Source organism: Arvicola amphibius, chromosome 12 (genome assembly GCF_903992535.2).
Source record: "Arvicola amphibius chromosome 12, mArvAmp1.2, whole genome shotgun sequence".
NCBI lineage: Eukaryota > Metazoa > Chordata > Mammalia > Rodentia > Cricetidae > Arvicola > Arvicola amphibius.
In genome coordinates this window covers 3,414,880-3,536,775 of record NC_052058.2, presented here as the reverse complement: position 1 = coordinate 3,536,775, position 121,896 = coordinate 3,414,880, and the positions used below count along the sequence as shown (strand labels likewise).

Below are 121,896 nucleotides of genomic sequence, written 5' to 3'. Positions count from 1 at the left end.
GGGCCCGGGCGGCTGGGGGGCGGGGAACGGTGCCGCTGGTCGCGTGGCCTGCGAAGGAGGAGGAAGAGGAGGAGGAGGAGGAGGAGGCGGCGGCGTCCCGAGGGCCGAGGGCGCGGTAGGCCCCGGGGAGGAGGCGGGGGCGCGCGCGGGGCATCGCCCGCCTCCCCGGGACCCGCCCCGGTGACAGGTCCGGCCTCTGAGTTCCCACCGCGCCTCTGTCCGCAGGCAGCCGCGAGGGGACTAGGGCGCCCGCGCGCCCGCTCGCGCCTCGGGCCGCCTGGGCCGCCGCCGCCGCGTGCATGACCGCGACCCCCGGGCCGGGGACTCCTGCCGCCACCGCCGCCGCTGCCGCCGGCCCTCAGCCCTGTCGCCGCTCGCCGCCTGCGCCCGTTGAGGTGAGCTCGCTGGGAGAGACAGGGCTGAGGGGAGCCGGTGAGGGGAGCCCGCCGGGGAGAGCGGGCTGGGAGACCCGGCTGAGGGGAGTCCCCTGGAAGGCAGCCCGTTGAAGGGAGCCGGCGGACCGAGGAGAGCCCGCTGCGGCGACCCCGAGGCCGCCCCCTTCCTCACCTGGGCAAACCGCTGCCCGAACCTCACCTCGGCCGGGTGAGCGGACGGCGGGCGGGCTCGGCATCCCTCGCCCCTCGGCGGCTTCACCGCCTGGGTCCCGCTCCCCTCCCCCTCCCGCCGGCTGCCTCTCACCTCCATCCTCCTTCCTGGGCCCCTCTCCTTTCCTTCCCCCTTAGAGACGAGGAAAAAGCGAACGGCCCGCCGCTGCGGCGGGCGAGCCCTGGGGGAGCCCCAGTCCGGGCACGGCTGGCGGTGGCGGGACCGTGTGCGGCGTCCGGCAGGTCCGGGTCACCGGCTAGCGGGACGGCTTCAGCGCTGTCTAAATATAATGTATTCCGCCGCGGCCCGTGCCCCGCGGAACCGCTCTTGACCTTGTGCGGCTCCTCCCTTCTCCCCTCTGTCCCTCTCTCCCTGTCCCCCCTCTGGAATTTGACCTCGAGATCGACGCGCCGCCGCCAAGTGCTGCACCGGGAGAGCTCAGACCCTCGCGGTTTCTCCTGGTTTTGTGCCGGAGGAGATTTCTGTGCTGCTGGCTGCTTTAGAGGTGTTGCATCCATTTTCCTTTCGAAATGATTTTTTCCTTTCATCCCCAGAAAGACGGGAGCGACGCCAATGTGAGCATGGCTGTGACTGTGGAAGAAGCCCCGTGGATGGGCTGGGTCGTCGCGAAAGCCCTGATGAGATTTGCCTTCATGGTCGCCAACAACCTGGTTGCTATTCCATCCTACATCTGCTATGTAATTATACTGCAGCCCCTCCGGGTGCTGGACAGTAAGCGCTTCTGGTATATCGAGGGACTCATGTACAAATGGCTTTTAGGAATGGTGGCGTCCTGGGGATGGTACGCTGGATACACAGGTAAGAGCGAGAGCACGCTACAGCATATGAGCCAATTTGCAATGCTACGCATAAGTCAGGAGCCATGATTGAATATATATTATGCTTTGGGTTGAGAATGCTTTGGCTATGGGGGGGGGGTCTTGCTGCATTTCTCATCAGAACCGCAGCCAGGAAGCCTAATGTTTTCAGAAGTACAATTTTATAATTAAGTATTGTCGATAGATTCCTTAAATAGTGTATTTCTGGTGTGACTGACATTGACTTATTAAAAGTCTGCAAAAGCTATCATAGAGGAACAGGAATGCATCGTGGAGGACTGTAGGGGCTCGCAAAGTGAACACATGAGAGACTTGGTCCAAACACATTGACATCTAGAAAATCCATAGGAGTCAGACTTCTGCTTAGACAGTTTTCATGCATTGTGATCCTGCAATGTGTTAATGTTTTAAACCCAGCCCCCCATTTCTGTTAAGTATGTTTCTTTTGTTTTCTAGAATTTTTCTATTTATTGATTTTTATCTCATAAATCTGACATTATTAAAAATTTAAAAATTGTTATGAGACTTAATTTGCCCAAAGTGTCTTTAAATGGATTTCTATTTTTGCCTTGACACTGCATTTTGTAGAGGAGTGTTAACCACAGTGCTGAGGGGCCTTCTGGGCACTGGGTGAGAAGTGGCGTTTACCTGTAAACTTTACATATTTTCAGAGCTTCCATTTCTGTCCAAATGCCATACCCCCCGATTGTTTCTTTCATTGATTATTTCTTCCTTAAGGTTGAAATAATGCGAGGAGAGGTGAGGTTTCCAGTGCCTGTGACGTGCAGAAGCTTGGCCAGGTTCCTCAGCACTCTGCTGCAGATCTGGCTGACAAGAGTGGAGGGTACTGGAAGGGTCGGGAAGCAAAACAGTTCCCCGTTTTCAATCCTCTCTCCCTCTTGACGACACAGCCTGCACCTGCAGATTTTATTCATACACACCAGAAAGAGACCAACAGCACTCTGGTCTGGCTGACTCCTGCTGTGGGAGGAAATGTGCTCTGTGCCCCATGAAGGCTCTCCCCTTCCCTCCTTGATACCTGTTTTCCCGGGAGCCCCCGGGATAGTGTACCGTTGCTTCTCTGTGGAGAGCTGTGGAGCACCCACTGCTTTCTGGATACGGAGATGAGCACCTCCTCCTCTCTAGAGCCGGGTAGCAGCAGCAGTGGTAGAGAGACTCATGGAGCACCTGCCTGCAAAGCTGAATCCCGTCTAAGCTGCACTGTTGCCTTAAGAATGGCTTTGTTCAGTGTAGTTGGCTTCCCAGGTATGCTCTGTAATAGCTGGTGGATTTATTCTTTGCACAGTAGATTTAGGTTTGCTTGTTTGAAATGAGCTTATAGGCTTTCCGAAACAGCTTCTATTTTTTTGCTTAGAAGCAATGAAATAATTGAAATATTTGTACTTGTATGTAATACATATTTATGTGTGTCAGCCTGATGAAAGAAATCAGTCACTGACCTTGAGATTATGAGAAACACAGGACTGCTGCCTGGAGTCACCTGTGTCACCCCCAGATTCACCCTGTAACCCAGACTGGCACTGAACTCAGATAAGATCTCCTGCCTCAGCTTCCCAAGTGCTGGGATTTCTGTGCTTGCCTCCAGTGTGTTTTTAAACAAAGTTTCTTGGGGGTGTCGTCTTTACTGACTACAGATTTCTAAGTTTTTTTTTTTAAATCTCCATCATAATGGTTATGGTGTGATCCCTGTATCTTAGTTTCTTTGAAACATTTGCTCCTCTTCAGGCTACCAAGTGTTGGCAGTTTGATCAGTTTTCATCAGATTTTAGTTTGTGTATTTACATTGAGTTTTTTCATGAGCAGAATACTTGGTTATGGAGTCTGGCCACAGTCTGATCATAACAGCAGTTAGGAAGTCAGACAAAGTAGGAATGATTTTGTTGATGTTTAATGAGGCTAGCCTACATAGGTGTTAATGAACTCTTCTTTGTATTTTGTAGCTTGTTTCTTTCCTTTCTACCAAGAGAGCAGTAGGCATTTTGCTTTCCTTTCTCACTGTTGGAAAATTAAACAATGTCAAAGGAACTCTCAGAAGATCTGCTCAGTGGCTTGGTGTTAGAATATTTGCCTGACATGCACAAATTTCTGGTACCTCAGACAAGCAAATAAGGTTCCTTGTTTGTGTAAAGGAAAATTTATTGAGATCCATGAAGAGGCAAATGTCAGAAAAATGAATCCTTCAAACAATGTGATTCTTGTGATTCTTGCCCCATAAGCCCATGAACCTTTCTTTGTTTTTGGTTTTTTTTTTTTTTTTTTTTTTTTTTTTTTTTTTTTTTTTTTTTTTTTTTTTTTTTTTTTTTTTTTTTTTGTGGAGATTCTGCTCATCACCTCCCGTGCAGGTTAGTGCCTTTACGCCAGACTCGGATTTTTTTTTTTTTTTTTTTTTTTTCGAGACAGGGTTTCTCTGCAGCTTTTTTAGAGCCTGTCCTGGAACTAGCTCTTGTAGATCAGGCTGGCCTCGAACTCACAGAGATCCGCCTGCCTCTGCCTCTTGAGTGCTGGGATTAAAGGCGTGCACCACCACCGCCCGGCTTACGCCAGACTCGGTGTCACGGAAGTCATCCTACACAGTTCACTCCACCACCACATTTCCTACCTGACTGTCCTGTTAGGATCAGGTTTATGTTTCAGGATTAAATTGCCAAAATTTTGTTGAAAATCCACTGAGAAGGAAGTTTTAATGCCAGTTAGAAAGCTGGGAAGTCAACACTGGTTTAGAGTGGCAGATTTTCCAGTTGTGACCTTGGTGTAGGGAAGGCAGCTGCTCAGCTGGGGCCTGTGGTGATGGTGTAGCTACCCTGCCTGAGGTGGTAGCCCCTAGCTGTATGTGAATGAATTAAAACAACATAGAGCTGAAGTCCAGTTTGGTTACAGCTACATTCCCACGCCGCTCCATGCTGGTGGCTCGGGGCTGCTGAACTGACAAGAACGGATCCAGCACACTCTGTCACAGAGAACCCACTGGACAGCGCCAGCAAATTGTCCTTGTGGCTTCCCCTTTTCCTAGGAGAATTGCATTTTATTTTTTTATCAGGAATTTCTTGACCTAACGAATTTCTGGGCTGGGGCTATGGCTCAGGGAAAGACTCTTGCATACATGTAAGTAGGCAGCTCCTTTGGGATACACTGGAAGGAGTACGGCAGCTTGTGTAGGGGAAACGATCGAGTCCTTCACACACACCCAGGGTCCTTGTACAGGAGTGCTGAGACTCGTAAGCCCGAGAACCTTTCTGTTATGACAGGGTCTCGTGCTGATATGTGACCCTGGACCTCACTATAGGTAGTCCAGGCTGGCCTTGAACTCATGGTGATCCTCCAGCTTCAACTCTCACTGCAAGCTTTTAGAAGCGTGAGCCAACATGTCTGTCTTCCCAGAATTGTGTATTTGGTTTGTCTTCTCAGAGATGAAGAACAGAAAGATAGGAAAGATACCTGTTTCTGACTTTGTCCTGTTAGGTGAACACATTTCTTGAAGGCGCACTTGGTATTCTGAGTGATGAAAATCGCTACCACTAGCTCTTCGGTGGCAAAGGGTGTGTAGACATTTCTTACTGGGACCAGTGTTGTACTGGTTTCCCTTGATACTTTGAAGGCCGTCTGGAAACGATACTGTCTTAACCGGTGGTCTACTTTGTGCAATGCATTACTTGGACTTGTAAGTCAGCTCATCTCTCTTCCAATTTAAGTGGAAACTGGCAAATTTCAGAGAGAGCATATATATACAACAAAATAGGCTCTTTTAAAGTAGTTTTTTTGTCTTTCACTCACTTATTTGGTAAAGTCATTGTTATCCAAACACATTTAACTAAAGTCTTAGGACATCAACAGTTTAAAGACATTAAGGATAAAGTGGAAGCTGCAGAATTTCTCAGGACTGAGGATCTTTGGGCCAGAGTCTGACTGGCAGGAGCGTGGGGGCTTGCTGCGAACTGGCTCTGTTTAGCAAAGGCTGTTTTGCTTAGTTGGGTAATTACCTGTGTTGGCTTCAGGGAATGCTGGTGCAGTTCAGGCTGATGCTCCTGAGTCCAGGCTTCGCTGGCTCTGTGTGTTCACCTTTGTGTATGTGTGCTGAGCTGTGCCGAAGAATGTGTGGATATTTTGTTGTTGTTAATTTAATTTTATTTTTTACTGTGAGTGCAGGTAGCATCCGAAAAGCATTATTCTGATGGGAATGCTGCTTAGAACTCTTGAGTCAGTAGTAATGTTCCATCTTACCTCACAAGTGGGTGTGCTTGCCTGTGTCCTACCCACAGGGCCTTCTCTAGAATCCTAGATCCTGACTCATTGCCTGATGTTTGTAGGGTGCTTGGTAGGTGTGTTTGTGTATGTATCTGAGATAGGGTCTCCTGTTCGAACCTAGCCTAATTCTGGGTTGGTGAGGCTGGTCATAAACTTCTGATAGTATTATCTCTACTTCCCAACTGCCGGGATTATAGGTTTATGCCACTCCATGGGGCCTGGATTTTGTTTTTTCCAGGAGATGGAAGCTAGGGCCACATACATGGGGTTTGAAGCACCCCCAGTCCACTTTCTCTTTCTTGAGTAATCTCTTTCTTTTTTTAAAAAAATTTCTTCATTGATTGCCTTTCTCATATCAAGATGACAATAATATGAAATATAAACCCAAACCATGTCATATGGAGTTATTATTTTTCATTTAATATGTTTGTTAACAGTGCCTTGCTGTATAGCTTTGTCTGGCCTGGAACTCACCTTGTAGATCAGCCTGCCTCTGCTTCCCAAGTGTTTGGGATTAAAGGTGTACACCACCATGCTCAGCCCTCATTTAGTGTTTTTATTGAGCTGGTGCCTATGTGTAGAAACAGGTGCCCTGGAAGTGTTTAGATACATAAGGCATGGTTGGTGTCTTTAAGGAACTCTCAGCAACACTAGAAGGGAGGTAGTGTACTGAGAGGACAGAGACAGAATGATGCTCTCAAATGGAGATGCGGGGAGAGGGAGTGCTTACAGTCCTTAGGGAAGGAGATGAGGTTTCAGTTTCCTGGTTTGGGGACTTATCACTGCCTCGTTAGGGAAACCTTTCTCTGTAGGGTTTTTCTTCTAATTCTGTCATCAGCACTTACAATAAATTTAAAATATTTGAATAATTTGTCAGTTTGAAATCTGTTGTTTTTGTGGCAATGATAATAGTTAACAGTCATTGAAACATAGGCCAAGAAGTTCTTCATACTTCCGCGTAATGCGCTTGCCGTTGGTTTTCGTCACTTCCCTACTTAGTCGTGCCGTGCTTACAGCAGTTGTATTAGCTCAGTGCTGCTATTCCCCCCTTTTGTTATTGGTGTTGAAGTAGAAATAAAGATTTTACAGTTATTTCCCTTAAGCATTAATTGAATTGATGTTTGCCACAGTTTATTTTTGTATTCAAAGAGCCAATATTGATCTTTAGATCATGTTCCTAGTGTTTCTGAGTTTACTATCCTCTGTGCCCTTGGTTTCAGAGGTGTGAGCTCTGAAATGAGTCTGACATCTGAAAAGTTACAACTGGATTTCTGTGAAAAGCCAAAATACTGCTACTTTACAATGGATTGGAAATTTATAAAGTCCCTCTGCCTCTGTGTTTTATGTTTTCATATGTAATGTAGGTCTTTAACCTCACTGCCTGTTTTTAGATTTTTGTTGTTGTTCAGATATTTAAGAAGCTTTGTATTTTTCTTATTTTTTTATATCATATTCTTAGTTCTCTTTTAATAACCCTAATGAAGAAAGGTAAAATTCTTTTTAATCCTACTTTCTTCCCCTTGCCTGTCTCCATCCCTCAATTTTAGCCATTTTTATGCACAATAGTACACACATTTGTATGTGTGCTTGTATTTACCACTTGGATTCGTGAGTGTTAAGGCTATCCACTGCTTTTCTGCTGTTACATTCGGGTAACCCAGTTTGTTACTGGCTTCTTTTTACTTTTCTTCTTCTTCTCCTTTTCCTCCTCCTCCTCCTCCTCTTCTTCTTCTTTTTTTTTTTTTTTTTTTTTTGAGACAGAGTTTCTCTGTAGCTTTTGGAGCCTGTCCTGGAACTACTAGCTCTTGTAGACCAGGCTGGCCTCGAACTCACAGAGATCTGCCTGCCTCTGCCTCCCGAGTGCTGGTATTAAAGGCGTGTGCCACCACCGCCCAGCTCTGTTATTGGCTTTTATATAATGTTACAGCCTGTAGTTTGTTGTTTATTGGTCTTATCTTTGTCTGATTTTGCCTTTTTTAAAAAGATTTGTTTATTATGTGTACAGTGTTCTGCCTGCACCAGATCTCATTATAGATGGTTGTGAGCCACCATGTGGTTGCTAGGAATTGAACTCAAGACATCTGGAAGAGCAACCTGTGCTCTTAACCTCTGAGCCCTCTCTCCAGCCTCTCTGTTTTTGTCTTAACGTTTTGCTTAATTTATGTAATGCAGATATTTGGTTTTTTTCCCCCTCATCCTCTAGTACAGATTGAGCTTTCCAAATCTAAAAATCCAAAATATGAAACGTTCCAAGATCCAAAACTTTACACATGATGTCATAGAGGAACATTTCTTACCTGGCCTCTTATGGCCAGGCTTATATAAAAAGTTTGGCTACTAAAAACTGCTTTCTTCCTGGACCGTGGTGGTGCATACCTTTAATCCCAGCACTCAGGAGGCAGAGGCAGGTGGATCTCTGTGAGTTCGAGGTTAGCCTGGTCTACAAAGTGAGTTCCAGGACAACCAGGCTACATACAGAGAAATCCTGTCTACACAAAACAAAACAAAACAAAACAAAAACCACACTACTTTCTTATCTTCAGGCTATATGTATAAGAAATATATGAAAAATGAATGACTTTCCTGTCTAGATGTAGGCCCCTTTCCTCTTAAATCACATTATATTTATGTAAATATTGAAACAAACAAACAAAAGCCAGTAAACTGAACTCTAACTACGTCTGGCTCCAGGCATTTCCAGTAGGTTATGGCCAATCTGTCGTTTCTCAATGAGGGATTATGAGAACAAGATAAAGATATTTTCTTATATTTCAGGACTTCCTTTATGTTGCTTTACCCTTAGAGGACAGCTTTGACCAGGTTATAAAACCTCTGGCTTAATCTTCAGTGTCATATCTTGTACAAATATTGCATCTTCTGCCACTAAATGGCAGAGATGTTGGACCCTAACTTGAATTTTCTCTCATTATTAGTGATTTTTTTGTTGTTGTTTTATATGCCCAATAGAGTCTCCATTTATCTCTGTTGTAGTAACTTTACTAGGATATGTAGCTATGGTTTGAACTCTGTTTTTCCTGATACATGTGTGATTATAGATTTTTTTTTTTCCACTGAGACAGGGTCTCACTATGTAGCTATGGCTGGCTTGAAACTCACTGTGTAGACCAGGCAGGACTCAAGCTCACAGAGATCCACCTGCTTCTGCCTCCCAAGTTCTTGGATTAGAGGCATGTGCCACTATGCACAGCTAGATTCAAATATTTTATTTCAAATTAATATCTTTAAATGTTTATTGCTTTTTATAGTTTTGGTTTTCTGAAAGCTCTCTTTGTATGCATTTTATTAATCATTTTCTACTTAATTATCTTTAATTTTTTTACTATATTTGTATGTGCATACGTGTGTATACCATAGTGTATGTGTGGAGATCAGGAAACAGTTTGAAGGACTAGGTTCTCTCCTTTTTACTGCATGGGTCCTGGGGATCTGTGTTGGTAGTTAGTGCCTCATTGTGCCATCTCCCAAGTCCTTTTCCTCTAATTCTTTCTTGTTATTATTTGAGACAGAATCTCGGATAGCCCAGGCTGGCTAGACTCTGTCTGTGGGTCTGAGAGTGACACTGGGCTCCAGACTGAGGTTACAGATGTGCCCCACATCATCCTCAGCTTCCCCTGATTCCCACACTTCTTCATTTGTTTATTTGTCTCTAAAGTCTGTTTTCTGCCAACTCTTTTCTTTGTTCTCCTTTATATTTCTTCTTCGTTTCTGTGATTTAAAATGTTTCCCATGCTTTCGCTGAATTCTGCCAGCCTGTATCCCCTTCTTCCTGTAACCCGGACACTCTCCCTCGAGTTCTTGTCTGCTGCTGCTGTGTTGTTGTGTTTATAGTTGTACTTTCTTTCATAGATTCTTGCAAATTTATGTAAGAATATTTAGTTACAAGTTTTACTTTCTCCATTATAACTGTCCTAATGAATATTCTTTGATAGTTCTATTTTGTTGTGTATTTCTATAGTATATCTCAGTTAGTGCTTTGATGGGTACTTTTTTATTCTGTATAACATAATTGCTTAGATTTTCTGGAGTTGCCATTGTAGAAGGTTTGGATGAGGCCAGATAGATTCTTTTCATGTTGCGTGTACAGCACCTGGATGTGCTTGTCTGTACTGCCGTAAGACTTATTTCTTTCTAAGTTGATTGAGTCTGGGAAGCCTTATATGGCCAGTTCTGTACTTTACACTCAGTCTCTTGCAGCTGCCGCTGGATTGACATAACCTTCACAACAGAGTCAGTCCCTTCCTCAGGTAGTGCATCACCGCTGTTGATCTCTTTCTTTCATATATATATTTTATTTATTTTTATTTTATATTCATTGGTGTCTTGTCCACATACATGTCTGTGAGGATGTCAGAAGCCCTGAACTGGAATTATAGATAGGTGTGAGCTGCCATGTGGGTGCTGGGACTTGAACCCAGGTCCTCTGAAGAGGAGCCAGTTTCTTTAACCGCGAGGAGCCTCCCTTCAGCTTGCGACTGTAGCAGGAGTTGTGATCAGTTTTTCAAGCCATGTGTCATATCACCAATCTGTTGACTCTGTCCTGCTATTTGTGCATTCGTTAGTATAACACATTACTTCTTTTTCTTTTCTTTTATATGCATTCATGCCTGCATGTGTGTGTGTCAGATTCCCAGAAACTGGCGTTATAGATGGTTGTGAGCCATCGTTTGGGTACTGTGAATCGGATCTGGGTGGTCTAGAGCAGGCGCCAGTGCTCTTAAATACTGAGCCATCCCTCCATGCCCTTATTTCTTTTATAAGTCAAGTTGACTGATATCCAGAGCATTAAAACTTAGTGATTTCTCATAGGACGTGCTGGCACACACCTTTGATCCCAGCACTCAGGAGGCAGAGGCAGGGAGATCTCTAAATTTGGAGCAATCTGATCTACAGTGTGAGTTCCAGGACAACCAGGACTGTTAAATAGAGAAGCCTTGTCTCCAAAAACCCAAAAACAAACAAGCAAACAAACAACAACAACAAAAAAAACTCTTCACTATTTGTTTTTATTTTAATTTTAAATAAATAATTTATTCTTTGTTCAACTTAAAGCATATATAATGTATTTTAATCCCATTAAGTGACTTACTTGTGTTAATGAGGGTTGTTTGCCTGGGCATAGGTGTGGGTTTATTAACTGAAGCATTGGCAGCTTACTTGTGGCTATTCCATTGAAGTCATTAGCTGTCAGCCTAGCTAAGAGTGGGGCTCAGAACCACTCTGCTACACAGCGCCTAGTGCTGACAGGCTTGAGTTCCTGAGTGCAGTGGCCATACCTCACGGAGAGCAGCATCCACGGCACATACCGCTCGCAGAGCAGCATCCACAGCACATACCGCTCGCAGAGCAGCGTCCACGGCACATATCGCGCGCAGAGCAGCGTCCACGGCACATACCGCTCGCAGAGCAGCGTCCACGGCACATACCGCTTGCAGAGCAGCGTCCACGGCACATATCGCGCGCAGAGCAGCGTCCACGGCACATACCGTATGCAGAGCAGCATCCACAGCACATACCGCTCGCAGAGCAGCGTCCATGGCACATACCTCACGCAGAGCAGCATCCACGGCACATATCGTGCGCAGAGCAGCATCCACGGCACATACCGCACACAGAGCAGCGTCCACGGCACATACCACACACAGAGCAGCGTCCATGGCACATACCTCACGCAGAGCAGCGTCCACAGCACATACCGCACGCAGAGCAGCGTCCACGGCACATACCTCACGGAGAGCAGCGTCCACGGCACATACCACACATAGAGCCTCATCTCCGGCTCTTCTGTGATGTCCCCGAGAGTGAGGCTGGTGTATTGTCCCATTAGGGCTGAGCACTCTGATGAGTTCTGAGTCTGACCAAGGTCAGAACAGCATGAACCTGTGTGTATAAACGTAAATATTTAGGAGGCAGTTTGGCAACTTTCAGCAAAATCATAATAATTTCCACCCTAAGACTTACGGTCTCCCATGCCATTGGATTTGATCAGGTTTACAATATCAGGCCTGATTTTTTTCCTCTGGAACAGGCCTCAGATCTAAGCCGACCGTGGTTGTTGATCATCCTGATGTCTCGACAGTGTCACATCTGTGCACACAACAGGCTCCAGCCATGGGCAAGACTGCTGCTGTGTTCATGCCCCTCCCCCCAGGCTGCGCAGCACTTCTGATATGAAAACTCGGCACCGAGAAAGCTTTCAGTTTAGTACAACTTGATTTCTCTGTTCTGCTGTGTGGTCTTACCATTTCTAGTTATGGTGGACACCCAAAAAGCCATAGCAACAGCCTGTATTCTTTGGGGGAGCCTCTGGAGCCTCTCTGACATACTGGGGGGCGTTTCATGCCTGATTCTGGGATTTTTGTTTAATAATGAGTGATTTCTAGAAGCAGCATTATCTACCCATGCAGAATACCTCCAAACTCCTTTTTTTTTTAAGATTTATTTATTATGTATCCAGTGTTCTGCCTCCATGTATGCGTGCATGCCAGAAGAGGACACCAGATCTCATTACAGATGGTTGTGAGCCACCATGTGGTTGCTGAAAATTGAACTCAGGACCTTTGGAAGAGCAGCCAGTGCTCTTAACCACTGAGTCATCTCTCCAGCCCCAAACTCCCTTTAAAAAAATTCTATTTTTAAAATTAGTTTCTAAAGTAGTGGCTTTCCATACAGCTTTTAAAATTACCTTGTTAGTGTTTTTTCCCCACTTTCTCTCTGTTTGCTTTTTTTGTTCTGTTGTGGTTTTTTTGTTTTGTTTTGGTTTTGGTTTTTGAAGTAGGGTCTACTATATCTCTGGGTAGCCTGGAACTTGCTCTGTAGACCAGCCTCACCTCAAACACAGAGACCATCCTACCTCTGTCTCCCAATTTAAGTTCTGGGATTCAAGGTGTGTGCCATCACAATGGGCCTCCTTAGGGGTTTTTTTTTTTGTTTGTTTGTTTGTTTAGTTTAGTTTTATTTTTGAGGTAGAGTCTTGCTTTATATATCCCTTGGTTGGCTTGTTACTTGCTGTGTAGCCCAGATAGCCTCAAACCTGAACCCTCTGAAACTGTGAGCAAGCCCCCAAATAAATGCTTTGTTTTATAAGTTGCCCTAGTCATGGTGTCTCTCCACAGCAATAGAACAGTGATGGAGGCCTCAGCGTGATCACATGGTTCCTTATTCATAACACTGTCTAAACCGAACATTTCATCACTCACGCAGAGAAACTCCAGCCATCAGCTCTCACTGATCTGTGCTGTATCTCTGTGGGCTTTTCTATATGGAACACTTCATAATGGAATCGGTGATAAGTGATCCTTTTCATCTAGCTTCTTAGACTTAACACAGTGTTCCCATATCCACCTGTATGATAATATGTGTCAGTCCTTATGCCTTTGTATAGCTGAATAATGTTTCATTATACAGGGGCCACTTTATCAGGTGATGAATGTGTGGCTTGCTCTCGTGGTTTGGTTACCCCGAATAATGCTCCTGTGAACATTCATGTGCAGGTTTTGTATTGGCATATGCTTTCAATTCTCTTGGACCTAGGAGTCAAATTTCTGGATCATGTGATAATTCTGTGTTTAACTTTTAAGGGACTGACAGACTGTCTTTCATCAGCTCCACCATTGTGTGTGTGTGTGTGTGTGTGTATATATATATATATATATTTGGTTTTTTGAGACAGAGTTTCTCTGTGGCTTTTGGAGCCTGTCCTGGAACTAGCTCTTGTAGACCAGGCTGGCCTCGAACTCACAGAGAGTGCTGGGATTAAAGGCCTGAGCCACCACCGCCTGGCTTACCATTGTATATTTTCATCAGCAATGCAGAGCATAAATTTCTTTTCTCCTTGCTTATACTTATTTTCTGGAGTTTTGTTGTATGCTTTGGTTTTAATTCTCACGCTTCAGGTGGATATGAAATGGAGTCTCCCTGTGGTTTAGAGTTGCATTTCTTACTGGCTAATGATATTTCCATGTACTGGTGGCCATTGCGTTTCTTCTCTGGAGAAATCTCCCTTCCTATCTCCTGTCCATTTTTTAAGTTAGACTGCTTATCTTTTGAAGGTAAAGTCATGCTATAATGTGGGTTTTGCTGAGGTGGTGTGGTCCAGAGTGGGAGCCAGGGGGCCCACGGGTAAGTCTGGGCACACCCTTGAAAGAAGTTGATATTTATTGTGAGACTGACCATTCTCTTGAAAGGATTAATTTGATCCTGAGGCTGGATCCACCCACACGTTCCTGTTTGCTGAGGTGATCACTGTTGCTGTCTGCCCTGAGGCAGCACAGGAAGGGTGGAGAAGCTGTCTGCACAGTGCTCTTTGGATCATCAGCCTCCAAAATGTTAGGCATTTTCTTTATAAAGTTAGCCTGCATCTGGCGTTTTGTTCTATTAACGGAAAACTGACTAATACAAGTTATAAGAATTCTTGGGCCAGGTGTAGTGACCACATGCCTTTAATCCTAGCCTGTGGGAGGCAGAAACAGAAAGATCTGTGAGCCAGCCTGATTACATAGCAAGTTCCAGGCCAGAGCTACACAATGAGATCCCATCTCGATAATAATAATAATTTGGATACTTTATTTTTTACATTGCTTTATTGTGTTTTTAGTATTGTGACCCAATCCAGGGTCATGAAAACTTACACTTTTTTGTGTGTAAAGAATTTAGCTTTTATATTTAGTTTTGTGATCCATTTTGAGTTGATTTTTCTTATATTTTTGGTTGTGAGCCTAGCCTTTAATGGCTGAGCCATCTCTCCAGCCCTTGAGTTAATTTTTCTATATGTACTGAGGTAAGGGAACTTTATCACTGTCTATCTTGACTGTATATGTGTGGAATGCACGCGTGTGTCTCTACTGTCTATCTTGACTGTATATGTGTGGAATGCACGCATGTGTCTATGGGTGTCTGCATGCGGGGCGCCTACACAGGTCAGAGGTGACTTCAGGTGTCTCCGAGGTTGTTTTTTACTTTAGAGTCCATTGTTGAACTGGAACTCAATGATTCAACGAGTCTTGATGGTGGAGCGATCTGACGCTTGAAAAAGGAATCCCACACTAGCTCAGAACTAAGAAATAGGGGCTGGAGAAATGGCTCAGAGGTTAAGAGCATTGCCTGCTCTTCCAAAGGTCCTGAGTTCGATTCCCAGTAACCACATGGTGGCTCACAACCATCTGTAATGGGGTCTGGTTCCCTCTTCTGGCCTGCAGACATACACACAAGATAGAGTATTGTATACATAATAAATAAATAAACATTAAAAAAAAAGAACTAAGAAATAGGCATTTATTAAAGGGTAAAAACTTACAAATCAGGATTCTCTGCTTCAGCGATGGGGGAAGATGCGATCCAAAACAAAACCGAACCCAAGCAATGGGATCCAGGAGGCGCAGAGCGGGGTGGGGGGTGGGTGGGTGGGGGGGTGGGGGGGTGGGGGGGTGGGGGGGTGGGGGGGCAGACACATCCACGTAAATAGTCTGTGAGGCCACACCTCAGTAGACAGGTAGTTATTAGTTGTAAATCTTCCTGCAGCACCTCCCCTCTTTATTTAAATAAGAAAGTTCTAAACCTACTACAAAATTATATGCAGTAAGAACAATATCCTATTCTAATTAGCTTAAGTCTTGTATAATAAATAACTTGGCCAAGTCATGAGAGGAAAGTAACTACATTTATATAGTCTTCAGCCCCATCGAAAGGAAATAATGTTACCTGAGTATCAAGAAGTGCAGTCAAACAACTTCCAAAACATGCAACAAATCACAGAGACAACTGGCTACTTGGGCAATCACCCAAAGTCATGTTTGCAGCGTTGAAGCAACCAACTTTGGCTAAGGCCTAGAATAACGGACAGATTATTTTTAAAGGCAAGAAATTTTTCAAAACCATTTTACCCTGCTTGGCAAGATTTGACAGTCCTACTTATCCATTTCTGGATACTATATATTTTGTCAGTGGTTGAGGTATGGGCAGTTCCTTGCCCAAAGGCCAGTTTGGCCAAGAAGAAAACAAGCTCCCAGTAGAGTATCTTTGATACTCAACATTCTCTCAGGAATAGATCTGTGTTGCCAGGAGTGACTGTGTCTAAGTTAAATTAAATGCCACTTTCTGCAGCTCTTTGAAGAGGTTGAAGATTATCTATCTATATAGAATATAATTTCTATGTATCTAAAGAACCTAATTAGTCTAACTATAAATATGACAAACATAGATGACTATTGATCTATAATTCTTAATACCTATCTAACTTAAAGACTAAGACAATAAACAACTGTGCAATGAATGAGGACAATAACCTTCAAATGTAAACCATGTATGAGTGAGTATCTTGATCAGAGGTAGAAATGTACATTGCAATATGGTTATATATGTATATATAGATACATAAAAATGTTTTAAACAGAGGTAGAAGCATGCATGCATACAATATTCAGTATAATTTAACTTTGTATCCATATGCAAGAATCTATACCAATGTAATTGTCTATAAACAATAATTAACAAACACCAATCTATTATCCCATCATCCAATTTTCCCTCTTTTTTTTTTTTTTTCAAAATGATCCCTGAGCTTATAAAATTCCTCCCCCAACCCTCAACCGTATACCAATTATAATCAACCCCTAATGATGTCCCTGAGCCTGAGGACAAACTTTGCTGGGAGAGGGGACATCGTCCTCTAGAATTACTTCCAGCTATCATTGGGGCGACGTTCTTTCTAGGGGATCCTGTGAAAGTAAAATGGTGGTTAAATTTCAAGATTAATGTCTGGTAAAATTGCAAATAGTCTCTGAGTATTTTGTGCATGTCTGACCAGAATGTTGTACAAGATGTGCACCATTTCAGCTAACCAGGTTGGAACCGTCTTGTGTAGCTGGTACCCAAGACAGGTCTTGTAATAGCGCTATCAGTATCATGACGTCATATCAACCAGCTGGAGTTGTTGTTATGGGGCCCCAACTTCTTCCTGGAAACTTCAAAGATTACTACAGGAAAATTTATTGTTCATTGTGGAAACCTTAAACATTATTTATATAGACATATACGGACATATTTTTTTTTCAATGAAAGGTATGATAAAGACAAAAATAGATATGAAGAAAAGTAAAGATGTTTTCTAAATTCTTTTCTCTTTCTGTCCCATATCATGGCTCCTGACATGAGACAGAAACTCTTGATTTTTCTCTTAACAACAGGCTTGAAATTAGAGAGGGACTGAGCCAGAGTCCAACTCCAAAACTAGCTCTATATATTTATTAATATAAATACACACACATATAAACATATATTTAGAATATTTTTACTTACGGAACCTGTTCGATTTTCTTGCTGATCCTTTAGTAATTTTTTCCATCTGTCAGTATTCAAACATCCAGGATCCCTTGAATTTTTTGAAGGTGAGTGTTTTCCTGCAGAAATAAGAACAGAACCCTGTCCCCATCCTGTATGGTTTTCTTACCACCTGTATGAATATCATCATTGTGGATGAGCTGTCATTTCTCCTTTCCCAGAGGTTTCTCCTCTTGAAACCAAATCTTTATTAATTTTGACGGTATCCACAATTTTTCCTCTCCTGTGGAGACAAGAGCAAAACCCCTTCCCCAATGCAGCACATCTCCTGGTTTCCATTGTGAGGTCAGCACGTCCTTGAAATAAACCGGTTGATTTAGTTCAGCAGACTTTTCCATTATCCAATGTCTTTCTGCTTCTGTTGTCCCTTTCTCATTGGCGTTAAGAAAATTCAGCGTTAATAAAGCATTGTGTAATCTATTTCTGGGGGCATTTTTCACCCCTTTCTGTTTGTTTAACATATCCTTTATAGTTCGATTTGATCTTTCTATAACTGCTTGACCTGTAGGATTGTGTGGTATACCTGTAACATGCTTAATATTATAATAAGCAAAAAACTGTTTCATTTTCCTAGAGACATAAGCTGGACCTTATCTGTTTTTATTTGTGCAGGTATACCCATGATGGCCATAACTTCTAATAAATGTGTGATTACTGAATCAGCTTTTTCTGAGCTTAAAGCAGTAACCCACTGAAAGCCGGAATAAGTGTCAATGGTGTGGTATACATATTTTAATTTAACAAATTCTGCAAAGTGGAACACATCCATCTGCCAGATTTCATTCCTTTGGGTTAGTCCCTGCAGGAAGCGGGCTTTGGTTATATAAAGAGCAAGTAGGGCATCTCTTTATAATCTCCTTAGCTTGTTGCCATGTAATAGAAAACTCTTTCTTTAACCCTTTGCTATTGACGTGATTTTTTTAAATGAAATTCTGAGGTCTGCAACACACTTTCAATCAATAATTGATCAATTTCTGCATTACCTTGTGCTAGAGGACCTGGCAGTCCTGTATGGGATCAGATGTGTGTTATGTACATAGGACAAAGCCTATTCCTGATTATGTCTTTTACCTGGATAAACAATGAAGTCAATTCTGTATCATCTGGTATAAATTCAGCGGTTTCAATATGCAAGATATCTCTTTCTGAATATTGTGAGTTAAGAGGTTCTTTAAAATCCCTTAGCACCATGAGAATGGCATATAATTCTGCCTTCTGGACAGAATTATAAGGGCTTTGTTCCACCTTACTCGATTCTTCTGATTTGTAACCTGCCTTCCCTGATTTATTAGCATCAGTATAAAATGTACGGGCTCCAGTTTTGGAGCATCACGTACAATTCAAGGAAGAATCCAAGAAGTTCTCTTTATAAGGTTAAGTCTATCGCTTTTGGGATAGTTGCTATTACTTTCTCCCCCCAAATTAGCACATGCTCTTTGCCATGGTTCATTGTCTTCCCATAACTTTTTTATTGATCAGTAGTGAAAGGCACTGTAATTTCTGTTGGGTCTATACCTGCTAGTTGACGAAGTCTCGATTTACCTTTATAATTAATTCAGAGACTTTTTCCATATGAGTTTTTAATTTTTTTACTTGGTTTATGTGGTAAAAAGATCCATTCTAAAATAATATCTTCCATCTGCATTAAAATTCCCGTAGGAGAAATTCTGGAAGGCAATATGACGAGAATACAACTAAGATTTGGATTCACCCTGTCCACATGTGCCTTGAGTTTACTCACACATTAGTGTGGAGCTATCAACAGTTAAAATGACTAGTTAGGCACAGCGGTGAAAAGTGCTCTGAAGAAAAGTAGAGGATCTGTGAGTGTCTCATAGAGGGCGTAATCTGAGACTTCGTGGTGTCAGAAGGAATGACTTCCTTGAGACTGGACTGTTGTCACAAACTATAGTGCTGAGATAGAATGTAGTGATATTTTGCTTGTGTTTTTAACAAAGATTGTCTGAAGATCAGAGTGCAGAGTTAAGCCACTAGAGGCCAGCCAATGGTGGCTCACACCTTTAATCCCAGGATTTGGGAGACAGAGGCAGAGGGATCTCTGTTAGTTCAAGGTCACCTTGGACTACACAAGATTGAGTCTGTCTAAAAGAGAAGCAGAATTCACACAAAGGGGATCTCAGCACTTGGATCTAATCCCAGCCCTAGGGAGGTGGAGACAGGAGCGATATGACTGGACAGAGAGGAATAAAATGCGGGAGGAGACCGAAGCTCGGAGCAGTCTGAGGACAGGATCGCCCCTCCGGTCTGAACATAGCTAGAAGTAAAAGGTCTCTCTAGCGCCTGGCCCTGCTTCTCTGATCCTTCAGGTTTTATCTATTAAGACCAATTAGAATTTTTGCTACAATAGAATTTGTGTGGAATAAGAAAAAGTAGACGCTGGCCCATGGCAGCCAGGAGGCAGGGTGTGCACAGGTGGAAAGGTTTGTGTTGGCCTTCAAGGGCGACCAGACTGGCTGCACTGTGGAGGAGCTGTGGGTGAGTGCAGCAGAGGGAAGCTGAGGACGTTTGGAGATTTTTAGGGGATGGTGAATTCCCTTGTGAGACTGTACTCTGCTCTGTGGGAAGGATTAGAGAAACGAGGAGTGGAGGATTCAGGACTACAAAAATCCTGCTGTATCCAGATGGAAGTGGTAGGTGGTGGAGGTGGCGGTGGAGCTGGAAACTAGTGAACTCACTGGGGAGGGAGTTGTCAGCGCACAAAGGTTTGCACATGCAGGATGAGGGGAGCGATGGGTGGCAGGGATGCCTGTGAGGTTTCTAGTGGGAGCAGCTGTGTGGATGGGAAGCCCAGAGAAGGCGAAGTTGGTCAGAGCAGAGATAAACACCTGCAGTGGGGCAGCGCACAGACGAGGCGTGCACTTGGAGCTCCACAGGAGATGGGGACTTGTCAGTGGAGCTGGGCCCGAGCATCCAGGGCAGTGGTTCTCAGCCCTCCTAATGCTGTGACCCCTAGCACAGGTCCTCATGTTATGGTGACCCCCAATCATAAACTTCTTTTCCTAGCTACTTCATAACTGTAATTTTGCTACTGTTATGTATGGTAAGGTAAATATTTGATAAGCAGGATATCGGATCTGTGACCCTGTAAAAGGGGTCGTGACCCACAGGTTGAGAACCACTGACCTAGGGACCTCTAAGTACTAAGGGAAGACCATGGCTCAGGATGTCTGTGCCTAGAGCAGCAGTAGAAGGAATGAGAGTACAGGGCCACAGTCAGCAGTGTCTGTAAGATGAGCCCTGGCGCAAGAACAGTTTCTTTGAGGTGACAGAGCTGGATCGTGGATCGGAGTGGATTGGAGATGGGCAAGGAGTGGGAAGGGATGGAGTGGTCGTGAAGGAACCTGATAGACCTAGGGTCGTTTACTTACACTAGGACGCAGGTAAGTGTTAGGCCTTGGTGGTGGAGACAGAGCTGTCTGGAGCTTTGTCATGTGGTCCTGCTCCAAACTGCAAGGTGATAAAGCTCCTCTCCCAGCACCCTCCCCTCCTCAGACCCCACTACCTGTGTGTTCTGTTTCTTTGAAAGCCTCTGACCACACCTCACTCTGTCCCCTTTCCAGTCCCCACCATCCACATGGCAATTCATAACTGTAACTCCATCCTAGGGCGTCTAACCTCCTCCTCTAGGGCCTCAGACACACATCTGGTACATAGACATACAGTGGAAACATCCACACACATAAAAAAAAGAAATAAAAATTTAAATTTTTTTCTTTTCCTTTTTTGGTTTTTCAAGACAGGGTTTCTTTGTGTGGTCCTCACTGTCCTCGAACTCACTCTGTAGACCAGGCTGTCCTTGAACTCATCATCCGCCTGTGCCTCTTAAGTGCTGTGCAGAATTAAAGGAATGCGACACTATCACCCGGTGTAAAAGATTGTTTAAAAGCATTGTAGACTGAAGCTGGAGTATGTGTATGTGTGTGTCTATGTTTCTTTTCTGCACTGGGAATCTATAACCCAGGGCATTCAGGGTACCACTCTCCCACCAAACTGTGTCCCTAGCCCTTGTTATGTGTATTTTCATTTACTGAGAGAAGAACAACTATATACAGGTTTGTGTGTATGTTTCTGTGCATGTGGCCATATGTTTTCATATGTGTGCAGGTATAAGTGTGTGCATATGGAGGTCAGAGGCCAGCACTGGGTATTTTCCTTGATTTTTCTTCACCTTATTTTCTTTTTTAAAAAAAAATATTTATTTATTTATTATGTATACAATATTCTGTCTGTGTGTATGACTGCAAGCCAGAAGAGGGCAGCAGACCTCATTACAGATGGTTGTGAGCCACCATGTGGTTGCTGGGAATTGAACTCAGGACCTTTGGAAGAGCAGGCAATGCTCTTAACCTCTGAGCCATCTCTCCAGCCCCCTTCACCTTATTTTTCGACACAGGGACTCCTACTGAATTTGGAGTTTATCAGTTCAGCTAGACTGTCCAGCCAGTAAGCCCACAGATTTGCCTGCCTCTGCTCCCCTAAAACTGAAGTTATGTATGTAGGCTTTGTTTTTAATGGGTACTGGGAATCTATCTCAGGTCCTAATGCTTCTGTGGGAAGGCGTTTACCAACTGCCATCTCCCCGGACCTACGTTATTTTTGGCATTAGAAAGAATGTTCGTGCTTGTTAAGGGTGGGAGTAACTCCTCTGTACTATCTCTGTGCTCTGACTTACTGCTCACCTGCCACTGATGGTGTTCCTGTCTCTTTAAAACTTGTCAGTTGCTCAGGGCAGAGATCTGTGGTTCTTTCTTCTACCAGAGAGCCAGGGTTGGAAGACTGTGGCCCTCACTCTAAATTCAGCTCACTGTTTTGTAAGTCCCCTCTGGCTAAGAAATATTACAGCTGAATATCTGTAATCAATCTAATAATTGAAAAACACTTTAAAGTATAATTAATTAAATACGGTGTCCTTGCCCGAGAAGGAATTGCATTCTTCTCATTAGTGGAAGTAAATTACAGAGTCTGGTTGGGTCTAGTTATGTTTATATTTTGAGTTTTGCCAATAAAAATTCTGCAGAAATATTTGAGGTAAGCACCTGTGCAGTGTCCTCAGGCTTGCCAGCTCGGCTTTGTTGGTCTTAGTTCCTCTTTTACTGCTGTGACCAAGGCACCTTAAGAGAGAAATCAGCTATGGGCTTGTGGTTCAGAGGGTCAGAGTTGATGATGCGGAGGAAAGGCATGGCAGCAGAACAGCTGAGTGCTCATGCCTTGTTCCGCTCATCTGCCAGCTTCCTGAGACTGCTCTGATACATGGCAGCAGAACTGTGAAACAGCAGACGTTTATCTCATCGTTGTGGAGACCAGAAGTTCAGATAAAGGTTCAGCATGGCCAAACACTGCAGATGCTCCTCCCCTGCGGCCCCAGATCTTGTCTCTTTCAGCTTCCAGCTGCATTCCTGGGCTCTAGCTCTGTGCCCACCCTCTTCCTCTTACCTTGCCATCTCCTCTTGTATTTCTTTCTTTTTTTAAAATGCATATGTGTGTAAGTTCCATGTGCTGTGGGGCATGTGTGTGTGTAAGTGTGTGATTCCCTAGACACTGCTCCCCACCCTGCTTCAGGGTCTCTTATTGGCCAAGAACTCATCATTTAGGATAGACAGGCTGGCCAGCAAGGCCCAGGAATCTTTTTTCCACCTGCCCAGCATGGGGTTTACAGGCATGCATCAGACTACCTGGTATTTTTGTGTGGCTTCCAGGGGTCAAATTCAGGTTCATGCCCATGAGGCAAGCACTTTATTTACTAAGGCCCTTCCTCCTCACTTACCTTCCTCCTTACCTTCTTTCCTTCCTTCCTTCCTTCCCTCCCTCCCTCCCTCCCTCCCTCCCTCCCTCCCTCCCTCCCTTCCTTCCTTCCTTCCTCCCTTTTTAAAGGATTATTATTATTTTTTTGTTTTGTTTTGTTTTTTGAGGCAGAGTCTCTACATAGACCTGGCTGGCCTGGAACTCATTAGAGAACTACCTGCCTCTGGCTCCCAAGATTTAAAGGTGTGTGCCACCACACCCTGCTTCCTTATTTCTTTTTCTTTTTTCTTTTTTTGGTTTTTCGAGACAGGGTTTCTCTGCAGCTTTTTTAGAGCCTGTCCTGGAACTAGCTCTTGTAGACCAGGCTGGCCTCGAGCTCACAGAGATTTGCCTGCCTCTGCCTCCCGAGTGCTGGGATTAAAGGCGTGCACCACCACCGCCCGGCCTGCTTCCTTATTTTTTAAAAGAACAAGTGTAACTGGATTTAAGGTCTACCTGGATAATCAGGATAAACCCATTTTTTTTTAAAAAAAAATTTAACATTTTAAAATTTAGTTTACATATTGACCACAGTTTCTCTACCCTCCTCTGCTTCTCCCCTCCCCATCCACGCCTTCTCTGTCTCCATTCAGAAAGGGGCAGGCCTCCCATGGGCTTGAGCTGAGCACATCAAATTGAGGTAGTACAGAACTCCTCTCCCTGAGGAAAGCTGGGCAGAGTAATCCAGCACGGTCAACAGGTTCCCAAAAGCAAGCTAAGCACCAGGGACAAGTCCCAATTGCTCTGCTAGGAGCCTCACAGACCAAGCTACACAACTGTCACACACATGCAGAGGGCCTAGATCAGTCCCATGCATGCTCCCTAACTGTTGGTCCAGAGTCCATGTGCTCCCACGAGCTCAGGCCTGCTGTCTCTGTGGGTTCCTCAATCATAACCTTGACACCCCACCCCCTTATAATTCCTCCTCTCTTCAGGAGAACTCCTGGAGCTTGGCCCAGTGCTTGACTGGTTTTCTGTATCTTCTTCCATCTCTCTGATGACAATTATGGCAGTCACCAACCTGATTACAGTAGAAGGCCAGTTCAGGCACCCTCTCCACTACAGCTAGGAGTCTTAGCTGGGGTCATTCTTATGGATTCCTGAGAGTTTCCCTGGCACAGGCCTTCTCCCTAACCCCAAATGACTCCCATCAAGAGTCTCTTTTGTTATTCTCACCCTCTGTCCTGCCCCCAACCCGCCTCCCACACCGACTCACTCCCTCAAGTTCCTATCCCCCAACTTTCCCGCCCTCAGTTTACCTAGAAGATCTCTTCTATTTCTATTTCCCCTTCTCAGGGAAATCCATGCATTCCTCTTTGGGCCCTCTTTGTTTTCTAGCCTCTTTGGGGCTGTGCACTGTGGTCTGTTTCAGGATAAACCCATCTCTAAGACCCCTGACTTAGTCACATGTTAAGGCATATAAGGTAGCATCCACAGACTCCAGGGATTAACCTAGAGAGGAGCAAGAAGGGTAACTTCCTGCAGAACCTGTTCATATACTCCCTGTTTACAGTTTCCAGGGCCACACATCTTTGAGGTCCCTGTGCATGTCCTATGAACTCTGGATTTGTTCAGTGGTGTGCCTGTGGTGTGCTCTCTCATGCACATACATTCTTCATCCTCTTAGAATTGGTCTTGAAATTACATATTTTTTTCTTGACCATAGAGTCTTCAGTTCATAGTTTGTTCTTTGCATTAGTTTCTCTGGCACTGTTAGGACCTGTTAGTCTGTGTTAAGACATTTCTTTCATTGTTCAGTTAGGTGGGTAAGTTAAGGGCAAATGACTGTTTCCAGCGAGAGAAGAAACTCACTGTGATGAGTGCTTAGTGTGCCCAGCCATTAGCAAGTGTTTACACTGGCTTCTTACTCACTGTTGAGAACAGTGCTGAGAACAGGTCGCTTCAACTTGGTTATATACTGAGCAGTGGGGAAGTGAAATGAATACTCAGTGGGTGGTAGAGTTCAAAGGTTGGAGCTGGTCTTTGGATGAAGCCATTATCCTATAAGTACACAGCACACTTCAGCTTTAGTAAAAGGGTTAGTAGTCTATTTACATGAGCAATCTTTGCCTTGGTTTGAGGGGGTCAATAGATCTGCGTTTTGGTCAGATTTGTGATGCTTATTTATGCTATTAACTGTAGGAGTATTTTTTTCTAACCCTTAGGTGTAAATAAGATTAACATGTGACTTGCATATCTTTTCGGACTGTTTCAGATGTTGAGAGACTATGGGTGGAAGCTGCTCCATGTAGGAAACTTTTGCTAATATGATTAGAACACAGTTTTCCATGTAGTCCTGGCCTGGAGCTTGATGAGCAGCTTAGGGTGGTCTTGAATTCTGGAGTTGGAGTCTCCTCAGCCCCCGGTGCTGGGTTTAAAGGCCTGCACCACTCTTTGCTCTATATTTGGTCATGTTCTTTTTTTTTTTTTTTTTTTTTTTGAGACAGGGTTTCCCTGTAGTTTCTAGAGTCTGTCCTGGATCTAGCTCTTGTAGACCAGGCTGGCCTCGAGCTCAGAGATCTGCCTTTGGAGGATCGTGAGCAGGCAGTGGTGTGGATTTGTTATAGTTATCTTCTATGAGATTTTCTCTGCAACTGTTTGATCAAACAAGAAAAAGCAGAGTTTATGTTCTGTGTTTGGCTGAAATTTCCTGTAAAGTGAGGGATTTTATTCTTGGTTTTTATTTTACTCTTTGACTCTTTTGGAGGCCCACCACTCAGCTCCCAAATAAATACATGGAGTCTCATTCTTTCCTATGAATGTCCGCTTTAGCTTGGCTTAGTTCTAGCCATCTTAACTTAAATTTTCTTCTTCCTCTTTCTCTATTCTATATACCTTTCTTTCCTTCTTACCCTTGGCTTGCTGTGTAGCTGAGTGGCTGCCCCTGATGTCCTCTCCCTTGTTTCTTTTGGCTCCCATCTCTTCTCTCTCTCTCTCTCTCTCTCTCTCTCTCTCTCTCTCTCTCTCTCTCTTTTCTCTCCTCTCTCTCTCTCTCCTCTCTCTCTCTCTCCCCCCCCTCTCTCTCTAATTGGGACAAGGTTTCTCTGCAGCTTTAGAGCCTGTCCTGGAACTTGCTCTGTAGACCAGGCTGGTCTCGAACTCACAGAGATCCGCCTGCCTCTGCCTCCCGAGTGCTGGGATTAATGGCGTGGGCCACCTTTCTTCTTTCCTCTTTCTCCTGGCAGCCCCACCTATCCCTCTCCTGCCTTGCTATTGGCCGATCAGCTCTTTTTAGACCATCAGGTGTTTTAGACAGGCAAAGTAACACAGCTTCACAGAGTTAAACAAATGTAACACAAAAGAATGCAACACATCTTTGTACCACAAATATTCCATAGCATAAAAGAATGTAACATATCTTTAACTAATACTCCACAACAGGGCTTGGATGCAAACATTTGTAATTTTTTTTCTAGCTTTAAGTTTTATTTTTTTTTATTTTTTTTTTTTTTAAGGTCAGAGCCTCAGAGCATATCATCATCTGGAGACAAAGCAGAGAAATACTACATGGTGTACCTATTTTATGGCAATTTGGTAATTACCATTCAGGAAGCCTAGGCTCAGTAAACACTCTATATACATGTGTGGCACATGCTTGTAATCCTAGCACTGGAGAGATGGGAGTAGGAGGATAAAAATTTCAAGGTCATCTTTGAGTACATAGAAAATTAAGGGCAAACCCGGGATATGGGGTAGATGTTTACTTGGGGGAGATTATGGGACTGGTCTTTGTCCCAGTGTGGTTACAGAAGGCTACAGGATGTACACTAGTGAGAATTCATTTCTTGTTATAAGTGGTACTGTGTTAAACTGACTAACACGTATAGGAAAACCTACAAGACAAAATTAAAAAAAAAAAAAACCTATTTTTGGTCCAGTTGAAAGGTTTTAGATGTAAATAAATTACAGAGTGATAGACTATCAGTGAATGTGTGGGAGTGGAAGTGCAGAAATGAACAGCATCAGTGACATGAAAAGCAGAAAAATCCATAAAAAGAGTGACTTTTAGCAAAGGTAAACACAGTTTATAAAACTAACTTCAAATAAAGCTAATAAAGAAGAAATATGAGTCACCAGTGTCAGGAACAAAGGGAAACTCACAACTGACACCAAGGACTTACCAGTTAAAAACAGAAACAAAATACTTAAAGATTTGACAAATCTGACAGGTTAGGTTAAATAGGCCAACCCTTTAAAAATTACATCAAAATCTAAGATGAAACAGAACAGTTTGTTTCTATTAAATAAATCTATTTTATGCAAAAGAACTTTATTTAAAAAAAAACAAATGGTTCAGATGATCTTACCTAAATAATCCTGCTAAACGTTGTTTTGTGCAGGGTAAAAGATAGGGTCTGGCCTCATCCTCCCACATGTGGCTGGCTGTCCACTTTAACCAACGCTGGTTTTCCAAGGTGCTGTTTTCTTACCAGTGTGTATGGTTGGCCTCTTTGTCAGAAAGTAGGTGTCTGCAGGAGTAGGGGTTTGTTCTCAGTCCTAGCCCATTGATCAGTATGCCTATTTTTATTTCAGTACTGTAGTGCTGGAGTATCATTTGCATCTTGAGTGGTGATAACTCCAGCAGTTCTTTTGTGATTGAGGATTATTTTGTCCATCCTGGGTCTTTTGTTTCCAGATGACATAGTCTTTTAGTCTGCTTTCTACTGCTGTGATAAAGACCATGACTAAAAGCATCCTGGAGAGGAGTTTATTTCAATTTACAGTTGTAGTCTATCATGAAGGGAAGTCGGGGCAGGATTAAGATTTATTTTAATTTTAATTATGTGTCTGTGTGTCTGTGTATGGGTATGTGCATGTCTGTGCAGGCGCCTGTGGCAGACAGAGGTATTAAATCCCACTGAAGTTAGAATTATAGGTTTTTGTGAGTCGCCCCCTCCCTCCACCCCAAACGTGGACTTGGGAAGCAAACTTGGGTCCTCTACAAGAGCAGCAAGCATAACCATCTCTCCAACCCCTTAAATCAGTGCTTCTCATTCTTCTTAATGCTGTAATCTTTTAATACAGTTCCTAATGTTGTGGTGACCCCCAACCATAAAAGTATTTTTGTTGTTACTTCATAACTGCAATTTTGCTACTGTTACAATTCGTAATGTAAATATCTGATATGCAGGATATCTGATAATGTCACGCTTGTGAAAAGGTCCTTCAACTTCTAAAGGGGTTGCAGTCCACAGGTTGAGAACCACTGCCTTAAATGCTGTTTTGAAAGTAGATTTTCTACTTTGTATTTTAATTTCATTGAAATTGTAGTGATATTTTGTTTGTGATCTAACAAATAAAGAGTGCCTGAAGATCAGAGTGCAGAGCTAAGCCACGAGTTAGCCATAGAAGCCAGGCAGTGGTAGCACACACCTTTAATTCTAGCTCTCAGGAGATAGGGCAGATGGATCTCTGTGAGTTCAAGGTCACCCTTGACTACCTGATATTGAATCTGTCTAAAAGAGAAACTGAGCTCAAACAAAGGTAATTTCCAGCACTTGGGTTCACATGTTTTTAATTCCCAGAATTAGGGAGGTAGAGACAGGAGTGATATGGCTGGGAGAAGAGAGGAATGTAAGGTGGGAGGAGACGGGAGCTCATTGCAGTCTGAGGATCCAGTCTGAGCATTGGTACAGGTAAGAACTCTCTAGAGTCTGGCTGCTCTGCTTCTCTGATCCTTCAGCTTTCACACCTGATAGTTGACTCTGGTTTTTCATTATTAAGACCAGTTAGAATGAGTGCTACACAGCCTAATCTAGAGTGAATTCCAGGACAGGCAGGGATACACAGAGAAACCCTGATTAGAAAAACAACAACAATAACAAACAACTTACAAAAAAGAATGTATTTTTTCTAGTTCTGGAGCTAAGAAGGCTGGAATCAGGGTGTCAGGAAAGTTGTTTTTTTCTGGTGTCTCACGACTTCAAGACTTGAGAGGAAGTACCTCCTTGCTGCTTCTAGATGCTGGTGGTTAATGCCTGTCTTCATATGACAGGTGTGTGTGTGTGTGTGTGTGTGTTTCCTTGTGTTTCCTTACAAGAAGGTTGGCGAGTTGGCTCAAAACTTAGAGAACTTACCATTTTCACAGGTGATCTGGGCTCAGTTCCCAGCACTCACATGGCAGCTCACAAACATCAGTAGCTCCAGTTTCAGAACATTTGACGCCCACTTCTGACCTCCACAGGTACCAGCCACTCATGTGGCGCACATACATGAATAAATAAGCCTAAGAAAAGAATGCTGATCACGTTGGTTTTAGGGTTAATACCCACTGTAATCCAGTATCTTTATCTGATGGGCAGTTTCAAATTAAATGTGGAATTTGGAAAACTGTAAGACTCAGAAAAGAGTGCTCTGAGAGATATCCAAATTATCCAAGTTATCCCAGGCTGGAGAGATGGCTCTGTCAGTAAAGTGTGTGCTGAGCAAGTATAAGGACCTACATTCAAAGATCTTCAGCACCCACAAAAAGCTGGGTGTAGCTGAAGACATTCGTTAGCTCAGCACTGGGAAGGAGAAAACAGGCTCACTGAACGGTCAGCCTAGGCAGTTGATGAGCCTCCAAGTTCAGTGATAATACCCTCTCTCAAAATACAAGGTCGAGAACAATTGGGGAATACACAAGACTTTGGCCTCTGGCCTCCACACACATACCTTAACACACATGTGTTCAAACTTACATAAATGTGTACAGATTCATATACCACCCACATACACACATGAGAGAATCTGAATTCATTTATATGTTAATATTTAAATTAATAATACTGATTTAACTATATTATATAAAACTGTCAGACAAGATACATTTTATGTAATAAACTTATTTTTATTTGAAGTTATACCACATGCTTGTATTTCTACTGTGTGGGCCTAGGATAGCTGGTTTCCATTCATATAGCAGAGATTGCATTAAAGAATTTTTAGTGCTAAAATGCCTATTTACATGTAATATACATTTATATAAATATGGGACCAGAATCCACTGTACCTCTTAGCCCATATTATAAGACTAGAGTGGTTTTAAAAACCATTTACTTTAGAATATTACTTGAAATGGTCTTATTTTGTATTCATAATACCTGGTATTATGAATAATATAAGTCAGCTGAAACTGACTTATTGAATGAAGCATGAATGAAAGAAGATTGTGTGTGTTTCCATTGAAGTGTTGTCATTAGAACATTAGCAAATGTAGCCTATCTCAGACAGTGGTCCTCCATAGTGCTCTGCAGCCTGCTTTTCTACAGTACATCATTCTGTCGTAGGGCCAAATCCTAAGGTGTGGAGGAGTCCCTTGTGTAGAAACATGACTTGCTTAGCTGGTTTCTTTTTAAAAAACTTATAATTACCGGGTGGTGGTGGCGCACGCCTTTAATCCCAGCACTCGGGAGGCAGAGGCAGGCGGATCTCTGTGAGTTCGAGACCAGCCTGGTCTACAAGAGCTAGCTAGCTCCAGGACAGGCTCTAAAGCTGCAGAGAAACCGTGTGTCGAAAAAACCAAAAAAAAAACCCCTTATAATTGTGGTAAAAATACATATAATATAAAATTACTATTCTAATATCTCAAGACATGCTCATGTAACAGCCCAGGCTGGCCTTAAACTTATTACATAGCCAACGATATCTTTGAACTCCTGATCTTCCTGACTCAGCCTCCCAATAGCTTGCATTATAAGTGTGTGTGGCCATATGTCTTAGTTGGGGTTTCTATTGCTATAAGGAGACGCCATGACCTCGACAACTCTTACAAAGGAAAACATTTAACTGGGGCTCACTTACAGTTCAGTGAGTTCCACCCATTATTGTCATGGCAGGGGTAAGGCAGTATACAGGCAAACATGGTGCTGGAGAAGGAGCTGAGAGTCTTTACATGTTGACTCACAGGCAACAGGAAGTGGTCTCAGACACGGGGTGTGACTTGAGCATATAAGAGACCTCAAAGCCCACCTCCAATAGTACCTACTGCAACAAAGCCACACCTCCTAGTAGTGCCACTCCCTACGGGGGCCATTTTCTTTCAAACCACCATAGCAATCTTAACTATTTAAGGTTTATTTATTTTTGTTATTTATATATTGAATGTTTAGTTTCCACATATGTATGTATGTATGTATGTATGTATGTGTGTGTGTGTATGTATGTATGTGTGTGTGTGTGTATGTATGTATGCCATTTGCATGCCTGGTGCCCTCAGAAGCTAGGAAAGGGTGTTGAACCCCTGAAACTGAAATTACAGCTGGATTTTAGCTATCGTGTAGGTGTGTGAACCAAACCTGGGTCCTCTGCAAGGACAGCAAGGGCTCTTAACCACTGAGCTGTCTGTCTAGCCCCATCTTAACTATTTTTAAGAATATACTTTGGGGCCACTGAAGGGGCTCAGCAGGGAAGGCATCTACCACTAAATCTGCTAATTCCCAGGACCCATACGGCAGAAGAAGAGAACTGATTTCCACCAGTTGTCCCTGACAGCCACATGCACACACACACACACACACACATACACACACACACACACATACTAAGTAAATATGCAATAGTTTTAAAAAGGGAAAGAGAAACTAAAGAGTAAGTATACTTCGGTGTTATTAAGTATATTTACATTGTTTTGCAACCAAGTCTCCAAAAGTTTTCATCTTGCAAAACTGAAACTATAGTTGGCCTTCCATATCAATAGGTTCTGCATCCCCAGGGTCAGCCAGCTTCTTTCTTGTCATTATTCTCTGAACAGTACGGTAGTATAGTATTTACAGAGCTTCCGTATGGTTTGTGTATCAAGTTGTCTAGAAATGACATAAACAGGAGTATACAAGTCAGTTGTATACAAATACCAAATTACTTTTTTTCATGGTTTTTTTTTTTATTTAAAAAATTTCCATCTCTTCCCCTTCTCCTCCCCCTTCCCTCCCCTCCCCTCCACCCATACCCCCCTCCCTCTCCAGGCCAAGGAGCCATCAGGGTTCCCTACTCTATGTTAAGTCCAAGGTCCTCCCAACTCCGCCCAGGTCCAGGAAGGTGATCAACCAAGCTGACAAGGCTCCCACAGAGCCCGTCCATGCAGAAGAATCAAAGCCCAGCGCCATTGTCCTTGGCTTCTCAGTCAGCCTCCACCGTCGACCACATTCAGAGAGTCTGGTTTGGTCTCATGTTCCATCAGTCCCATTCCAACTGGAGTTGGTGATCTCCCGTTAGTTCTGTTCCATCGTCTCCATGGGTGAACGCACCCCTCACGGTCCTGACTTTCTTTCTCATGTTCTCCCTCCTTCTGCTCCTCATCAGGACCTTGGGAGCTCAGTCCGGTGCTCCAATGTGGGGCTCAGTCATTTTCTTCATCCATCGCCAGGTGAAGGTTCTATGGTGATATGCAAGAAATTCATCAGTATGGCTATAGGATCTGGCCTTTTCCGGCTCCCTCTCCTCTGCTGCCCAAGGAACTAGCTGGAGGCATCTCCCTGGAAACCCGGGAACCCCTCTAGAGTCAAGTCTCTTGACAACCCTCAGATGGCTCCCTTAATTAAGATATATGCTTCCCTGCTCCCATATCCACCCTTCCTGTATCCCAAGCATCCCATTCCCCCGAGCTCTCCCCATCTCCCCTTGGCCCCATCTCACCCCACCCCCAAGTTCCCAATTTTTGCCCGGCGATCTTGTCAACTTCAAATATCCAGGAGGATTACTATATGTTTTTCTTTGGGTTCACCTTCTTATTATCTTCTCAAGGATCCCGAATTATAGGCTCGATGTCCTTTAATTATGGCTAGAAACTGATTATGAGTGAGTACATCCCATGTTCATCTTTTTGGGTCTGGGTTACCTCACTCAGAATAGTGTTTTCTATTTCCATCCATTTGCATGCAAAATTCAAGATGTCATTGTTTTTTACCGCTGAGTAGTATTCTAACATGTATATATTCCACAGTTTCTTCATCCATTCTTCCACTGAAGGGCATCTAGGTTGTTTCCAGGATCTGGCTATTACAAATAATGCTGCTATGAACATAGTTGAGCAGATGCTTTTGTAGTATGATTGGGCATCTCTTGGGTAAATTCCCAAAAGTGGAATTACTGGGTCCTGGGGTAGGTTGAATTTCCTGAGAAGCCGCCACACTGCTTTCCAAAGTGGTTGTACAAGTGTGCATTCCCACCAGCAATGGATGAGTGTACCCCTTACCCCACAACCTCTCCAGCAAAGGTTATTATTGGTGTTTTAGATTTTAGCCAATCTGACAGGTGTAAGATGGTATCTCAAAGTTGTTTTGATTTGCATTTCCCTGATAGCTAAGGAGGTTGAGCATGACCTTAAGTGTCTTTTGGCCATTTGAACTTCTTCTGTTGAGAATTCTCTGTTCAGTTCAGCGCCCCATTTTTTAATTGGGTTAATTAGCATTTTAAAGTCTAGTCTCTTGAGTTCCTTATATATTTTAGAGATCAGACCTTTGTCAGTTGCAGGGTTGGTAAAGATCTTTTCCCAGTCTGTAGGCTGCCTTTGTGTCTTAGTGACAGTGTCCTTTGCTTTACAGAAGCTGCTCAGCTTCAGGAGGTCCCATTTATTCAATGTTGCCCTTAATGTCTGTGCAGCTGGGGTTATGCGTAGGAAACGGTCTCCTGTGCCCATTTGTTGTAGAGTACTTCCCACTTTCTCCTCTATCAAGCTCAGTGTGTTCAGATTAATATTGAGGTCTTTAATCCATTTGGACTTGAGTTTTGTGCATGGTGATAGATATGGATCTACTTTCATTCTTCTACAGGTTGACATCCAGTTATGCCAGCACCATTTGTTGAAGATGCCCTCTTTCTTCCATTGTGTACTTTTGGCTCCTTTATCAAAAATCAGGTGTTCATAGGTTTGTGGTTTAAGATCCGGGTCTTCTATACGATTCCATTGGTCGACTTCTCTGTTTTTATGCCAATACCAAGCTGTTTTCAATACTGTAGCTCTGTAATAGAGTTTGAAGTCAGGGATGGTAATGCCTCCAGAAGTACCTTTATTGTATAAGATTGTTTTGGCTATCCTGGGTTTCTTATTTTTCCATATAAAGTTGATTATTGTCCTCTCAATATCTGTGAAGAATTTTGATGGGACCTTGATGGGGATTGCATTGAATCTATAGATTGCTTTTGGTAGAATTGCCATTTTTACTATGTTGATCATCCAAATCCACGAGCAAGGGAGATCCTTCCATTTTCTGGTATCCTCTTCAATTTCTTTCTCCAAAGACTTAAAAGTTCTTGTCAAATAAATCCTTCACTTCCTTGGTTAGAGTTACTCCAAGATATTTTATGCTATTTGTGGCTATTGTGAAAGGTGATACTTCTCTGATTTCCCTCTCTGTTTCCTTATCCTTTGTGTATAGGAAGGCAACTGATTTTTTTGGAGTTGATCTTGTATCCTGCCACGTTACTGAAGGAGTTTATCAGCTGTAGGAGTTCTTTGGTGGAGTTTTTGGGGTCCCTTATCATATCATCTGCAAATAATGAAAGTTTAACTTCTTCCTTTCCAAATCGAATCCCCTTGATTCCCTTATGTTGTCTTATTGCTATTGCTAGAACTTCAAGCACTATATTGAAGAGATAAGGAGAGAGTGGACAGCCTTGTCGTGTTCCTGAATTTAGTGGGATGGCCTGGAGTTTCTCTCTTTTTAATTTGATGTTAGCTGTCGGTTAGCTGTAAATAGCCTTTATTCTATTTAGGAATGACCCTTGTATCCCTAATCTCTCCAAGACCTTTATCATAAAGGGGTGTTGAATTTTGTCAAATGCTTTTTCAGCATCTAATGAGATGATCATATGGTTTTTTCCTTCAGTTTATTTATATGATGGATTACATTGATAGATTTTCTATGTTGAACCAGGCCTGCATCTCTGGGATAAAGCCTACTTGATCATAGTGGATAATTTTTCTAATGTGTTCTTGGATTCGGTTTGCCAGTATTTTATTGAGAATTTTTGTGTCAATGTTCATGAATGAGATTGGCCTGTAATTCTTTCTTGGTTGAGTCTTTGTGTGGTTTAGGTGTCAGGGTAACTGTAGCTTCATAAAAGGAATTTGGCAGTGACTCTTGTGTTTCTATATTATGAAATACCTTAAGGAGTATAGGTATTAGGTCTTCTTGGAAGTTCTGGTAGAATTCCGCATTGAAACCATCTGGTCCTGGGCTCTTTTTGGTAGGGAGGTTTTTGATAACAGTTTCTAATTCTTCGTGACTAACAGGACTATTTAGAGCGTTTACCTGGTCCTGGTTTAACTTTGGTATATGGTACTTAACTAAAAAAATGTCCATTTCTTTTACATTTTCCAATTTTGTGGCATACAGGCTTTTGTAGTAAGATCTAATGATTCTCTGAATTTCCTCTGTGTCTGTGGTTATGTCCCCCTTTTCATTTCTGATCTTATTAATTTGCGTGTTCTTTCTCTGCCGTTTGATTAGTTTGGCTAGGGGTTTGTCAATCTTGTTGATTTTCTCCAAGAACCAGCTTTTTGTTTCATTGATTCTTTGGATTGTTTTCTGTGTTTCTATTTTGTTGATTTCTGCCCTCAGTTTGATTATTTCCAGTCTTCTACTCCTCCTAGGTGAGTCTGCTTCATTTTTTTTTTTCCAGAGCTTTCAGGTGTGCTGTTAAGTCACCAATGAGCGCTTTCTCCGTTTTCTTTAAGTGGGCACTTAGTGCTATGAACTTTCCTCTTAGCACTGCTTTCATTGTGTCCCATAGGTTTGAGTATGTTGTGTCTTTGTTTTCATTAAATTCAAGAAAGACTTTAATTTCTTTCTTTATTTCTTCCTTGACCCAGGTGTGGTTCAGTAGTTGACTGTTCAGTTTCCATGAGTTTGTGGGCTTTCTGGGGGTAGCATTATTGTTGAATTCTAATTTTAATTCATGGTGATCTGATAAGACACAGGTGGTTACTAATATTTTTTTGTAACTGTGGAAGTTTGCTTTGTTACCAAGTATATGGTCAATTTTCGAAAAGGTCCATGAGCCGCAGAGAAGAAGGTATATTCTTTCCTATTTGGGTGGAATGTTCTATAGATGTTTGTGAAGTCCATTTGGTTCATTACCTCCATTTGAAGTCTTTCAATTCTCTGTTAGGTTTCTGTCTGATTGATCTGTCCATTGGTGAGAGAGGAGTGTTGAAGTCTCCTACTATTAGTGTGTGTGGTTTGATGGCTGCCTTGAGTTCTAGAAGTGTTTCTTTTACATAAGTGGAAGCTTTTATATTAGGGGCATATATATTCGGGATTGAGACTTCATTCTGAAGGATTTTTCCTGTTATGAGTATAAAGTGTCCCTTTCCATCTCTTCTGATTGATTTTAGTTTGAAGTCAACTTTGTTAGAAATTAGTATGGCCACACCGACTTGTTTCTTAGGTCCATTTGCTTGATACACCTTTTCCCAACCCTTTACTCTGAGTAGGTGTCTGTCTTTGTGGCTGAGGTGTGTTTCTTGTAAACAGCAGAATGTTGGATCCTGTTTTCGTATCCAATCTCTTAGCCTGTGTCTTTTTATAGGTGAATTGAGTCCATTGACATTAAGTGATATTAATGACCAGTGGTTGTTAACTCCGGTCATTTTTTTTTTGTAGTAGAGTTTGTGTGTTTCCCTTCTAGTTGTGCTGGTGAAGGGTCGCTAGATGCCTGAGTTATTGTGGGCATTGTTGGACTCCTTGTTTTGTGATTTTCCTTCTGTTACTTTCTGCAAGGCTGGATTTGTGGCTACGTATTGTTTAAATCTGTTTTTGTCCTGGAATATCTTGTTTTCTCCATTGATGGTGAATGCTAGCTTTGCCGGGTATAGTAGTCTGGGCTTGCATCCATGTTCCCTTAGTGTCTGTAGCACATCTATCCAAGACCTTCTGGCTTTTATGGTTTCCAGTGAGAAGTCAGGTGTAATTCTGATAGGTTTCCCTTTGTATGTTACTTGACCTTTTTCCTTTGCAGCTCTTAATATCTGTTCTTTATTCTGTATGTTTTGTGTTTTGATTATTATATGGCGTGGGGATGCTTTTTTTTGATCCAGTCTATTTGGTGTTCTGTAGGCTTCTTGTAACTTCATAGGAATATCCTTCTTTAGGTTGGGGAAATTTTCTTCTATAATTTTATTTAATATATTTTCTGGGCCTTTGAGTTGTAATTCTTCTCCTTTTTCTACCCCAATTATTCTTAGGTTTGGTCTTTTCATGGTGTCCCAGATTTCCTGGATGTTTTGTGTTAAGAATTTGTTGGATTTGTTTTGTTCCTTAATCTGTGAGTTTATTTCCTCTATAGGATCTTCAGAGTCCGAGATTCTTTCTTCCATCTCTTGTATTCGGTTGGAAATACTTGTCTCTGAAGTTTCTGTTCGTTTACTCAGAATTTCCATTTCCAGTCTTCCCTCAGATTGTGTTTTCTTCATTACCTCCATTTCATTTATCAGGTCTTGTACTGTTTCCCTTACCTGTTTGATTGCTTTTTCTTGTTTTTCTTATTTTTCTTGGGTATCTTTGAGAGATTTATTTATTTCATCAACTTTTTTGTTTGTCATCTCCATTTCTTTATGGCAGTTTTTTTTACCTCCTGTTTAAGGTCCTCTATTATTTTCATAAAGTACTGTTTAAGGTCGATTTCTTCTATTTCTTCTGGAGTAGGGTGTTCCATTCTTGTTGTTTCGAGATGACTGGATTCTGGTGATGTCATGTTGCCTTTCGGGTTGTTGGAGGAGTTCCTGCTTTGGCGCCTGCCCATCTCTTCCTTCAAATGGAGCTAGGAGAGACTTGGTGACTTGTTCCAATCCTTGCTCTGACTGAATCAGGGTGGATCTCCTCAGTGCCAGAGCAGGAGGTATTCCTTGCAGCACAATCTGAAGGAGCCCGCACTCCCTTGCTGGGCTTCTCAGACCTGCCTGGAGGGCAGCCTCTCCCCCCTCTGGTTAGGTGGCCTTGATACAGGGTCAGGACACTTGAATACCCTAGGGAAGGCTGTCCAGATGGGACTCCACAGCACTGAATCAGGGATTCCTGGTAGCCAAATTACTTTTTATAATGAACTGGCACACCTACATATTTTAGAACCCTTCTGCAAACCAATCTTCCGTAGATAAGGAGGGTCTACTGTGTCCGTTACAGAACAATTTCTCATTGGCTCAGTCCCTAGCAACCACAGGTCTACTTTGTTTCTGTGAGTTGGGGCTAGCCTCCCTCTGATTCTTGGCATCCTATCAGTGCTGCAGTGAACAGCCTGTGGGCATGCCCTTTGTCACATAGTTAAGTATATCTAATTTTTTTAATTTTTTTTAATTTTTTATTTTATTTTATTTTTTTTTTGGTTTTTCGAGACAGGGTTTCTCTGTGGCTTTGGAGCCTGTCCTGGAACTAGCTCTTGTAGACCAGGCTGGTCTCGAACTCACAGAGATCCGCCTGCCTCTGCCTCCCGAGTGCTGGGATTAAAGGCGTGCGCCACCACCGCCCAGCTAGTTAAGTATATCTATAGGGTGGATTCCTAGAAGTGAAGTTACTAGGTAAAAGGTTTGACTCTTCTAAAGGTTGCATTGTATGCAAAAGTGAGTGTCTTAGTTGTTGACCAAGGCATCTCTTGTAAGAGAAAGCATTTAACTGGGGGCTTGTCTACAGTTTCAGAGGTTTAGTCTGTTATCACCATTGCCAGTAGAGCAGGGTGGCCTGCAGGCAGGTGCTGTAGCTGTAACTGTAGCTGAGAGGTGAACCATAGCAGAGAGAGCGAGCGCCTGGGTGGGCTCGGCATGACTTTTTGAAGTCTCACAGCCCACCCTCAGTGACACACTTTCTCCAATGAGGCCACAATCTTCTAGTCCTTCTGAAATGGTGCCACTTTCTGGTGACTAAGCATTCACATATATGAGTCTGTGGGTACCATTTTTATTCAAACCAACACAAGAGTTTCCTTTAGAATCCATGTAAAAAGCCAGACAGATGTGATTGCTACCTGTAATCCCAGAACTCAGCAAGCAAAGAAAGAGTCAGTGGAACAAGGTAGCTGGAATTCGAGAGCTCCAGATTCAGGAGAGACCCTACCTCAATAATTAAAGTAGGAAATGATCAATGAAGACACCCAATAAATATGTGAACGTGCACCTAAGTGTACATATCCATGCAAATAGCATGTACCCACGTCTGTTTCCCCCAGCAGTGTATCAGCTATTGGATATGTATCAGTAAAGTGAGCATGTCACCTGTGCTGAGCTGGAGACCAGTGCTATTGCAGTTTGCAAGAGGCTGGACTCTGGGGTTCTGCCTCTCCTAAGGAACAAATGGCATCATCTAATGTAGCTTCTGTAGTGCATTAATTAAAAAATTCTAAAGAAAAACATTTAATCATAGACACTGTTTTTATATGTGTGATAGCATCTGGTGGAATAACTGCAACATCTTAATTCAGTGAGTGCCGTAATTTGGTGTATTTTTACCCTGTTGAAGGAAACCTCTTCAGTGTGGATTTAAGATTTCAGATTACTAATATAAAAGGAAAGATGTCTTGCTCGACTGGTTTCAATAGGAGGAAAAACTCAGTAGCACCCTTTCTCAAGTGAGCTCATGTGAAGTCCTCTGTGTGAGGAGCTCTAGAGTGCTGGTAACCGCGAGGAAAAGGGAGGGAACGCCCCGCTGCAGGGCTGAGGTCCTGAGACAGTGGTGAGGAGCAGAGACACTTCTCTGTAGTCTTGATGCTTGAGAACTGGTGCTCAGCTGCCTTTCTTCTGTGACCTACTCTCCTTAGGATGTACAAGGAGTTTTTGATGCAGTGCTTTTCCACCCAGATGTTTTAAACTAATTTGTTTTCTTCCTTAAAAATGAAAATTGCAGTTTTTGAAATATTGAGATAGTTTCTGGTACAATCTAGGAGTCATGTAATGACAACTGGTGTTACTAAGTCTGGGATTCAGTGTGGTACGTGACACGCAGTTGTGTTTCTCAAACTCCAGAAGATGGGAATGTAACTCAGTGATAACACCTCCCTAGCATACAGAAAGCCTGGGGCCATTTCCAGAGCTGTGAAAGCATCTCTGGCTTTGTTTTCCCTACTGTATTCTTTTTAACATTAATCACTTTTAATGCCTGATGGGTGGGATTTTTCCTTTGATACTCTAAGCAAGAAAGCAGTCCCCTAATTCAAGTTCCAATGCTCTTTCTTTACTTGGAGATAGAATCAGATCAGTTAATCCCCCAAGATAGCTGCCCCCACAGGTCCCAGTCACAGTTGTTTATAGCCTGTGTTTCTGACTGGTTGCTCTAAATCAGGGTCCCACAACTGTCTTCTCGGGGTCAGTTAATTTGCTTATGTGGCTCACAGAACTTAGGAAAACACATTTATTTAATTATTTTATTATAGAGGGTATTACAAAGGATACAGATGAAAAGATTCGCAGGGCAGGGTCTGGAGGAAAGAGCATAAAGCCCTCTCAGAACTTCCCCATGCCCAGCTCTCAGCACTGAGTCCTTCTGCATCTCTAAAGAGACTTCCTTGCGTACCAGATGTTAACAAGATGGGTAGTAAAACCTAGAGAGGTTTGTCTGTGTACATTCCTTCCTCTAGATGTGTGCCAAGACTTCTGAAGTGCCTTATTGTCTACCAGACAAGGAAGGCCAGAGAAAGGTGGGGAAGATTAGTGTTTCCATGACCAACCACAAGAATTGCATGTTTTAGTTTCTGTCACCTGCCCTAGAGAGACAGGTTCTGAATGAGAGACCTTACAAAATAGCTAAAATGGATACAGCATATCATTTTAGTAACATCACAGTGATAATGTAGTTTGGGGGAGAAATACCCTGAATTTCTTCCATGAATTTTCTTTTTTTTCTATTTCCTTTTTTTTTCTTTTCTTTTCTCTCCCTTTCTGATTTTTTTGAGATAGGGTTTCTCTGTGAAGCTTTGGCTGTTCTGGACAGAAGCAGAATGGTCTCAGACTCACAGAGATCTTCCTGTCTCTGCCTCTCAAGTGCTGGGATTAAGGATGTGTGCCACCAGCATGGGCATCATCACCTCTTGTCTGTTTTCCTATTGATAAACACCTTTTATACCTATAATTTTAGCTATTTGGAGAACGTAGGATAAATAAAAAATACTACCACTTTATATTATAATGGGACTCCAAAAATGTTGTCAACATTGTGACTTTCATAGGAAATAAACCTAGTTCCAAACTTTTAAAAGACGTCATTAATGTCTACCATTTTTTTTTAAAAATAAAAGGTCTCTGGTTACATGACAGTCTTTAAAATGACAATTTGAAATGTTTATTCTTACAGTGATGGAATGGGGGGAAGATATTAAAGCAATTTCTAATGATGAAGCGGTGATGTTGGTGAACCACCAGGCAACTGGAGATGTGTGTACATTGATGATGTGCCTACAAGACAAAGGACCGGTAAGCAGTTTTGGTGCCTCAAGCAGATAGCCTTCAGCGATGGACTTAGAAGCATTGATTCAAGTATCTCGTTGTTTAAAACATAGATGTAGATTTAATATGAAAAATATAGTTTTCAGTCACTCCAGGAAGGAAATGTAAAGACTTTAAAAGATAAATAATTAGGATAGTGTCTAGTGTTGATTGATAAACCAGTGTTTGAACTGTTGATTTCACATTACTTATATTGATGATTAAAAATAATCAGCAAATTGAGTACATTTAAAATATGTTTGGCCTCTATCATTTTAAGAATTATTACCTGAGAAGTTAAAGAAATTATGTTTCTAGAAAACCATATTAATAATATATAGAATCTAGGTGTTTGTATTTGACCATAAACTAAGAAAACCAAATAATAGATGTCCACTGATTGCTTAATGGTCCTGATGAAGGGCTGTAAGAAGTAAAGGCTCATCCACAGTGGTGGCCACGCCTTTAGTTCAGCGCTCAGAGGCAAAGGCAGGCGGATCTTTGTGAGTTTGAGGCCAGATTGCTCTGTGGAGGGAATTCCTGGGCAGCCAGGTCTCTGTAGACAGACCCTGTCTCAAAAACAAACAAGGAGTAAAGACGCAATCTTCTTTCCAGGAGCCAGCAACCCATTACCAGGTGGGAGATGAGGTCATAACAGTATGTAATTGCAAATGGAAAGCTTGTACTTGAGCGTGAGCTCGCCATGTTCCCGGAGATCACAGGCCACTCTGCAGAAGAGCGAGCACACATTCTTGGCTTTCAGCGTTAGGTAGAATTTAGTTAGGCTGCCTCTAGTGAAATGGTTTTGGCAATACCTGAGGTAAGGTAAGAATCAGCATAAGATTTAAAGAGTTTTGAATCACTAGATAAAGTCAGAAAATGAGATGAAATTAAAAGAAAATATATTTAGTTATTGCATAATCTGTTTTTCTTATCTGAAAAGCAGGGGTGTAATCTTGCTGGAATGTGAAATAAATTTAATCCTTATAATCAAGAGTCTCAGATTGTTAAGGAGAACCTGCTGCTGTGTGGGTGCATTTATCCTTACAATAAATACATTGTTTGTTTCTTAAATTCATAACGTAAAACTGTGTGTTTGGGGTGGTGGAAAGGCAAATATCCAATTAGTCAACATTTTTCAGTCTCACTGATAATGGTAATTACATATAGCAATTATTTTGAAAGCATGCAACGTGCATAAGTGGCCTTAATTCTCAAAGAATGACTCAAATGATCAGTATAAAATGTACCATGTTACAGTGCCCGTTAGTTGAGGACGATAACTGAATATTAACTTAATGTTAAGTAGTCATGTGAACCAAAGGAAGCTTGTTTTGTTTGCTTTTGTAAGATTTTGTTTGATTTTGTAAGATTTTCATAGGAGTTCATTTTCAACTCTTACAGTTTTTAATTTATTTCCTCTTGCTTTATAATCATGAGTCAATATTAGTTTATAATGACAAGAAGAAATGTTTATTTGAGGGCTGGAGAGATGGCTCAGAGGTTAAGAGAAATATTTATTTGATTGATTACTTATCCCATAGTCACTCAAAGATAGAATTGTAGATCAGTTTTAAAATACCTGTTTGGGGCTGATGAGATAATTCAGTGGATAAAGACATTTGCTGCCAAATCTGGTGCCTTTGTCAGGGTTTCTATTGCTATAAGGAGACGCCATGACTTCGACAACTCTTACAAAGGAAAACATTTAACTGGGGCTCACTTACAGTTCAGTGAGTTCCACCCATTATTGTCATGGCAGGGGCAAGACAGTATGCAGGCAAACATGGTGCTGGAGAAGGAGCTGAGAGTCTTTACATGTTGACTCACAGGCAACAGGAAGTGGTCTCAGACACGGGGTGTGACTTGAGCATATAAGAGACCTCAAAGCCCACCTCCAGTAGTACCTACTGCAACAAAGCCACACCTCCTAGTAGTGCCACTCCCTACGGGGGCCATTTTCTTTCAAACCACCATAGGTGATGACCTGAGCCCTATACCCAGGACCCACATGATAAAGGAAAGAACTGACACCTAAAAATTGTCCTCTGACCTCCGCACATGTGTGCTTACGTACGCATGCACACACACAAAGAGAGATAGAGAAGAGGTTGAAGTGAACTATTCTTCATTTACCTCCACTTTACTCTTTGAGACAGGGTCTCTCACTGACCAGCCCCTTCGACCTTATCTGCCCTTCCCCCGCACTAGGGTCATGAGTACTCTCCACACGTGGCTTTGACGTGAGTGCTGAGACCCAGCTGAGCCATCTCCTCAGCCCCTGTTCCCTTACACACGTGGGGCTTCTTATGTTTGTGAACTGTGCAGCCTGGGAGAGGTGGTGGTCTCTCTGGACATTCAGGCAGCACCTGTACTGTTTCCTTTGGACCTGTGTATTGCTTGACAGGGTTTCTCTGTGGAGCCCTTACTGTCCTGGAACTCACTTTGTAGACAGGCTGATCTCAAATTCACAGAAATCCACCTGCCTCTGCCTCCCGAGGTCTAGGATTAAAGGTGTGTACCACCACCAGGTCAGTTTTAGTTTGATTTATTTTTAAAGATTTATTTACTTATTATGTATACAGTGTTCGGTCTATATGTGCTGTAGGTCAGAAGAGGGCACCAGATCTCATTATAGATGGTTGTGGGCCATCATGTGGTGGCTGGGAATTGAACTCAGGACCTCTGGAAGAGCAGACAGTGCTCTTAGCCTCTGAGCCATCTCTCCAGCCCTACTTTGATTTTTTTTTTATGTGTGCTTATGACTTAGTGTTCTAACACTAGGAATCAAGACCTGTAATTTTTCATATAAACTCTATTAGTAACTACTGAGTTTGTAGAAATCGCATTAAATTTAAAATATTTACAACACTAAATGGACTCAACAGGCTGTTTATATATACATATGTGTATATATGTAATAGTAATAATAAAAGAAGAGATCATGAACTTGAGAGGGAGTAAGGAGGAGTTTGAGGAGTAGAAATTACATAAATGCATAAGAAATTGTCAAAAGAATAAAAATATTTAGTCACTAATTAAAATGGACGATTATATTGAAAATATGGAGACTTGGCTACATAGTAGCAAGTTTCTCATCTCCAACACTGAATTAACCATGTCTTGTATTTCAATATTTCAGGTTGTCGCTCAGATGATGTGGCTGATGGATCATATTTTCAAGTACACAAACTTTGGAATTGTTTCTCTGATTCATGGGGACTTCTTTATAAGGCAGGTGAGTGATGCACATCGCTCTCTCTCTCTGTGTTGAGACGGTGGACCAGTCCCCAGGTCTGGGGCGCTTCCTCAGTCTCACTTTGGATGTATGATCAGCACCTGCCGCGCCCTGCTTCTCACATGGGAACAGTGACAGTCTAACCATGGAAGCATCCACAGCAGTGCCTGCTGCTGCCCTCATGAACACGCTGACATCATCCAACTTCTGCTGACTTCTGTTACTGTTGTCTGCACTGTCCTGTTGTGTGGTGCCGGAGATAACTCAGTCATCAGGAGGGAGATTTTGTTTTTTCTTTTTTGGCTTTTTTGAGACAAAGAAATTCTCTGTGTATCCCTGACTGTCCTGGAACTCACTCTGTAGACCAGGCTGACCTGAAACTCACTCTGTAGACCAGGCTGGCCTCGAACTCAGTTATCCACCTGCTGCCTCTTGAGTTCTGGCATTAAAGGCGTGGGCAACCACCACCTGACTGGAGATTTTTAATCAGTAAATAATAATAATAATATGAAATGTTGAGGGAATTCATAGTAAGACAAGTGAGCACATCAGATTTTTGTAAATTCAGAGAACGTTTGGAGGAGAACATAATTTTTGGCATGTGTATCAGATGGATGGAGGTGACGTGGGAAGGGGTAACGTGTGACGTGTGTAAGCCTGCAGCAGTAACGTGTGACGTGTGTAAGCCTGCAGCAGTCTTCTCACCCACACTAGCATCACACGCAAGGCCATGGTTCCTTCGTGTTCGTGTGCTTAACAACTCTACTTTATTATATGATCCTGTGCGTGTGGTACTTAATACCATAAGTAAAATAAATCCTGTCCTGAGGAACCACAGAAAGCACAGAAGCAAGCAGCAGAAATCTCAGCAGCCTGTGGAGGGTCCAGTGTCCAACCAGCCAGTCCCTTCCTGCTGATGTCTAGAAATGACTGCCTGTAGAGCAGTGGAGCCCTGGTGTCAGTGGTGAGCCTCAAGCACCAAGTCTATTTCCCAGTTTGCCCTGGGGAGTAAAAATGAACAGTGTGTCCTCCAAAATCTTTTCCACTTAATGACAGTCAAAGTTTTGAATCTATAAGGTCTATTTCAGAGTAACTGAAAATTAATTTCTAAAAAAGCAACGTTTTCCCCTCAGAGATTAGCAGTAAAATTTCGTAATATGGGTAGTGGTAGAAAAGTGGTAGAAAAGGTGTTAGTTTAGTGAAATGTGTTGTGTGTGCCTGTAATCACTTAGATACCAAGGGGAGGGGGAGGGACTTCAAAGTCGTTCTACCTAGCAGTGGGACCTGCCTCAAAAGAAAGAAAAAAGTTTTTTTTTTTTTTTTTTAAATTTTGCTTGGGACTTTGCTACTAGGCTACTTTTAACAAAATCTTCAAGAATAGTAAAAGTATATATCTATATGTATATATGTGTGTGTATGTGCATATATATGTATTATAACTCTATAAGTTTTATATTTATATACAGTATTAGAAAATTTAAAAGCTATCTTAGTCATAATCTTAATTCAATAAGCTAGTTTTAAGAGTTTTTGTTTTTTAATTTGTGATATATTTAATCTGAAGATGGAAAGCTCATTATTGTAGGAACTTTGTAACTATGCCAATTGAACCACACCAAGAGGGAAGAGCCTTCTGATACTGATTGGAAGTTGGGACCTTCCAATAGATTTGTCTGGCTGTCCATTTTCAGCCTCCAGGCCATCTGTCTCTTCTCTCAACAATTAAGATCCAGTTCATCCTATCGTCCTGCTGTCTGCTTCCAGGGATTTCCCGCTTCTATCTTTTTTTTTTTTTTTTTTTTTCAAGAATACACTCTATCTAGCCTAATGTGGTCAGCTCCCTAGCTCACCTCCAGTGGCCTTTCTTTCATCACAAAGCCAGGAGAACTTGGCTGCTGCACAGAGTTGGGCTCACCTGTAATATAAGAAAGACACTGCATCCCTTCCTCAAACTCTCCAGCGAGTCTGCATTTAAAGCAGGCTTATCGCTGTGGTGGCTGGAGAGGAAGCCGAGCAGCTAAGAGACCTCACTGCTCTTGCAGAGGACCGGGATCCACCCCAGCACTCAAGTCAGACCGCTCACAACCACCTGACTCCACATCCAGCACTCTGCCTCCCTGAGCATTTGTAGACAAATGGTGTGCAGAAGCTCGCACTCTGTGTCTGTCTGTCTGTCTGTCTGCCTGTCTCTGTCTCTGTCTGTCTGTCTCTGTCTCTGTCTCTGTCTCTCTCTCTCTCTCTCTCTCTTTCACACACACACACACACACACACACTTATGAAACAAACCAAAAAGCAGTAAAACTTACCACCATGCCTGAGGCCCTTTCTTTCTGGTCTCAGTACACAGTCCTGGTCTGAGACTCATTAGGTAGACTAGGATAGTCTTGGTCTCACAGGGAGCCACCTGTCTGCCTACCAGTGTGGGGATTAAAGAGTGTGCCCAACACCAGGCCCCAACATATCAAGCATGTTCCCACCTTGGACCTTTCTCTTTTTTGGCTCTTGTCACTTGGAGCATCCTGCCTTCCTTCTTCGTGTGGCCTATTCTCTCATGTTATCTGTTAGTTATTTGCTTACATCAGCTCGCCTTGCTACTCCAGATCTCCTTCTTATTCTTTCCTTCCTAAAACATATCCTCAGTGGGGTTTGTACTCCACACTTGGCACTTTCCCAAGTGTCTCCTATGTACTCCCGTTTCTGGTGTTGGAACTATACTTGGCGAATAGTAGACACTTACTGTGTGGGCACCAAGCTGCTGAACTGCTCTTTCCCCAGGAAGACGTTCCTTGTGTAAGTCCGAGTAGTCAAAAAGAGAAATAATTGGGGGGAACTACTGTTCTGTCCTGTGGTTGAATTTCAGTTTTGAAGCAGTTGTTCCGTATTAGTCTCAGGGTATTTTAACTTCAGCTGTGCCTGTCCTTACTGTGTGTGTCTTCTAGGGAAGAGCCTATCGTGACCAACAGCTGCTGGTTCTCAAGAATCACCTAGAGCATAATTACAGGAGCAGGGATCGAAAATGGATTGTTTTGTTTCCTGAAGGGGGCTTCCTCCGGAAGAGGAGAGAAACAAGCCAGGCATTTGCCAAGAAGAATAACTTGCCATTTCTTACACATGTCACTTTGCCAAGGTTTGGGGCAACAAGCATTATCCTGAATGCACTTGTAGCACGGCAGGAAAATGGAAGCCCAGCAGGAGGAGATGCTAAAGGCTTAGGTAGGAACCTTAGTATTTCTTGTCTTGTTTAACTGAAGTGCTTTCTAGAGTTCCAGTGCTTTTCTGTTTTTGTTTTAGGTTTTTATTTGCTTGTTTGCGTTGGGGTTTTTGAGACAGGGCCTCTTTATGTAGTCTTGAGCTATCCTGAAACTATGTAGTACACTAGGCTGGTCTCAAACACAGAGATCCACCTGCCTCTGCCTTTTGAGTACTAGGATTAAAGTCCTGCGCCACTATGCCTGACCCGATTCTTAGTTTAAATAACTTTTGACAATTAGAATTAAGTCGGGAGAAGATGAGGTTATTATCTCTTTATTTGTCTCTTTAGTTGGTGCTCCCATGATGCACTAAAATAACTACAACTGCACAGTCAGAGATGTCCACCTGCCTGTGCTGTACTCAGAGTGACACTGCATAGTCAGAGATGTCCTCCTGCCTGTGCTGTTACTGCTCAGGGTGACACTGCATAGTCAGAGATGTCTGCCTGTGCTGTTACTCAGGATGACTTCTACCACTAATGATGCAAGTTACTTTTTACTTACTAAATCTAGAAGGTTTTGTTTGCTTTAATAGGCAACAACGTTAGAGTAACTTGTCAGTATTTAAGACCCTTAAGGTATTAATAAACAACTCAGTCATCCTGCTATATAATTATCAAAAGGAAACAACCTAAGTCAGGCGTGTTGGCTCATGTCAGTAACTCTAGCACTGGTGAATCTGAGGAGGAGCAGGATTGCCTTGAGTTCAAGGACAACCTAGGCTATAGTAAATTCTAGGTCAGCCTAGGCTACAAAATGAGGCTTTGTGTCAAAAAGCAATAATTATAATCCAAATATAAGTAATGCAAACTTGTCACAGGCTTATATATAATAGACCAGCCAGAGGGGGAATGGGTAAGCAAATTCCCACATGTCTGTGTAACACAGCCACGCAGCTGCTGCATATGGAGAGTTTGGGTGCCTGGCAAAGTACTTATGCTGTGCATGGTGTGTATGTGTGGGAGGGATGCATACAAGTCTTGTGAAAATAATGTGAGTGTCAGACAGCAGGAAATGAGGGACAGGAAAGACACCAGCATGTTAGCAGAGATTGTCCCATGAGCTGTAGTGTGGCCCATTTTCCAGAGTTCTAAGGTCATGAACACACACTGTTTTAATAGCCGAGAAAGAGTAAGCAACGCTCAGTGGTACAGCTCCCTGGCCCACAAGCTCTGAAGTCTCCCGGAGCTGTGCTTGCAATAGCAAGAGCGTCTTCTTCAAGAGTGCTCTATAAGCAGCTCAGAGAGACTCACAAGGCAAGCCTCTTTAATAGCATTTTTAAATTCTTTTGTTATTATTTAAATAAATGTTGAAATGAGTGGCTCTCAGGAATGTTTCAGGCTCTGCACAGAGCAGATGTAGAAACAATGCCCGGGACATTGCACTGCGTTCCCCTTCGTCGGCCTTTTCCAAGCAGCTACTTGGCAGTCAGCTTTCTTAATCTTTCATCATCTATTAAAAAGGCAAATTGAAAGAGTCTCTTAATAGAAAGGAAAGTTCAGAGTATCTTCCCTGCCGGAAGACATTGTGGCAGTGTCTTGCAGGCCAGAGCTGGAAGCAAAGGTCTTCCAAACATAATTAGTCCCATTAAAAAGACTGCTGTTTGCACAGTCCACCCAGCCAGTGCCCAGGGTAGTTTAGATCTCAAAGAAAGGACAATGTGTTAATAGTTGCCTAGGAATGAGAAAAGAGACTTTTCTTTCAGATAGCCATGATTTCTATTTATAAGAAAGGAGTTTATTATTTATCCATAGTTAATATATTTAAATTTTAAGTCATCAGAATACCTGAAAAGTATTTTACTGGTTTTTATTTTTTGATATTTGACATTTTCCACTGTTTTCTTTGGTGTTCACATTCATTAGTATTTTATCCTCTGTGAACGTAAACCCTACCTTTGTGTTTAGTGTGTGCACCAGGTACATGTCAGAATTCTTTTCTGCCTGATGGCCTTTAAAAGTATCAGGATCTTCTGCTTGTTTATTGATGAGTTGTATGATAACTCACCCTGAGCTGAACTCTCCTGGGCTGTTTACACTTCCTTTCATCATGAACATTTCTAAACATAAAGTTCAGAGAATTTGTAATGACTCTGGATGAGCTACCAACTGTGCTCATTTCACCATGTTTGCTGTCTGCCCCTCTACCCTCTCTCTGCCCATTAATTCATTTGTTTTGATTATTTTATGCTTTGGATTTGGTTTGATTTTCGAGGCAAAGTCAAAGTTATGTAACACCAGCTGACCTTAGACCTGTCCTGCCACAGTCTCCCAAGTGCTGGGATTACAGACACGTGTCACCATGCTCAGAGAAAAATTGCTCCTCCTTACAAATGATTCCCATTCAGAATGTTGCTCTAAAATCTCTTAAGGTATTTAAAGCTGGCTTTAATTCCTAAGAAGGAAAATTAATATATTATTGACTCCTAATACAATTTAGATTTAGGCTGGAAGGTGGTCTAGAGCCTCACCCATAGAACAGATAACTATACTTTAAAACACTGAAAGCCAGTGTTCTCTGGGAGGGAGTCCTTCCGTTCTCGCTCACTTTTCTATTCATGGATGAGCACAAAATAGTGTGTGAAGGACCGGTCTAAACAGCACGTTCCTGTCTCCTCCCCAGCTGTGGCTATTCATCATTCCTTCTGAAGTGCTTTGTTTTTATGTAATGCCTGCTAAAATAAGAACAGGAGCCAATAATAATGTGTGTAGAAACACGTTTAATTTTATTTCCATTTCCTGTATTTGTTAATGTTCCCTAAGTATTACCGTTATAAATCATGACTTTTGTATACATTTATTGATTTGGCCTAGAAGTCTGCTTTTCATTTTTATGATGTATGCTTTACCTTCTGACCTTCCGTAGGCTGATTTGTGTAGGAGTGATAACATATAATGAAACCTTGTTAGTGCATAATTTACCTAAGATTTGAATGAGGCATGTTTAATAAATAATAGTGCTCTATTATTTGTTTTGAAGTAATCTGCTTTATAGTAAGAGTGCCTTAATTGTATGCTAAGTGCACTGTGGAACAGCAGGAGTAAAGTCCGCCTCTTACCTCAAACCACGTGCGTCAGGAAGCTCTGGCTGCTCAGTGAGTTCTGTTCTGCAGGTACAGGAAAGCTTGCCCAATTCAAGTCACTTTTTCTTTATCTTCAGAATGCAAATCAAGAGGCCTTCAGTGGATAATAGATGCAACCATAGCTTATCCCAATGCTGAGCCAATAGATATTCAGACCTGGATCCTTGGATACAGGAAGCCAACAGTCACTCATGTCCATTACAGGTCAGTGCTGCGACTCAGTGTGTCTAACAGAACTACCTCAGGGCACCAGAGTGGGAACAGGGACGTTTACACTTAGTATAAGAAATAAAAATTATTTATATAAAGAAATAAAAAATCATTCTTGTGCCAAATCTTTCATATAAAAATTCATTTAAAGTAGTTATTTTCACTGATGATAAATATTTGTAAAACCCGTGTCCCATGACACTGTGTTTATTGAGTTGCCTGACACTCTTGAGTGACAGTATTGTAGAGTTAGCATCAAGGATAAATGGACTCATGGGGCTAAATAGACATATATTAATAGAAACGAAATTTTTCCAAAATCACTAATCTTCACTGTATTCCTGAATGTTCTTGATAACTCAGCTATATTGCATCTATAAATTTTTTAAATTTTATAGATGATGTCTTCAGCAGTGGGTGTGTCTGTGCGTGTATGTGCTTTAGAATATTGCCTCAGTATTCTTTCAGTACAGATGGGAAAATTTGAAACTTAAATTTTATAATTAAAATGTTACAACTTTTAGTTTTTTTTTTTTTTATGGGTGAGGGGTAATTGAAATTTAGGTGATTGTATTGTATTTATATTAACAAATTAGGGCCGGGTGGTGGTGGCACATGCCTTTAATCCCAGCACTCGGGAGGCAGAGGCAGGCGGATCTCTGAGTTCCAGGCCAGCCTGGTCTACAAGAGCTAGTTCCAGGACAGGCTCTAGAAACTACAGGGAAACCCTGTCTCGCCAAAAAAAAAAAAAAATTAGGAAGTTCATATATAAGGTAAAAGTGTAAATATTCATTATTTTTATTTTATAAGTGTTTTTGTTTGTTTTGTTCTTTTGGGTTTTTTTTTTTTTTTTTTTTTTTTTTTTTTTTTTTTTTTTTTTTTTTTTTTTTTGAGACAGGGTCTCTCTACATAGCTCTGGTGTCCTGGAACTAGCTGTGCAGACCAGGCTGGCCTTGAACTCAGATCTACCACCTTTGGCTTCCTAGTACTGGGACTAGAAGCATGTACCACCATGCCCAGCAAGGGTTGTATATTTCATAAAGTAGTGAACATTTACTCTATACACAGGAAGAGGCTCTGTCAACCACAGCTGTAATGATACGTGGCGTGAGGAGGGACTGCAGATCCCATGGTGGGGAGACAAACATGCCATCAGGCGGAAAGGGAGGGTGCAGAGAGAGACAGAGAAAGACAGAGACCCGCCTCAGAAAACAGCAGAAGGAAGAGAGCAGGAGTGGGCGGAGCTAGTCTCTTCCAGGGACCTTTGCACCTGCCGCAGACCGCATAGTGAGTGACACCGCAGCCACAGGACCCGGACTGGCCAGCACCGCCTGGTGCACCCTGCCCGATGCAGGGACCAGCATAACTTCTTCATGACAAGGCAGTAAGATACCATGTGAGGATAAAGAACAGATGTTTCAGTTTGATTTTTTTTTCATATATTTGTTAAATGTTTTTCAAATTTAAACAAGGGTGAGATATTTCTGATTATAATCAAAGTTTCAAAATGCAGCATTCTCGTGTGTGTGTGTGTGTGTGTGTGTGTGTGTGTGTGTGTGTATGATATAAACTGACGGAGTGAGGCCCATTTCTCTCTTGTTTGTTTTTTTAATTGATTTTATTGAGCTCTACAGTTTTTCTCTGCCTCCACCCTTTTCTTTCTCCTCCCCTTCAGCCCTCTCCCAAGGTCCCCATGCTCCCAATTTACTCAGATCTTGTCTTTTTCTACTTCCCATGTAGATTACATCCATGCATGTCTCCCTTAGGGTCCTCATTGTTGTTTAGGTTCTCTGGGATTGTGATTTGTAGGCTGGTTTTCTTTGCTTTATGTCTAAAGACCACTTATGAGTGAGTACATGTGATAAGTGTCTTTCTGGCTCCATCCATTTGCTGCAGCCCTTTCTCTCTTGTACTGTGAAGAGATTACAGGGAAAACTGAGCCCAAAAGAGAAAGGTGTCAGGAAGCCATAAAGTCACATGGGTTTTTTTGTTTGTTTGCTTTGCCTCTGTCAAAATTTGAGTGCTGAGATTAAATATATGTACTGACACCCCTGGTAACATGATTAAATTTTAATTGCTGAGTAGAGTGTTCAAAGAGTAAAGCAAAAATAACTCCTGTACTTGATATAAATAAAAGTCTGCCTAATTCCCGAATAGGACAGTGTATTAGAGATGATCCTTTTGTTCAGAAATAGCTTACATTTTAATTTTTTATATCTTGAGAAAAAATGGAAATTTTAAGCATAACTGCATGAGCGATACTGAAGGTTGGGACTGGCATGGCGCGCAGGGCCTCAGGCTGACCAGACTTGTATTCTCCACTGAGGGACATACCTAGCTCCAGGCATTGCTTTCATGTCTGATTTGATTAGAACATTGGCTTCTTTGGAGAAGGCATTTTATTTGGTAGTTCAACCAAGAATTTAATCTTAGATTTTGTTGTTGATGTTGTTATTTTGAGGGGGAACTAATTTAGAAAGAAGTATTTAATACTTTAAAATAAATACGCATTTGGGGTGTGGTGGCATACACCTTTAATCCCACTCCTAAGGAGGCAGAGGCCGATGGATCTGCATAGCAATCTCTGTAACCTAGGCTCCATTGCAAGTGCCAGGTAGTCAGGGCTTCAAAGAGAGACCCTGTCTCAAAAAGCCAGGAAAAAAAGCATAGAGATGTTAACATTTGACTTGTTTGCTTGAGGTCTTTTTTAGTTAACAAAAGAAATCAGAGGCCAGTTCAAGTCAATAAGATTCTGCAACTCAGCCGGGCGGTGGTGGCGCACGCCTTTAATCCCAGCACTAGGGGGCAGAGGCAGGCAGATCTCTGAGTTCGAGGCTAGCCTGGTCTACAAGAGCTAGCTCCAGGACAGGCTCTAGAAACTACAGGGAAACCCTGTCTCCAAAAACAAAAACAAAAACAAACAAACAAACAAAAAAAGATTCCACAACTCAGAGGTGATGACTTTGTTCTTCATCCTGATAGAAGGACGGCAGCGCACTGAGGAGAACTGCCTGACCCTGCGAGCCAGTAGCTCTAACGCAGCGTAAAGCATACCTTACATTGGTATGAAGGATATTAGCATTACAACGATGTATAGTTGATTGTGATGAATGTATTATTTTGGTTTTCCCTTCTGCTTATCTCCCTAAATCAAACAAACAAAAAAGGCCCTGGGTTCATTCTCAGCACTGCCCAAAACATAACAAAACTCAAAAAACAGCATTATAGGATGGGAAGAGGAGCAGGTGGACTGGACACACTGGTGATTCTAGCGCCCGAGAGGTGGAGGCAGGAGAACCAAGTGCAAAGTCATTCTCAGCAGTGTATCATTTCTAGGCTAGCTTGAACTACATGAGACTTTATCTGAAAAAGAAAGAGAGAAGAAAGGGGGAAGAAAAAAGAAAATACTACCAACATTGTTGTGTAGGATCAAAGTGAGAGCAATGAAAAGATTAGAAAATCTAAATCTGTATGACTGAGGAAGCATTGAAGATCAGTGGATAAAGGATGAACTAATGGCTTTGGAACCATCAATTTACAATATGGAAATAAGTGCACTTGTAAGTTCACACCATACTGTATACCCACATAAGTTTCAGACGTATATTATCTCAGCATACCCATAATGAGACACTGAGGAATTTGAAGAAAATATCGAAGACGCTAATGCCACAGTAGAATATCCATTCTTTAGACTCGTAAGTCATCAAGGGAAAAGATAAATTTGACTTCATCAGACTTAAAAACTGGAATTTGCCAAAGATAAAGTTTAGTTTAAACAAAATTATTTGAGTTGCATGTAACAAGAATTAATATTGAAGCTAAACTTGGTGCTGCAAGCCTTTAATCCCAGCACACAGAGGCAGGTGGATCCCTGTGAGCTCCAGGTCAGCCAAAGTAGTACATAGAGAGACCGTGTCTCAAAAAAATTGGACCATATAGAAAGACTGACGCCTCACAAAACATAATAAAAAAGATCAAATAGGTAAGACTTCCATTACCCATGAGGTGAAGCCACATGGGAGGCCGGGATGTGGAAGGAGGGAGGCCCTGACGCTTTTATTCTCCAGTGTCCGCTGTCGGCGAGGGCGGGCTGCAGAGGCCTTGCGTATGGCCGTGCCGTCTCCCCCTTTCTTGCTTGTTAAAAAGATGAGTAGAAGGACAATCAAAACAAGCAGACTCCCATGACTACTCCTCAGTTATTGATAATGGACCAAAAGCTCTGATCTGAGACAGAAGAGGCGAGGGGTCAGAGCGGAGTCACTGGCTGCCACTGGTTGGTGCAGACGACATGTTCACAGCGGGCCACAGAGGTGGCACCTGATTTGTGTCCAGGTGTCTTAGACACACTGCATGGAAGTGGAGCGACACAAGTCCATTTAAACTGTGAGTGATGGCAAATTATTAACTCGACTTTAATGTTTTAATGTTTTAAATTTGATTACTTATAATTAAGACTTTTTTCCAAAGCATTTATCCTATTCCGTAGATTTTTGTCAATTTTTTGTGTGTGTGTGTGTGTGTGTGTGTGTGCGTGTGTGTATGTCAGGGACACTTTTTGAGAGCTGATTCACATGCTGTACTAAGGCCGTTGTGCGTGCGGCCGCAGTTCTCCTAGTAGTAGTGAGTCTAGCGAAGCAGCACGACCGTCATGAGTGATTTCTTTTAGCACATGTTAAAGAGACAACTCGGCCATATTCCTAGGTTAGAAAATTAACATTCCAGCCTTTGTATTAATAATAAATGAATGATAAGGGGTAATGTAATAATCTCAGTACTTCCTGCTGACATTAAGGCATTCTAGTTAGGGACCCAAAAAGCTGCAATGATGGCCAAATCCAGGAGCATCTGAGGCTAGGACCAGGATGTAGATTCCGAGAAAACAGCTAGAGCTGGTGCTGGATCTGCTGGAAGTGTCTGTAATTGATTTGAAACCTGTTAGAACAGGGACAGAGCTGAAGTTAAGTAGTTTTTAACAATTTTATGGTGGGTTTGTGGTCCTGGTAGCTGAGAAAGGGGAGTTTCAGTATTCAGAGAGAAAGAGATAGAGGTGTCCCTTTAAGGAAATAGGCTGGTGGGGAAACAACACAGCTTGGTGGCACTTACATGTGTTGGAGAATTCAAGCTGATCTTCTGAAGTCTTTAAGAACCTTCTTAAAGAGACAGAAATTACATAGCATTATTATTATTTGTGGCTATTATAATAGGGGTGGTTTTTTTTTCAGAGCCAGATTAGTAGTCTTTGGAGTCTCAATGTAACAGCAGAGTAGAAAGAAATCTGAAATGTTTCTTTCTTTTATGTGCCTCCGGTCACTTTCTTTGATCATTACTTAGCCTTCTCATCCCCAGACCTTTATGACTTGCCTTACCTATCCCAATAACTTGCATTTCACATACCCTGTTTCCTTCTAAGCCTTCATGTAGCCCCGTACCTCACACTGCACATGTTAGATCTTCACTCAGACTCCACTCACACTCAAACTTCATGACTCCTCATATCTCAAACCTTCATATTCTTACAAAACTTTACAGCCTAAAATATCCTCTTTTTTAATTCATCAGGAGATGTAGGTGACTGATTGCTGAGAGCCGCTAATGTAGAGTGAGTTCCTTTAAACAGGAATAGTGAACGGTTACTTTGAAATCTGTTGGTGAACTTTCCTCTACTTGAAATTTGATTGCAAGGCAAATTATTTTTAGACCTGGCAATTGGAAATATAATCTAAATGGCCCAAAAATCTAATTTGAATGAATCCATGCCAGCAAAGAGAAGTCATGGCACAATTTTGTCTGCAGTGGAAAACGTAAACATTTTAATGCCAGGGGCAAAGTAAGGAATTGCTTACATTACTCAGCATACTTCATCAGCCTGCATTCCTATTATCCGCAACAGTTCACATCCTAAGTAACTTATTCTTAACAGTTTACGAGTTAGTTGTCTTTGTAAGTTTAGGACCTCGTGTCTGCATGTATATCCACATCTGCATCTTTCCTCTGGTTATCAGGGGCAGCGCCCACCCTTCTAGTTTTCAGATAAGAAATCTCAGAGATGCTGGGGAAATGGCTCAGTAGTTAAAGTACTTGCCATTCAAGCATTAGGGCTAGAGTAGAGATTCCCAGCACGTGGGAAAAGCCAATCGTGGCAGCTCACATATAATCCACACACATACAATACAAGGAGAGGGAGGTGGGATGCCAGTGCAGGCTGGCTGGCCTGGTTTGTGCTGTCATTGCACTCTTGGTTCTGGTGGAAGACCTATGATGTCACCCTCAGGCCTCCCCATGAAAACACATGCACACTTACACATATGTGTCCACATACATGCTTACACACATACACGTGAGAGGAAAGAAAAGAAGTCTTGGAGTCATCCTTGGCTCCTCTCTTCCACATCTCATATCCATTTAGTCAGAATCTTTTTGGTTCTAAATGCAGATATAAGTCTTGGATCTGGCTCTTTCTTTTCACGCTGACGGTGTCTTCTAGTCCACCGTCACCTAACCGTCTTCTAGATAGCTATTCTCAATGGTTCACCTGGTTTTGCACGCTTGGTTCCCAGTTGGTGAACTGCTTAGAAGGCTTAGGAGGTGTGGCTTTGGTGGAGGAGGTGTGGCTTTGGTGGAACAGGTGTGGCTTTGGTGGAGCAGGTGTGGCTTTGGTGGAGCAGGTGTGGCTTTGGTGGAGCAGGTGTGGCTTTGGTGGAGCAGGTGTGGCTTTGGTGGAGCAGGTGTGTCACTAGAGGGACACTAGGCCCACTGATTCAGCTCCAGAGCCATGTCTGTCTGCTCTCCTCTATGATAAGTGGAATAACACTCAAACTATAATCAAGCCCCCAATTTAATGCTTTCTTTTATAAGAGTTCCTTGGTCATGGTATATAACAGTATAATAGTGATTAAGATATCCCTCTAGCATGCATTTCCATCTAATACCCAGAGTGGTCTTTTTTGAAATCTAGATCATATCAATGTGTAGCTGAGATCATACGAGGTCCCATGTAAAACCAGGAACAGTGTTTGCCCTGCTTCTTCTACCTGACTCATCACCAGATGCTTCTCCTTCTTCTGGACTGTTTGAGCTTCTTGCTGTTACTGTACACGCCAGACATGTCCGAACCTCAGGCCTTTATACAGGCAGCTTCCTCTTACAGAGTCTCCCAGAAATCTGCATGATGAATTTCTTTACTTCCTTCATGTCTATCCTAAATTTAAAATTGTAGCTGACCTGCAGCCAATATGCATAACAGATTTGGAATAATTCTCTAATTGTACTTATATTTGAGAATTATAAATACCAAAATTAAATTCTAAAAACCATATAATAAGTGAAAATTTATATACCACATTTTATAAATTATGATTCATATTTTTTCATATTAACACTCTAAAACTGAAAACCAATGTAATAAAACACTGTTTACTGTTTGATTGACAGGCAGCCCAAGAAGTTCCACACAGATGTCACTTAGCAGAGCTCTTCTCATTAAATTACTAAGGTTCTCTTTACAATATGCACATATCCTTCAGTTTAAAACAACTAATTGCAAAAAAGAAACCACCCACAAAAATTAGGAATTTTGGTTTAATGATTACTAGATAATTGCAGCAAAAGTTATTTTATCTGATTATTATAAAAAATTAGTTCATTTTTAGATGCATATCATTTAGTAAATAATAAATAGACCTTTTTGAATCAAGAATATTGACATCCTCAAATTATATAGTGTGTATTTTCATGTTCTGGTGTTTTCCTCTGTAATTTAAAAGTGAGCTTTCAATTTTTATAACAACACTCAGTAAAATGTTAGAGTAGAATTAACATGGTAAATGTCAGCTATTTTAGTCGGGTGTGGTGCATGCCTTTACTTTAATACCAGCACTTGAGAGGCAGAAGGCAGACAGATCTCTTGAACTCTAGGCCAGCCTGGTCTACAGAGTGAGTTCCAGGACAGGCTCTTAAGCTACAGAGAAACCCTGTCTCAAAGAAAAAAAAAATACATGAATGAAATATTATGTTACTGTAGTGTGTAAGAGTTCTCTAGAGAAACAGAACTAATAGAAGTAATAGAATACATAAAAGTATATAAAGAAATTGGCTCAGTTTATTATGGATGCTAAAAAGGTCCAGAGTCTTATGGGCTGGAGGCTGGAGACCCAGAAAAGCCTGTGAGGTAGTTCCAACCCAAGGCCAAAGACTGACTATAGGAGCCTGAAAGCCTCACACCATGGCACAGATGTGTGAGCAAGCCCTGGTGACAGTATGGAGATATGAGAACCAGTTGTATAGTCCTGGTGTGAGTCTAAAGCTTGAGAAAACTCAGAAAATTAACCACATACAGTAAAGAAGCAAAGTTAGAGCCAGCAGAGCTAATTCTCTGCAGCACTGGTGCGCATGTACCTCAGATAGTGGCTGGGTGTCAGCAATGAGATGAGCTATGTCCTCTGCTTCTCTCTCTGGGGTGTCCAGCTGTCTTAGTTAGGATTTCTATGCTGTGAAACCAACTCTTTTTTTTTTCCTTTTTTTTTTTTTTTTTTTTTTTTTTTTTTTTTTTTTTTTTTGGTTTTTCGAGACAGGGTTTCTCTGCAGCTTTTTTGGAGCCTGTCCTGGAACTAGCTCTTGTAGACCAGGCTGGCCTCGAACTCACAGAGATCCGCCTGCCTCTGTGAAACCAACTCTTACAATGAAAACATATAATTGGCTCCCTTACAGTTTCAGTCCTTTATCATCATGGTGGGGAGTTGATGGCAAGCAGGCAGACATGGTGCTAGCTACACTTTGCAGGCAATAGGAAGTTGACGGAGACACTGGGTGGTATCCTGATCATAGGAAGCCTCACAGCCCACCCCCACAGTGACACACTCGAGCAAAGCCACACCTCCTAATGCTGCCACTCCCTCTGAGTTATGGGAGCCAAACACATTCAAACTACCACATCAGGTATTTTCCATATGGGGGAGGGTTGAGTGACCCTGACTGGACTGGAACTTGCTTTGTAGACCTGGCTGGCCATAAACTCAGATAACCAAATAACCAACTGTCTCTGCCCCTTGAATGCTGGGATTAAAGGCATGCACCACCGTGCCAGGCTTTTCCACTTTTAAATATCTCTAAAGTCTTAACAAAGTGTTATTGCTACTCAGTTTTTTTCTTTGTACTTTGAAGCAGGGTCCCTGGCTAGACTAGAACTCGCTGGTAGACCAGGCTAGCTTCTAACTCATAAAGACCCACCTGCCTTTGGCTCTTTGGTCCCAAAATTAAAGGTGTGCATCAGTATACTTGTCAGATTTCAGTATTTTTGTTGTTAGCACATATTAATTATGTATACTAATGGCTTCGTTGTGACATGTGCATGCACGTGTGTCTTTTTGTCACATCCCCTCTGCTACCCTCTCTTGTTCTCTCACTTCCACTAATCCTCCTTCCTCTTTCCGACTTTTGCCTCTTCAACTTTCATGTCTTTATTTTTATTTTTATTTCATTCTTTGTGTGTTTGAGTACCCTAATGAGTTACAGGACATAGGGTAAAGATTCGCTTGTAGGAGCATGGGCACCTTACCAGTTGCTACAGTACTGAGGAGAATGTCTCTGCCTCCTGTTGAAGGGAGGCCTCTTGTTGGTGTCCAGCTGCTCAGCCCCGAAATAATCACACAGAAACTATATTATTTAAATCACTGCTTGGCCCATTAGCTCTAGCTTCTTATTGGCTAACTCTTACATCTTAATTTAATCCATCTCCACTAATCTGTGCATCACCACAAGGTCGTGACCTACCAGCTAAAGTTCCGGTGTCTGTCTCTGTCAGGGTTACATGGCTTCTCTCTCTCTCCTCTCTTCTTTCTCCCAGCATTCAGTTTAGTTTTACCCACCTGCCTAAGTTCTGCCTTGCTATAGGTCCAAAGCAGTTTCTTTATTCATTAATGGTGATCACAGCATACAGAGGGGACTCCCACATCAACCTCCCCTTCAGCCCTTGACTGTGTATAAATCTTCAAGGAGAGGAAGACGTTATGAGCTTAATTTAGTATTATTGAAGAGATCATGCCTGAAATATAAAAAGCCTTAAGGCATATTTTTAGTTGATTATTGGTTGAGCATAGCTCTCATTGAAGATTATTGTTTAATCTGAGCCAGCATGAACACAGGGCCTATAATTTCAGCACTTGGGAGATAGAGGCAGAAGGACCAGGAATTCAAGACTAGTCTGAGCTACATAGTCAGTTCTAGGCCAGCCTGTGCTAACGAGTGAGAACTTCTCTATAAAAAACAAGCAAACAACAGTTATGAGATACTGTCTTCAAAACAAGAAGATTTGTTTTATGCATCTGAGTGTCTTGACTGCATGTATGTATGTGTACCATGTGTGTGCCTGGAGCGTATGGCAGTCAGAAAAGGGTATTCTAGAGCTGGGGTTATGGATGTTGTGAGCCACCATGTGCTACCCAGGACATTTGTCTAAGCTTTTATTTTAACTTACCCTCAACAATTGACGAAGCACTAAACTGTCTCTCAGGAAAGATGGCTGTCTGTGTATAGTGCCCATCAAGTTTTTCACTGACGTATTATTGTCAGGTCAACTTAGCACTGCACACTGTATTCTGTGTTACAACACAGTTGGAGAAAGACACATACAGTGGATAGACTAAACCAGGATGCGTGATCGTAGCCTGTATAAGGAGAAGAGGAACTGGAATTAGATGGCCGGGTCCTTATTCTCAAGGGAAGCAGAGTAATCTGGAAATGACAGTTTTCACAAACTTATAAATAATATCAAGTGACTATGAAAGAAACGGTTGGATAGGTTATATCCGAAAGCAAGGGTCTGGGGAGGAAAGGGATGGGAATTTTTTGTTGTTGTCTGCTTAAATAATTGCTTTAACTTTTGAAAACTAAGCTTATGTTACTTAGGCAAAACATTTTTTTGTCGAGAGAGAGGGTTTCTCTGTGTAACAGCCCTGGCTGTCCTGGAACTCACTCTGTAGACCAGGCTGGCCTTGAACTCACAGAGATCCGCCTGCCTCTGCCTCTCAAGTGCTGGGATTAAAGGTGTGCAGTACCACCGCTGACAAAACATTTTTTAAAGTTCTGAATCTTATAAAAGACAGTACTCAGGCAGTAGCCTTCCCGTGACCTTTTCCATGAGCAAATGCTAATTCCCTCATTCAAACTCAGCCACTGCTCTTCAAAGTGAAATGCTTGTATGTTTGGCTGGCTTGTTTTCCTCATCCCTCTGCTAAATAATTAGCTTCATAAAGTGAGGAGTCGCTGTTTATCTCCAGACCTCTCTCTGAGGTTAGTTTCTTCCATGTAGTTTACATAACTGAACAAGGAGCAGATTGTATGATTTGTTGGCTTATGTTTTACAGTCTTCATGGCTTAAAAATTCAAATGTACTAACTCGGATGTAGAGTGCCATCTGCTAAGCCAAGCATTGTGTTTTTAAAGTGTAATTTCTAAGTGCTCTAAGAGAGGATTTCATGGGTTGGGGGAAATACATTTTACTTAGAAATATTCTAGATTACTGATAATAAGAAATTTTATTGCTTTAAAATGGGGCTCTTGATTCTCATTTGGGTAGCTGTTGGATCTGTAAAGGCTTATATCTCGTAGGTCTAAGAGCTCCCGAGCACTCCTCCTGTTTGTCTCGGGAGAACTGGTACTTGGTGCATTTGATCCCTTGCCGTATTAGAGGATTACTCATTTTAATATTTTAATCCCATGGTAACCTAACAACCAGAGTAAAGAAGTAGACTGCTCTTGAGAGTGGGTATTTGGTCTGCCTTCTGGCTGTGGCTGTATTGTAGTCAAGAGAATGTCCAGGCAGTTCCGGGCAGATGGTGGGATAAAGTCTCAGACCCACACTGCCTTCTGTGCTGCTCTCCATTTAAAGTGACAGAGAAAACCCAACTATTCTTTCAATAATTCATTTGTTAAACCCAAATCTTGCTGTTTAATCCAGTCCTATATTTAATGTTTGCTTTCTTCACATACAGATACAAAACCACGTAAGATCTTCTTCGACCTTATGGCTCCTACTAAATCATCCTTAAGTTAATTAGACCTGGTTTAAATTAACAGAAATTAAATTGATCTTATATAGTACATACTGCAGTGTTAGCTGGTGTGAGTCAACATTTTTAATCTCTTTTCCAAGGAATACTTAGTTTGTGATAATCACTGGACGTGTGGCTGCATTAGAACAGAACAGTGGGTAGTTTAGGTGGGAGGGATGGGAGAGTAGGAGTGGGCGTGCTGAGTTACAGTGGCTGTGAGCAGCAGGAGTGTGAAATAGAGCACACGTAGCCCGCATTAAATAACCCTTAACAGAACTCAAAGGGAAGTTGTGAGAAATGGAATTGAAAGGGTGAAATAAGATATTGGTGTGCCTAGAGCTGCCTGGATATTCTTATGGCTAGAACACAGCAGGAGGGCAGACCAGATGCCAGCTCTCAAGAACAGTCTGCTTCTTTACTCTGGTTGTTAGGTTTCTATGATATTAAAATTACTAATTTCCTTTCTGTTGCTGTGATAAAGCATTCTGGCCAAAAGCATTTTGAAGAAGTCATATTCCATTCTTGAGGGAAGTCAGGGCAAGACCCATGGCAGGAACCTGTCCCATGCAGCATTGCCTCCAACCAAGGGATAAGCTCCTAGCCCCGGCAGCTGTTTGCTAGATGGCTAGCTCTCTGAGTCACGCTCTACTGGCTTTCTTAGACATTCCAGGCCTCGCTGCCTGAGGGATGCTGCAGCCCACCATGTGTATCCTTCTCCCCACAGCATCCATCATCCATTGAGACAGTCCTTCACAGACATGCCTACAGGCTAGTCTGATCTAGGTAGTTCCTCAGTTGAGGCTCCCTCTTCCCAGGTGACTATGTTATGTCAGGTCAACAATCAACACTAATCACACCTGTACCTTAAAAGTCAGGCCAAATATATCTCTTAAGTAATGAAAAGCCAGGTTCAAACAGAATTATCTTCAAATAATGGTGGAGTTGGCTCACAAAACTCACATCCAAATAGAGCAATTTTGTAATGTGGTTTACCACACAGCTCAGGTTTCCTGTATCAGTGCTGCTCTCACTCACGTATTGGTCTTATCCTTAGCAGCTGGCCCAGAAATCCGAGCTCTTGTACTTCTGTGAAAGATAAGTGACAGGGCAGGTGGCCAAGACGCTCTTTGGCCATACGATGACTGCCATTTTAGGCAGAGGCTGTGTTTCATTTCCTGGCCACTGACCCAAATAATCACACAGAAACTATATTAATTACAACACTGTCTGGCCTATCAGCTCAGACTTCTTATTAACTAACTCTTACATCTTAAATTAACAGATTTCTATTATTCTGTGTATCAGCACGAGGCTGTGGTTTACCGCTGAGGGTCCAGCATCTGTCTCCTTCAGCAACTACATGGCATCTCTTTGACTCTACCTACTCTGTCTATATATATTTCTATTCAGATTTCCTACCTGGCTTTATTCTGCCCTGCCATAGGCCGAAGCAACTTCTTTATTAACCAATAAAAGCAACACATATACAGAAGGACATCCCATATCATCTCCCCTTTTCTGTCTAAGTAAAAAAGATGATTTTAACTTTAACATAGTAAAATTGCATATAACAAAACATATCAAGTGAGAATTACATTTACACTATTTAGTCTATTTGTATTTGGAAAGTTTTATATCTGATTTATCCTTTGTCATAACTAAGGAAAACTATAATTATAACTATCTGTCTTTAACCCTTTAGAGATTCCAGAAGGATATAACATTACCTAAGTAAACAGGAAGTTCATTGTAGGCAACTTTTAAAATTCTAGAATTGACAGAGACATCTTGCTGCCTGGATAGGTTTTTTTTGTAACATTGGGGCATCCATCTTCAGCCTACAGGCTCATAGTATCTGGAAGACTTTTCCATGAAGCAAGGAATGTGAAGATCTTTTGCTTTATAATGGCAAAGTTCATCTTTATAATGGCAAAATTCATCTGTATCCTGCAGAATATCTGGCAGGTTTTTTTTGTTGTTGTTGTTGTTTTGTCTTTTGTGACACATGAACCCTAAAGGATTGTCACACCTTCTTTACATGTCCAGTTTATACAACATTTCATCAAGCAGTCCAGGCAGGAGCAGTTTTTTTGCTCAAATGGCTAACAAATTCCATAAGGAGCTACTTCAATGCCTATCATCATCTTGAAGTAGATTGGTGCTGCCAGGAGATATATCTTATTGTCATGAAAAGTCTGAGTTTTTAAAAAAATTTAAAGGTCTTTGAAGTGTTGAAGATTGTCTATCTAGGGGAAATATATTTCTTTATCTCTAGAAACCTTAACTAACATGACTACAAGTTTGACTATAATAGGTAACTATCTAAATCTTTTATTTTTAACTTTACATTTTAAAATGAACTATATGAACATAATACCTTAAACAAGAACAGAAATACATATACACAATTTAACAAATCAAACTTAAATTTGTATCACTAGACCAAGGTCCCGCATCACCCCTTACCATGCCTGAAGGAACAGTGTGAAGGCAGGCATCTGCTGACTATGCTTGTTCAGAACTGACCACTGTGAACCACTCTGCCATTATAAAAAGGGGAGCTCATAGTTAAACCTTGGACTTTAAGTATACTTTTATCTGAAGTATGCTCTGTTCTCCTGACTTTTACTTTTGCGGTAGTAAATTGGTATCACATTGATTGCAATGTGGACACCAGAATTATATAATATTACTCAGTTATGATTGCCATTATTCTGAATATTTTTGTTAAGATAAATGCTAAAATGAAAGCACAAGATTGCTAAATACTAAGAGGACTCATGGATGGATCCCAAGAACTAATATGGCTGGTTGGGAAGCACCGCTGACCATGTCCACGCTGAGTGGTAGTCTTCTGGTTATGGTTATAAAGAGTTTTACCCTGTACTATTCTGGACCTCGTTGTCTTACCCAGGCTGCCTCAGTTTCTGCAGTGCTGGAATTATAGGCAGGAGCTTCCACACTTAAATAACTAAGAGTCTTCTGGGCTACTATTTTTTAATTTAAAAATCTCTTTGGTCAGTCAGACAGGCTTTTAATTCCAGCACTTGGGAAGCAGAGGCAGGTGGATCTCTGTGAGTTCAAGGCAGCCTGGTCTACAAAACTAGTTCTGGGACGGCCAGGGCTACACAAACCCTATCTCTAAAGACTGAATAAACATACAAAGAAACGAAAATCCCTTTGTTGAGGGCTGAGGGTATGGCGTAGCAGTAGAGGGATAACCTAGCATATTCAAGGCCTTGGGTTTGATCCTCAGTATTAAAAAACAAGGAGGCTGGAGAGTTGTTCATCATTTAAGAACACTTGTTCTTGCAGAGGACCCAGGTTTGATACCCAGCAAACCTGGTAGCTTACACCTGTCCATAATTCCAGCTCCAAGGGACCCAGAGTCCTCTTTTGACCTCTCCAGGGACCAGGCATTCACATGGTACACAGACCTGTGACCACTCAAGCACATAAAGCAAGCAAGCAAGCAAACAAATAAATATTTAAAAAAGTTTCCCTGTTCAGAAAGCCAGTATTCTGATATGCTTAGTGAAAATCGATCAATTTGGGAGATTTTTTCTGTTTCTCATTTTCTCATAAAGCAGCATTGCTAAGGTACTTTCTATGGTTAGTTTTAAATCTTTGTGTGTGTGTGAGTGCATTTGTGCCTGTATGTGTTTGTGATTCATTAATAAAGGTAAGTTTAGGGTTCTTGAGTAGTTTTCAGTTCTGAATTAAAGTAGTTCTTTTTATTTTTCTAAATCTTAATAGGATTTTTCCAATTAAAGATGTGCCCTTGGAGACGGATGACCTCGCCAGTTGGCTCTATCAGCGGTTTATTGAGAAGGAAGACCTCTTGTCACATTTCTACAGAACAGGTGCACATTTCTGAAGTTACCAGTGATGCTAGACATGTGCTTTAGAGGAGATAAACATTTTCCAGTTACTTCTTTTTATCTTTAAAATATTTAATTTTATTATTCTAGTTATGTGTAGGTGTGTGTGTGCGCGCACATGAGTTCAGGTGCCAGAGGAGGCCAGAGGCTTCAGAACCCCTGGAGCTAGAGCTGCAGATAGGTGAGCCACGTGATATGGGTGCTGGGAACAGAACTTAGGTCCTCTGAGGAGCAACAGATGCTTTTATCCTCTGAGCTGTCTCTCCAGCCCCCTTTCAGTTGTTTAGATTAGAAATAAAAGTCATTCTGTATGTAAGAATTTCAACTTAGAATCTATGGAAAGAAAACTTTGTGTTGATGTGTGTAGTTTCTTCCTACATCGGCCCGTGTACAGAGTGATGAGCGTGCCACACAGCCGTGTGACTCTAACACGGAGGAACACAGACAGCTGCAGGACAGGGGGCTAAATAACAGTCATGTGCTGACCTTGGACTTGCGGTCACTGGAATCTGTTTTTACATGCTTTTCCTTCCCTTTCAAGGAGACTTTTATTCTGTTGTACAGTTTTAGTTCACAGTCAGTCAGAGCAGAAAGTGGCTTAGCAGATGGTCCTTCTCTCACAGGAAGCAGAAGCGTTAGGGTTACAGCTTTTCTTACAAGAAAGGGTGTAGTTTATTGTTTTCAAGGGTCCAAAGTTGGTTATTTGCCCTTGGGAGAGAAAAGAATCTATTGTTCTCTCTTCTATATTCTCAGTGCTCTGGATTCTGTAAGAGCTGCGGTGAATCTGGTCCTGGCAGCACAGGCCTGGAAGATTGAGGCAGGGGCACCCTGAGTTCAAAGCCTTCTTCGGTAACTTCCTGAGACCCTGTCTCTGAATAAGAACTAAAACTCAAGCTGGAAGTGTGACTCAGTGGTAGGGTGCTTTCCCAGTACGCAACGTGCGGCTCTGGATTGAGTGCCCAGCACCAAAACACACAGCAAAAAGTGTAAGGAAAAGACAGGAAAGAAGGAAGAAGAAAGGAAGTTGGAAAGAAGAAAATTATTGTTGGTTAGCATAGTAGCCAACATGCTTTCCCAGGTTGCTGTGTTATAGACTGATTTTTTAGAGCCTAACGAGATGGTGTACAGTGCAGGGCAGGGTTAATTCAAGGCGAGCAGGCAATTCAGGTGACCAGCGAAGAGGCCTTACCTTCCTACCCGTAGTCTCTTGCCTCCTGATAGTGCCTAAGTTGTGGGAACAATGGTGAGCCTCTTTTAAAAAGCCACTTGCATCCCAGCCCTTGAGACTGGAAAATGCCCCTTGAATTGCTTGTGAGCAGCAAATCCCTTTATGAGCCAGCTTACCCTGAGGATTAGCAGCAAGGAGGAAGACTGCAGAGCAAGGGTGGCAGAGGATCTCGGTGACTCTGTACCAAAGCCATCCAGCTTTCCTTTTAGAAAAAAACAAATTAGATACGTTTTCTTTGTGTTTTCTTTCTGATATTATTACAAAGACATACTTTGTAAACCTTACTGTATTTTGAGAATATAACTGTTATATAAACACTTTTGTGGCAAAAAAGAGTGCTGTTTCAGGAATTATTAGATATCAGTTTCATAGATGCTGTGTCTGACCACTGTGTAAAAAGGAGCAGGGCAGCCTGAGTGCCATTTCTCACAGGCTGGACTCCAGGGAGGTGGACAGTAGGCAAGGCTGCAGAAGGAAAGCAGACAGACCACTGGAGAGTGGACAGCAGGGAGCCAAGGCCAGAGGATGCTGCTGACTGCGTCATCCACCCAGTGGGTGGAAGAGTGCCAGGCGAAGGCTAGGGTGCCAGACAGGCTAGGTAGCTTAAAACTGTGTATCAGAGGAAATCTCTGCAAAGTAAGCCTAACTGTGAGTGAATACTCAGCTTTCATTCAGGAGACCTGTACTGCCAGGAATCACGTGACTTTCTGTCTTGTCTTCTAGGAGCCTTTCCTCCTCCCCAGGGCCAGAAGGAAGCTGTTTCCAGGGAGATGACCCTCAGCAACATGTGGATATTCCTCATTCAGTCCTTCGCGTTTGTGTCAGGCTATCTGTGGTACCACATCATTCAGTATTTTTACCATTGCCTATTTTAGGAAATGATTTGGACTTGCCACATAGGAGGAGTTCAGACTTCATACATGTGCTTTATTTTACACGTGCAAATCTAAATATACAAATCAAAATATATAAAAAGCAAAGGAAATTCAAATGGATGGATTAATGTTTATCCCCCTTTGGGATATTTTAAAACTCTACTACATGAGGATCAGTAATACAATGAAGTGCTAATGTATTTTAAGAACTTTTCATGTTTTAAGGAGATACACTCTACCATACGTTTATGCAAGCATCACACTGGGAGAAGAGGAAATCATAAAATCATCCTAGAAGACTTCGAAAGAAACTATTGCTACCAGATGCCCTTGGTCATGCCCCTGTTCAGAAGCTGTGCTCCTCTTTATTAGGGCAGAGCTTCACAGTGTTAATGTGTCCACCTGTCACGCTGAGGACTATCACCTCTCCAACAAGCTGCAGTCCTCAATCCTGGCTGAGGAGCGGCAGTGGCCTTCTGTGGGAGCAGTGTCCACTGTACAGGGAATCACTGTGTCCTGGGAAGGCTAGCTCAGCCCAGCACCATGCTAACATGTGCTAGTGTTTTCCCTCTGTCAGGGAAGGGGAGCACCACTTTCTCTTCTGTATAGAAGGCACATCATAGAGTGGTAATTGTATTTTACAAAATGCACTTTTATCAGATGCAGATGTAACAAAGGATAGTAACATAGCCTGAAACAAAGGGAAGCCTCATCGTGAGCAGGCTCTCAGGAGGCTTTCCTGTCTGCGTGCTTGCCCATGATGCACTGCAGCACCACCTGCATTGGTCACCTCCCCGACCCCCCTCCCCTATTGGTAGCTGGATCTCCCCTCCCCCAATTTTGACATAGTAGCACCAGATGTATTTGAGGGCAGTCAAAGCAAATTAATGCAAACATTTAAATGACCAGTTTAAGGGAAGTAGACTAGCATATTAGGAAATAAAACATAGAACCAGACATTGGCTTGCAGTATTGACAGGGCCTCCAGGGGCCCCCAGAATCTGTGCAGACATCAGTGTGTTCTGACATTATGTCAAGCGGCTGCTCTTCTCAGGGTAGCAAGACCAGGAGACAGCAGCTCAGGACACTGTCTCTTCCAGTTGTTTTTGAAGAGGGCGGAGTCATTGTGTTCCTGTGAGAACCAGACTTTGCAAAAAGTACAGGCACTGCATCGGTATTGAGACAGAGGGTTTGGTTTAGGATAATAAAAATTTTAAACCAGAATAAGGCAGCAGGAGTTTTCTGTGGCATGAACACTGTGGAGTCCCCTGTTGTGGCTAACAGCACAGATAACAGTTCTGAGAAACAGGCTGTAAAACAAAAGTAAAGACTAATGTTTTCTGTTCACATAAAAAGAGGAAGAGATGCAAATTTCCCCACTTGTATGGGAAAGGCTGAACAACACCAAATAAAAGCCCATAGCCTTCATCTTCAGCAAAGCCAGAGCACATGTGGAAGAGAATGACATGTTAGCTGGCATACCTCACCAGCTCCACACCACTGCGGCTACACTGCAGGAGACATTGGTGTGGGAGCAGCTGTGGTCAAACAGAGCACAGTGACAGAGAACAGGTGAAGAAAGCTGTCTTCACCTGGAAATGATGGGCAGCCAGAGAGAAGTTATTCCGTGCTTCTACTGAGGCCCAGGAAAGACTGGATGAATTGAATTGAGGCATCAGTTGGCCATCTGGGGGAGAAGTTGTTCACTAGCTAGCAGCCTATTTCCTCAGTGCAAAGTGAGCCACAGACTGCAGTGGCCAGCTCCTAGACGAGTCTGTATATCCATAGATGCAGACAGTTGTGGCTCTGGCCCCCTTCTACCACTGCTGTGCTGCACAGGGCATGATCTTTGAATATACTGTACATGGTAAACTCACTCCCCTAAGATGCATCACTTTCAGATGCAGTTTGATTTTCACAGTCTCTAGAGTGACAAATAACGATAGATTTGTGTAACTTTTGATAATAGACATGAGCTGTAAATAGATATGATTTGATCCGTCCTACACATCTTCAGTTCTTTCAACATGTCTTCTGTGTGCAAAACCTGTTTGCGAGTATTGATAGTGCTTCCCTATCAGTAACTGGAGTCCACCTGCTTGTACTATCTAGGGAATGTGAAGAGAGAACAGGTATTCTTTATAACAGTCTGGGGAAATATGCCACTGTAGAGAACAGAATAAAATTTCCCATTTGTACTGTGTGTGTAAAGAAAGGAAGTTAATGTCTCAAGATGGGGGCAAAGTGAGTAAAGCCACACCAGTTTGTAAAGACATCCTCTAGGGCTGCGGCTCTTTGTTCTCAGCTAGAGACAGGCTGGGCAGCTCGCTGCTGGAGTCCGTGGACCACAGACAAGACCAAGCAACGGCTCACCTTGCCCACTTTCAGAAATGCATGTATGACTGAGCAGCCCATAAGCAGTGGAAGCAAAGAAAAGCCAGAATGGGATGAAGTTTGAATAGATAAACTAAATAGATGAGAATTTAGTCAAGTGTGAAGCGATAGCCGTGGATTCAGATCTGTCGTTTATTAGTGTTTGGTATTACAGCTCTTAAATTCCTATAACAAAGAACTCGGGATTGCTGAATAAGTAGTCAATTACAGGGTAGTTAATTCAGTATTAAGTCATAGGAAGCCAAAAAATAATTTTTTGTAGGACTATCAGACAACCAGCAGGAAGAGAAAGCACCAAAGCCAGCATAACCCGTGGGCTGGACAGGCATCTCTGAACAAGACAGAGTTGGTGCAGCTGAAATTGTCCCACCCATTGAGGCCTCTGATGTGTTTGTCTGGGTCAGTGTTGGAAATGCCACTTCGTTCATGGCCATGTGTGTGGCTCCCTTCTTATTAATTTGTCTTAGTGATGTGTTCTGACAATCAGTAAATGCTGAAGATGCTTATCAACTGGGTCCTCGTTGTAGTCACAGAAAGTAGTCTTTGATCACAAGAGTCTTCTGTGTCCATTCCTGTTTGTTTGCATTACTGAGCAGGAGGAGTTAACTAATGTTTTGTGGTTTTTATCCTTTTCTTTGAAGTCACTGCACAACCGTGAACAGAGAATTTTCCTCCAGAGTTACCATTACAGAAAGTGTATTCAGCTCCTGTCCTACAAAGGGTGGATGATAATGGTGTCTTCTATGGGATTTTTGCCCTGCGAGTGCTGTGAGCCTTCTAACTGCAGGCAGGAGAGTCAAAGGAGCTGTGAGTCACAGGTGTGCTAGTTCATGTCATGATGGGTAGACACTGTTTGGGACCAAAACCACCTAAGTTGGAAATTTCTGGATCACAAAGGAGCCTGGCATACTCTGAATCAGTCAGTGGTTGGTGCTGTCTGACGGTCATTATGTACCATTCCCCAGTAGTTGGCTCTGAGAAGAAGCTGCAGGTTCTAAACTGTTGGGGGAGAATGGCCATAGTCATGTAAGGTGCAGTCTTGGGCTATCTGCAGAAATTCCACCTGAGGAATTTTTACATTTAATATTTTTTTAAAACAGTCTAAAGAGCAAAAAAAATGTATGTATATTATAGTTGCAAAGAATGCAGATGCTTTGAATGACTTTATTTTTATTGTGTAAAACTGTTGAACACGACTGTGGTGCACAGATTCTTTACCTGTAAGGAGTCTATGCATTTTACAGTGGCATCTTATGATTGGGTAATGAGACAGTTATACATTCAACTGCCATTGTTTTTATTAAGTGCTTTCACTTTCTTTGCAATTATTACAAAGTTGTATTTATTTTCTACAGATGCATTTTTGTTTTCATAATGCTGTAATGTTTACTTCAGCTTGTTGAACTTTCTTTGTGATCCGCATGTCACAGTGTGTTTTAAAAATGTCTGTAAAGGCTGTGGCAACTGCAATTTACTTCTGTAAAGGGCTGGTCACATGTGGATCTGGTTTCTGAAATGCATTAGGGATGACTTTACCAGATTACCTTTTCAGAAACTTAGATATTGTGAATACCAAAAGAAGCATTTTCTCAGCAAAAATTAATAGCTGGTTCTATTTTTTTTAATGTAGAGAAAATAAAGTTGATTCTTTTTTTCCAAAACAATGCTTTTAAGTCTTAATAGTGGGGATGGGTATGTGCTGTCCTGGAGCTCCACAGTGTGAACCGCTGGCGCTAGAGCCTGGAGCTCAGCACGCGGTGAGTGGTGAGAAAACATCTGCTTCCTTCCGGGGCTTGGCTTCTCCAAGTCTTCTCATTGGGTGCGTGATGATGAATGCTTAGCAGTCCTCTCTCTTGGAGAAAATTATGTATGTAACTGCACATACATGTGTAATAAATTTTGCTTATAACAGATATTTAATGCAATTAGCAAGTAATAAAATATAATTGATTTTTACATTATAATTGTCATTGCTGAACCCTCAGAGCCAACCTGTGACTGAATATCAACGATGATTTGATTGATAGCGTTATGTCCTGATATCCTAACCATCTCCACATAGACTGACTGTTAATCAATCTAGTGTTTGACTTATTATTAGACTCTTAACCTTGTACAGAGCCTCCTTTTAGCTTCAGCGTTAATTAGTTTAGATAATTCATTTTTAATTATATTAAAACCCTAAAATTAAGTGATCAGAAGCTAGGCAATGGTGCGCACCTCTAATGCTGGCACTCAGAAGGCAGAGCAGGCAGATCTCTGAGTTTGAGACCAGCCTGGTCTATAGCATGAGTTCCAGGGCAGCCAGGGCTACACAGAGAAACCCTGTCTCAAAAAACCAAAACCAGTAAACAATTGATCACCTCTTGGAGGCAAGTCAGAAAGTCAGAGCTACCTTCTTCACACTGCTTCTGTCTTCCTGTGTTTTCATTTAACTTAATTATTAGCATTGGATACAACTCTCAGAATTGATTTACTCATTGCCCCTTGCAGGTTTTGAAGTGTGGGAAAAGCATGGGCATGGATATGGCTGTGGCATATAGCCTTCAGGGCACACGGTGGCCAGCATTCGCCTCTCGGAGCTGAGTAAATGCAGGACAAACATTGATGGTTTAATTACTTGTTTGTAAAATATGTTTGACCCCGTTGAGAACTTTTAATGTATTAAAATATCTCGCACAATCCTACCAAATAAGTTAAGTACTTAGAGTTCAGTCTACCTCTTCTTTTCCTGGCTGGATTTAGGCTGCTGGTTGGGGGAGGCTGCGGTTTTATTTCCCCTCTGAAGTACTTTATGTGCAGAACAGCAGATTGGGGGCCAAGGCCTGAAAGCAGATTTGAGGCTCTCTGAGATCTGTTGCTGACCAGCCCTATACCCCACGAGTTGGGGGAAAGCCATTGTTTTTAATTCCCACTTAATATGAAAATGTTTGTTTTAGAAAAATGTTTCTTGCTGGTGAAAAATGTATTTTTAAAAGGAAAAACCAAATCCTCTTTTGGTCCGAGGAGTCAGCTGTATGAGCAGGTGTGACCGTGTCATAACATGCTGATGTCATAGAAATCAATAAATTTTTACCTCTCAGGAGTCGGGTGACCTTGTTCTTAACTCTTAAAGGCTGGAAAAACAGACTAGAGAGGCCCACAGTTCAGGATGCACAGAAACAAACACAGGGATGCAGCATTGGGGTGGGGAGGGGCTGGTTGACCACCAGAGTAAGTGGGCCTCTTTCAGTCAGGAAAACACTCTGCAGTGGGTATAAAAGCCTGTGCACAAGGGAGAAAACGAAGCAATTCTTTTCTGTTGGTAACCAAGGAGCACCCATGGTGCCCACGCCCTGGAGACACTCTGGGGATGGAGATAGGTGCTTGTTTGGCTGAAGCAGGGAAATTTTTATGTGTATGGATGTTTTTTGCCTTCATGTGTGACTGTGTGCCATATTCATGCTTGGAGGCCCCTGAGGCCACAGGAGGCATCTGGTCCCCTGGGACTGGAGTTACAGACAATTGTAAGTTGTCCTCTGGAAGAGAAGCAAGAACTCTTAACCACTGAACCATCTTTCCAGCCCTGCTTGGTGTTAGTGAAAAAATGTGGAACTGAGAAAGAGGCCCTAAAGGTTCCAGTTACGGTTTGTGTTCCTCTATTTCACTTTGGGTCCCAAAACTACCAAGTCTTACCTGCAGTTTTCTGTCAGTTGATACTCTATCGGGACCAGCTGGTGGCCAGTTGAGGGTGAATAAAATAGGTACCCAAAAGTAGAATGATCAGAACTGGATTGCTAAAAAGAGGAACCCAAAATATTGGGTGATAAAGGGCAGGTCAGCTGCTGCTGTCCACAGCAGGTGCGCTTACTCCAGATAACAGACTCTGCCATGAAGGTTAGTGATAGAAAGTCAACTTCCATATCTCCTCTGTCCTAAAGACTGCCTGTCACTCATGTACACCTCTCATTCAGGTGACTGTCCCCTGAACAGGAGAAAGACATACCTAAGTCATTAGGAATCTCCATCAGGACGCCCAACTAAGGGACACTTGGCAATGCTGATGACTCAAGCCCTTCCTTTAACCAAGGCCCCTAAATCCACAGTAAAGCTTTTTGCTTACCCTGGTGTGTGTATGTTCTGGTAGGGACAAAGGGTGGCCCCAGTATCTGGGCTGGTCTTGGATACCTTGACTTCTGATGTGGGATAATGGGCAGTGGCAACTCAGGGCTTCCAAAAGCACAAGTAGAAGCCAACAAGACCTTGTAGAATACAACCCAGGAACAGCGTCACTTTCTTTTTTAATATTTATTTACTTTTTAATTCATTTTACATTCCAACCAAGGTTTTCCCACCTACCCTTGCCTCCCCAACCCAGCCCTCCCCCCCCATCCATTCCTCCCAACCGGTAAGGGCTCCCATGGGGAGTTGACACAGCTTGGCACACTAATTTGGGGCAGGACCAAGCCCCTCCCTTTTGCATTAAGTCTTAGCATGCCATCCCCTCATAGGGAATGCATTCTAACAAGCCAGCTCCTGTATCAGGGTAGGTCCTGGTTCTACTGCCAGGGGCCCCTCGAATAACCCAAGCTTCACAACTGACTCCCACATACAGAGGGGCCTAGTTTGGATGCCTGGAGCTCTCAGCTGTCTGTCCCGAGTTCATGAGTTTCCGTGGGATTGGTTCAGCTGTCTGTAGATTTCTCCATCATGATCTTCATTGCTCCTGCTCACATATTCCCTCCCCTCTGACTAGACTGGTTAGTTGTGGATCTTTACATCTGATTCCCTCAATTACTGAAGCTGTGGATTGTAGTCTGGCTCTCCTTTGCTTTGTTCTATATCTTCTATCCACTGATGAGTGAGTACATACCAGGTTTGTCTTTCTGAGTCTAGGTTACCTCACTCAGAATGGTTTTTTTCTAATTCCATTTGCCCACAAATTTCATGATGTCATTGTTTTTTACAGCTGAGTAGTACTCCATTGCAAGAATGTACCACATTTCCTTATCCATTCTTCAGCTGAGGAACATCTAGGTTGTTTCCAGGTTCTGGTTATTATAATGCTGCTATGAATATTGTGGAGTCAGTGTCCTTTGGGTATGTGCCCAAGAGTGATATCGCTGGGACATGAAGTAGATTGATTTCCAATTTTCTGAGAAACCGCCATACTGATTTTCAGAATGGCTATACAAGTTTGCACTCCCACCAGCAATGGAGAACTGTTCCCCTGACTCCACATCCTCTCCAACATAAACTGTCATCAGTGTTTTTGATCTTGGCCATTCTTACAGGTTTAAGATGGTATCTCAGAGTTGTTTTGATTTGCGTTTCCCTGATGATTAAGGATGTTGAGCAAATCCTTAAATATCCTTTTGTCATTTGAGTTTCTTTTAAAATAGAGAAATCTCTATTTAGCTCTCCACTCCATTTTTAAATTGGATTATTTGGTATTTTGTTGTCTGTTTTCTTGAGTTCTGTATTTGAAGATCAGCCCTCTGTCAGATGTGGGGTCGGTGAATATCTTTTCCCATTCTGTAGACTGTCGTTTTTGTCTTGTTTACCATGCCCTTTGCCTTACAGAAGCTTCTCAGATTCAGGAGGTCCCATTTATTGGTTGTGCCTCTCAGTGTCTGTGCTACTAGTGTTTTATTTAGAAAGTAGTCTCCTGTGCCAATGCATTCAAGGCTACTTCCCAGTTTCTCTTCTATCAGGTTCAATGAAACTGGCTTTGTTGAGCTCCTTGATCCACGTAGACCTGAGTTTTGTGCAGGGCAATAGATACAGATCTATCTCTTTGCAGTCTTCCACATGCTGGCATCCAGCTATGCACCACCATTTATTAGAGGTGTTTTCCTTTTTCCATTGTACCCTTTTGGCTTCTTTGTCAGAAATCAAGTGTTCATATATGTGTGGATTAATGTCAGGTCTTCAATTCGATTCTATTGATTCACTTACCTGTTTGTTTTCTTTTTGGTTGGTGTTTGTTTGTTTGTATTGTTTTGTTTTGAGACAGGGTTTCTCTGTAGCTTTGGAGCCTGTCCTGGAACTAGCTCTTGTAGACCAAGCTGGCCTCGAACTCACAGATATCTGCCCGCCTTTGCCTCCTGAGTGCTGGGATTAAACGTGTGCGCCACCACCGCCTGGCCACTGGTCTGTTATGCCAATACAAAGCTGTTTTTATTGTTATAGCTCTATGTAACAGCTTGAGGTCAGGGATGGTGATGCCTCTGGAAGTTCCTTTATGGTACGGGATTGTTTTAGCTATTCTGTTGTTTGTTTGTTTGTTTGTTTGTTTGTTTTTCCATATGAAGTTGATTATTGTTCTTTCACAGTCTGTGAAGAATTGTGTTGAGATTTTGATGAGGATTGCATTGAATCTGTAGATTGCGTTTGGTAAATCACCATTTTTATTATATTGATCCTACTTATCCAAGAGCATGGGAGATCTTTCCATTTTCTGAGGTCTTCAATTTCTTTCTTCAAAGACTTCGTACAGGTCTTTCACTTGTTTGGTTAGAGTTACCCAAAAATATTTTATGTTTGTGGCTATTGTAAAGGGTGATGTTTCTCAGATTTCTTTCTTGGCTCATTAATCATTTGTGTATAGGAGGGCTACTGACTTTCTTTTTTTTCTTTTTCTTTCTTTTTTTTTTTTTTTGTTAATCTTACTAAAGGGGTTTATCAGTTGTAGGAGTTCCCAGGTAGAGTTTTTGGGGGTCACTTATGTATACTATCATATCATCTGCGAAAAGTGATATTTGACTTCTTCCTTTCCAATTTGTATTCCCTTGATCTCCTTTTGTTGTCTTATTGCTCTAGCTAGAACTTTGAGTAATATATTGAATAAATACGGAGAAGAGTAGATAGCCTTGTCTTGTTCCTGATTTTAGTGGAATAGCTTTGAGTTTCTCTCCATTTAATGTGATGTTGACTGTCTGCTTGCTGTAAATTGCTTTTTATTATATTTAGATATGTCCCTTGTATCCCTGATCTCTCCAAGACCCTTATAATAAAGGGGTGGTAGACTTTGTCGGAGGCTTTTTCAGCATCTAATGAGATGATCTTTTTTTTTCTTTCAGTGTATTTATGTGGTGGATTACATTGACAGATTTCTATAGGTTGAACCAACCCTGCATCTCTGGGATGAATCCTACTTGGTCACAGTGGATGATTTTTTTGATGTGTTCTTGGATTTGGTTTGCTAGTATTTTATTGAGTATTTTTGCATCAGTGTTCATGTGGGAGATTGGTCTGTGGTTCTCTCTCTTTGTTGCGTGTGGTTTGGTTATCAGGGTAACTGTAGCCTCGTAAAAGGAGTTTGGTAAAATTCCTTCTGTTATTTTATTGGTAAAATACTTTGAAGAGTATTGATATTAGCTCTTCTTTGAAGTTCTGATAGAATTCTGTGCTGAAGCCATCTGGTCCTGGACTTTTTTTGGTTGGGAGACTTTTAATGGCTGCTTCCATTCCTTAGGGGTTATAGGTCTGTTTCAATTGTTCATCTGCTCTTGATTTCATTTTGGTATGTGGTACCTATCCAGAAAATTGTTTCTTTTACATTTTCCAATTTTATGGAATACAGGTTTTTGAAATATGACCTGATAATTCTCAGTATTTCCTCAATGTCTGTTGTTATGTCCCCCTTTTCATTTCTGATTTTGTTAATTTGGATATTCTCTGTCTGCTTTTTGGTTAGTTTAGATAAAAGTTTGTCTATCTTGTTGATTTTCTCAAAGAACCAACTTGTTTTATTTTGTTTTGTATTGTTCTCTTTGTTTCTATCTTATTGATTCCAGCCCTCAATTTGATTATTTCCTGGTGTCTACTCCTCCTGGGTAAGTTTGCTTCTTTTTGTTTTAGAGGTTTCAGGTGTGCTGTTAATTTGTTAGTGTAGGATTTCTCCAATTTCTTTATGTAAGCATTTAGTGCTGTGAACTTTTCCTCTTGACTGCTTTCATAGTATCCCATAAATCTGGGTATGTTGTGCATTCACTTTCATTGACTTGTAGGAAGCCTTCATTTCTGTTTCTTTCTTGGCCCGGGGTGATTCAGTCGAGCAGTGTTCAGTGTCTATGAGTGTGTGGGCTTTCTGGGACTTGTGTTGTTGTGCTCTAACTTTAAGCCATAGTAATCCGATAAGATACAAGGGATTATTCAGATTTTTTATAGCTGTTGAGGCTTGCTTTGTTGCCAAGAATATGGTCAATTTTAGAAAAGGTTTCACGAAGTACTGAGAAGATGGTATATTCTTTTGTGTTTGGGTGGAATGTTCTATAGTTGTCTGTTAAGTCCGTTTGAGTCATGACATCTGTTAGTTCTCTTATTTCTCTGTTAAGTTTCTGTCTGGCAGACCTGTCCAGTGGTAAGAGTGGGGTGTTGAAGTCTCCTACTATTAGTGTGTGGGGTTTGATGTGTGATTTAAGCTTTAGTAAGTTTTTTATTTTTAAATAGATGTTGGTGCTCTTATATTTTGGGCATAGATGTTCAGTATTGAGACTTCATCTTGATGGATTTTCCCTGCTACCAATATGAAATGGCCTTCTTGTCTCTTTTGACTGGTTTTAGTTTGAAGTCTATTTTGTTAAATATTAGGATAGCTACACTGGCTTGTTTCATTGGTCCATTTACTCTGAGGTGATGTCAGTCTTGGAGGTTGAGGTGTGTTTCGTGTATGCAGCAGAAGGATGGATTCTGTTTTCATACCCAATCTGTTTGCCTGTGTCTTTTTATAGGTGAGTTGAATCCATTGATATTATTGACCCATGATTGCTACTTCCTGATATTTTTGTTTTTGTTGTTGGTGGTGGTATTGTATGCATGTTTTTCTTCTTTGGGATTTGCTGGTGTGGGATTTTCTATCGCCTGTGTTTTTGTGAGTGTAACTTACTTCCTTGGGTTGGAGTTTTCCTTCTAGTACTTTCTGTATGGCTGGATTTGTAAACAGGTATTGTTTAAATCTGGTTTGTCTTGGAATACCTCATCTCCATCTATGGTGACTGAAAGCTTTGCTGGGCATAACAGTCTGGGCTGGCATCCATGGTCTCTTAGTGTCTGCATAACACCTGTCTAGGACCTTCTGGCTTTATTGTTTCCATTGAGAAGTCGGGTGTAATTCTGATAGGTCTGCCTTTATATGCTACTTGGCCTTTTTCTTTTGCAGCTCTTAATATTTCTTATTTTGTATGTTTAGTGTTTTTATTATTATGTGATAAAGGGGCCTTTTTTTGGTTTAGTCTATTTGGTGTTCTGTAGGCTTCTTGTACATTCATGAACATGTCCTTTAGGTTGAGAAAGTTTTCTTCTAAGATTTTGTTGATTATATTTTCTGTGCCTTTGAGCTAGACTTCTTTACCTTCTTCTATCCATATTATTCTTAGCTTAGGTCTTTTCATGGTGTCCCAGCTTTGCTGGATATCTTGTGTTAAGAATTTGTTGGGTTTAACATTTTCTTTGACTGGTGGATCTATTTCCTCTATTGTGTTTCTCCCATCTCTTGCATTCTGTTGTTTATGCATACATCTGTAGTTCCTGATATTAATTCAGCTTTACCATTTCCAGAATTCCCTCGGTTTGTGTTTTCTTTATTGCCTGTATTTCAATTTTTAAGTCTTTTTTAATTGATTTTTTATTGAGCTCTACATTTTTCTCTGCTCCCCTCCCTGCCTCTCTCTTCCCCTTCAACCCTCTCCCAAGGTCCCCATGCTTCCAATTTACTCAGGAGATCTTGTCTTTTTCTACTTCCCATGTAGATTTGATCCAGGTATGTCTCTCTTAGGGTCCTCATTGTTGTTTAGGTTCTCTGGGATTGTGATTTGTAGGCTGGTTTTCTTTGCTTTATGTTTTAAAACAACTTATGAGTGAGTACATGTGATAATTGTCTTTCTGGGTCTGGGTTACCTCACTCAAAATGATGTTTTCTTGCTCCATCCATTTGCCTTCAAATTTCAAGATACTGTTATATTTTTCTGCTGTGTACTACTCCATTGTGTAAATGTACCACATTTTCCTTATCCATTCTTCGGTCGAGGGGCATTTAGGTTGTTTCCAGGCTGCAATGGCCACTGCACTTCCTACCACTTCCTGGCAGGGGCTGGGGCCAAGCTGCACTCCCTTTCTCTCCTTCACTCTTGGGTTAAATTATACTCAGGATGGGACCCAGGTTCAATTCCCAGCTCACGACTGCCTGTATCTCAGCCCAGGGGTTTAGATATACTTTTCTGAACCCAGCAGCACACACACGCCAACATGATTTTAAATAATCTCTTTTATACAGAATGCTGAGAATTAAGTATACGTGTTGGAAGGATTTCAAAGCTCTACAGTTTCATGTTCCTCAATGCTGAAGTAAACATGATAGCCCTGAGCTCTGAAGGCTTGATCTCTTAGAATGTCCCCCTAAGGTTTGACAGAGATACCATTAACCACTAAAAAAAGTTAGAAGTCTGTGGCTTTACCTTTTTCCATGTGGAGGAGACGTGTTTTGCTCTGTTCGGTGGGAGAAGAGAGAATGCCTTCATTTCACCCTGAGGGGAAGAGATTCCGATCCCATAATACTTCTGTCATGAATTCTAGGTCAGAAACCTGTGGAGAGCAGTTAGTAGCACCTGGTGCCATGTGTTCATCCATCACAGTCAGGGCCCACAGAGAGAGAGAGAGAAGGACCAGGATCTGAGGCTCTGCCCTGGAGTTGGACCCCAACTCTGGCCATTGACAGATATTTTTTTTAACTTTACTCCTTGTGTGTCAGATAGGAAACTCAAGGAATGATTTTTCACATATTAAATGAGACATTGTACATGAAGCACAGAAGATGGGTTTGCTTTGTCCTGCAGGAGTGCTGTCCCCAGTTAGTCCCAGTGGAGGATGTGAAGACTTTCTGGCCTAGTTGTACCCTCACTCCAGATGTCCCATCTTGTTCACAAGACTGTATCATTGTCACAAAGGCTAACAGTTATCGATGCCCACCAGCATAAACAGACTTAATGAACGTAGCCATACTGCTGGCCCCACACAGACTATCCAGTGCCCTCAGACAGCAGCATGAAAGAGCTTTGAGGTTGGAGAAGCAATTAGGAAGGGCTGGGAGACTGGGGCTTAAGGAGGAAACCAGATCTGCCAGACAGAAGACATTACATACTCTTCATAGAGACCTATTTCTGCTTCTGAGACATGATGTCACCTGTGATGCGGACCTTGAACTAATCAGAAGGGAGAGAGAGATAATTTCTGGTATTTGAAAGTTGTCCTCTGGTTCTTAGAATAGTAAGCACGGCATCAAAGGCCCCTAAAGCTCCAGGCAGGAAAGCACAGCCCTGCCCTAATCTGTTCAGTTCCACCAGTCCCTGAGCTTGCCTTGAAATCTGACACTTTGTACTACTAAGTGCTGTTCTGGGTGCTCAATTCTGAAAAACCGGGGTACCACAGTAGGCAGAAGTGTCTGTGTTTGTTTCCTTGGGCAATTGCGGAAGGAGCCTCTGGGACCCTGCTTGGCTCTTCCATCTTTAAACGATGTCTACACACACGCAAAAAAAACCATTTTGGCTCCTACTATCTTAGGACAGCTGAGAAAAAGGCACTCTACTACCGCTTGGGGAGTGGGGGACGACTGAGCACAAGGAAGCAGAAGTGGCTTCTCGTGCCCAGTGAAGGCTTCTAGAGGAGTTGAGAACTCAGGGTGGCTACAGAGAGAAGAAGGCTGTTCTGGCAGGTTCGCTGGTTCTCTTTGAGAAGGTCTACCACCCTGCAGAGAGAAGGGGACACAGTGATCGAGTGATGGAGTCCATGGGAACAGGCACTCTCTTGTCACTGGAGGACGTCACGCAGAGGCCGTGCACATTGGTGCCAGGGTAAGCATGGGTGGGAAACTCCAGCTGGGGAGGGCGGGAAGAACTGGTCCTAGTCCCTGTCCCTCTCCCACCCACCGCATCCACCCCCGTGTGCCCTTGTCACAGGGAGCCCGGTCAAAGCCTCCACTGTGCTGGCTTTTCTGTTGTTCTCAGGGGAGGGAGGAGCAGTGAGCTCAGCTGAGTTCTTGCTCTCATCACTGTAGAGGCTTCTCCAGCTTTCCCCACCAGGAGCAGCCGGCATTGGTGTGAACCAGGGCAACGAAAATTTGCTGAGGCCCTGATTCAAAGCATTAAGAATGATGACAATGTTTAGAACACCAGAGCAAAGGGAGGTCACACTCTCAAAATGTCAGCCCTCCAAGTACCAGCATTGAGAGGTGGACAGGACCCAGGGTCCCACCCCTAACGCAGAAGCAATTTGCAACTGATACCTTCTAGCAAAGGAGAAATCAGCTTTCTCCAGTGGAGTGTCGGGGTGTTCCAACCACACTCCAGGGCAGACCCCGTGCTCCCAAGCAGCTGGCCAACACAAAACAAACTCAGCTTTGTTAGGGTTTTTAGGGGGGAGGAGGCTTTTGTTTTATTTTGACATTTTTTTGTCTTGTTGGGGGTTTTGTTTTGATTTTCATTATTTAATTTTATTTATTTGAGAAAGCAAGAACATGAAGTCAGGTAGTAGGGAAATGGAGAGGATCTGGGGAGAGTTGCAGGGGAACATGATCGAAATATATTGTATAAAATTTAATTAAAATAATACAGATATATAGATCTAAGTCCGGCCATAAGGACCACCAAGGAGGAAATGCCATCCCTGGGTGAGAAGTCAGACCTCTGAAGTAGGGAGCCCAGCCTCCAAGGAGGCAAGAGGAGGGCGTGGTGATCACTTGAGGAGACCTCAGTGTTTGCTCTCTGATCCTCCTCCCCTGCAATGACTAAGTAGGGGCAAGAACAAAATGCCCAACTCCAAAGGCTCCTTAATGGTCCCACGACACAGAGCACCCAGCAGCTTCTATCTGACCCCCAAGTGGATGCAAAAGGTACCCCTGGCGTGGCAGAAGCTTCAAGGTTCAAAGCACATATGTCTAAGGTGGGAAGCCGTCCAAAGTGAGTCCCTTGGGACTTCACCTGTTGTCAAAGTGGAACGTCAAGGGAATGTGGCAGTGCTAAGAGGAATAGTCTATATACCTCTTATATGATATTATATATATATATACATACATATATATATATACATATGTATGTATATATATAGAGAGAGTGTATATGTTTATACTAAATATGGCATAGCCAGGGCCTCTGGGTATCTGGGTATAGCCTCCCAACAGAATGTGGGCAGCGGTCACAAGATCTATGGTTCCTCTCTCCACCCCTGTGTTACAAGGACCAACACAGAAGCTGAAGAGTGGAGCAGTGGGTGGGACCAGTAGGCTGTTGTGTACCCAGTATGTTTACTGAAAAAAGACAGAAAACGCATAGGCTGCTGAGGACAGAACAGATAGCATTGTTATGGGGTTTTGGTAGGGTTTGTTTTCTTTGTCAATTAAAGAATTAAATGGCAGGAAAAACCTCATACATAGCAGGTAACAAGTAACAAGCTGTCACAGGTGAAGAAGCTTGCTTGTGCACACACAGCAAAGCAAAGCACGCATACAGTGAAACACACGTACACACACACAGAGCGCAAAGTGTACAGAAACACTCCCCAAAGCAGAGGGGATGAGGTCTATTTCCCCCTGAAAGGCTGGGGTGTTTGGGGGTGTTTGGGGTGGCTTGGACCGTCCCCTAATTTTGGCCAGTCAACTTAAGCAAAGGAAGAGAAGCTGTTTAGGACTAGCTCTGAACACACTGACCAGCCTGGATCAGTCAGCTGGAATGGGGTGGGGAGGGGGGACCTGCTGGCCTTTGTCTCGGGCCAGAAAGAAGAAGAAGCCAGAAATATGCCATCTTTTCTGCTTGTTTGTTTTGTTTTTTGAGATAGAGTTTCTCTGTGTAGGTTTGGCTGTCCCGGAACTCACTCTGTATTCCAGGCTGGCCTCAAAATCAGAGATCCCCTTGCCTCTTCCACCCAAGTGCTGGAATTAAAGGCGTGCACCATCACAGCCCAGAACCATCTTTTTTATCTATCTTTCTGCCTGTCAGGAATTTGTCTAGCTCCTAATTGAGTCTTCACTGAGATGAGGGACTGGGGGAGGGGTCACCCTCGGAGGCTTCCCAAAGAGGGTGATGAGCTTTGGGGTTGGCAGAAGATCAACTCTTCTAACCCATTCTTCCCCTCCGGCCGCTCTTGGTGCCTGGCTTGCTCTCAGCAGCCTGCTTACAAGCCTGCCAAGCTCTTTCCCGCCTCAAGGCTCTCTCCTTTGGCCACATTTCTTAGAAAACACTTCCTACACGCTGGCTGCTTCTGACATTGTTCTGAGGAACTGGTTGGCAGGTTGCCTGGCCCAGAGCAGAGGAGCAAGCCTGCGAGAATCATTATCTGTGAGGAAAGAGCTAAGGAAACCAGCACTCTAGAGTACATGCCGAGACAGCCAGCTTCGCATCTGCAGGTTCACCTCATGGCAAGCCTGTGAGAGGAGCAGCCACAATTAAATGACCCCCACGTCTCTGCCTTCGCCGCATCCCCAGGCTCTCCTCCCGGCACGCCCACACTTTGTTTTTTGGAGCTTGTTAGATCGACAGACTGTCGGGAATCTGAACTTCCGGAAGAAGCTGATTATGAGTGGTGGGGACACTCAATCCCGAGTCACAGCCAGAAATTCCTCTTCCAGGTTCACACTGTAGGAGCTCCAGTCCTAGGGAAGATGCTTGGATCTTTCTGAACTTAAGACTTCTCTGACAGACGGGGTTATTATGCCTGCTGTCTGCCTGCTGGGTTCTCAGAGGGTCATCCAGGCAGGAATGTGTAAACACAAGGGTAAGTCCAGTGGTCACCAGTAACATAAGCTACCCATTAGAAAAATAAGTTTCCGCGCTGGGTTTGGCACCATCTATCCATCCACCAGTATTGGCTTGGGCCTGAGATGAGATCCTGAGATGTTTTCTAGGACATGTGACAGGGTAGGGAAGTCCCCGCATCCCCGGAGGCTGCACATTGGATTGATAATGTGGAGAGGAGGGTCTGTGAAAGGGTCAGGGGGGCGCTGCCCTTGAGTGGGGTTGATGCTGGTCACTGTGGGAGAGGGTTAGTGGTTCCTGAAATAGTCGAGCCCCTTGCCTCTTGCTCTTGTGCCTGTTTGCTGCAACAGTGCCTTGCTGTAGCAGAGGCTAGCCTGGAATTCCCTATGGAGCCGAGGCTGGCTCTTCACCCCCAGCCCTGTTCTCGGAATCTGATGGGAAGCCAGCTTCTCCCGGGTAGTCTGCCACTTCTAAGACAGGACTTGACATTAATCACCCAAGCTCCATGCCGCCTGCTCCGTGTTCCATCTCTAATATAAGATTTTTGCTACTGAGGATGTACTTCTAGTGGAGGAGACCAAAGCCGTGGCTGGGTTTTCAGAGCCTGTCGTGATCCTTAGACAGGACCACGGGCAGTAGGGTGGCATCCCATGGCGCTGGCAGTAGCCATGCACAGGAAGTCAGGACAGGGTGGTTAGTACACAGACTGTGACCACTTCGTTTTTGACTCAAGCTAAGCCACAAACTCACTGCTGTGCCCACTACAAATGTGTCGAAGAGGAAGCCAGCACACAGAACACTTCCCGGCATGCTTGGAACAATGGCCAGCCTGGAGGCACGTGCCCGATACACAGTAGCTAAGCAGATACAGAGTTCTTGCTAACATCCAGCATTTGTTCACTGAGGACGTTGGTGCTTCTGAGCACTGGTGCACAGAGCAGGTGGCTGCTGGTTGGAGGCTCACACTGCGATTTTGCTGGGTAAAATGCCTCCCCGGTGATCCCCCGTGGAGGGTGCAGCCTAACATTCCTAGGTTCCAGAACGGGACCAATAGATGCTGGCACAAGGCTAGGTCCATGTAATTGCCGTGCTGCTTATAATGACATCCATGACTGTGGGTATTTTTTAATCTCATCTTACCTAATATATTCATCTCCTGGGGCTGCCATAATCAATTGATCCAAACAGGGCTGCTTCAAATAACAGAAAGGTATTAACAGGAATTTGGATGCTAGACGTCCTACATCATGGTGTTAATGAGGTTGGCTGCTCTCCCCTTGCTCACCGAGGTTCTGATGTTTTACCTTCAGTCACCTTTCTTCCTGAGTCTGTCTGAACCCTCTCTTCTTAGGACAGTGGTCACTGGATTAAGAGTCCTGAGCACAGGATGGCTTCATCTGAAGATCCTGGGAGAGCTTTGTCTTCTGAGGGAACAAACCAACCATGGTGGCACAAGCCTGTAATCCCAGCCCTTGGGAAGTGGAGGCAGGAAGACCAGGTCATGGTTATCTTCAGCTACATAATGAGTTCAAGGCCAGCCTTGGCTATAATGAGGAATTGTCTCAAAAAAAAAAAAGTATCCTGGTTAGTGGTTAGTTAGCCTTAGCTGTCAACTTGACAAAACCTAGAATTACCTGGAAAGAGAATTTCAGTCAAGCAATTCCCTCTCAGAATGTGAGCGTGTCTGAGGGCAGGGACTGTCCTGATTGTCGGCTGAGGTATACGGGCCTAGCCTGCTGTGGGTGGCACATTCCGCAGGCAGGTGACCCTAAACTATCTGGGAAAGGCAGCTGAGCATATGCCTGACTGCCTCCAGCCAGCAGCTCCTCCATGGTCCCTTTGTCTGCGAAGGGAGTTCTATTGGTGAGAGGCAATGCTGCATGGAACAGCAAGCAGACCCTGTTATGTTCCTTGCTGAACGCATGAGGGAGGTAACTGGACATGTAACCCAGATAAACCCTTTCCTTCCCAAAGTTGCTTGGTCTGGATGGTTTGCCAGAGGAGTCCCATTACCCCAACCCCCAGCTGCTGTTTCCTCCTCCTATACACCCTCTAAGCCCAGCTCCAGCCCACGGCCTCCAGAAAACCATCCCTCTCCAGCACTTCCTTCTTCCCCAGTTGATGTTTTCCTTGGTTCCCCACGAACCTGGACACATCTCTGTTGTGCCAGAAACTATTGGTCTGTGTCCCTTATGATCCAGAGGGGAGCTGCTGTTCCCTTCTTCCCCTCGCTGGACTAGGGCAGTCTTGGCTGAGAGGCCCCCAGTTTGTCTTTCATGGGGTGTTTTGGATCTGCATATCACCAGTCGAGGCCACGGAGATTGGAAGATGAGGAAGCAAGCTGTGAACCTGGTCCTCTCCAGGGTGTCTCCCAAGAGGGAAGGACAGAGGTATAGTAGTGACTGGAGGGGCAGGGGACACTTACCTTAAGAATTCAAAACTTGAGTGTATTTTGAGAAGACAGAGAAGGGGTGAAGGGGCAAGAGGACCCTGATTGTGGGGCAGGGCAGCAGGAGCCCATAGAAGAAAAGGCAACAGGAATTACCAACAATGGTCTCTGTGTAGACAGGACCAGAGACAGGGGGAAGGGGCACCCGAGTTTCACTCATCCAGCGTCCCCCGAGCTAGTGGGTGGGCTACACAGGCCACCGTATCCACAGCTCCCAGGCCTCTGGTTTCCTTTGCTTGTTTATCCTCCACTTCTCCCCAGTGGAACGCATTGCTAGCTTATTTTTGGCCTTCCAGGTCACTGGCCTTCAGCTAGGTCGGCTCTCCCAGGGTGCTGGCCAGAGTCCAAGGTAACCTCCAGATAATTTTGAGTGTTACTGGTAAATGACCCGGGAGATAGGGTGACCTCGGGATAATGTTCACTCCTATTGTTCCCCGCCATGTGATGCTGCAAAAGGAGGGGAGCAGGTATGAATTATTGAGGAAATCTCAGGTTCTCACCAGTTCCCTAGTGATTCTGATACTCCCTGAAACCCAAGAGGACTTAACCCTTGGGTGCTACAGCTGGAATTGAGCAGGACTCAGAGCTTGCCACAGATTGAGACCCAGAGTCTAGAAGGTTCATCACAGCCCAACGTGGAAAACCCTGTTTAGGGGTTCCCAAACATCTTCAGAGAGGAACGAATGACCCGTGGATAGAGAGCCAGCTGAGAAATCACTAGCTCTATCTCTAGAAAAATATTCAGTCTGATGTGGGGTACCTGATCCTTCCCTCAGGGAACTCCTGGCCCAACAGAACACACACACACACACACACACACACACACACACACGAGAGAGAGAGAGAGAGAGAGAGAGAGAGAGAGAGAGAGAGAGAGAGAGAGAGAGAGAGAGGGGGAGGGAGAGGGAGAGGGAGAGGGAGAGAGGGGGGGGCATCCACACACGGTCCCAGCACTGTAATTGATAATGATGATAACAAGGTACAAGCAAGCTGGTGAGCAGGAGGCTGCTGTAGAGACCTCGCCCAAGGCTAGTACCCACGTTGCCTCATTCCCCTGAGGCCTCTCTAGTCTCCAGTGTGGAGTTTTGTGTTCTAAGAACTGACTTAATGCCTGCTAGGTGTCCTCGCCACACCCTGGGGTTGCTGTGAAAGGCAGTGGCAGCAGGGTCTTGCTTGCCTGTCCCCTTAAGTCCTGGGCTAGTGTCTAGAAGGGGCGGGAGAGATGAGTGGCAGCTCAGGGTCAATGTCCCTGGTTCCTTCTACTTTGCTTATCTGAGGCAGCTCACAGGTTTGTTCAGGCTTCCAGCCACTGCCCTTTGACTCACAGTATTACAGACAGCTGTGTTGCAAAAGTGTGTGTATGTGTGGTGTGTGTGTGTGTGTGTGTGTGTGTCTTTTCAGGCATGCCTACCAGGTCTGAGGGGCAGCTGTACAAGCCTGCTGCTTGCACATCTGTACATCTACAGGGGGCATGGTCACCTGTGATAACTCCTGTGTGTGCCCAGGTGGTCCCTGCATATATGACTTGGTGTTGTGTTCATTCTCTGGACTCCAGCAAACACGTCGAAAGTTTGCTCTCCAGGTTTAAAGCTCAGAACTCATAGCTGCTCACTGGACAGAGTGTAACCGCCTCCCCGGCCTTGTCCAGAGCTGATGCATGCACCTGCTGTCCAAATTCCCCTTTCCTTATTAGTAGGCTACATATCACTGAAAAATTCTGTGTGTGTGTGTGTGTGTGTGTGTGTGTGAGAGAGAGAGAGAGAGAGAGAGAGAGAGAGAGAGAGAGAGAGAGAGAGGAGAGATCCTTCACATGTAGGAGTACATGTTCATACATGTAGAGGTCAGGGGCCAGCCAAAAAATACCATCTACCTTTTGTTGCTGTTAAGATACGGTCTCTCATTGGCCTGGAGTTTGTCAAATAGGTTAGGCTGGCTGGCCAGAGAGCTGCAGGGAGCCAGTCTCCACCTCCCTGATGCCGGAATTAAATAAGTGTGCTCCACACCTCACTCCCCTCCCACTTGCAGCTTTCTGTGAAGTGCCAAGTCTTTCCAGCAGGATTGACAGTGCCTTCCCCCTGCGCACTCATCCTCAGGCCGGTCATGTGCCCCAAGCCACGCCAGGTTGAGAAGCAGACAAGTAAGACATGGTTCTGTCTTCATGAAATGCACACCTGTCGCGGAGCAAGAGGGACGCCGTGAAGGAGCGCGGCATTCCCGCCGGGAACCTGGGCAGCCTTCACACTTCCGGCTCTGAAACTAGCAGAGAAAGGAGGCCCATTTCTTAGGTCACCGAGCTTGTGGAAATCTGTCACCGTGGCGACAGAGATGAATGTGACAAGGTACAACACAGTGTTCACGAAGGTTCAAGTACAAGTTAGCACAGAAAGCTATGGACTGGACAGAGGGAGTGGCAGTGGACACACAGATAAACACACGCTCTTCCACAGCATCTGATGGAAACAAAACAAACTCAAAATGGGCCAGAACCTAAACATAATGGGAGATGTGGCACAGCCTTGGGACCCTAACACTCAGGAGTTAGAAAATGGAGAATCATAGATTCAAGGTCAACTGTGGGCTACACAGCGAGTCCCTGTCTCACACAAATAAACTAACACCCAAAAACTAAACAAAGGGAAGACAGTGAATGCAAAGCCAAAGTTGGGGCCGGGCCTGGAGGTGCACACCGGTAACCAGGCACAAGGAGGTTAAGGCAGGATTTCACAGAGTTCAAGGCCAGCATGGGCTATGAAGTGAATACCACGTCAGTCAAACAAACATTAAAAAAGCAAAACAAAATATTAAGGATGAAAACAAAACCATGAGCCGGGCAGTGGTGGTGCACACCTTTAATCCCAAAACTCAGGTGGCAGAGGCAGGCAGATCTCTGTGAGTTTGAGGTCAGCCTGGTCTACCAAGTAAGTTCCTGGCCAGCCGAGGCTACACAGAAAAACCCAGTCTTAAAAAAACAAAACAACAACAAAAGCCATATAATAACCTTCCAGAACTGCTGGTGGCCATGTCAGAGGAGCAGCAGGTGGCAATTGTCTTCAGGGGATCTGCCCCGCAGCAGCAAGGCACTGATGGGTGAATCTCAGACAGGCCAGGCTCTGAGCATCCGCTCCAGAATTGTCTCTGGCTACTGCCGGGTCTTTACATGGCCACTGGCACAGAAAACCTGGCTTCCTCCTGTTAAGTCAGGATTTCTTAGTTCTGATGCCAAAGCATGAGCCACGCAATTTAAAACCTTAACAACCTGACTTCTTAAAATAAGAAGTCTCTGTTCGGGGGAGAAAGGATTGCAGGAGTCAGAGGGGTCAAGGACACCACAAGAAAACTCACAGAATCAACTAACCAGTGCTCGTAGGTGCTCACTGAGACTGAACCAACAACTAGAGAAATTGCATGGGACTGACCCAGGCCCTCTACATGTGTGTGACAGTTGTGTAGCTAGGTCTACATGCGGAACTCCTAACCATGGGAGCAGGGCTGTCTCTTGACTCGTTTACTGGTTTTGGGGAACCTACTCCTCATACTGAGTCACCTTGCCCAGCCTTAATACACGGGGAGGTGCTTAGTCTTACTGCAATTTGATATGCCATGTTTTGTTGATGCCCATGGGAGACCTGCCCTTTTCTGAACAGAAGCTGAGCAGGAGTGGATGGGGGATGGTAGGCAGTGGAAAGGTGTGGGGGGTGGGGGTAACGAGAGGAGGGAGGAGAAACTACAGTTAGGATGGAAAATAAATACATTTAATAATTTTTTAAAAAAGTCTTTTTTTTCTGAGTCACTGCTGAGAGAATGAAAATACAATTCACAGATGAAGAGGTGGAATGAAAAGTTATATTTTGATTATTTTAAAAAACTCTCCAGTGCAATAATAATTAAAATTGATAATAAGTAATTAAAATCCCTTTAAAATCAGCAAAAATATTTTAGTTTATTTTTAAATTTGGCTATTATTTATGTATTTATTTACTTGAGACAGGGGCTGACTGTGTAGCCACAGCTGAGATCTCAAGCACACAGAGATCTCCTGTCTCCACCTCCCAAGCGATGAGATTACAGGCGGGTACCACCTTGCCTAGTTTTTTTAATAACATATTAAAACATATAACATATATGTGTATGACTGTGAGTGTGCACATGAGTATGGCATCCAAGGAGGCCAGAAAAAGGTGTCAGGTCCCCAAGGGCTGGAGTTAACGGGATTGTAAGCTGCTAGATATGGGTGCTGAGGACCAAGCTTGGGTCCTCTGCAAGAGAAACAAGAGCTTTTAACAGCTGAGTCACCGCTTTAGCCCCAGGCAAAAAGATTTTAGTAACCTCTTCACTAAATAAGACAAGCCACAGAAATCAGAAGCTCAAGTTGTCAGGGAAATGCAAATCAAAACCACAGGGCGCTAACACAGGCTGATTAGAACGCCCATGTCTAAGCCAGTGAGGCTGAGGCTGGCAAGGGCACAGAGCACCCAGTCACTTTTGACCTCATTTCCCACCCCTCCCATCCCACCCATGAAAGCAATTTTTCACACACAGCATATGGGAAAAGCAACTCCACCTCAAGAAAATTTTCCTCTTAGCAGTGCACGGGAAATTTGCCTAAGAGACGTTTTAACAGAGGAAGTTTTAGACCCTCAGTCAGCTGCCCTGTGGGTTCCTCAGCCCAATACACTTGTGGGTGACATCGTTGGGCAATGTCAGGAGGAACAAGACAAAGGAGGAAGCAGCACAAAGGCCTATGAGGGCAGAAAAACTCCAAGGAAGATCCTAATGAAGCCAGTCTGCTGCAGCCGTCTCGGGCCTCCCCGTGGCTTATCTGGCTGTCAGTTAGTTTGATTTGCGTCTGGAGTCAACTAAACCCCAAGCTGCTGGGCACGCCTGTGAGGGATTGTCTTAATTAGATTATCTGAAACAGGAAGACCCACACCTCTGGCACAGCCCAGATAAAAAGACATGGAAGGAGGCTTTGCTCTGTGCCTGCTTGCCTTCGCTCTCACGGCAGGGCATCTACCCTGGGCCGTGGCCTGTGATAAACCCAATTTCTTCAGGATTCCAGTGCAAACCAGCAGCTCTTCAGGAATCCTTGAGGGTTCCAGCACAAGACCCGCAGCCTTCCTCATGCCACAACCATTGTTGGGCTATCCCATACATACATATATAATCTGTGGGTGCTCTCCAAGCTGGTACCCCCATTCCCAGGAAGGGAGGGAAGGGTTACATCTTCCTTGAGGCAGACAGGGACAAGAGTAGAAAGTTTGGCTGGACAGTCTTCAATATTTAGGGACCAAAACAATCACACCTACCAGAGGGCCCAGCTCTTGCACACCAAGGGGTTTATCCCAGAGAAGTGAGCCCATGGCCATTCAAAGACTCGAACACAAACACTCAGAGAGGCTCTATCCAGAATGGCACCAGACACAAATAGCCTGCATGTCCACCTTCATTGATGGACCAGCCATGACCTGCTAACACAGTAGGATAATAAATATGCGGACAAACATTGCTTGAATGAATCTCAGAAGAATCATGCCAGCCAAAAAAAAATGTTTGTCTTGTTGCTGCTTAGGCACAGCGTTCTATAGAATGAGTCTCCAGCAGGGAAAGGCAGATCAGTGGCCTGAGGTCTGAGTTAGGGAGGAGGCAAGGAGGAGCTCAGATTCCACCTAGTACCAGCTTCAAGGGTTCAAAGGTCAAGACTTCTCAGAGCACGCATTTTAAAAATGTGTATCAGCCACACCTCTCAGCAAAGTCACGGAGGAGAAGTTAAAATGAAGGTTGATGCCTCCAGTGTTCCCAGCATTGGCGGGGTGGTGGTGCACACTGGTAGAGGTGGGTAGACCTGGGACCAATATGCTTCTGGTCCTCCATCCCAGGCATCCCTAGAACCCCCATGAGCACCCACCCTGAAGCCTAGATGGATCCTCAGACTCCATCCTGTCCCCACCTGTGGCTCTGTTTCTTCCTCAGGATTGTTGGCAGCACTGACCCACGAGGGTGGAGGGAGTAGAAGCAGGGAGCAGGGTTCAGATGACCGTGGATTGACAGAGACAGCCTTCCAGAAGATGACTCTGGTGACCAACCCTAATTTGCATTAAGTGGCGCGGGCCTATCATAAGGCTTTGTTTATGGCAGCAGGGTCCTACAGCAAAGCTCCTAATACAAATCTCAGTTATCATATGTGTGCAGCAGGGGAGGCTTCTAGCAGCGGACTGTGCCAAGGGTCACCCTAGAGATAAATCAGGTTTAGAGACACCTTTCAGATAAGGTCAGCCCCTCAGGGCCCAGGGACACTCTCCAGACAAGGGCAACAGAGCAGGAAGTTTTGCTGGTTGGAGGGAGTCCTGGGCCGTCAAGCTTTGGGAAAAGTTATCAAGCCCTGGTAGACTCTGACCAGCCAGCAAGGCCTTCCAACACCCGCCTTCTCTCTGCTCCTTGGTGCGTCAGCTCTTCACCCTCTAGAGGAAGCTCTGGGCTTCTTCCAGGCATCTGTGAGGGTGTTGTTGGGGGCCATGGCTGCAGAGTCTCCTGAGAAAAGCCCCAGGTTTCCAGTGCAAATGTCAGAGAACATGAGGCCCAGGGGCACAGTGTCCTCCCCTCGTGTCTTAGGGTTTCTATTGCCGTGAGAAAACACCATCGCTGTGGGACAGTGCTCAGGACAAAATGCTGATTGGCCAGTAGCCAGGCAGGAAGGATAGGTGGGGTGACCAGACTAGGAGAATTCTGGGAAGAGGGAAGGCAGAGAGTCGGTCATCATCCAGAAGCCGAGGAAACAAGATGAGGATGCCTCACTGAGAAAAGGTACCACGCCACATGGCCAAACGTAGATAAGAATTATGGGTTAATTTAAGTTGTAAGAGGTAGTTAATAATAAGCCTAAACAATAGGCCAAACATTTTATAGTAATATAAGCCTCTGTGTGTTTATTTGGGACTGAACACCGTGGGACCTGGTCTGTCTACACCATGACTAATTTGCGGAGGGTAGGGCTTATTTCCACTCACGTTATTTCCACTCACGACTTCCAAGCCCTGCTCCATCACCCGGGGACATCAGGACAGGAGCCGGGTGAGAGAACTGAAGCAGAGCCGTGGGGAAGGGCTGCTCGCTGTCTTCCCCTTGTACAGGACCATCTGCCAGGGTTAGCGCTTCTCACAGTGATCTGGGCCCTCCCACACCAATCCTCAATCAAGGCAGAGACCCCAGCCTTGCCTACAGGCCAGTCTCACAGAGACATCTCTCAAGAGTCCCTCTTCCTAGGTGTCTAGATTTGTGTCAAGTTGACAAAAACAAGCCAGCCCACTTGACCCCGTGTCACTGACACACGAACACATACTTACTAAGCCATGGCCCTTCCTTGTTCGTCCCCAAGAGAGCATATCAATGTTGATATCACAATAAAAAAAAAACATTCCAGCTTTTTCAGGTCCCACAGTCTATAAAAAATTCAAACACTTGAAAAGTCCAGTATCTTTAAAACATCTAAAAATATCTCTAAGATTCCAAAGTCTCTACATTTGGGTTCCTAGTGATCAAAAATAAGTTACATACTTTCTGACTCCAAGAGGGAAGAACCAGGACCCAGTTACTTCCAAACCAGAGCAAAACAAAGCCCAACACTATAAACCTAAGCATCAGCCTCGTCTTCCAGACCCCAAGAGCTTGCCTTGCGCTCACAGCATGCCCGCAGGCCAGGCCAGCTCCACTCCACATCTGCGGCATCCTTGACAGTCATCCCACGCTATTTCCAAAGCGCTGTAGTCTGCACTGCAATTGGGCTGTATTTTACCACCAGCCACTCGTGGACTCTCTTCAGGGACTCTAACACTCCTCCGTGGTGCCAAGCCTCAGCTGCTCTCCTTGACCCTTCAGGCCTTCAAAACCAGCTCCATCTGGAGACTCTTACACACCAACAAATCCCAAAAGCGCTTTGTGGTTGCACCCCTTTCCAAGCTCAACGTGAGACAGATAAACGGAGCATTCTTGTGCAGCATCGGACCCAGCAAACCCTCGCCGTATGCTCGTGGGGGGACTTAATGATTTCTGTTTTTCAGATGAGGAATAAAAAGAGCAAGAGTGGGGCTCCTGGTCTCGCATCTCACACACACCAGGCAAGAACTCCGCCCACAGTCAGTCCTTTCAAAATGTTTGCTTGTGGAAAAATAAGCATAATATACAATTTGTTAGCCACCTAACAAGTCTTGGTATAGAGTGGACAGCAACAAGTGTGTTCACTCTATTGTGAGTCCAATAAGTAACTCTTTTCCATCTTCCAATACGGAAGCTCTACCCACAATGGTCTCTATCTCTCACGTCTCTGCTCTGGCAATCACCCTTCTAGTCTATTTCCAAGAATTTGACAAATCTAGATACCTCCTATGAGTGACATCGTATGTTTATATATCTGTCATTTCTTTTTATTAACCCAGGGTCTTACATATCCCAGGCTGGCTTTGAATTTACTGTATAGCCAAGGATGACCTTGGGATTGCAGGTTAGCACCACCACCTTTGGTTTTGCCGTGCTAGGAATTAAACCTTGGTGACGTGGAATTCCCCTCTGTCTGCTATGTTTTGTTATCATTGGTTAATAAAAAATCTGCTTTGGGCCTATTGCAGCGCAGAATAGAGCAAGGCAGGAATTCCAAGCAGTGATAGAGGAGAAAAGTGGGCGGAGTCAAGGAGACACCAGGTAGCTGCCAAAGGAGACAGTTGCCAGAAAACCTTACTGGTAAACCACAAGCCTTGTGGCAATGGACAGAATAATAGAAATGGGTTAATTCAAGATGTAAGAGTTAGCTAGAAATATGCATGAGCTAATTGCCCAAGCAGTGTTGTAATTAATACAGTTTCTGTGTGATTATTTCAGGTCCGGGTGGCCTCTGCCTATACCTCGGTACTGTGCATACCAGTCAAACACTCTGGAAGGTTGGCCACGTCCCTTCATTTTCCCTTTTGTGTCTGGCTTATTTTACATAATTCCTTGAGGTTCATTCCTTATATGGATGTGTGTCAGCATTTCCCAGGTTTCCCTTTCTTTGTAAGACACCTATAGACAGGTGGCTCATAACAGCATCATGATGTTCTTTGTGCCTCTAAAATGCACACCAGTAATCCCTGTTCTCAGAAGAGCTGAGGCAGATAGATTGTGAGTTCAAGGCCAGCCTGGACTACTTAGTTGTAACCCTTTCTCAAAAAACTCCCTACAAGATCTCCTAGAACCAACCAAATATAAAAGAGATTTTTTTTTCTCCCAGGCACCTAGACTAAGGGAAATCACACTCAAGACCACACAGTGGATACCAGTGCTGACTCACCATGGTCATGGAATATTAGTTTAAGATGTGCTGCTTTTGTTCCCCTGGGGAATTTCGTTCAATGGTGTAAAGATGTGCTGCCTTGTTTTATGTTGCATTTGTTTAACTCTGTGAAGCTGTGTTACTTTGCCTGCCTAAAACACCTGATTGGTCTAGCAAAGAGCTGAACAACCAGTAGCAAGGCAGGAGAAAGGATGGGTGGGGCTGCCAGGCAGAGAGAATAAATAGGAAGGATGAGAAGGAGGAGCGAGAGAAGGAGAAGAGAGGACAACAGGGTCTATCCAGCCAGCCACACAGTCAGCCGCAGAGTAAGAAGGAAAGAAAGACATAGAGATTAAAGATAACAAGGACAGAGACAAAACATAGTTAAAGAGAAACAGAATAATTTAAATTAGAAAAGCTGGCTAAGATTGATAAGGTTAGGCATCCCAAAGAAAGACTAAATCTCTGTGTATTTATTTGGGAGCTGGGTGGAGGGCCCCCAAAAAGTAAAAACAGCAAAAACAAAACAAAACAAAAACCCAACTACACAGCATGAGCGCTGCTCTGATGTGAGAGGCCCTCCATACCTAAATATTCAGCCAGCCCTACACAGAAGCTCTCTTTTACATGTTACACGTTGATCTGTAGTATGTTTACACCCGGACTAGCTCCCTGCTCCCTGCACCATTAACAGAGATTTACACTGCACAGGCATCCTAAGAAGTCCAGAGAAGATTGACATATGCAGGAAGTGCGTAGGGAATGTGCAGTGTACGTGGGTGCCGATGTTTGTGAGGGACGCAGGGCTTGGTGCGGCAGTCCTGGAGCCACGCAGGGCTTGGTGCAGCAGTCCTGGAAACAGTCCCCTGAGGATAATAAGGGATTTGCTCAGTGGTGAGGCTGAGCAGAAGTTATGTCAGTGTTGAGGCTACTGGTCCTTCATGACATCCCACGGTGTGGGGGGGGGGTCGTCAGCATGGCTGCAATCGTATTTGCAGCCCCCACACGCCTGGCTTTCTGTGGGAGACAGACACATATGCTGGGGGGATGTTTGTGGGAAGGAAGGGAGAGGAAGCCACAGCACGGCAGGGGAGCCTGACCTGCAGAAGGTGTCAGAAGCTGTGTAAGGTGGAGCAACAAGGGGCCGCGACCAGAGGGACTGGGCTGCTAGGGTGAGAGCACACACATCTCCTTTGGTGGCGCAGGGAGAAAGAGCTGTCCCCAGGTGACATCTGACCCTCTTCCAAACAGGTACAGCAGGTGTTTCTGGAGCTGCCCATACAGGCTGACACACCACCAACACCCTAACTTCCCGTGAGTCTTAGCTATGACTGGCCCTGGCACGGGGGTGATTTCCTCCACACGGTCACAGGTCACACCCCACCTCTTCACCATACAGGCCAGACTCTAATTCAAGAAGTCTACCTGCTTCATAAGAGCTTCATAAGAGCTTCATAAGAGCGGCTTTCAAGACTCCCGAGAGTGAAGAACAAGCCAGAATAACTGTGGAACATGTGTGGCTAAATGAAAGTTCTGCAAGAACGGAAGCTTTCCTTGCACACCACTTGTTGGGATGCCGGCTTCCTCCATGGTGGGGAGATTAGAGGTAGAGGAAGGGCCCGGAGCCCACTACACACGGGAGCCTGTCTAAACCTAACCAGGAAGGTGTTCTGGGGGGTGCGCCTTGACCCAGGACCCCAGGAGGCCACTCCATCCCTCCCTGGCCAGGTCCTTGTCCTAGAATGCAGGGTCCAGAGTGGCCTGTTTCTCTCCCTGTGGGAAAACTTGCCTCTGATGCATGGACCAGTGAGTCAGTCACCTCTGCCTGGGGGAATTCTTGGAAGGAGGTGAGCAAACCCTGCTCGTGCACCCTCTGTGAGGGTTGTGCCTGGCCCCTGTGTAGGAGGAGATTTCAGACTGCCCTCCCTCTCCCCCACCCCCAGAGGTCTTAAGGACAGGGGAGGTTCTCTCCAGTATCGCCCCCTGAAAGTTACTGGCAGAGGAGCTGGTCAGGGCACACAAGTTCTGGAAATGAGCTCATTGGGTCTGCAAATCTCCCTTGGCCTGTCTGACCTGCTGGGGCAGTTGTTTCCAGCAGTAGCAGAGCCGATTCAAGCTGAGAGGCTTCATTACAGTGTAAGGTAATCTTTTATTTGGACAGACACATCGGGATGCTTAAAGGGACCTCCAGCAAGACAACAGGAGGCATTCAGACTGGTTAGCACTATTCCTCTTCTTCTTCACTGGCACCTGCTTATCACTTGGCCCTTAGGGTCCCTTTCCTCCTCCCACCTTGCCCACCCACGCCCTTCCGTGTTCAGAGCAGGCAGGAACAATGATGTTATTCGCAGGCTGCTGCTCCTGGACCAGGTGAAGTCCAGATTCCTGACAACCTTTGTCCCACAAACCCTCGCGTCCAGAAGGCTGGGAGCCAGGGAGTGTTTGGCCTCACAAGTTCTGTTCCATGAACAAAGCACCATTTACCCAGAAGCCTTACGCTCTAGGGTGTCCAGCACTGTAGATAGAGAAGGTCATTCACTTAAAAAGCAAAACAAAAACGGTAACTAGCTCCTGTTTGTGGCTTGCTCCAGGGCCGCAGTACGTTACACGCTTTACCGAACGCCATCCTCACAAATTTTAGAAGTTATTACTGAGATTTGGGGCTATTTTTACCACTTTATTAAAGAGAACTAAGCCTCAGTATAAGCCAGAGGCTAATTCTCAAGCACATCTGCTTATCCCCAACCAGTGCTTCTGATTGCTGGTGTCCTCAGCCTCCAGAGCCATCTTCCTTCCCCAGGAGGAGGGTGCAGAAACAGAACACTGGGCCACTCCCCAGAACTCCTGATTTGGTCGGTCTGGATGTGGTCAGACCTGCAGCTCTTACAAACTCCCTTGCATGGCTGCTGCTGCAGGGCTCAGTCCCTGAGTGCACTGCTCTGCACAGTGCATGGGATCCCAGACCTTGCAAGGCCACTGCCCCAGGGCCTGGAGTACACTGTTCTGAGCAGTACACTGGGCCTAATCCTCCAGCAGACTGCCCAGGCCTCTCCCTCCTCGGCTACGGTCATTTCTTGGTCTTAGTCCAGGAAATCAAGCCAGCGCAGCCAGGGAGCCCTCAAGAGGCGGAAGACATTGATACCCACAGTCAGTCGATAAACCACTTCTAGGACAACACACACTTAACAGCTTGTAAAGTCGTTCCAGGCTTAACTTGAGCCAAGCTGGCCTCACTGGGCACAGCTTTCAAGCACACTGGGGTCAGAGCTCAGCAGGAAATAAGACGGATGGTCTTGTGCCTTTACCCAGCATGGCGGCTCTTGTCACCACATGGTTTCTATGGTTTCAGCTGTGTCAATGACTGATGCCTTCTGTTTCCACCCGAGCCAGATTCTCTCGCCTGACTCAGTCCCCTGCTGTGGGCCTAACACCTAGAAGAGTGGCTGGCATGTGCGGTGGGGGCAGGAAAACAAACGGACAGAGTGAGGAACGAGTGACGAGATGAACAGCTGGGCAAGGTGGCGCATGTATTAATCCCTGCACTTGGGAGGCAGAGGCAGACAGATCTTTGTGAGTTCAAGGCCAGCCTGGGATACACGAAACTGATCCAGTCTAAAAGAGAAACAGAGCCAGAATGTGGGGCTCACACCTTTAATCCCTGCACTTGGGAGGCAGAGGCAGGCAGATTTCTCTAAATTCGAGGTCAGCCTGGTCTACATCTACAGAGTGAGTTCCAGGACGGTCAGAGTTGCACATAGAAACCATGTTTCAAAAGAAGAAGAAGAAGAAGACGAAGAAGAAGAAGAAGAAGAAGAAGAAGAAGAAGAAGAAGAAGAAGAAGAAGAGGAGGAGGAGGAGGAGGAGGAGGAGGAGGAGGAGGAGGAGGAGGAATGGGAGGAGGGAGAGGAGGAATGGGAGGAGGGAGAGGAGGAGAAAAATGGTGGTGGCTGGGAAGAGAGGAGACGTGGAGATGGTTGACTAGGGCTGGGGTGACTTGTCTGGGCTCCTGGGAAACCCCGCCTCCTTCCCTTGCATTAAAAACCCAGCCCCTCCGAGCTTGTGAAAGGTCCCTGACCGAGATGCAAAGCGACAGCTGCCTCGCTCTCCTGCTGCCATGTGTCCCCCACCATGATGGACGACAGACTGCATCTCAAAACACGAGCCAGAGGAACCCTTCCATCCTTAAAGACAATTTTATCGGGTATTTTTTCTTTTCTTCTTCTTCTTCTTCTTCTTCTTCTTCTTCTTCTTCTTCTTCTTCTTCTTCTTCTTCTTCTTTTTTTTTTTTTTGATTTTTCGAGACAGGGTTTCCCTCTTCTTCTTCTTCTTCTTCCTCCTCTTCCTCTTCCTCTTCCTCTTCCTCTTCCTCTTCCTCTTCCTCTTCCTCTTCTTCTTCTTCTTCTTCTTCTTCTTCTTCTTCTTCTTCTTCTTCTTCTCACAGAAATAACTTATACACCTGGCCTGTGGCTCCATCATCCCCACCTCGTCTTCCTCCTGTGTGTTTCTTCTCTGTGTGGCTGTCAACAGTCAACAGTCATTCAGAGTCCATCTGACTAAATACACCTGCACTCATCCTGTTCTGAGTCAGGTCACATGCTGAAGCCCTGGGGTCAGGATACCAAGTAATCTTTTCCTGATGACAAGACCTTTACATCTAGGAGGAATATGTGTTGGAAGCTAGCGAGGGGAGGAGCTAGGGAGCTAGCGAGGGGAGGAGCTAGGGAGCTAGCGAGGGGAGGAGCTAGGGAGCTGGCTCTCCAGAGACTGTAGTCCCTAAGACTGGGGTGTACTGGGCAGTGAGCTTCCACATCCTGGGATCCCTGAGGCTGGGAGAGAAAAGCTGAGGACCAATGGGACTAGGGTGAAGCCCCCAGGCAGGTGCCACAGGTGGGAGGCCCCGTTCTCTGGGGGGGCAGGGAGAGAGATGGGGCAGGCTATATCCATGGTCCCCAAATGCTGCACCCCTGGCAAGAGCAAAAGCAGCCAGGGAAAAAAGTCATGCTCAAATTTCAGACTTCCATTTCTGGAACTTTCCATCGTGGGTAAGATTACAACACTCTTGCCATGTCCTTCCTGAGGCACAGGGAGAAAAGAAGGTCTTTCTGGGGAAGGTCTCCCTAGGTCAGGCCCGACAGTTGCCATCAGTCCAGCATCAGGTAAGTTCCTTTCCTTTATTTCCTTTCGTCTTTTTTTTCTTTTCCATTTAACAAAATGATTTATTTACTTATTTATTTATCCCATATGTATGAGCATCCTACCTGAAGATAGGTATGTGTACCATGTGCCTGCAATGCCCACGGAGGCCAGAAGAGGGTGTTAGAGCCACTGAAATGGAAGTTACAGGTGGTCCTGAGCCTGCTTCTGTGTCTGGGAACTGAGCCTGAGTCCTCTCCAGGAGCAGCCAGTGCTATTGACTCCAACACGCTCTGCACTTTTTAAGAACGCTTGTGGGTTTCTATTTGTTTCTGCTTTGAGACAAGGTCTATGCACCATATGACCGTAATAGTTGCTCCTCCACCTCCACCACCAGAGTGCTGGAATTTCAGGTCTGTGCCACCATGCCTGGTTTGTGTGATATGCCAGAGATGAAATCCAGAGCTTTGTGCATGCTGGGCAAGCACTCTGCCTGCCAACTGAGCCAGGAACTTTTGTTTGGAGTTCTTCTTTCTTCCCAGGTCATCTCTGGAGGTGGGTTACCTCCAACCTCCATCTAGACCTTCCAGGGCCACACAGTGACCCCCAGGAAGGGACCAGAAAGCTCTGTCTGTAAACAGGAGGAAATATTTGAACCTGACACCTGCCTGCCTGAGCCCTCAGCCTGCTTCACATTGGGGTCTGAGCACAGAAGCAGGGTGAAGTGTACAGAGGGGACAAGGCGGTTCTGGTCACCTCCCCCCGCCCCCCCTCACTTCCATCTGCCTCTCTATGATTGCACCCTCCATAGTGAGCCAGAGAGCCTGGGGCAATCCCCTGAGATCTTCCCGTGGAGGGACGCCCCAGTATTCAGCAGGATGGTCAAGACACCACAGGGAGAGCTGACCCGAGCTAGTGGGAGCTCATGGACTCTGGACTGACATGGGGAAACCTCCTTGAGACTGAACTAGGCCCTCTGAATTTGGGCGACAGTGATGTGCCTTGATCTATGGGGGGAGGGCTGGAAGTGGGACCAGGCTTTATCCCCAGTGCATGAACTGGCTTTTTGAAGCCTATCCCTGTGGTGGGATACCTTGCTCAGCCTTGATGCAGTGAGGAGGAGCCTGGTCCTCCTGCCTCAACTTTCTATGCCGTTGACTCTCCAAAGGTGGCCTTACCCACTCTGAGGAGAGGATGGAGGGCGGGAGAGGGAGAGGGAGGGATAACTTGGGTTAGTATGAAAAAAATTAAACAAATAATAGATAAATAAAAAGACACTATACCTGGATTTTTCCACACAGCCTTAACAAACCTGCTACCTGTGGGTTTTGAAAAGTTTCCAATCCCTACCACAGTCCCTGAACCCTGAGGTCACAAAACAGACAACTGATTCATCTCCCACCTGCATTTTATCAAAACAAACAAGCAATTTCACAGTCTGATGAAGCCAGGCCCTCCCTATCCCCCACTCTCTGCCACTAAAGCTTGCCAGCGATCTCCTTCTCCCAGGCCCTCAGACACGGAGCCACAGGGTTTGGGGATCCAGCCTCTCAGAACAGCGAACCCTTACCCTCACCATTCTGAGATCAAACTGGGTCTATTCCTTCATTTTCTTCCTCTGGCTTATTTCTTACAACGCCTGCTTTGACCTTCCCTAGGGCTGGGCCTGTTGCTTTTCGTGGAGATTGGTACCTGACTTCTCCATCAAGGCAGAAAGCAAAGGGGCCTGTGTGGTTCTCTATCAGGGCACGTGGTGTGCAGTGACCTCAGACACACCCCTCAGAAAACGATGGCTTTGAGAAGCTGGGAAGCATTGCAGAGGCCAGCTGCGCCAACTCACAGCACATGGAGAGAACTGGGGTCGGAGAAGAAAGGGCAGAGATCCCGGAACGCCTGGATTAGGAGGAGGGTCTCATGACTTGACCCCACTCTCTCAGCCTGTGACCTCCCTGAGCTGTCTGCCTTCTTTAGGGGCACCTCCTCTGTCTGAAGCCGTGTGAGGTCACTGCTAGCCCTTCTCTAAGCTCTGGTAAAGCCCCCAAGGGCACTCTATTTGCAGTGTGTCTTGAGGGACCTTCAAGCATGAGAGTCCCGTGGCCCTGGGCTTCAGCTTCACCTTTATGGACACATCTCAAAGTCGTGGTGGGTGAGGGGGAAAAAAGACAGGCACTGGGTACACCCCCTCCCAGTTTATCCAACCTGCAGGTCTCAAAGCCCCTTCTGCAACATCTCTGTCCGCGAACAGCAACGTTCACCAACTGTTCCAGAAATGCGGTCAGCCTTTCTATATTCAGACCCTGGGCAGCCCCTGAGCCTCCTGAGGGCTTTTCCCTCCGCATGTTTTCATAATCCGTAATCTCCTTCCTCACATCCCTGCACCAACATGCATGCTCTCTCTCTCTCTCTCTCTCTCTCTCTCTCTCTCTCTCTCTCTCTCTCTCTCTCTCTCTCTCACACACACACACACACACACACACACAGAGTCTGTCAGCCCACTAAAGATTTCTGAACCATTTCTAGTCTCCTCCTTCAGTGCCTGGAAGATGCAGGCACCCCCATGTGAGTACACAGAAAACTAGCTGGGCTGATGGGCTGACCAGGGTCACAAGGTCCTCTCCTCTATTGGTGGTCTTGTTCCTGGATATTCATCAGACCCACCTAAGGGGGCCACCCCAAATTACAGAATCCCAGACATCACCATTGGCCCCAAATGAGGAGGTGGCTGACATAGGCCGGGCGTTCCGCACCTAATCTAAGCATCAGGGTATCACCCGAGTGGAGGCGAGCTGTTGAAAATAACTGCTTTGCTGGGGAGGTGGAGCTCATGGGTCTCTTTGTGTAGCCCTGGCTGTCCTGGAACTCACTCTGTAGACCAGGCTGGCCTCGAGCTCAGAGATCTGCCTGCCCCTGCCTCCTGAGTGCTGGGATTAAAGGCGTGCGCCACCGCTGCCTGGCAAAAATAATTTCTCGACAATAATGTTGCAGCTGCCGACACCTGCTCATCCTTTGTCTCTTTAGCACGCAGCTCTGAGCGGGTTTAAGTTGTGTTTAATGCTCTTAACTAGGACGCTTTCCTGGCACTCTCAGCGAGGGAGGGCTGTGTGGCCACACCGCCTGGTGCTCTACAAACCCACTGCCCCCAGAGCCTTCCCTACAACCGAGGCTGGCATCTGCTCACCGCTGGGACAACTTCCAGTTGGCCTTTCCCAAATGCCAAGTGTTAAAGAGGGGTGAGCTTTAAAGAAAGGAGGTTTGTTTTGGCTCACAGTTTTGGGCCAAGCTGAGTAGCTGTCTCTGGTGGCGGCCTTCTTGCTGGCGGAGTCCCAAGGCAGGCAGGGCATTACAAGGCCATGCTGAAGGAGAAACTAACTCCCTTAGAAGCGTGTCTCAAGAGAAGATGGTGTCCACATTGGGTAGCTTGGCAGGAAGCCACCCCACCAGAGTGACAGACTGGCAGGGGATTCCCCAGGATCACGCTGAGGGCCAGACTTTGATGGAGGCCGGCCAGGGCAGGCCTGAGCTGCATTTCTGACAGGGGCCCAGGAATACTGGCACGGTGGAAGGAGGGAAGTACCATCTGCCCTCAAATATGGCAGCTCGAGATGTTGGCCATCTCAGGCTGGTCTGTTCTTTCTGCAGGTGAGGCACCATGGCTATCCCTGGGGAAGCTCACTGCTGGAGCCGCAGCCAGCGAGCAGTACCAGAGCATCTTACCTAAGCATGTCTTCCACTCTGCTCCCAGGACCCCTGCGGGAAGTGCTGGCCCTAGCTTGGACTCTGTTGTCCTGTTCCTTCTCCTTTGTTGTTGGGATTTATTTTTATTTCTGTGTATGTCTGCGCATGAATACCGGCCACATGTGTGAGCACCTGTGGAGGCCGGAGAAGAGCGCCAGACCCCTTGGAACTGGAGGTATGGGCAGTCGTGAACTTGCTGCTGTTAATGATGGAAAGAGAACTCATGTCCTCCGGAAGGGCATGGTGCGCTCCTACATACCGAGCCGTTTCTCCAGTCCTTCACATAGCTTCCTAACACTGCCGTCTGTGGGGGAACCAGTAAAGGCCTCCTGTCTGACCGTTTTTTTCTGGTCTTCACTCACTTTCAAGGATCTGCATGCATTTAAAAAATGTATATTTTATTTTGTGTCTATAAATGTTGTGATTGCATCCAAACTGGAGTTTTGGTAGCTCTAAGCCACTACGCAGGTTCTCTTCAGGAGCAGCGAGTGCTCCTGACTGCTCGGCTGTCATCGTTCTAGTTCCCCCCCACACATACACACATGGATTGATGCACGTATTTCTCCTCCTGATCTGCTTGGCGTCAGTTTGGGTCCTTGGTCCAGCCCGAGATCCTAAGAACAACAACAGGATTGCTGTGGTGTGCGCTCCTGACACCCGGCTTCCCCTGGTTGAGACGGGAGGACCCTGACTTCAAGGCCAGCCTGGACAAAGTATAGCAAGACTCTTTCTGGAAACCGAGAGCCAAACGGAGCCCGGGGTGAGTCTTGAAAGGAAAGGGTTGTTTGGGCTCACAGTTCTGATAGAAGGTTAAAGATAGTCAGGCGGTGGTGGCACATGCCTTTAATCCCAGCACTCGGGAGGCAGAGGCAGGCGGATCTCTGTGAGTTCGAGGCCAGCCTGATCTACAAGAGCTAGTTCCAGGACAGGCACCAAAAACTACAGAGAAACCCTGCCTCGAAAATCAAAAAAAAAAAAAAAAGATCAGCTGGTGATTGATTGCTGCCTTGCTTCCAGAGTTCTGAGGCAGAGCAGGGAATCATCTGGGGGAAAAAAGAGGTGTGTGTGTGTGTGTGTGTGTGTGTGTGTGTGTGTGTGTGTGTGTGTTCTCATTTGCAAGCCTGTGCATGAACACATGACCTCTGGTCAGTCTGTCCACCTTGATTGCCTGACTAATCTTGGTCATCACCCAAACTGTCACTGTCCCCAGCAAACACTGGATTAAATTTCCACCCCCTGATGATACTTTGTGTCCAGGGGGAGCAAAGCATACTCAAGCTCCAGAAAGGGCAGAGGTGGGTATGTGTGATTGTCAGCCTTCTCTGCCTGCTCTCCCGGTCCCTGACCAGCACCCTTCGCCTGGGACAGGGTTGGGGGCTTGCACGGCAGAGCCTCTCTTTTGCCTGAGCCTCAGGAGTTCCCTGGAATGCAGACTTCTAGTGTGGCAATCCCAGAGAATTCAGGATGCTTGGTCACTGTGTATAGCTGTGTGTCCCAGTGAGGGGAAGTCTTGAAACAGACGGCTGAGAAAACTTCAAGGGTGCTTATGGGGGACAAGTATTCAAACTCTTCTACTCTGGAGAAAGTGCTTTCAAAGCCCCGGGGCAACTAGGCTAAGCTCACAGACATGTGCTCTCAAACCAATGAGGGCAGTCAGAGTAAGCTCCTGAGGATGTACTTCAAAGCACGAAGGGCCCTGTGGACTAATTCATGGTTGACTAAAGTAGGGTTTTAGTTGGAGAGTTGTGACCTGAATGGGAAGAAAGGGGACCAGAGAATGAAGACAGGGCATGGGGAAGCAGGCTTTGGTTGTCGCGCGTGTGTCCCATCTGCTCGAGTGTTTATACTGCACGCCCTATCTATTTGGTGTAGGCTCCATCTCCTTTCTGTCCCCTTCACTTTCTTCCTTCCCTGCTGGTCATGGAAGCCGGGACCCCAAGCCAGGCAGGTGGGCTCTCACGGAGGGAGCCACCTCCCCGGTGCTGTTGTGCCCCTTTATTTCTTTGACAGTTGTTCTAGGTCGGCACTAAATTTGCCCTTGCCTTCCTGCCCAGGTGGCCCGAAGAGAATGTTACACATGAAGTGGTCTAAGGGCCTCTCCTGGTGAGCATGGCCCTGAGATGGATTTGACCTGTCTCCACCCTGCTCGTGCCGTGGGTACAAGTCCAACAGGCTGGGCCAGCTTTCCAGCTGCCCTATACGGGCACATCACGACAGAAAGGACACACGCTCGGACACACGCTCTTTGGAGTGCAGCCACACTCTGGTCTGAGTCTGAAGACTTGGGAGTCATGGGTTTCTCAAGGAGGTAGAATCCTAAGATGTCGTAATTAACTGTATCCCTGGGGGTGGAGCCCGGGGAATAGTCTGACCTATAAACCAGACAGAAATAAGTGTGCCTTCATTTTCTTGGCAGAGATTCAAGCTTTATGGTCTAGGCAAGCTGAGTGCCGGCCCATCTCTTCCATTTCCTGGCAATTCGATCTTGCCTGTTGGGTATCCTTGTTGCAGATGCTCAACCTGGGATCACATCAGCGTTTCTTTCTAGTCCAGCCTGCAGCAGGAAGGTGGCCTTCCTGGATGGGAACTAGTTATAACTCATTGCCAGCATTGGAGGCTCCCAGGAGAACTGCCACTTGAAGAGATATGTCAGATAGCTATCCAGTCTTCAGCTCACAGAGTTTACATGGAGTCGTGGGTGGATTCTCTCCACTTCCCCTGTGCAATTTATATATTTGTCTGTTGTTTAATTTGGGTGCTCAGCATTGAACCAGGGCCCCCATGCACGTTGTTACCACTTAGCTGCACCCCCAGTTCCGCAACCTCTCTCCCTCTCTCTCTCCCTCTCCCTCTCCCTTTCCCTCTCTCTCTCTGTGATTTTGTATTAGGGTGAGTGGCTGCCACAATGCCAGTGTGGAGGTTAGAGGATATTCTGTGAAGTTAGTTCTCTTCCTCCACTTTACACTGGTTCTGGGGATCAAACTCAGGCCGCCAGGCTTGAGAGGCAAGGCTTTACCCACAGAGCCATCTGGCAAGCATCCCATAAGCTTTGTTTTTGGGGAGTTTTACATTTATAGAGAAGTTGTGAAGAGAACATAGAGAGTTTCTGTTTCTCCAGGTGAGTCCTGCCTGGCTTCCTGCTGGGCAGAGCCTGCCATGGTCCATCAATTTGTTTTTTTTTGTCTGGCTTCCCTTTTTCAGTGGTGAACAGTCAAGCCAAGAGCAGGCTATGAGGTTACAGCTTTCGTAAAATGGCAAAGCTGCATCTTGGTCCTCACCTGCATCCCCCCCTCCCATGCCCCTCACAGAGCCATCTGCAGCCTCTGTGAGGAGCTCACCCACAGAGCAGGGCTTCCTCAGAGCCCACAGAGCCAAACCTCGGGAACACGTGGCATTGGAGTCACATGTGTGCTTTCTCTGTTTTACTTGCGAGGTAACATGGCCGGAAGCATCAGGGTTAACCACTTCAGGCCTTGTTTTCTTTCCTGGCAAATGGGAACAAGCAATAGCTCAACCATGCCCTCTGATAAGAGCTGGCACCATGTGGGTGCCCTTGCTGTCCAGCTCTGCAGGCCACACCCATGTCACAAGTGCCGTGGACTCAGCCCTCTGGGCTCCTTAGCCCTCTGGCTGCCCCGGGCCGTGAGAAGAAACCCTTGGTGCCACAGCCTAGAGCGGCCTGAATAGTTATGTTTGATGATCTCCTCCTCGAATCTCTGTATACATTAAAATACCTCACAAAACAAAGGTGTGAGGAATTTATTTTTACATTTTTATTACTTCTTAAAATTTGCTTTCATGTTCATTTGTGTGCATCTGTGTGTGTGACTGTGTGTAAATAACATGTGCACATAGGTGTCTCGGAATTTGGAAGAAGTTAACAGATCCCTCGGAGCTGGAATGACAGGGGATTGAGAGCTTCTTCCTGATACAGGTTGTTGTTTGTTGTTGTTGTTGTTGTTGTTGTTGTTGTTGTTCTTCTTCTTCTTCTTCTTCTTCTTCTTCTTCTTCTTCTTCTTCTTCTTCTTCTTCTTCTTCTTCTGTTTTGTTTTTCGAGACAGGGTTTCTCTATAGTTTTGGGGCCTGTCCTGGAGCTAACTCTTGTAGACCAGGTTGACCTTGAACTCACAGAGATCCGCCTGCCTCTGCCTCCCCAGTGCTGGGATTAAAGGCGTGTGCCACCACTGCCCCGCTCTGATATAGGTTCTAAGGGCCAAACTTGGATCCTTCTGAAGAACAGCAAGCTCTCTTAACTCTCCAGCCCCTAAGAACATGTTTTTGCCTGCTGTGGTACACATCTGTAATTCCTAAACTTGGAAGGCTGAAGCAGGAGCAAGAAGCCAGCTCAGACTGCATGGTGAGTTCCAGGCCAGCCTGGGCTCCGTAGAGACTGTGCCAGAGCTTAAATGTGCTCTTGAAGAGTGGCACTGGGTGGTTTGTGCCACAGATGCCCTCTTCCCAGCTACTCTGTGTGCTCCATCCGATGAGAGAGAGAGAGAGAGAGAGAGAGAGAGAGAGAGAGAGAGAGAGAGAGAGAGAGAGAGAGAGAGAGAGAGAGAGAGAGAGAGCCAGAGAGAGCGAGCAAGCTACCTTTTTTCACACTGTGAAGCAAATGAAGGTTTTGTTTTTGTTTTTGCGGGGGTGGGGCAGGATCCAAATTCACTGGAGGCTTTGAGGCAGATCTCCAAGGAGTTTCTAGATCTCTCCTGGAAAAGAGAGGAAAGAGGAAATTCTGTAGCTTGAGGGCATTAATGAGCTCTGAGCACAGTGAAGGAAAGAGCTGGGTCTTCGGGCTTGGGAGCAGGGAAGGTCTCCATGCGGTACTGTGCTTACGTCCATAAGAGCAGCCATGCCCATGGAACGCCTTTAGTGACGGGAGGAAGTAGAATTTGTCATGCTGAGGCAACACAGCCATTACTGTGGTCATGGTGGCTGAACACGCTTGCCCAGGGCCTCTCTCCACACCCTCAGGACGGCTCCCCCAAGATATTCAGGCTCAGAGCTGGGGGTGTTGAATATTTCAGGGATCAGTACAAATCTTCACAGAAGTCCTAATCAGAAGCTTCCTGGGTCTTCATTAGTTTTTTTTTTTTTTTTTTTTTTTTGTTTTGTTTTGTTTTGCCTTGTCTATTCTAGGACTTGTACTGGCCACAGGTGGTTCGGGGTTCAGCTGGGAAAAAAACCACAAATATCAAGTTAGAATGTTAGAATAGATTTACATGCACAGTGGTCTCCGAACCTCTTGGATGAGGCCCCTCAGAGCAGAGGTGACAAAGTTGGAATTCCATCCTGTAGGACAAGTTGTGTCCTCTGAATAAACATAACGGAGAGCATCCTGTTTCTCTGATCGAATGCTCAGACAAAAGCAGCTAAGGGAACGGTGGGTTTATTCGGCTCACAGTTCAAGTCCATCAGGATGGGAAGGCAGGAACTTGAGGCAGATGGTCACACTGCATCTCAGTCGAGAAACAGAAGGAGATCAATGCATGTGTGTGTTTAGCCAGCTTCCTCTTTTCTACCTAGTGGTGTTTGAATCATAACGGCCCCCTGTAGGCTCACAGATTTGAATGCTTGGTCCCCACTTGGTAGGAACTGTTTGGGGAAGGATTAGGAAGTGCGGCCTTGTTGGGGAAGGCATGTCACTGAGGGTGGACTCGGGTCCCCCCCCCACCCCCCAGTGGTTATCAACTTAATGTGAGCTCTCAGCTACTGCTCCAGGGTGAACCCTGCCAGCCTGCCACCATGCTCCCTGCTGTGATGAAAATGAACTCTCCCACTGAAACTGTAAGGGAGTCCCCAATTTATTTATTTATTTATTTATTTATTTATTTATTATTTTTGTTTTTTCGAGACAGGGTTTCCCTGTAGTTTCTAGAGCCTGTCCTGGAACTATCTCTTGTAGACCAGGCTGGCCTCAAACTCAGAGATCAGCCTGCCTCTGCCTCCCGAGTGCTGGGATTAAAGGCGTGCGCCACCACTGTCCACTGCCCGGCTAGTCCCCAATTTAAATGCTTTCTTTTGTAAGTCATTTGGTCGTGGTGTCTCTTCGTTGCAGTTGAAAAATAATTTAGCAAGGGCTCGGTGGTTAAGAGCACTGCCTGCTCTTCCAAAGGTCCTGAGTTCAATTCCCAGCACCCATATGGTGGCTCACAACCATCTGTAATGAGATTTGGTGCCCTCTTCTGGCCTGCAAACAGATATGCAGGCAAAACACTGTATACATAATAAATTAATATTTTTTTTTTTTTGAGACAGGGTTTCCCTGTAGTTTCTAGAGCCTGTCCTGGAACTAGCTCTTGTAGACCAGGCTGGCCTCGAACTCACAGAGATCCTCCTGCCTCTGCCTCCCGAGTGCTGGGATTAAAGGCGTGCGCCACCATCACCCGGCTAAATTAATATTTTTTAAAAAGTCTAAAAAACGTATGGAAAGCTGCTGTCTTCGCAATTCAATTAATTCAACACAATCAAGATAAACCCTCATAGGCACGCTCAGAGGCTAACCTAACCTAAACCAGGGCAGGGGTGCCCAAGGGCTTGTCTCTTGTCAAGTGGCAAACACAGTAACCATGAATAGTAGATGCCACGGTGGTGTTGAGGAGCCAAGAAAGTGTGCTGGGTTTGGACCAAAGAATAAGTACATAGCGTCCAGAAAGGTCACGGGCTGGGTGAGGCACAGGCTGGCCAGTGAGCTCAGCATGAACATCAGAGAACACACAACACACATCACGTAACTGACCTCAGCCATTTGGAGCTCCTTATGTAACTTCTAAACGCATCTTACTCCTACGTCCTTGAACGTTAATTCAAACAGTCTCCTGGCTGGCAGTTCCAATTAGCTTATACTAAATTCGGGCACGAAATAAATTCTTTATTTTTAACACAAGGAGGCTTCTAATTCTTATTAATAGGCCATCAGGTTCCTTTCAATCGCACCATGAACAGATATTTTAAGAACAATGACCTAATTATGCACCAGATTGTTAGCTTTCGGGAAATGCACATTAACCTCCAGCTGCCCTGGGTGGAGGCCTTTAGCCCTCCTCTGTTAAAAGCGGGCCGCTTCACTGGCTGGGTCAGCAGAAGTCAGTTAACTGTAAACTGCTTTTAGTACCCACAGGCAGTTTGGGAACACTTTTTCTAAAACATTTTCTTCCGGCAGATGTCTTAGAAGTAAAATGTGACCATCGCTATGTGGTGACCAATGTGTGCTGCATGCGTCCATACTCCACCCCTAAGTTTTGGTTATCTTTTTTTTTTTTTTTTTTTTTTTTTTTTTTTTTTTTTTTTTGGTGTGTGAGTTTTGGGGGGGGGTCGAGGCAGGGTTTCTCTAAGTAACAGAATCCTGGCTGTCCTGGAACTCGCTTTGTAGACCAGGCTGGCCTCGAACTCACAGAGATCCGCCTGCGTGCGCCCCCACTCCCGGCTGGAACAGGGATCCTCGCTCTCTAGGTCTGTGTGCAGTTTATATGCTGAATCACCGAGTCCTCAACACACACCGGTTCGGGCTCAGACCCGAAAGGGTGAGGGTCAAAGTGGAAAGGTCGATGAGCGAGCCTGGGTCTGAGAGCTCCCCGGACCTCCGTTGCCTCGGCGACCTCGGCGGAGGGACGGTGTCACCGAGACCCAACGTGCTTTGCGGTCCGAGGTCCCCGGGGTTTCCCGCCGGGCGCCTGCTCCGTAAAGCGACCGGACGCCCACACCAACGCCGACGCGGTTGCCTAGCGACACGTATTTTCCCAAGATGCTTAGCAGTGTTGTGTCTTCTCAGCCAATCAGAGCTAAGAGGCAGCTTCGCCGTCGACCAATAGATGGCGAGGCCGCGGCCCGCGACGGTTGACCCGGCGGCCGGTAGCTCTCGGGCTCGGCAGGCGGCTGGCGAGTCGGGGGGTCGGCGCGGTTCACCGGGCGGTAGCGCTGCTCGGCGCTGTGGACCTGCAGCGGGCTGAGCCTGGGCTCCGGGCGGCGCGGCTAATCCTGTGCGCGTCGTGGGTCGGGGTGCTGCGGGGATCCCGGGGGGTGGACACCCGCCATGCCGTCCCGGGTGGAAGACTACGAGGTGCTGCACAGCATCGGCACCGGCTCCTACGGCCGCTGCCAGAAGATTCGGAGGAAGAGCGACGGCAAGGTGAGGTGTCTCCGGTCCACAGTGGACCTGCCCGCTTTGGGAGGAGCAAACCGCGCTTACAGCGGGGAAGGGGCAGGGCAACACACGGGAAGGACCAGACCTGGAGAGATGGCTCCTCTTCTAGAGGTCTGGTGGTTCACAACCATCTCATCTATAAAGAGATCTGGTGCCCTCTTCCGGCGTATAGGCACACATGCAGAAAGAACACTGTATACATAATAAATACATCTATTTAAAAAAAAAAAAAAAAGGAATGGGCTTGAGGGTGCGGGCCATCGCGACTGAGAACGCAAATGGTGACAGGAACTCGAGGCCACTGGTCACTCTGTATCCCCGCAGGGAGCGGAGAGATGAATGCCTGTGCTCAGCTGGCTTGCTGCTTCTTGGTGCCACCCACATTTAGGGTGGGTCTTCCCCCAGACTAACCCTAGAGATTTGTCTCCTAGATGCTTTTAGACCCTGCCAAACCGACAGCAGTGATCATCATAATGACCTTGAGTTGTAATATATATTGAAATGTGAGATAGTGGGTTTTTTTTTGTTTTTTGTTTTTTTAAAGTTTGGAAATCTCGTTATTTGTCTCCAAGGATAATACATGCTCATACCTTGGAAACGTTGTGTTTCAGATACTGGTGTGGAAAGAACTCGACTATGGCTCCATGTCGGAGGTGGAGAAGCAGATGCTTGTGTCTGAAGTGAACTTGCTTCGGGAGCTGAAACATCCAAACATCGTCCGTTACTATGATCGTATTATTGACAGAACCAACACAACCTTGTACATCGTGATGGAATACTGTGAAGGAGGGGACCTGGCCAGTGTCATTACTAAGGGGACCAAGGAAAGGTCAGTGGTAACCTGACTGTGAGCACATTCTATTGGGAACAGGGACGGGGCCCTTAACAATGTGGTAGGTGGTTCTTGTGCTTGTTTGGGGTACACAGTATACTGGACAGTCCTAGTGAGATGATAACCATGTTTCATAGCTAATATGTTTCTTCCATATTTGTATACTTTGGAAGTTTAAATATTTTATCCTGCATTTGAAATGATTTTATTGAGGATCATGAAACGTGTGATTGCTTTTGTTCCAGGCAGTACTTAGAGGAAGAGTTTGTGCTTCGAGTAATGACTCAGTTGACCCTGGCCCTCAAAGAGTGTCACAGAAGGAGCGATGGTGGCCATACTGTGCTTCACCGGGATCTGAAGCCAGCCAACGTCTTCCTGGACAGCAAACACAATGTTAAGCTTGGGGACTTTGGACTAGCTAGAATTTTAAACCACGACACGAGTTTTGCAAAAACATTTGTTGGCACGCCTTACTACATGTCTCCTGTGAGTATTTCAGAGTTTAGAGACTTTTTAATATCTTGGCGAAGCATTCGGATGCACGGGAACTGAGGTTTGGTTGCTCATAACCCAGCAGCCCAGAAGTCGCAGGGCAGCAGTTCCCACTTTCTCCTCTTCCTCCTCAGTACTGGGGATCAAGCCTGCAGCTTCAGGCATGGGAGGCTGTGCTGTACCGCTGGGCTACAACCCAGTTCTGCTGTGTATATGTTTTAAAACTTTTAGTTTTATGTATACGCGCGTGTGTGTGTGTGTGTGTGTGTGTGTGTGTGTGTCGGGGGGTGTTGTGGGTGTATCCCATGTGTGTGGGTAACGGTGAAGGCTGGAAGAGGGAATGGAGTCCCCCACCTCACACACATAAGCTGAGTTCCAGGCAGTTGTGAGCTATCAGACATGGATGCTGGGAACTGAACGTGGTCCACTGGAAGAGCATCTAGTGCTTAACCTCTGACCCCTCTCTCTCACCCTCCTAGATTTGTTTGTTCAAAGGAACTACCTGGCTATTCAGTTCCTCTGCATTCAACTAGAGCTTTTTTTTTTTTTTTAAAAAAAAAAAGACTAAAGATTTATTTATTTTATGTAAGTGTGCCGTGTGTGTGTGTGTGTGTGTGTGTGTGTGTGTGTGTGTGCGCGCGCCCGCCAGGTGCCAAGGGCTCCGAAGACAGCGTTGATCCTTTGGAACTGGTGTTTGGGTGGATGGGAGCTGCTGTGTGGGGGCTGAAATCAATTCCAGGGCCTCTGCAAGAGCAACAGATGCTCTTAACCACTGAGCCATCTCTCCAGTACCCCTTGCCCCCCAGGGTTTCTCTGCGTAGCCCTGACTGAGTGGATCCTGCTATGTAGACCAAGCTGGTCTCAGGCTCACAGAGATCTGCCTGTCTCTGCTGGGATAAAAGGTGTGTGCCACCATGCCCACCTTTTGTTTTGTTTTTTAAAGGACCATATGTACTAAGTTCCAGGTCTACAAAGATGAAATAATGTTTAAAAGCAACAGTGTTTCCCAAGGTGTAGTAGGTTCTGTACACATGACCCCAGACATTTTTTTTTTTTTTTTCGTGCAGAGTCCTGGCCCCAAGGGCAGGAACTGGAGGCAGTGGGTCATATGTACCACCAGGAAGCATAGGTGAATGCATGGGCTTAGCTCCCATCACAGTGACTTGGTGTTTGGGCTTCGCACATGGGCATCGTTTTTGCAGTGTTAATTTCTGTGCCTGTTCTGTTCTTGCTGCTCCTTGCCTACATTTATAGAGAGCTTCTGTGCATGGCCTTGTATGAATTCTTCCTTCCCTCCCTCCCTTCTTCCTTCCTTCCTTCCCTCCCTCCCTTCTTCCTTCCTTCCTTCCTTCCCTCCCTTCTTCCTTCCTTCCTTCCTTTCTTTTTCTTTTTCTTTTCTTTTTCTTTTTTTTAAGACAGGGTTTCTCTGTGTAGTCCTGGCTGTCCTGGAACTCACTCTGTATAGACCAGGCTGGCCTTGAACTCACAGAGATGAACCTTCCTCTGTCCCCCGAGTGCTGGGATTAAAGGCATGTGCCACCACTGCCCAGCTATTCCTCATTTCTTAGTATTGATTGGATTGTAGAACATAAAATGAAATTGTTGAGGCTAAGGCATGACCATTTTTAGCTGTCATTAAGGCACACCTTTAATCCCAGCCTGGTCTACATAGGGAGTTGTAGGCCAGCTAAGACTACATAGTGAGACCCTGTCTCAAAAAACAAAAGCAAAGCAAATAACAAATAAATGAACTCCAGCCAACCTTGAGTCCACAAGGGACATTGCTGTGTAAGTGTACAAATCTTAGAGATTTCTTCAGTAATTCAGAGAAGTCTAAGCTTTTCTGGATATATAATTATGCTAGTAGAGCTGGTGACAGCATGGAACTCTGAGTTTGTGACTGTTTCTGGAACAGGCTGGTTCTCCCGTAGTGTCATATTCCACACAGAAAGCTTGGATACAAACGGGAATCAAGACGTTAACACCTGCACAATTCTTTTGTGCCTTTTCCCCATCTGCCCTTGTGACTAGATGAATTCAGTGTCCCTAAGCATAAGCTGGGAGAAGTGATGTCAGCCCAAGGAGAATATTTGTTCCTGCTGTGGTTTATAGCAGCGGACTGAAGGGGAAAAAAAAGCGTGCGTGCGTGTGTGTGTGTGTGTGTGTGTGTGTGTGTGTGTGTGTGCGCGCGCCCTCTGTGGAGGCCAGAGGAGGGCATCAGATCCTGCAGCTGGAGTTAGTAAATCATCTCTCTAGCCCCCCGTTTTGATTTATCTGTGAAAGAGTCTCCTGCAGCCCAGGCTGGCCTTGAACTTGTTACAACTTAAGGATGACCTTGAACTGTTGAGCCCCTGGCCTCTAGTTCAGGTGCTGGATCACAGGTGTATTCCACCAGCCAGTTCCTCTGACTTTTAAAATGGAATATCTAGTCGGTGCCTACAACTGAATGTAGTCCCAGCTACCTGGAGGCTGAGGCAGGTGTCTGAATTGAGGAGTCTGAAACCCCTATCTCTTAAACAAAACAGAATAAAATGCCATTTTCTTCCCTTGAAGACAGTGGGGAGAACTCTCAGGTGCTTGCCTTTGAACTGTCAGTGTTAAACCCACAATGAGCATTTTATTTGTGAAAGTGAGATCTCGTGTGATAGAGTTGCCGAGCTAAGATCACGCCCCGTTTTCATATAAACCTGAGGCTCCAGTGGGAGCCACCATCTTCTCTCCTGTAGTCTAAGCTACCTGAGCCATTTGGATATGAAATTTTGAAAATTTTTGATGCAGATAGAAAATTTAACATTTTTTCTTCTGTTTTAAGTGAATATTACCAGACTTTGAGTTTCCATTTCGTTTTTAGTTTGATTTATTGTGGGTTTTGTGTTGGTTGTTTTCTTTGTTGTGTTTTGACAGTAACTCACACAACCTGGGCCACCCTAGAACTTGTTTTATAGCTAAAGATAACTTTGAATTTTTTTAGGAGATTTTATTTTAAATTTTTTTATTATGTATACAGAGTCTCTGTATGTGTTGTGCACACATTGTGTACACAGAGAGTCTGCATGTATGTCTGCAGGCCAGAAGAGGGTGCCTGATCTCATTACAGATGGTTGTGAGCCACCATGTCATTGCTGGGAATTGAACTCAGGACCTCTGGAAGAGCAGCCAGTATTCTTAACCACTGAGCCATCTCTCTAGCCCTAGAAGGTTTTATTTTTATGTGTATAAGTACTTTGCATGTATGTATGTACACCATATGTACATATGGGGAGACCAAAGGGCGTTAGGTCCCCTGGAACTGAAGTTAAAGATTGCAGTGAGCTGTCACGTGTGTGCTGGTAATGAAAGCTGGGTCCTCTCAAGAGTGGCCGGTCCCTAACTGCTGAGGAATCTCTCTAGCCCCATCACTGAATTTCTGATCTCTACCTCCTGAGTGCTGAGATTATGGTGAGCCACCATGCCTCATTGATTCTGTGCTTGGGATCCAGCCAGGGCGTTGTGCATGCTAGGCAAGCTCTGTTAGCCCGGCTGCCTCCCCAGCCCTTAGGTTTTTAATTTTAAACTTTGAAACAAAGCAAGCTCTCAACTCGTTGGTTCTTTCTTACCTTGTCCTCTAGGAACAAATGAGCCGCTTGTCCTATAATGAGAAGTCGGACATCTGGTCGCTGGGCTGCCTACTGTATGAGCTGTGTGCATTGATGTGAGTAGGGGAGACAGCGTCTGAGCCCAGGCTGACACTGGTGGTCGTCTGTCGCTGGAAACTGACAAGTTAAAAACAACACTCCCCGACTTCTCCAACTAAGAGTGGAACCCATGGGGCTGGGTCCTGCTTTGGTCAAGGATCTTTGTTTCCCAGTGAAACTGATCCCTAGCTCAGGGCAGAGTTCATAGGTCAGGTGAACAAAGCAGGAATGCGGTAGGGGTCCTGGGGAGGCCTGGGGTCGGGAGAACAGGAAGGACTCTGAGCCACTTTCCTCCTCCACTGCTAAGCTGTTCCACGAAACTACGGTTCTCCAGGGGTGGAGGAGAGAATTCTGCGTGTGGAAACCAGGGTGCTGTAGACTCTGCAGAGCAGTACAAGGGGACGGCTAAGCATGGCCACAGAAGAGGCCCAGCTCAGGGACAGAATGCGGGGCGGAGCCGGCTCTCCTTTTCCTCTTATTTGCATTCATTTAACACTGTTAAAATTTCCTTTCCTTCCCTTGTCTCCTCTTCACTCCCTTCTTCTCTTTTCCTTTTTATTTATTTTTAAATCCCAGGCCTCCATTCACAGCTTTTAATCAGAAAGAGTTAGCTGGGAAAATCAGAGAGGGGAGATTCAGGCGGATCCCCTACCGCTACTCTGACGGGCTGAATGACCTCATCACTCAGATGCTGAATTTAAAGGTAATGGTTGCGAGGCTATGTGTGCACTGTTTCATTCTCTTGGGTAAACTTTGGGTTTGCCGTAGACTGGTCATCAGCCTCCCTGGCTCAGTGCTTAGTTAGCGGAGGTGAAAGCTCACAGGTGTGGAACATCCTGATCAACCCTTGTGCCTCACTCTTCCTGTTTCCTTGCCACCGTGAGCCACAGTAGCTGATGGTTAATGGCATGGAAAGATTGAAAAAAGGCAGAACTTGGAGTACAGTGGTAGATAAGGGCCTTTTTACTACTCTCTGTCTCAGGGACTAGAGGCCAGAACAAGGGAGAAGGGGACAGAGCAGAAGGAAAATACCCTGACTGCAGGTTTTCTGGCCCGTGGGATGAGAGGCAGATGTTCTGTTGTGAGCTGAGGAAGAAGTGGAAGGGAGATGCTGTGGGGTTGCAAAGGATACGGTGTGTGCACGTGCGCGCGTGCATGAGACAGAGAGAGAGAGAGAGAGAGAGAGAGAGAGAATTGAAGGCTGGTGGAACGTCCTCTTTAATAGTATTTAGAGAAACAAAGGTCCTGCTTCCCCTGACCAGACCCCATTGGTACCCAGTGTATGTGTAGTGTGTTCTGTCCTGCAGGGCCTGAGCCTCCTGGAAGGGCGGGGTGAGGTGAATTAAACCTGTGTCACCTCGTGACCAGTGAACTTGTTTTTCCAGATGTTTCTAGATACAGGAACTGTCTTTTGTCTTGTTTATCCTCCTGACGTAACTGCTTTTCTTTCTTTTTTTTTTTTTTTTTTTTTTTTTTTTTTTTTCCTTTTTTCTTTTTTTGGTTTTTCGAGACAGGGTTTCTCTGCAGCTTTTTTAGAGCCTGTTCTGGAACTAGCTCTTGTAGACCAGGCTGGCCTCGAACTCACAGAGATCCGCCTGCCTCTGCCTCCTGAGTGCTGGGATTAAAGGCGTGCGCCACCACCGCCCGGCTGACTGCTTTTCCTGATGACTGTCCCATGATCCTCCTGCCACACTGTTTCCCCAGGATTACCACCGACCTTCAGTGGAAGAAATTCTGGAGAGTCCTTTGATAGCAGACTTGGTTGCGGAGGAGCAGAGGAGGCATCTGGAGAGGAGAGGACAGCGCTTAAGCGAGCCTTTGAAGCTGCAGGCCTCCAGCCCTGTGCTGAGTGAGCTCAGGTTAAAGGAAAAGCAGCTGCAGGAGCGGGAGCGAGCACTCCGAGCCCGAGAGGACAGTCTGGAGCGTGAGTGGTGCTCAGGGCCAAGGGGGAGGTGCGGCT

The 121,896-nt window shown here is 44.6% G+C and overlaps 2 protein-coding genes across 2 annotated transcripts in view; both read left to right on the top strand.

The window, feature by feature from the left end:
* The first annotated feature begins 269 nt into the window (after nt 1-269).
* Lpgat1 (lysophosphatidylglycerol acyltransferase 1) lies at nt 270-73,416 on the top strand. The gene is made up of 8 exons (XM_038348883.2): nt 270-395; nt 1,161-1,425; nt 41,120-41,238; nt 44,393-44,488; nt 47,429-47,702; nt 50,900-51,026; nt 66,839-66,945; nt 68,915-73,416. Exons 1-8 carry the CDS (start codon nt 300-302, stop codon nt 69,064-69,066), a joined length of 1,236 nt encoding a protein of 411 aa, XP_038204811.1. The 5' UTR covers nt 270-299; the 3' UTR covers nt 69,067-73,416.
* Nucleotides 73,417-114,616: 41,200 nt separating this feature from the next.
* Nucleotides 114,617-121,896, top strand: part of Nek2 (NIMA related kinase 2) — a 14,532-nt gene continuing 7,252 nt past the window's right edge. Inside the window, exons 1-6 of the mRNA XM_038350126.1 lie at nt 114,617-114,923; nt 115,550-115,767; nt 116,016-116,256; nt 119,871-119,953; nt 120,513-120,639; nt 121,641-121,860. Of these exons, the coding sequence (XP_038206054.1) occupies nt 114,828-114,923; nt 115,550-115,767; nt 116,016-116,256; nt 119,871-119,953; nt 120,513-120,639; nt 121,641-121,860 (985 nt within the window). The 5' untranslated portion in view covers nt 114,617-114,827. The remainder of the gene's footprint in view (nt 114,924-115,549; nt 115,768-116,015; nt 116,257-119,870; nt 119,954-120,512; nt 120,640-121,640; nt 121,861-121,896) is intronic.

Bases quoted from the DNA above. Each gene is read 5' to 3' on its own strand.
- Lpgat1 (XM_038348883.2), top strand. From the start codon at position 300: ATGACCGCGACCCCCGGGCCGGGGACTCCTGCCGCCACCGCCGCCGCT. The intron at 41,239-44,392 runs GTAAGCAGTTTT...TCAATATTTCAG, and splicing joins GCCTACAAGACAAAGGACCG to GTTGTCGCTCAGATGATGTG. The intron at 47,703-50,899 runs GTAGGAACCTTA...CTTTATCTTCAG, and splicing joins AGGAGATGCTAAAGGCTTAG to AATGCAAATCAAGAGGCCTT.